The 110,341-nt window shown below is 28.5% G+C and overlaps 25 protein-coding genes across 25 annotated transcripts; 15 read left to right on the top strand and 10 right to left on the bottom strand.

The window, feature by feature from the left end:
* Window positions 1-28,286: 28,286 nt before the first annotated feature.
* On the top strand, window positions 28,287-29,747 carry GO595_008324 (apoptosis inhibitor 5-like protein API5; the record flags this gene model as incomplete). Its single annotated transcript, XM_067921886.1, has 1 exon — window positions 28,287-29,747. One exon carries the CDS (start codon window positions 28,287-28,289, stop codon window positions 29,745-29,747), a length of 1,461 nt encoding a protein of 486 aa, XP_067771564.1.
* A 681-nt stretch (window positions 29,748-30,428) lies between these two features.
* On the bottom strand, window positions 30,429-31,328 carry GO595_008323 (AGC family protein kinase; the record flags this gene model as incomplete). The annotated part of the gene is made up of 1 exon (XM_067921885.1): window positions 30,429-31,328. One exon carries the CDS (start codon window positions 31,326-31,328, stop codon window positions 30,429-30,431), a length of 900 nt encoding a protein of 299 aa, XP_067771563.1.
* A 412-nt stretch (window positions 31,329-31,740) lies between these two features.
* On the top strand, window positions 31,741-33,840 carry GO595_008322 (uncharacterized protein; the record flags this gene model as incomplete). The annotated part of the gene is made up of 1 exon (XM_067921884.1): window positions 31,741-33,840. The coding sequence occupies one exon, from the start codon at window positions 31,741-31,743 to the stop codon at window positions 33,838-33,840; it is 2,100 nt and encodes a 699-aa protein (XP_067771562.1).
* Window positions 33,841-50,157: 16,317 nt separating this feature from the next.
* On the bottom strand, window positions 50,158-51,414 carry GO595_008321 (Copine family protein; the record flags this gene model as incomplete). Its single annotated transcript, XM_067921883.1, has 1 exon — window positions 50,158-51,414. The coding sequence occupies one exon, from the start codon at window positions 51,412-51,414 to the stop codon at window positions 50,158-50,160; it is 1,257 nt and encodes a 418-aa protein (XP_067771561.1).
* A 365-nt stretch (window positions 51,415-51,779) lies between these two features.
* GO595_008320 (pre-mRNA-splicing factor RBM22) lies at window positions 51,780-52,667 on the top strand (the record flags this gene model as incomplete). The annotated part of the gene is made up of 1 exon (XM_067921882.1): window positions 51,780-52,667. One exon carries the CDS (start codon window positions 51,780-51,782, stop codon window positions 52,665-52,667), a length of 888 nt encoding a protein of 295 aa, XP_067771560.1.
* A 1,410-nt stretch (window positions 52,668-54,077) lies between these two features.
* On the bottom strand, window positions 54,078-54,449 carry GO595_008319 (ribosomal protein L29; the record flags this gene model as incomplete). Its single annotated transcript, XM_067921881.1, has 1 exon — window positions 54,078-54,449. One exon carries the CDS (start codon window positions 54,447-54,449, stop codon window positions 54,078-54,080), a length of 372 nt encoding a protein of 123 aa, XP_067771559.1.
* A 62-nt stretch (window positions 54,450-54,511) lies between these two features.
* GO595_008318 (PQ loop repeat family protein) lies at window positions 54,512-55,300 on the top strand (the record flags this gene model as incomplete). The annotated part of the gene is made up of 1 exon (XM_067921879.1): window positions 54,512-55,300. The coding sequence occupies one exon, from the start codon at window positions 54,512-54,514 to the stop codon at window positions 55,298-55,300; it is 789 nt and encodes a 262-aa protein (XP_067771558.1).
* A 279-nt stretch (window positions 55,301-55,579) lies between these two features.
* Window positions 55,580-56,194, bottom strand: GO595_008317 (thioredoxin peroxidase; the record flags this gene model as incomplete). Its single annotated transcript, XM_067921878.1, has 1 exon — window positions 55,580-56,194. One exon carries the CDS (start codon window positions 56,192-56,194, stop codon window positions 55,580-55,582), a length of 615 nt encoding a protein of 204 aa, XP_067771557.1.
* Window positions 56,195-60,404: 4,210 nt separating this feature from the next.
* GO595_008316 (calmodulin) lies at window positions 60,405-60,875 on the top strand (the record flags this gene model as incomplete). The annotated part of the gene is made up of 1 exon (XM_067921877.1): window positions 60,405-60,875. One exon carries the CDS (start codon window positions 60,405-60,407, stop codon window positions 60,873-60,875), a length of 471 nt encoding a protein of 156 aa, XP_067771556.1.
* Window positions 60,876-64,465: 3,590 nt separating this feature from the next.
* GO595_008315 (ARF/SAR superfamily) lies at window positions 64,466-64,948 on the top strand (the record flags this gene model as incomplete). The annotated part of the gene is made up of 1 exon (XM_067921876.1): window positions 64,466-64,948. The coding sequence occupies one exon, from the start codon at window positions 64,466-64,468 to the stop codon at window positions 64,946-64,948; it is 483 nt and encodes a 160-aa protein (XP_067771555.1).
* A 707-nt stretch (window positions 64,949-65,655) lies between these two features.
* Window positions 65,656-66,480, bottom strand: GO595_008314 (uncharacterized protein; the record flags this gene model as incomplete). Its single annotated transcript, XM_067921875.1, has 1 exon — window positions 65,656-66,480. The coding sequence occupies one exon, from the start codon at window positions 66,478-66,480 to the stop codon at window positions 65,656-65,658; it is 825 nt and encodes a 274-aa protein (XP_067771554.1).
* A 258-nt stretch (window positions 66,481-66,738) lies between these two features.
* Window positions 66,739-68,730, bottom strand: GO595_008313 (cytoplasmic heat shock protein 70; the record flags this gene model as incomplete). The annotated part of the gene is made up of 1 exon (XM_067921874.1): window positions 66,739-68,730. One exon carries the CDS (start codon window positions 68,728-68,730, stop codon window positions 66,739-66,741), a length of 1,992 nt encoding a protein of 663 aa, XP_067771553.1.
* Window positions 68,731-73,014: 4,284 nt separating this feature from the next.
* On the bottom strand, window positions 73,015-74,475 carry GO595_008312 (uncharacterized protein; the record flags this gene model as incomplete). The annotated part of the gene is made up of 1 exon (XM_067921873.1): window positions 73,015-74,475. The coding sequence occupies one exon, from the start codon at window positions 74,473-74,475 to the stop codon at window positions 73,015-73,017; it is 1,461 nt and encodes a 486-aa protein (XP_067771552.1).
* A 207-nt stretch (window positions 74,476-74,682) lies between these two features.
* On the top strand, window positions 74,683-75,684 carry GO595_008311 (malate dehydrogenase; the record flags this gene model as incomplete). Its single annotated transcript, XM_067921872.1, has 1 exon — window positions 74,683-75,684. One exon carries the CDS (start codon window positions 74,683-74,685, stop codon window positions 75,682-75,684), a length of 1,002 nt encoding a protein of 333 aa, XP_067771551.1.
* A 700-nt stretch (window positions 75,685-76,384) lies between these two features.
* Window positions 76,385-77,203, top strand: GO595_008310 (F-actin-capping protein subunit beta; the record flags this gene model as incomplete). Its single annotated transcript, XM_067921871.1, has 1 exon — window positions 76,385-77,203. One exon carries the CDS (start codon window positions 76,385-76,387, stop codon window positions 77,201-77,203), a length of 819 nt encoding a protein of 272 aa, XP_067771550.1.
* Window positions 77,204-79,858: 2,655 nt separating this feature from the next.
* On the top strand, window positions 79,859-81,931 carry GO595_008309 (proteasome activator complex subunit 4B-like; the record flags this gene model as incomplete). The annotated part of the gene is made up of 1 exon (XM_067921870.1): window positions 79,859-81,931. The coding sequence occupies one exon, from the start codon at window positions 79,859-79,861 to the stop codon at window positions 81,929-81,931; it is 2,073 nt and encodes a 690-aa protein (XP_067771549.1).
* A 202-nt stretch (window positions 81,932-82,133) lies between these two features.
* On the top strand, window positions 82,134-82,439 carry GO595_008308 (histone H4-3; the record flags this gene model as incomplete). The annotated part of the gene is made up of 1 exon (XM_067921868.1): window positions 82,134-82,439. One exon carries the CDS (start codon window positions 82,134-82,136, stop codon window positions 82,437-82,439), a length of 306 nt encoding a protein of 101 aa, XP_067771548.1.
* Window positions 82,440-82,663: 224 nt separating this feature from the next.
* Window positions 82,664-83,890, top strand: GO595_008307 (CAMK family protein kinase; the record flags this gene model as incomplete). The annotated part of the gene is made up of 1 exon (XM_067921867.1): window positions 82,664-83,890. The coding sequence occupies one exon, from the start codon at window positions 82,664-82,666 to the stop codon at window positions 83,888-83,890; it is 1,227 nt and encodes a 408-aa protein (XP_067771547.1).
* Window positions 83,891-84,537: 647 nt separating this feature from the next.
* GO595_008306 (bacterial Ig-like domain protein) lies at window positions 84,538-85,884 on the top strand (the record flags this gene model as incomplete). Its single annotated transcript, XM_067921866.1, has 1 exon — window positions 84,538-85,884. The coding sequence occupies one exon, from the start codon at window positions 84,538-84,540 to the stop codon at window positions 85,882-85,884; it is 1,347 nt and encodes a 448-aa protein (XP_067771546.1).
* Window positions 85,885-86,339: 455 nt separating this feature from the next.
* Window positions 86,340-87,074, top strand: GO595_008305 (DNA glycosylase; the record flags this gene model as incomplete). The annotated part of the gene is made up of 1 exon (XM_067921865.1): window positions 86,340-87,074. The coding sequence occupies one exon, from the start codon at window positions 86,340-86,342 to the stop codon at window positions 87,072-87,074; it is 735 nt and encodes a 244-aa protein (XP_067771545.1).
* Window positions 87,075-88,534: 1,460 nt separating this feature from the next.
* Window positions 88,535-89,230, bottom strand: GO595_008304 (uncharacterized protein; the record flags this gene model as incomplete). Its single annotated transcript, XM_067921864.1, has 1 exon — window positions 88,535-89,230. The coding sequence occupies one exon, from the start codon at window positions 89,228-89,230 to the stop codon at window positions 88,535-88,537; it is 696 nt and encodes a 231-aa protein (XP_067771544.1).
* A 3,877-nt stretch (window positions 89,231-93,107) lies between these two features.
* On the bottom strand, window positions 93,108-94,433 carry GO595_008303 (CMGC family protein kinase; the record flags this gene model as incomplete). Its single annotated transcript, XM_067921863.1, has 1 exon — window positions 93,108-94,433. One exon carries the CDS (start codon window positions 94,431-94,433, stop codon window positions 93,108-93,110), a length of 1,326 nt encoding a protein of 441 aa, XP_067771543.1.
* A 6,565-nt stretch (window positions 94,434-100,998) lies between these two features.
* GO595_008302 (TKL family protein kinase) lies at window positions 100,999-102,226 on the top strand (the record flags this gene model as incomplete). Its single annotated transcript, XM_067921862.1, has 2 exons — window positions 100,999-102,157; window positions 102,219-102,226. 2 exons carry the CDS (start codon window positions 100,999-101,001, stop codon window positions 102,224-102,226), a joined length of 1,167 nt encoding a protein of 388 aa, XP_067771542.1.
* A 2,197-nt stretch (window positions 102,227-104,423) lies between these two features.
* On the bottom strand, window positions 104,424-105,227 carry GO595_008301 (protein transport protein SEC13-like B-like; the record flags this gene model as incomplete). Its single annotated transcript, XM_067921861.1, has 1 exon — window positions 104,424-105,227. One exon carries the CDS (start codon window positions 105,225-105,227, stop codon window positions 104,424-104,426), a length of 804 nt encoding a protein of 267 aa, XP_067771541.1.
* Window positions 105,228-105,711: 484 nt separating this feature from the next.
* On the top strand, window positions 105,712-109,809 carry GO595_008300 (uncharacterized protein; the record flags this gene model as incomplete). The annotated part of the gene is made up of 1 exon (XM_067921860.1): window positions 105,712-109,809. The coding sequence occupies one exon, from the start codon at window positions 105,712-105,714 to the stop codon at window positions 109,807-109,809; it is 4,098 nt and encodes a 1,365-aa protein (XP_067771540.1).
* Window positions 109,810-110,341: the final 532 nt, after the last annotated feature.

Below are 110,341 nucleotides of genomic sequence, written 5' to 3'. Positions count from 1 at the left end.
CTTGAAATAAATTTCGATTAACTGCGTAAACTTTGTTTATAAATACAGCATTGACTAATGAAGAAATAGATAAATAATTAAAAGGTGAAATATTAAATGATTCTTGACAACCAATGCAGAATCTATTAAACCCTTCCCGTAATATAGTAACGTCTTGACGACAATAAAATATCGCATATTCCCACATGTTAAAAGTGGCTACATCTATGCGACAATTAGGGATGTTATTGATATTCGTAAAGAATTCTACATATTTATCTTCATCCCATGGCATCATATTTTTGAACTATACATAAATAAGGTTGATGAATATCGCCAGTAATATCTGTTTCAAAATCTGCATAAATAAATTAAATTAGTAATAATTGGACGTTCTTTTTTCTTTTTACTTATAAATCTTCTGACACAAGTACCTGGGTTATAATCTAAAAAATAATATTTGAATAAGATTTGTAAATGGTGTAACTTATTTGATAAAGTTATGTTCTTCGAATAAATATAGGTGCACCCTACTCAATTAAATGTTTGTTCTTGTTTTTGATAAAAAATAGGTCTAATTCTAATTTTACCATCTTCATCGATGGATTTATAAACTTTGTGGATTTGGGCATAAATTGAATGCTCTTTACAAACAAAATCAAGTTTAGAAGCAACTTGATATATAACTAAAATCCTACAACGGATTTTATCAAGTACTTCATCTGGGATACCTGACTGTTTTAATGCATATATGAAACAACAGTCATTTAATTCTTCCCTTTGTTTATTTTCATCATTTAATAGTGAATCAAAGATTTGTAATCTTCGTAAATATTCCTTAATAACATGCGGAATATTTTCTGAAACTAAATAAGGGAAGAATTGTGCCCCATTTTGAGCTACATTTTGTGCTCTTTCTATACCAAACCCCTCTAAATGGATCCTATAAGGTATCCATGCATTATCTTCATCTGACCCCTCGAATTCTATAATATTAGTATAATCGGGGGTGGTAGATGTGGCGGTCGTGGTGGTATAGATTCTGGGGGAGGTATATCTTCAGACTCATTTACAACAGGTTGTGATTGTTGTAATATTCTTCTTTGTTTTAATGTAGGCTGTTGCGCATATATCGCTCTAGGTGGTTCTAGTTGTACACTCGTTTCAGGGTCAACACCCACGTCGTTATAACGTTGTGGGAGAGGATCTATCCCAATATCGGTATAACGTTGTGGAAAGTCTATTTGAGTTTCGGTGTCTTCATATTTTTTTGGTGGTTGTGGAGGAGGAGTGTGTACTTCAGAGACACGTGTAAAAGAATCAATATCGCCTAAATCTACTAATGCAGAATATTAACCGAATACACTACCTTGTTGATCTTTTTCCTCCTCTCCTAATTTAACCCCTCCTCTTTCTTCTATGAATAAACTTACTATTAAATTAGGGTTATTTCCCCAAGTATCAATTATTCTTCCGCCATATGTATGATTAGGATCGTTATCCTTATATATTAAAAATATTTTATTACAAATATTTTGCTTATGAACCATTATATGAATTAAATATATGTCTAATAATTAAAAATATATTTAATGAATTATAAAATATCGTTTTTATATTATTTGAAATATGAATATTATGAATTTTTAATGGTGAATTTAATTCATCAGTAAAAAATTCAATCCAATATTGATATAACATAATTATTTTATTTTTATCTTCTTCTGTAAAATTCTCATAGAAATTTATAAAAAAAATTGCATTTGACCAAACCATATAATTAGCATTGAATATTAGTTTTAAATGATCTGTAGTATCTTTTGAAACCCATGTATTAAAATCATTACTTTTTTAATATTCTTGATTATTTTTAAATGAATTTTCAATGTTAATTTCGAAAATCATTTCATTATAACTGTCTAATAATTCTGGATTAAATTCTCTAATACTATCTAAATATTGATCATAAATTGTATTGGGTAATATTTTCGTAATATTATAATTTTATATCATTTTTGTTATATATTACATAATCTGTATTATATAATATTTTAATATATTTATCTCAATTAATAATTATTTTGAGCATTTTTATATTTTGCTGGATTTGTATTTTATTATTATTCGAATCAAAATATAGATCTTTATCAATTTTAAATATTTTCATTTTAATAGAGGTTGCTGCAGTAAGAACTAATTTATTATATAAAAATAAAAATATTTTAAGTATATGTATTAATAAATTTTCTTCTTCAAGAAAAAGGTGAATCAATTATCTGGAATATCTTCTTCTTATTCAGGAAAATATCCAATTTTATCAGCCCATAATATTTCTTTAATTTCTGGAATATCTTTCATATGATAAAAATAATAACTGAACCAATCTTTATATAACAAAAGTAAATAATTTTTGTCACCATAAGTATACTCTTTGATAAAACAATTAATATTAAATAAAGCAATTCTCCAATCGGTAGTTATTGAATTAAATATCTCAAATATATAAAAGGAATAATTTTATCTAGAATCTGCAAATGGCAACCTTTGCAATTCTTCAATTTTTTGTTTGTTATGATTGATAGAGTTTTGACAATTATATTCTACTGTTTCTTCTGATATAACATCTTTGCCTTCCTCATCTTTTTCAAAATAATGTATTTTAATATCTAATTCAAATATTTCTTCGGTACTATCCTACAACCGTGGGAAATTTGGATACTACCTTTTCGAAAGATGGAGGCCCCATTTAATCATTATGGAGTATTTGAATAAGGTGTAATTTGCATTCAAAAATTTACTTTCAATTCGTTTTTTGAGAAAATATTCTAATTCAATATCATTTTAAATAATTTACGATTTTCGTCATGTTTTTAATAGAGAAATAATTGTTTCTTTTGGTTTATTTTAATTAATGCAATGTCGATAACATGCAATACCAGGAAAATTGAAAAATAGTATTGATGGTTATGTGTTCGAAAAAAAAAACCTGTTTTTTTGTGTGACTATAACACAAATTATATAAAGAATATTGATCATGACGAATTAATGTCTGTTTTTGATGAATGGATTCACAGATTAAAAACAATAATCAGCAGTGATGGAAAATGCTATATTGGAACACGATACAATATCGTAAAATGTTATAGTTGACTCCCCACTAGGCTTCTTAAATGAGCTTCCAAAATATCATCAAAGTGAACATAATAGATCTATTATTTATAATTTGCTTTTTGATTTGTTCTTTTGGATTGAGGAATGATAATAAAAAATTAAGGTTCATATAATGGCGCCAAATGTAATTCAACAATTGATATACTGAAATTCCATCAGTCAATATTACAATATTTTATATATAAACTATTGAATTTCTTATATAATATTCCAGCTAAAAAAGAACAGACAGAAATCGTCAGTATTTTGATATAATTAACGGTTATAAATACAAATATCGACTGAGTTTGTTGTAGCTTTATGTGTAACAGTTCAAAGCTTAAAATAAATTGAATTTATATTTATAACTTAACATGTTTTATGGATAAAAAATCGTATTTCTCATCATAAAAATATATTTATTATTGAAAATTAATCACAACTGACAGACAAAGTATTTATCAAAAATTGTTGTATCGATGATATCCAGTAGATTACGTGAGACAAGATTTATGAACACAGAATAATTCATTAGGATTATGCTTGAAAAAAATGCAATTATTTAAGAAAGCAATTATAAGTATATTCATTATCAAAATTTGATGTTTTATTTTTCCATATTCGAAATAATTTTTATGAAAATCTATATTGTTGACTAGATTTGATATTAAAATAATTTTCATGTTCTGAATCTGCACGAATATATGATTAATTTATTCATACTTTACAAAGAAATAGCGCCGCTCTTAGCTCAGTGGTAGAGCATTTGACTGTAGAAAAGTAGTCATCAAAGGGTCGCCGGTTCGATTCCAGCAGCGCGGATTTTTTTCTTATTTTTTTCACCTGAGCAACTTAGATAGGGGAAAAGCGCACCACTGGATAGAGCTATCAGAGAGAAGCAGAACCATATAATTTTCGATGATTTTCGAAGAATCTCGGAACATATCAGATTATACCTCCGAGATATGCAACAAAACTCAGAACAAGAAACATCAGGAGACTCAAGACTCAGAATAGAACACAGTGATACCTTTTTTAAAGTACAAAGACCATTTTTTGAGTCCGGCCATCCTGATCGATCAGATGCAGAAGAAAGTTCAACGGAGGACACAACAAGCAACACAGAAACAACGTACACCAGTCCAGAACCATTCATAGAAAATATAAACTACACCTTATTGATCATGCAAATTCAAATGTATACTATAGCAATATACTTAGAAAATGCTGTTTCCTCGATGGTTTTCTATCTCTTTTATCGAAAAACAATAAATTCCCAACATTAGGAACTATTATAGGAGATAATGATTAAGACATATAAACAACAACCCAAATTGTAACATAAACTCACATAATGTAAACATTAAAATCTCAAATTTTAAGATATTTTCAGAAAAAGTTATAATACCACAATTTAATAAAATAATAGAAGAAAATGATATTATAATCCCAGAATTTAATATCGAAAAATATGAAGAAAATATTCAATTACCAAAAATAGAAATAATCAAAGGAAATAAAGTATTATCAATTTTCAAAATTATCTTTATACTAGAATATCGATAGATTAATATCCCAAAATTTGATTCAAATGAAAAAATTAACAATATTTTATTACCTAAATATTTCAAACAAGAATTCGAAGTTAATGTTCCAATACCAAAATTTAATCTTTAGAATGTGAAAAAATATATTACTATACCAAATTATAAAATTATAAAAATAACTATTAATATTCCAAATTTCAGAATGAACGAAATCAATAAAGACTAATATATTCCGAATTCTCATATTTCAGAAAATAATGTTAACATTCCAAAACCAGAAATTAAATTGATGAAACAATTTATATCTTAAATGTTAAAAAAAATCAAATCAATAAAGACTTTAATATTCAATTACCTAATTTTTATTTTTCGTAAAATAATATTAATTTTTTTAAAACCAGATATAAAATTTACTGATGAGACAATTAATATTAAAACATAAAAATTTAATCATTAAAGTGAAGATAAAAACATAATCATTACAAACATGAAAATAAATGAAACACAGAAAGATATTAATATCATCATATAAAAAATTAATTACATTTACAAAGATATAGATATAGTAGTACCAAACGGAAATTATAACTTTATTCATAATGAAAATAAAGAAGATAATAAAGTTTCAAACAACAATACAAAAGAAAATGCTTACAACGATGAACTAAGACGAAATATACAGAACCCACAACAAACTAATCGAAAAATATATAACTATAAACAATATAAAAATACTATTTCATCAAATAATAATACTAACATCAACATCAACAATGAGATTATTAAACATATACCAGAAGAATTTTATTTAAATTCTAAAAACATTAAAACAACTTCAGAATCAAAATTAACAATAAATAAATGATTCATAATAAAATTATGATATTGACAAAGATTTATTTCTAAATAAAACAGATGAAACAAAAATACCAATTATTAATTCAATGTTAGTCTTTAATAAATTTCCAGGCATTGGTCCATTTATATGTCACAAATGTGATTACCAAGCTTTCAATGCGGTCACTGACTTAAAAAGGCATGAAAACTTGGCACATAATGGTAAAAGACGAAATGGAAATATCATTTATGATTGTTTAGGCTCAATATTAAGTTAGAAAACTTATTGGGAACAATATGACGAAGATAATAAACAACCTTCAACTTATCGGAAAACGGTATTTGCATGTGCTTTACATAATTGTGAAGACACATTTAATAATTATATAGTGAAAAGACATTCCAATTATAATGAGGATAAAAGAGATTTTGGATTGATGTGGGCATTAATATCAAATTATATTCAAAGATATGATATTAATCCAACAGCGGAACCATTATTAAGGAAACGAAAAGCATATATATGCGATTTGTGTTAAAAAGCATTTGCAGAAACACATAACAATATGATCTTACATAACAGTCATGCACATAATATTAAAGAAAAGAAAATATCAATATTCCAATACATCAAGTAAAATTTAAATCAATAGTATTTAATTATCATGATAGAAATAAAATTGAAGAAATAGATGAAAAATAAAAAATAATGAAGAAGAAATTGAAGAAAATTTAAATAAAATAGCGAAAGAAGAAATAAATAATGAATCTAAAGATAATGACAATGTAATAAAGAGAAGAAAATATGAAAATGAATAACAAGAAAAAAGAATTAAAAAAGCAGATATTAATAACACAGAGAAATTATAAATTAATCACACTAATCAAGATAATGAAATTAATAAAAATAATGGCAATAACTCAATAACAATAGACAAAATAGTCACAAGAAATTAACCAATTAATGATAGAGAAATTTTACTTAACAAATGTAAGAAATGGATATTCGAAAATGAATTCCAGGAATCTCATATAATTGAACACTCAAGAATAAATAAAAATATCAAAAATAAAATATACAGACATATAAGTAATGCATTTGAATATAAAATTCTACCGTTAATTAGAAAATGTAAAACCAATAATGAAACAGAAAAAGCATGGATCATATTTCAAGGTTGTTTATGTAAAATTAATTTAATATTAAGGAAAACAATAAGAAAAGCATTAAAAATTCCATTAAATCATATGTTAGGTTCAAATAATAATAAATAGATAAACAGTAATGATAATATTCGGAATATAAATATAAGAAGAAAATATATTCAAGCAAATCAATTATTTAAAATAATATCACACATGGAGAAAATAATTAAACCTAAAAAATTACAGGAATCAGATACAAGGAATAATACTATTTAATATTTAGAAGAAGCAATTAAAGAAGCTTTAAATAAGATTGATAATGAAATATCAATCAGCACATTCGGAGGTAATAATATAGATAATATCGAAAACATAATAGAAGAAGAACCTAATCATCGAGAACAAAGAATGAAATATATAGAAAATACATTAATCAAATATCAAAATGAAATATCGAAAGAAAGAAATAAAAAATATTCACAATTGGTACAAGAAACGTATTTAGAAGATCCAAAAAGAGCTATGAGATGGTTCATTACAAATGAACCTACACCAGAATGTAATATTGAATTCATAGAAATATAAAAACATTTCAAGAATAAATGGGAATTTCTCCCGGATTTTCAAGAAGATAATATACCTGACATATTCTGTTCAAATAAAAATTTATATAATAAAGACGAAAAATTAAAAAAATTAATGTTACTAGATAAAGCTCGAATCAAACAAGCAATTGTTACTAGACCTAATTTATCAGCAACAGGTCCAGACGGTATTTCTAATACTATTTGGGAAATTAATTTTAACATTACAGTTAAAATAATTAGAAATATAATCAAACGAATGATAAAATTGAATAAAGTATCAGAATTATAGAAAATCCTTAGAACCATATTATTATTTATAAAGAATAACCCAGATGAAATTACTGATTGGGGACCAATTTCAATATCACCAACATTATATAGAATAATGATGTGTCATTTTGCAAGATGTATACAAGATTTGAATATTTTTTCACCTTTTATAAGTACAGTACAAAAAGGGTTTAAAAGTAATATAAATGGTATAACAGAACATATTACTAACATTTATGAAAGAATTGCACAATCAGTCAGATCAAAATATTCAATTTATATCACAGCATTAGATTTTGCTAAAGCTTTTGATTCAGTACCTTATTATTTATTAATTGGTCATCGGGACAATTAGGATTTTCGAATTATTTAGTAAAAATAATTAAAGATTCATATACAGATACCAAAACAAAGATAGAATTAAAAAATAAACAATCAGATTGGATCAATATTAATAGAGGTGTCAGACTAGGATGTCCTTTATCACCAACTTTTTTTAATCTAGACTAAAGTTCAAAAGTCGGCAATACGATAGATCTCATTTACTTAAACGGACTTATCGTGGTGGTTACATCCATAATTCGATACTTTACACGTTGCCGACTTTTGTCGAAAATTAAATTTAGATTTTTATATAGTTCTTTTTGAATAAATTTTAATTGCCTGTACTTCAGCAATGTGTACCATCTTGTTTTGCAATGATGTGCTTTTTTGTATAGAATATTTTTTGCGATTTCATTCCATTTGTTCCCGATTTGCGTACTCATCTTCATATAGATTTCATCTTTCTCTTTTGTTCAAGTAACATGTGCTTGATCAAGTTCGAAGTTTTCGATTTCTTTACAAAGATGAAGCTGCCTAGAATTGATTTTCCATCAAATTTCAAACACAATTTCAACCTCGATTCAAAGAACTCACAATTTATTGATAGTATCCATGAAAACCCTATTAAATGTGCCATGAATCTTGTCCACTTCATCATAAAAATTCAATTTTTCAAGATTCTGAATATAACGATCAGAATCAATTGAACCCTCGACAATAAGAAGTTTCGATCTGAAATTGACACCAATAACCGCAAAAACCATTACAGATGATGGAAACTTTTGCTGTTGAACTGTAGAAATTGGCATGCGATCACCCCTTCTTTTCCACACCCACCTTCTGTCCTAGGACAAATCGTGATTCATCGCTATACACGATTTTTGGAATTATATCAGATTGCTCATCTAGCATCTTTCGACAGAAAACAATTCTCTTTTCAATTTGTTATTGAGTGAGCAATTGCGTGTGAAGTGGAGGTCCAAAAACGAATCCATGTTTTAATCTCTCACGTCTGATGGTACTATCAGACAAACTTATACCAAATTTTTGTTCTACTTCTTCCACCAATGAAAAATTCGTCAACGTGGAATCCTGGAAAGTTCTCAAAGAAATATATTCAGAAATTTTTCGTGAAATTTTAGATGGTCGACTAATATTTGTTTCAATAAGACCACCTGTTTCCTTAAAATGATTAATAATTTTTTGAACTCTATGAGTTCCAACGGAATATTGGTGGGTGATCTCTTGGTATGTTTTTGCTTTAATAAATGCTTGTATGATTTTCATTTCTTTACTCATTACAAACTAAAATCAACGGAGTATTTTAATTGAAAAATTCATAACAAATTTAAATTTAAATGAAATTTTATTCATTGCCGAGTTTTGAATTTTAGTTTATGTCTTGAACCTTTAATTAAAGCAATACAAAATTATAATAAAAAAGATGGAGTAATAATAGAAGATTCAATGAGATAAAATGAATTCTTCTCTTTTAACATCCAAGCTTATGCAGATGACGTTATATTATTTTATAATACACAAGATAGAATGCAAAATATGCTTAAAACAGTAGAAGAATTTTGTAAAATATTCAAACTTAAAATAGTCTCACAAAAATGTATAACTTTATCTTATATGCATTTTAATAATAAAAAAAGACCAACCAAATTTGAATGAATGCTTTACTATTAATTATGAAAAAATACCAAATCATTTATTAATGGAATATATTAAATATCTATAAGCACCAATAGCAATAAATCGTAAAAGTAAAAACAACATTCACAAATCAAAATTAATAAAATCAAACAAGTAATTATACAAATAATAAATTATCTCATAAAAATCAATCAAATAATAGATACAATTAAAAGAATAATTACTCCTCAATCAGACTTTGAAATGTTATATGGTTTATGCTCTATTAAATACCTAAAAAAACTTGATGAATTTATTAGAGGATCAATAAATCAAATATTAAAAACACAAAAGGATTATCAAAAAATTTATTTCATACACATTTCAAAAAAGGAGGTATAGGTTTAATGTCTTGCAGAGAAAGAAATTACGTGTTACAATTAAGAACTTATACAGGTATATTATTATCAAAAGATTCAAACATAACCAATTTTATTAGTATGACAATGTATGAAGAATTATAATATAGGAAAATACAAGTAGATGAAAACTCACCTAGGTGAAAAAATATTTTGGAATCCCATTTGATGAAAAGGGTAAAATCATACAAAATTCATATAGTAAAACAAATAGTACATTTTGTAGAGCAACAAAATCATTATATAACTTAAAAGTAGGTTCTAAGCCAAATTTAGAAGAAAACAATCGTATTATATATCAAGTTAAAAACAAAGAAAATGAAGGAGAAGGAGAAGAAGCGAAAGAATGTATTAATGAAAAAGATATCACAAAATATCCAAATAAAATGATACGAAAGAAACATGCAGATAACCTTAAGAAGTTATTATTTAAAGCACATACTTTTTGCACAATAGATAAATCAGCTGACACAAATTTCTTACTATCTGATTTTAGAGCACCAACAAGTAATAATATCATTAAATTCGCAATTCTAGCAAGATGTAATAATTTACCGACAAATGAAATCCTAAATAACAATAATTTAAATATAAATCCTAAATGTAATAGATGTAATGCAAATCAAAATGATTATTTAATAAATTATCTTTGAAATGCTATAAATATTATTTTATGATTTTCATTATATATTGAAAAAATGTGTTTTCAAATTTCGGACGACGACCGTTAGTGGTCAAAAAAAATATGAGTCAAAAGGATATCATCATTAATCAATACAAACAAGGGTGCAATCATCAACAAATTTCAGACATATTAAAGATGAAGTTTAATGAGAGTGCCTAAAAATATGATGCATAGAATTAATGGTTGCTTAAAAATTGAATATATAATTATTATATAACATAATGCAATAGTGGAAGAAATAATTAGAGGAATCAAAGAAAATAATTATAAAGGTGATAATATAATATTTCACAGGAATACCGAAATAATAGACAAAGATCACAAAACCTTCGGAACATTAAAAACGGACATATGGTATATCAATAACAATAGATTAACTCTAATTTAAGTCAATTCCCCATATGGTACAATTAGGAATTTCGATAACAATATAGTATCAACTCTTTTTATTAGAAGATAAGAATAAGAAATTAAATATAAAGATTATACAGAGTTATGCGAAAATAGACTTAATATAGAAGTAGACTTCTATATAATTATTATCTCATCATTAGGCATTATCCCAAATCATACAACGAAAGATTTGAAAATATTATTTAACTGAAACAAAAGATTAATACACAAAGTATCTAGAAGATGTGTTGTTGCAGCACTGAGAGAATCAATGTTAATAATATATAAAGTTTATGAGAAGGATAAAAATCAAAATATAAATAACATCAATAATATAAACATTAATATTAGAAAAGAAGAATAAGGAGACTTTGATGTATTAGATGAAGATAATTACAAACCTGAAGAAGAAGAAGAAGAAGACGAAGATGAAGAATTAGAAAAAGTACCTTAATCAAATATTTTTTCGAACTCAAAACCGTCAGATATAAATGAATAAGAACGAAAAGAATATATGAGATTCGCATTAAAAGAAGCAGAGAAGAAGTAATAAAAATCAAAGTAAAAAAAACCAATTAAAATAGATAGCAAACAAAAATATATAATATAAGAAAAGGTCTTTATTATAATAGATAAAAACAAAGCAAGGAAGAATGTAGATAACTTGACGAAGATGAACTCAATACTTAGAGGAAAAAGTATTGATGAATTACGTAAACGTATGAGAGTTAGACACCCGTCTAGACTGATACAATACGCGACTGATAAGAAGAAGATAGCAGAAATGGTCAAAAATTCTACTATTGATAAGAATAAGAAAAAAGGAAAAGTGACACGAACTGTTTAAACGGTTTCGACCACCATCGTGAACAGTTCTAATATGGATCATAATAGTAGAATCAACTAATTATAATTTAAGACGGACACGTCATTATACAATACATACTCATACTAATGAGCGCTAATATATGTGGATAAACATCAAATTCCAGCAGCGCGGATGGATACTTAATTTTTTTCACCTGAGCAACTTAGTAAGGGGAAAAGCGCACCACTGAATAGAGCTCTCAGAGAGAAGCAGAACCATATAAGTTTCCACGGCAAATGAACGGTCTCTATTCAAAAAGTGGTGTGCATTTTTGTTATTCAAAAAGTCGGGCTTCATCGCGTTAGTAACAGTAAAGGAGGTGAAGAAAAAGCTTACGCTATTGCAATGCCGGTCTGCGGAGCGTTCTCTGGTGACAGCGGCATTTTCTGCGCAAGGTGCAACGACAATTGCTGTCATTTGGTCGGTTGTTCTCACAAAAAACTGAGTGTTGTTTGTATAAATACTGTAAGTTATTACAATGACTAATGTTTTGATAATATGAGCGATTACAATAATAGTTTCATGAATTCTTTGTTTGAGAATGCTTTTTGTCACCTTTATTTCCAATTTGAAGTATATATGTAATGCACAATTTATAAAAATTCAGCATTATTCTAAATGTTTCCTAAACAATGTTATTATTAGAATTAGAAGACAAAATAATTGGATTTGATTAAGATCAATAAAAAGTTTTCCATAAGATAATTATATTGTGATATATGTTGATGTTATCCAACATACTTTCACAATAGAAGCAACATTATTTCCCTGTTTCATCACTCAACCCTTTTAAAATATCTGCCATTTAGCGAGGCGAAATTCTTGTTTATTTGGTGAACATGCACGTAAAAAGTGACTACGTGAAGCCGATCTTTGCTCCTTTCCCTCGGACAGGTTCCTGTATCTCTGCATGAGGAGCTCCTTCCATATGATACTTATTAGGAAAGTCTGACTATCTTCTCGTAGCACTTCCCCATTGCTAAATGGGTACGCAATCATATCCATTGTCTTGAAATCTCTGAGATTCACATAACGAAGTTTTATTTTTCTTCGAGCCTATCCATGATCTCCTGGCTGTGGTCCAGATGCTCGAAAATTTTCGAGATAAACTGGAAATTGAAAGGCAGCTATAGTAGCTACCTGAATTGCACCAGTATCATTTCGATCTCATCATCATTTAGCACACTTTTTTTAATAGTATAGGGTGTCCCATTTTTCCGTAGAATCTCGATGCATAAAAGAAATCAGTGAAATCGCGTTATATCAAATAATGATTCTTTAATAAATTATCTTTGAAATGCTATAAATATTATTTTATGATTTTCATTATATATTGAAAAAATGTGTTTTCAAATTTCGGACGACGACCGTTAGTGGTCAAAAAAAATATGAGTCAAAAGGATATCATCATTAATCAATACAAACAAGGGTGCAATCATCAACAAATTTCAGACATATTAAAGATGAAGTTTAATGAGAGTGCCTACAAGTCATCCACAATATATAAATGAATGAAAGAAGCGAAGTTCAATCTCCCACTTGCAAACCGTCGTCTCGATGAAGAAGAAGCTAAAAATATCATAAACGAACAACTTTTATTGAGAATTCAGCAAATTTTAGAAGATGAGCCTTTTTCATCAATACGAAGTATTGCATCAGTTCTTAAAGCACCCAAATCCACAATTCATCGCTACATGACAGTACATCTTAAGCTAGTATATACGCATACAAGTTGGCTTCCTTACTTTTCATATATTGATCAAAAAAATGTGAGAATCCAAAAGTGCAAGTAACTTTTGAGCATAATCAATTCATGCAAGCACAATTCTTTTAGAAACCTTATAACAGGGGATCAAACGTGGTTTTTATTTAAGTATAAATTTTCTGGAAAATTGTCATATAAGAATTAAAACAATGGATTATCAAGAGAAATGACAAAAACAAAGCACCAAATGTTGAAGAAATACAAAACAAAGCATATACATTCAGAGTTGAACAAATTAAGTTTGCCAATGCATTTGCTGATCTTATAAAATCACAAAAAGTCAAAAACGAAGTTAATATAGAAGTAATTAAACCCGAGGTGGATTGGGTGTACAAATTTTTAAAAAAACACGACATAAAGCTTGTCAAGCCTGATTCATTGGATATTTCACGTGCACAAGCATCTTGTGCATCAAATATTTCATTTTGGTTTGATAACATATTTACACAAGATATTTCGTTATTATTCCCCAAAAATGCAATTTTTAATATGGATGAAATGGGAATCAACTGGAATGACATTACAATGGTCGCAGCACCTAAAAATTTGTAAAGACTGGTTTGCAAAACTCAAAATCAAATCAATAATCATTTTTCTGCTGTAATTAAGTTTTCAACGAATCATGACTTCCCGATGCCATTTTTGATTATCGGTGGTCTATTAAATGTTCCACAAGTGTTAAAAAATTTATCTGATGAAAAAAACTTCCCAATTTATGCAAATACGAATGGTTCAATGACACATAATTTATTTTATGAATATTCGGTTTATTTCACTAATTTAAGTCATTCGTATAAAGAAAGGAATGGTATGGACCCCGATCAACCAATATTGTTGTTTTTGGATTCCCATACATCAAGAGAGAATCCAAAAGCGATAAAAAATTTCCGAAAAAATAATATTATAGTATGCACTTTTCCGAGCCATATGACACACATCATTCAACCGTTTGATGTTGTAATTGCTGCACCATTACGTGCATATTATAAAAAGGTTGTTCGAAAGCTTAAAGCCAAATATTTGAAGAAAAATAAATCGGAAAAATTGACACTTGATCAAAAAAAAGAAATAATAATACTTGCATTGATTTATTCAATGCAAACTGTTATCATTGACATTAATACTGAAGCAGCATTCGAAAGCACTGGGTTATTTCCAAGAAATCCATAAAAATTTTTGGAAAACTTAACAATCATTGACGATACGGAAAATCCACTTTTCCCGAACGGGAAAACAACCAAACGGTTTTTTTTGGCGAGCAAAATAATAACATCTGATGATGTTTATAATTTGCTTAGAGAAAAAAAGGCAAAAAAATGAAAAACACTCTAAAATTGAATTTTCAAATTTTATTTTTGTGAAATTAAAAATAACCGCTGTTTCGAGTTTATCCACTGATGGTACACATGGTAGATCATTTTTGATGCAATTGCATATATCAATTTTTTCATGAGCTTTTTGTCGAATTAAAGAATTTTCGTTTTGTAACATTTGGATTATTTCTATACATACTTCATATCTTTTGTTGAGAATTGAAATTGCATATTCGCCTGGATCATTTTGATTATATATGTTATTTTTGATTTTTGATTGCCCTAAAGATATATTTTGTTTGATTTTTTAACTATATCATTTGAAATATATTTAGGATAAGGTGTTGTCTTATGGAATATTTAAGTTAAATGAATGAGAACTTGGATGTTCAAATGAAAAAGAACTTGGATGTTCAGATATTATTGCAGCTCTCTGATTCTCTACTGTGCTCATATATCGAATGAATTTGACGCCAAAACAATTCATTAACAATTTTTTTTTTTTTTTTTTTTAATAGAGACCGTTAATTTGCCGTGGAAATACGATTGACCTATAAGTTTCGATGATTCCCGGAGAATCTCGGAACATATCAAATTATCTCGAAATAAGACAGCTCAAAACTTAAAACGGAGCATACCAATAACTCAAAGCTCTAAGAGGAGCGGAGCAATACCTTTTTTGAAAAAGAAACAACATTTTTTGAGTCCGGCCATCGTCAATCTGATGCTGAAGAAAGTCAAGGGTTAGAGACCACAGACAGCACAACAACAACGTATACCAGTCCAGAACTATTTAAAAAGGATCAAATCCAAAATTATGCACAAAATTTGGAAATCAGATTTCTATCAGATCAAACAACAAGTTATCAAACATCCAACCAACCTACAACCATAATACTCCTTGAGATAAACAATACAAGATATCCAATGAAGATCGTTAACGAACAAGGATATTATGCAGATGATGAGGAAACAAGTACTGAAACAGAAGATGAAAACTCAGTGTATACCAACCCAGGAAGTTCACAGTCGATAAAATTGACCTTATGAGAAACGGAATTATATTTACATTTTATAACTTACCGAAAGTATTACAAAACAGTATGAACAAAGAGTTACTATTCTGTCCATGGTTTCCCTTTTGTACATGGCAAAGTGAAAATGAGGAAGATCTGTTAATACATCTAAATAGATTCCATAAGGGCAAGAGAATTATCATAATAGCTCCATATATGTAATAGAAACATAGATATTATTAACTTACTCGCTATAAAAAATGACGAGATAGAAGAAAGCGAACCAGGATTAAATTATAATGAAATTTGTCCATTCTGCGGGAGAATTAAATTGAGTAATTCAGATGAATATGTATTACACTTAACAGAACATGCCAATTCAAATGTTTTTTCAGTAACTCATTAAGAAAATGTTGTATTTTAGATGGTTTTGAATATTTTTTATATAAAAACAATAAGTTCGCAACTTTAAAAATAGTAATTGGAGATAATGAAGATTATATAATAAAAAACCTAATCTAAATTTAGATACACAGAACGTCAACATTGAAACTTCTAATTTTAAGATATTATCAGACAAAGTTATAATACCACAATTCAATAAAATAATGTAAGAAATGATATTATAATCCTGGAATTCAATATTGAAATATATGAAAAAAATATTCAATTTGATGATAAATTAAATAATGTGAGATTTTGTAGTTTAAACGGTTTTATTGTCAACTAGTCGATATTAATATCTATTAATGCACAATCATTTCCAATTCATGTTAGCACAAATAAAGCAACAATAGTACATCAGATGGTTCAGACGTTACGTTATTTCCAGACAGGCTCCCAATTTTTAAAATTTAGGTAAAAGTTAGTTTGATTATCTAATTGATCAATTGGAGGAAATTCAGCCCGAGAAGCAAGACCTTCATTTGCTTTCCTTTGCATCAGGTTTTAATATCTGTTTTTCACTTCGTTCCTTGTTCTTTCCAGTTTTTCACCTATATCTTTCCATCGATTTCCAAACATTTCACACAGCTGCAAAAGCTTTTCATCTTCTTCTGTGCTTCAGATACTTAGCCCGGATATGTCAACAATGCTTTCAACTTTTTGATTGTGCTGGAAAGATGATGGGATATACTTCCGCCTCCATGATCCAGCACCAATTGGCAACACGGGATAAAATTTCTCACTAAATTATTAATTACGTTCTCATCAAGTGCTTCCCATATGTCCTGAATGATTTTAAATAAATTATCTTATTTTGATTTTATTCTTTCTTTCAGTTTTTTCTCAATTATCGCCCAAATGATCTCAATTGGATTGAGATCGGGCGAGTTTGGCGGCCACCCTGAAATAATCATCATTTTTTTTCGTAAGACATTCGAAGTAGATGCTGAATTATTGCAGGGGGCGCCATCTTGCATGAACATCCATTTATGTTTACCATAAATGGAATCGCATGTCTCAATCAGGCCACTTTTTTCAATTATCCTCAAATATTCATCTGAATCTTCAGTATTTGAACACATCGATAATGAGGTTCTAAATGATGTACCAATAGCGCCCCATACCATAATTAAATTAAGATACTTTTACTTTTCGACAAAACACGTACTATTTCAATTTCCGCGTTTTATCCTCCTCCAGGAATTGTCAGGACACTGACAAAATCTGGATTCATATGAAAAAACTATGTTTGAGATTTGTGATTGATTATTTATAACCCACTGGCAAAATTCAAGACGTATTATTTTTTGTTGTTCTGAAACAGCTTGCCTGGTTAAAAGGAGTCTATATATGAATCCTAACTCATTTCTTTTTCTTGAAATTGTTGTTCTGTTAAGATTAACATCAAATTTTTTTGTCAACATCGCTGTAAGTTCACTGTCCGTAAGTTTTGCATTTGCTAATGAGTTGATTTCTATATAATCTATCATTTCAGGCGTTAGCTTTGATGAACACCCTCTTTGATGATTTTGAGGTAAGTTCTCTGATATTGCATGAACTCTTTTATAACTTACATGAGATCTTTCTTTTACCTGATTGATTGACCACTTTTCATAAAGGGCTTTTTTTATGCTTTGATCAACACTTTGAGCTGAACCAATTGATTTGACGAAAAAAATATCGAATACACTAAGTCAATATTAAATTTACTATTTTCTACCCAATCTCCAATTTTGCACATGAGTTTAATTGAAGTAAAGCAGAAAATGAAATATTACAACATTCATTCCACACCATCTTTGCCAAATTTTATTTGTATTCAAATAACATGGCGAAAATTGTAAATTATTCAAAATGAAATTGAATCAAAATATTCTCTCAAAAAACGAATTGAAAGCCAATTTTTGAATGCAAATTACACTTAATTCAAATTCTCCATATTGATTGGATGGGGCCTCCACTTCTTGAAGAGATTAAACCCTATATCACATGTCTTTAAGTGAATTCATTGGTATATTTTTTGGATATATTTATTTTTTGGTTTCAATTATTTATTGCTTACAAAAAGTTAACATTGTACACAAAAAGTCAACTCATCATCACAAAGAAACATGTTACTACAACTTTTTGTTCATTTTTGTTGATATAACATAATTGTTTTATGTAGAAATTATTCAACATATGCTTCTAAATTGAAGTTGCTAATGTATATACAATAACATTAAATTCTATTTATTTTCTATTTTTATCAAAATTTACAAAAATTGCATTTCTTTATTGAAATGCATTATTTTAATGAATAACATTTACAATGATCAAAATTCTTCTGATTTTTATATTTAGAGTATACATTAATTTGATTAAAATTTTTTTTTCATGTTTTTGTGATATTTATAAATGTATTTCGATTTACATGTTACATCATTATATTGAAATTTGTTGTCGCTCAAATGGAAAATTTCTCTAAAACGTTCGAAAGAATTTTGATAAAATCATTATAAATACAAAATATTGATTGTATTCTATTCAATGGCACTTCAAATTTTAAAATTCCATTGTGGAATTTTTTGTAACAAATCGAAATAATATCATATGAAAAAATAATTAAACATGGAGTAAAAATTCATATAAAAACAATTCCATTTTAACTTCACTATTATTTGATAATAAATGAACCAAAATATTCAATTATAATAAAATAATTCCAATATTTTGAAAATTTCAAAAAAATCAGTAAATTTGCAAATTTAATTTTTTATAAAATTAATTACAAAATTATATTTATTATACTACCTATGTAACATGAATAAAAAATTGGCTTGATTTTATTAAGGATAATATTCATTTTTTGGGAGATTTTTTTCGCTTACACTACTTTGATTATACCGAAAACTCTATATGCATGTCCTTTGCATAACTGTAATTACATTACAGATTGTGAAGACATTTAATAATCATATAGTGAAAAGACATTCCAATTATAATAAAGACAAAAGAGATTTTGGATGGATGTGGGCATTAATTTAAGATAGATATGATATAAATCCGACAGCAGAATTATTATTAAGAAAAAGAAAAGCATATATTTGTGATTTTTGTAAATAAGCATTAGCAGAAACACATAATAATATGATTTTACATAATAGTCATGCACATAATATTTCAAGAAAAGAAAATATTAAAATCAATAGTAAAAATTAAATCAATAGTATTCATTTATCCTGATAAAGATAAAATTAAAGATATTGAAGAAAAAATTAAAAGAAATGAAGAAGAAATAAAAGAAAACTTAAATAAATTAACAAAAGGAGAAATTGAGATTGAATTCAAAAATAATTATAATATAATCAAAAGCAAAAAGCATGACAATAAAAAACAAGAAAAACGAATTAAAAAAGCTAATCAACAACACAGAGAAATGAGAAACTGACTTCTAGAATAGTTGGAATTAATACCATTCAATAGGAAAAAAACTTATTATAATTGTTCTTATTTTAAAGAAGATATCTATTTAGATTCATTAATGAAAATGCTTTTGAAGGTTGGAATAAAAAGAAAGGGAGAATTTAGTTTCGTAAGGTAAAATATAAATAATGAAAGTTGCGAGCAATTAAATAATACTAGGAATAAAAAATTAAGATGAATTTAATACATATGATTTCCAAACAATTTTAATATTGAGCTTGGAGCTTTACTGCTTTTGACTTTGGTATCACAAAGTTAATTACTTGCAAATATTTCCATATAAAAAAGATAATTAAATTCAATAAATAAAACAATAAGCCTCTTCAATCTGTTTTTTATGACTTCAAGTTTTTCCAAGCCCTTCTACACGCCCTACACGCTCCACACGCTTCTTGGTTATTTTAATGGTTTACACAGTTTTTGAGATAAAAGTGACGCAAGAACTTGTTCCAACAAAAGCGTGTACACGATGAATTCATTATCATATAATGGGAAGAAAAAAACTAAACTCAAAAAGAATAAAAGCTATAACCATTAGGGTACCTAACGGCATTTTTGTTTCTATTCCTCTTGTTGATGAAAAAATCAATCTTCAAGAAAGTACTTTGAATGAACTAAAACAAATCGACGAAATGATTAGAGAATCTGATGAACCACCTCGTGATACTTCAGAGGCTATTCCAAATTCTAACGAATTTTGCTTTGATTTGAACTTTGATGATATTTTTCCAAACATTGATACTGATTCCCCTTTTGATCCAAATGGTGAGCAAGCGCTACTTAACTCATTCACTAACTTTTGAAATTTTGAGTAAACCATCATATATATAGTTTTCTTGTATATACATCAAGTTATGAATACCTCTGCCTGATTAATAAAACTTCAACCAGCAGAGAAATGTTATTATTTTGAATTATAAAATTATTAAATAAATGTTAAATAAATCAATAAAAACCCTTAGCATTAATTTTAATTCCTTCTTGTTTAAGAATGACTTTAACAATTTCAGTAAATCTCTCTTTGGCTACAACCATAAGTGCTGTATTATTAAATCATTAAAATAAATTTTAAATTAAACAAACAAATATATTATACATTAATACATAAATTTCTTCTTGCTCAAGGGGTAAGTTACTGTGACTGTTTTATCTGTAGTTTTTTACACCAAATTATTAACATTTATATAAGTTTATACATAACTATTTCTTTCTTACAGGTGTTTTTATGTCTGTAGTGTTATGATGAATCTAGTGTTAAAATGAAAAGTACATAATAACAATCTGTGAATATGAACACACTTCACTGTGCAAAAAAATTGAGTTAGGTACGTTAGCATCCAAACAGTTATTTCTCCTCATAGTTGCGGTTGGCTAAATTCAAATTTTGAATATACTACACAAAATATTGAATGTAAATTTCCGATATCACCTTATTTTCAATGCATTGCATCTGCAAAAAGTGACGGTTACTTCGAACAAGAAAATTTTCCAAGTAGCCTTGTTGGAGTTCCGATATGATAAGCACTTCTCGAATTTCCCCAGTCAAAAAAATAGTGTCTGTTCAAACAATAAAGAGGCGTACAAGAATAATTCCTATTTTTACAAAGATCAAACAAATAATATATTTGGTATCAATTTTAATAGGAATAAATTATGCTGTATCTTTTAAAATTTCTAGAAACATTATTTTCATGATGTATGAAATTTTATTTGATTTTAATCATAAAATTGATCATATACATTTTTACCATATTGACAATTATTCTTCAATTAAATTCAATTTGGCCGAATGCTATCAACATACAAATCTCTTATTTAGACTTATAAATTTATCAATAAGTAATTTATACAAATCATTTCAAGGATTAGGCTCTTCGATAGCCCTACAAAACTTTGTTTCATCAATGGAAATAAGAAACCAAATTTATTACTCACAAAACAAGTCAAACATTTTGTTTTCCAATTATATGTTTTTATTACTTATGATAATTTTATATACACGTCACAATCAATTTTTGAAAGAAAGTAGGTTGCTGAATGAAAAAAAGAATATTAAATTTACTATAATATGTCTGACTTTATTTTTTATACATTCATTTGAATCATTTGATAATGAGACTAATACTTTAACAATTTTAAATGAAGATGATTATAATTATAAGGATGATTATAAAGACAAAACTATTCATCTTGTGATTGAGGGAGAAGTTGATGAAATAATTGATTTCAATCAATGGAATTCCTTGGTAACTGTTATAATTGGTGATTATGTTACATCTATTGGAAGCGCTGCATTCAGTAATTGTAATTCATTAGTAAACATTACTATTTCAAAAACTATAAAATCCATCGCAACAGACGCATTTACAACATGTCCTAAACTTCAAAATATTATGGTAGACAATGAAAATCCATCTTTTTCCAATTTTGAAAATGATGGAATCCTTTACAATAAATATATAACAGAAATTATGTGTTATCCAGCAGGAAAATCAGAAAAATCTTTTGAAATACCTTCTTCTGTTACATCAATTGGTCCTAATTCTTTTGATTTTTGTATAAATTTAAATTATGTAATGATTCCAGATTCAGTAACATCAATTGGAATGAATGGATTTTTCCATTGTACTTCATTAATAAATATTACAATTCCAAGTAAAGTTACATCAATTGAAAGTTGGACATTTCGATATTGCACTTCTTTACAAAATGTTGTAATACCAGATTCTGTTATATCAATTATGTCGAATGCATTTAGTGCGTGTAAATCATTAACAAAGATTACAATTCCAAGTAGTGTAACTTCAATCACTTCAGATGCCTTTCTTGAATGCCAAAGTCTTCAATCTTTTAAGGTATTAAATGGAAATCAAGTATATTCTAATCATGGGGATGATGGAATTATTTATGATCTTGAATTTACTAAAATTTTTCTTTATCCACCAGGAAGAATAGATAAGACATATACATTTTTAGAATCTCTATCATCAATTGGAAGCTATGCATTTAGTTATTGTGAATCATTTGTGGAAATTACCATTCCAGATTCGATAACAATATTAGAAGATTATGCATTTTATTATTGTAGTAACTTGGTTAAAGTTATCATAGGAGAAAATGTAAATACAATTGGTAAATATGCATTTCGTAAATGTGAAGAACTTATATGCGTTTATTTTTATGGCCAAACAGAGCCAAGTGTTGCTGAAAACTCCTTTACTGATGCTCCAGTAAATATTGTTATGACATTAGATTCATATGACAGTGATAATTTTGGATCATTAAATATATACAAAGGTACAATCGATGAATGCCTTCCACCTTCCAATACGTTTACTCAAACAAATACATTCACAGGAAGTAATGTATTTACACCAAGTAACCAATTCACTAAATCTAATATATTTACAAAATCAAATTTATTTACTCAAAGTAATTCATTCACACAAACAAATACTTTTACAAAATCAAATACATTTACACAAAGTGATTTATTTACAAAATCAAACATATTCTCTGTAAGTCATACATTTACTAAAAGTAATGCATTCACGCAGAGTAATTTATTCACGAAATCGAACACATTTACAAAAAGCAATATATTCACTAAAAGTAATTCATTTACCAAATCTGATGTATTTACTAAAAGTAACTCATTTACAGAAAGCAAAACATTCTCCGAATCTAATACGTTCACCAAATCAAATATAATTACTAAATCATTTACATTCACTGATTCATTTCCATTTGATGTTACCTTAACTCAATCTTTTGTTTTAACATACTCTTACTCTGATACACATACAATTACTCTCGTCAATTCATTTGAATCTAATACATTTATAATTTCTACAATTCGCTCTACATATACATATACTAATACATTATCTATTTTTTATGAATTTTCAGTTGTTAAGTATACTACGTATATTAGTTATTATTCACAATTTTTCACAGTTTTTTATGTTGAAACAACATTTCAACAAAAAGGAATTCAAAAAGGTGCTTTAATCGGAATTATATGTGGTTCAATTATAGCTGTTCTTTTTCTTGTTGGTATTTTGATTTTTATGTTCCGTTTTAATAAAAAACCTAAAAATACGCAAACTCCTGTAAAGAAATTTTCTAAACATGAAAATACTAAAAGAGAAACGCAAACTGAATTTGCTCCCAATATTATAACTGAATTTGTTTTAGAAGATACTGATCAATGGATTTAGCCAACCACAAGAGTTTATTCCATAGATTTTTGTCTAAATTTACACATAATACAAGTTCAATCTATTAATAAAAAGATATTTCTATAATCTCAAAATTTGTTTTTTTTGTGATTTGGGGTGCCCTATTAAATATCTACTTTTTGTGATCAGAATGATCGTATTATACGTTTGTAAATTTTGCATTTTAAACATGAAATGCAAGTGCAAACTTTTGATTGGATTAATAAAATAAATCAGAAATACAAAACAAATGATGCAATAATTGAAGAGTCAGATCGTTTACTTAAATCATTCGGATTTCAAATCAATAAATTACAAAAAATAAAACACAGACCAAAAAACGACAAAATATCTAATCCAATAAATTGGGAATTTGCTTCTTCGTTGGTGGTTTCAAGCTCTCATAATAAACCAATTTTATCAAAAACAAAACAAAATAACCAAATAGACGACACGGAAACCACTACATCAGAAAGAGAAACAAAAATGAAGCTTTTAACACAAAAATTCCAAACTCTAAAATTATATCAATATTTTAAAATTTGGTTTCAAAATGCCTATACTCTTATTCAATCCCAAAATAAATTTGAGAGTATGTATAAATTTAATCTAAAATTAAAAGTTTTCACCAAATGGCGTAATAAATCAAAGGAAAAAATAAATTCACAAAATTCTCGAATCCAAAAATTGGAAAAATATAAAAATGCATATTTTCTTGAGCTCGAATATGTTCGATCTACGCTTTTAAAAAAGTATTTCATGAAGTGGAAGGAAGAAAAAGACAAAAAACTTCAAATCAAACAAAACGATAAACCAAAAAATGTAAAAACTCGAAAATACAAAACCACAAAATATAAACCGCCAAACTTCAAGCAACAAAAGTTTATAAAGAAGCCACCTCTACCACCGATTGAAGTTGATCCACGAATGGATGAATTAATAAAGAAGACAAAAGAATCGAAAGAGAACAAATTACTTCAAATTAAAAAACAAATAATTTCTGACGCAAAAGAAAGAGAAAACAAAGAAAAAATACTCAAAGAAAAGAAACAAAAAGAAAGAATTGAACATATAAGAAACCTTCAAAACGAAAACAAGCAAAGACAAAAGAATCGAAAAATCGAAAAAAAATATTATGAAGAATACATCAAGCAACAAAACAAAGAAAACGAAGCAAATGAATTCGCAAACTTTATGTTACAAAAACGTTTTATTCATAAGTGGAAAACATTTATAGAGTTTCGTAAACGACAAATGAAGAATTCACAAGAACAATTTAATAATTTCATTAAAAATATATATTTTAATAAGATGAAAAACAAATTCCAAATAATAAATGAAAGAAATAATTTAATTGCAAATAATTTTTATAAGAAAATTTTTTTGAATAAAATGATTAAAGCTCCAAAAATTGTTAAACTTGAATTAAAGAAAAAGGAAGAAAAATTGGAAATTGTACATTCGAAGTTTTTACTTATTTTCTTTTTTAATGAATGGAAAAAACAACAAATTATTGCACATAGAATGAAAGAGAACAAAGCAATTAATTTCTATGATAAACAACTTAAAAAGAAAGTGTTTAAGGCATTTCCAATTGCAATAAATTTGCAAAAAGAAGAAAGAAAAAGATTGAAATTTAGAGATAAAATGTTAGAAAAGGCAAAACAATATCTGGCAAATTATTCAAGTATCAAAATCCAAGACATTTTCTTCGAGGAAGAAGAAGACGAATACTTTTAATGCATTTCAATAAAATATGTTTGAAATTTCATTTGCAATTAAAATCCTTTTTAATACTTCACTCCGAAGTGAAAGCGAGTATAAAAACAAAGGGTTAAAACATTATGAAGAAGTAAATTCAATAATTAAATTTTGAGTCTGTATTTAGTAAACAATTCATTTGCAAATCATTTATAAAAGTAGAAAATATTGTTAAATATAATTGGCACAATCATTGATTATCTACAAACTATGATTTAATGTTAAAAAAAAAAAAAGGATAAAACATAACTAAAATATAAAGTAAACATTTTAAATTTTTTGACCAAAAATTATTGTAATCATCAAAAAAAAAATTTTTTAAGTAAAATTCATTAATTATAAACAGTTTATTGATATAAAAAAGCTGATTATTTAGGGCTTCGAAGGGAATATTTCATCTATTGGGTGATTTTCCACAGGCATTGGTGGTAATTCCATTCCATATTCCCATTCCTTTAACTCTTTTGTTTCCAAGTTCGTAAGTTGATATTCCAATTTAGAGTCACCATAACTCGCAGTCATATTTTTCCTTAATCTAAACATAAATGTTAAAACTCCATATAATATCATTGTAGAAACGGAACAAATAATATATAACACATAAAAGACAATATATTTCATTTGATATAATAATGTAGAAAACACTTGTAAACATATTAAACACAATGAAATACAACGTGTAAAAACTAAAAGTTTTCTTTTTCGTTCTGATGGTGTTGTTAACGGATCAATACCACAAGAAACAATCATAGATAAATGTATACAAAGAGTATTAAGAGCATTTGATGATAATGATAAAAATTTCCACATTACTAATAAATATGTAATCACAAAAACCACAAACAAAATAATTAAAACGGCTAAAGAATAATTCACATTTGTAAAATAATTACAAAGAAAATCCGAAACAGCATAAAAAAGACTTATAATAATTATTGTTATAAAATTACACTTGTCAAGTTTGTTGTAAACTATTGAAAGTCCACTGGCTAAACATAGTGAAAAAAATATAGTGACAAATATGTGCAAAGGATGAAAGACATATGCAGCGATTTCAAGCCAATAGTTATATGGGTCAACATTATCTTTGACAAGAAACCCTCCGAAGATGGATTTAGAAGCTACGTTGAATGCAACGGTTCCAATTATTATATATGATAATTTGGTGGCGATCTTTCGGTTTAAAATAATATTTATGGTAAGAAAAACTAGAAGAACAACATAAAAAAACACTTCAACCCATGAATAATACAAAAGAGGATAATGTCCATATGGTAAGTATCCCCATTTATTTCGAATTACATAGTTGATAAAATGAACATGGAAACCATCACAATCACATATGCCAAAGTGATAAATCCCTTTATTAGAAATTTTGATAATGATTGGAAAATTTATTTTTTCATTAATTTGGAGAAAATTAGTGTAATATTTTTCGACTAATTCTGAGCTTTGGCATAACTCTTTTGTAAGGTAATCTTGTTGTTTTGATTGATCACGCTGTTCTTGGTCTTGTATAATAAATACAATTGGTGAATCTATTTCTTCCATTTCTAAAATTTCTAACTGTGAATTATCTGAAACGCTTTGACTTCCAAAATAATTTAAAGTCTGGAATTCAAAAGAATCCCGAATAAGCAAGATAACAAAAGAGGACAATATGTTTTTGAGCTAGAAAATTGTTTATCGGTTTTCTCTGAATTTAATTTATCGTTGAAAAACACGAACTTATCGTTCCGATGACGAGCGCATTAGATCATCGGTGTCTTTAATGTTTTATCCTTCAAGCCCAGATGGAAACTATGGACTTACGTACTAAGAACAAAATATATGGAACAAAATTATTAAATAATGATATTACATATAAATTAAAAATAATTGAAGTACTAATGAATGTACCTACGTAACAGCATTCATAGTTAGTGTTTTTGTGTTAGATAGATCAACATATCAAAGTTTTTAAGATTGATATTATCATACAAATAAATATCATCAAAAACTTCGCTCAAAAAATGAAGCAAAGACGTTGGTGTTGGGTTTGTTTTGTTGGTTTCAAATTAGGATTGTGGAAATTTGGATGGGAAAAAATATTTCTTTTTTTCCGTTTATTATTTTTTTCTATACTTTACATAAGAAAAGGAAAAATAATCAAAAAAAATTCCAGATCAAAAGGATATAATGTTGCATAATCTTAATCTCTTAATATTTCTCATTACAATGATCCCATATATAACTTTGAATTTTCATATACTATCAAATCGATAATATAAAAAGATCAAAAAAAAATCTTATATTTAATTTTCCGCTTAAACATTTAATATGTGTTAAGACCCCTTGATTAAACCATACTAGCTATGGTTTTAAAAATTATTTCATTTACCAAAAAAATGTCAAACGAATTTTTGCTAGTCAATTTTTTGTCAAGTATTGAAAAAACCGTTATACCAGGCCACTCAAAAATGGCACCAAAGGCGAAAGTTGCTATCACAGCTGAAATGCTTTATGACTGCAACGAAAGAATGGGGAAAACAGATACGCCAGATGAAGGTGATTTCAAGAAAATACTTAGTGGAGCTGAATCACCTGATATGCAAGTAAAAAGTGTTTCTGCTCAACTCATTCCTCGTTATTCCGAAAAGTTTCCAAAGCTTACCAAAAATGCTGTCACTGCTATGGTTAATCTTTCAAAAGTTGATGATCCAAATGTACGTTTATCAACAGTGAAAGGAATAATCAAGTTCTATGACACTGACAAGCAATCTGTAACATCAGTTTTGCTTGAAAGGCTTGCTGATGAAGATACTAGGATAATTGAATATGTTCAACCTGCTGTCAAACGTTATTTAGAATCAGATGAAGAATTTCGTAATATCTTCTTCTCATCTCTTCAAAAACAGACGCCTGAAACCCAATGTAAAATGGTTGATCTCATTCGTGATGAAATCAAATTTACAGAAGAAACCGTTCCACAATTACTTGAAGTTCTTCAAGTTGCCTTCAAATCCTGTGTTATTGAAGGTCTTCGTCTTTATGGCAAGAACAAGAAGCTTATCAGTGAAGAACAATTTCAACCACTTATTGATAATCTTCTTGAACTTCTTGATAACTCATTACAAAGCAACTTTGATGATGTTATCAAGAACCTCATGGTCCAAATCCTTCGTTTCACCAATACAATTGGAGATTCTTCTACCTCCAAATTATTAGATATATTAACAACTCGTGTTATGCCTAAGTTTGACAGCCTCCCCATTGAAGTGAAGATTGCCGTCATGCAAAAAATCGCCGACATTTCACGTATTGTGGAAAGTGAAGATCTTCTTATTGAGATATACAACAAAGTTTTCTTAACATTTCCAAAGACCATTGAAGAGAAAGTTAATCTTTCTTTAATCGAAGCCACATTATTTGCCTTTTGTAAGCTTTCACAACGATTTAGTAAAACCGCGTCAAAACTCATCGGAACAGTCCTCATTCGAACGGGGCAACCAGGCGAATCCGATGAAGTTAATGAAGACGAAAGCAAGCAAAATGAATTCCGCGAACGTATTGATAATATCATTAAGATCTGCGACATGTTTCTCGAGACATGCAAAGGGAAATACACCGAAATTAACGAAAGGAAAACTTCGAACGAAGAAGAAACGCGACAAAAGAGAAAAGACTTAAAGGATTGTATACGCGCACAAAAGACTGGCGTTAACACCGTGAAAATGTGCAGAATGTTGGTGGGAAGAAACCCATTGTCAGGAAAAATACCAGGAACACCGTCGTGGAGCAAGAAGAAGGCCGCTGCGTTTAAGAAGGGGAAGAAGAACGGAGGACAACAGCGAAGGAATGAAAGAAGAGAAAGAATGAGAAGAAACAGATACAATAATCATGATAATAGTTATAATAGACGAAGAGAAAGACGCCACTAAACAAATTAATTTATGATTTATTTATTTGTTGCCGTGAATGTGATTTGTTTCATGTGAATTGCAAAAACTTTTCAGCAACTTTAATGAGGCTGAGATGATCGTAATGGGGAGAAAATAATATCTATAATGAGAGCACTTAGGTATACTTGAAAAATCACTTTTTTTGATTGTAGGGAATTTATAAGAGGTGTGATGAAAGGCGCTTCCGGACTTAAAGATTTGAAATTGTTAAATTCCTTCTTGCTTCAGAAGGAATTGATAAAAATAATTAATTTTTTAGTGTCGACACGATTTTAAAAACCAAAAAATTGAACAACGAAAAATGTTCATATTTTATATTGATATATTTAGTTCTTTTTTTGAATTACATGCATATAGTCATATGACTTATTTCAAATTGGAATATAATAATCCAGATTTCAAAAAAATTTCTTAATTTTCTTTCATAAATTCCCTTCATTTTTCATAAGTGCTTATAAAATATCCAATAACAAGTCACTTCTTCGCTAAATTTAACAAAATGCAATTGCATCAATAAGAAATTTATTCAATGATTTCAACACGTTTTCACAGCATTTTTTGTATTTATTTAGTAAAACATGATAAAAACAAAATAATATCATTATCGAACGTAATTAGTTACACAAACAAATTTCTTACGAAGCCAATTATTTTACTTGCTTACTCTAAGTTCGGTATTTCCTTTGTTGGAAGGCTTTCCCATTCAATACCGTTAAAGAATGGATGCTCTCTAATTGGTGCGTAGTTGCTTTCATATTCGCCGTGTCCGATTCTTTTTGTTGGGTCAATTATGAGTAACTTCTTGATGAGGTCCTTTGCATCATTTGGAACAGATTCAGGAATTTCATATTGAAGGTTCTGAATCCGTTGGAATGTCTCGTACATCGAATCTGTATGGAATGGAGGTTGTCCTACAAGAAGTGTATACAAGATACATCCATATGACCACAAATCTGATGATGGACCAACTGGAGTTTCATTCAAAGTTTCGGGTGAAACATAATCTCCGCTGCCAACAAAGGACCCACGTTCAACATAAAATGGTACATCAGCAGCAAACATTTTGGCAGTTCCGAAATCAGTGATTTTGACACGATTATGTTCATCAAGTAAAATATTTTCAGGCTTCATGTCTCGGTGAATGATTCTGTGCTGGTGCATATGGGCAAGAGCTAATAAAACTTGACCCATGATAATTTTAGTATTCTCAATACTAAGTGTTTTCTTTTCATTAAGGACTTTTTGAAGATCGCCATTCTTGGCGTACTCAATGACATAGTAAAGATTACCTGGATCTTGGAATGTAAGACATAAACGGACAATATTAGGATGACGTAGTTTGGTCATTACATCTCGTTCAACTTTAACATAATTCATTTTCTTCTCTTTAACAATGTGGGCTTTGGAGAGAACTTTCATGGCATAATTTTTCCCGGTTTCTTTATCAGTAACTCTGAGAACTTGTCCAAATGCGCCATGACCAATGAGCTCACAAAGGTTAAAGTCATCCCTTCTTTTTTGTCGCCTTGCAGGCGCAGGTGCTCCTGTTTGACTGGACATTTATAGATTTGGGGCGGATTAACGTACAAAATATTTCATTCAAATTTTCTGACAATTGAATAATATATCAAAACTTCGGGGTGCGATAGAATTAGTGAAAAGAAAAAGATAAACGTATTCTTTTAAACAGAGAGGAGAAACTGTCATAAATACTCTCCTTATTTGATTAAAAATGTTTTTGTGTTTATCTCCTTTTTGAGGCTATTTAATTTTTTGGATTTTGAAAATTAATTTTTTCATAATACAAAGAAACAAAGTATTGTAATATATCACCTCAATATGGATATTCAAAATAAACCATGGAGCAACTTCATAATTAAAAAATTTCTTTTTTGTGCAATTTTTTTGGACATTTCTTCCAATGAAAAGTGTCAGCAAAAATGTTTAATCAAAAAGTGATAAACTTAAGCACATGGCATCTGTAACAAGATCGAAAAAAAATTTTCCAGCTCCTCCTCCACCAACATTTCTTAATGACGAGCCGTCAGCTACTTTTCCAGGTGCAACAACTGATCTTGAAGATACACCTGTACGTAAATGGGAAGATGCAATTTCTTTTTTTGGAAGCCCAGATAAACAATTCATAGATGATCAATCAGGTGACAAGATGCAAGTAGCAATGGCTAAATATGGAAATTTATCAAGAAATATTCGGTCTGCTCGAATTTTATCTGAAGATGTAGTTAATTCATTACGTCTTCAAGATTTTGATGCAGACGATTTTGCAGAAGAATTTTTCGGTGATCAAAGTATAGAACAAATTTCATTGGCTATTGATTCTTTAAAGATTGATACAGAAGGAAGATTCCGCAATCAAACATTATCAATTGCAGAAAATATTCACAACTATGTCAAAGCTCTTGAAGATCTCCGAGAAACCGGTGAACGAGCTAGAGTCAAAAAATATCTAAGCGATACAGTATCAAAATTAATCAATGATATTTCGAATATAATTGCCACAATGAAAGAGTTTTTCGATGAAGTTGAAGAGCAAGCCCTTCAAGCCGCAAATTCATCAGCTTTATTATCAAGAATTTCTGCATATTCATTTTTATTCAAATTTTCATCAGAAATCGATAACTACCGTAAAACAAACCAATTTGACGAAATTATTCGAATTTCCCAAAAAGTCAAACAATTTCCATATTTAGAATCAATCTCATTATTTGCCAAAGTTCTTAAAACCATTGAACTATCACTCAAAAATATTAGCCATTCTATCCAAAACAGTCTCGAGCAAATGACTTTACAAACATTTAACAAATCTCATTGCAAACTTGTTATGGATATTCCACATGAAGGAAATCCAATCCTAAAAATGCTTAATTCAATTAAACATAGAGTTGAGGACAGCTTCTCCAAGAAATCATTTGATTACTCTTGCCAGCAATTTGAGGATGCTTTGCCTTTTTGGTCTGTTTTATGCGATTTTTATTACGATTACAACCCAATTGAATACTCAGAAAATTCAGCTCAAATTGATCGTCTCCACTATCAAATGGTCGACTTTTTCGATAAAAATAGCCGTATCTTTTTGAATGAAATTAAATCAAAAACCGGTGACGATACGTTTAATGTGGAATTGCACAATGCAATAAGAAGAACAAATACAATATGGAATAAATCAACACAAAGCACAGCACGAAACCAAATCCAGCGTATTCAACAAAACTTATTAAATTGGTATCGAAAACATCTTACAAATCAAATCAATACAATTATCAAAAATACTGAATCATCTGGTTTGAAATTAACCAACTTTTTGCTTGGGTTCTTGGATATTGGAGACTTGTATTCCAATGAAGAGTATCAATCGATAATTGTTGATCCAATTTATAAATTTTATGATCACATCCACGAAATCGGTATGATGAACCAAGAGAACAGAGAGCAATCTAAGCTCGTTCCTATTATCCAAACCCTTCGCGAGATAACTGAAGGTAATCTTGACATCATATTTGAAAGATGTTCTAAAGAAACCAATTTTTGCTTAAGCAAAGAGCAGATGACTGACCTTCGAGCAGTTGGACGTACTCTTGAACGAATGCTCTTAGATCAGCTAATTCATGATTTGATGGTTGACATTAATCATTATATAACGACATTCTTTTTGTCACCAAACATCATGTGGTCATCGAATGATATCGAGATCAAAGCTGATGGTTGGGTTGTCCATGTTTTCAACAAATGTATTGAATGCAAATGCATTTGGAAGGAGTTGTACACCAAGTGCAACAGCGAGATAAGCAATAACATTGCTAGCTGCATATTATTTTGTATTAAAAATATAAGGAAAATGAGCGCTGCAGGATCGCAAAGAGCATTATTGGATGTTATGCTACTTGAAGAAGGTTTAGGGAAAGAATCTTCCAATATATGGGATAAGATAGAATCAAGAATCGAAGGATTTTGCGTACCGCCAAAGGAGCTGATCAACAAAACGACAGAAGAATTTAATAACTTTACTCGAACCGTTTCAAAACAAATCAAGTCGCTCAATCCAAATAAATAAATTCAATGTTATGTAAACTATTTAATATTTGGTAGAACAGATTGAATGCTTATCGCATTTTTATAACGACGGTTTGCGTTGTGTGTTGAATTCAAAAAACGTTTTGAATTCAAAAAACCGCTACGATGGGGTGCGAGTTCTGCTCAATGTCATCATCTCAGGAGGAGCCACCTCTTATTTGCGAAAGTAATAGAAGAAAGTTTGCTGAACTCTCCAAATTGCGCATAAGGTACTTACCATCCTGATATAGATTCCGAGGATTACTAACCGCTAAAAAAAATGAGATTTTATGACGACGATTTGCACCTCTCAAAATGTCGTTTTACAACCGTTCAATCCCTGGTCAATATTTGTTAATATAATTGTCTTAAAAAGTGCACGACGTTACCAATCATATCGTTTAATACGTTGCGTTGGATCTGGAACAAATTGCATGAGTAAGTTTGAAAACAAAAGAGCAGATGAATCAACACTTGCAAAAATAATTGAACAGAGAAGGGCAATAGAAGCTCAGGCATTGCTAGAAAAAAAAAAGCAACAAATATTAAGATTAAAATGCGAAGAAAAAGAAATTCTCCAGGCAATTGAAGAACAAAAAATAATCGCAACAACGTTAAAAGGAGCGCTTATTAAAAACAAAAAGTCTTCATTAAATTCCAAAGATTCATTACATACTAAATCATTACCTTCTTCACTTCCATCTTTAAGAGCAAAGCCAGCGCCTCTTTTAAAAATATCTCAACCAAATACTACTATTTCCCAAGATATAATAAAATACCAAACTAATCAAAATTTCCATCAAAACTATATTGAATCCAATCCGATTTCTAAACTCCTAAAAGAGGTAGAACAATGTACAGATTTTGAAAAGTTTTTTACTGAATTTCCAATTTCATTAATGATTTCTACAGGTCTCTATGACAACAATTTTCCTATTGAAATGCTTTTTAATACAATTGAAAATTGGCCAACGCAAAAACAACTTGATTTTTATACAACATTTTTTAAAGATATTCGTAAAACATCAATGTTTTTAGATATAGTTTCATCACTCATTAACTCCAAAACATTTCATGACATATTCTTTAATATTGAAGAACTTTTTCCACATTTTTATTCTGCAAATCGTGTTGTTTTTTATCAATATGATAATGATAAATTAATTACAGAACATAATAATAAAAAACAAATTTTTTCTATTGAACAAGGAATTTTCCAAAATTCATTAAAATCCGAAACATTACTTTTTATTAATTCGGAAGATTCCGAAGTTACAGAATTTGATAAAACACTTTTCCAAGAGAACAAAAATGTTTTACTTATACCAATTTTAATCGAAGATATAACAGAAGGTTTAATTGCGATTTATGATAAAACGAATGAATTTAAAGTAATTGATTACTTAACCATTTCATTAATATCACAATATACATCGCAATTAATACAAAACATCAAAGAAAAAGAGAAAAAAGTCCAACGACAAAATGCATTACAAAATGCAATTGATACATATTTAACGTTATGTGATTCATCAGACATAGTTACAAATGTTAAATTTTATTTTAGCGATTGTTTTCGTTGTGAAACAGTCCGAGTTTTTAAAGTTAGTTATAAGAATAAAATATATCAAGAAATAACATTTAATCAAAATCTTAAAGAATATCCAATAACAAAAGGGATCATTGGATATTGTATAACAAAAGGGATAACAATGAACATAAAAAATCCGCATTTATCCGAATATTATTATAATGAAGTTGATAGTTATGGTTCAAATATTTTAACAAGATCTCTTTTAATTGGTATAATTTTAGATGAAAATAAAATTGTTCGTTGGGCAGTTGCATTATATAATAAAAACAATCAAAACGAATTTCCTAAAATTGATGAAGAAACACTTAAAGTTATTTGTAATTATTTATTTCCTCTTTTAAATAATGCTTGGCATGATGAAAAGCTTAAGAAAACTATTAGAAAATCTAAAGCTCGAATTAATCATGCAAAAGCTTTAAATAGTGCAATAGCAGCAATTAAATCGCCGACTGATTTAACAACACTTATAACGAAAATGGAAAAATTCTTTCGTGAAAACACATCGTTTTCTACAGTAACTTTATATATTATAAATAGATTACGCGGAGAATTAATTGATGTAATTTCTCCACAATGTGAAATTATTAATATAAATAATAGTAATTCTTTAGAAGCCGAATGTGTTAGGAAAGCAAAAATTATCGAAAACCAAAATGAAAATGGAGGAACGAATATAATTTGTTGTCCAATTTTTGATTCTACTGGTTCATTAAATGGAGTATTAAAATTTGATGGATCAACAGATGAAGTCCAAAAAATTGGTTCAATAACAGAACAACATGGATTATTAAATAGATTTCATACGTCACTTTCATGTTCAAGTTTTTTTTCTAGCATGAATGAAAATGATAAAAATAGTCCAATACCATTTTCGGAGATGATAATGTTATGGCAAAAATTGACTGGCGGAGTCCTTGAAGCATGTTCAAAATATCGGAAATACAAGAAAATAAAGAGTTTGATTGATTATATTAACATTGCATTATATGAAAATTTGTTCGATAGTTCATTTAAGGTATGGCAAGAGATCCAAATATTAATCGAATCATTTGAAGATTTCGAAGAAACTACAACTAATATCGAAATACCAAACATTACTGATATTGTCTTTGCAAACACATCAGAACTAAGTGAGAAAACAGTCCAATTAATTCGTAACCTTCAATTATTACATACCGATGAAAAAATGGTTTATGACTTTAGAAAGAATAGTATATATAAAGAACAAATGGAAGAAAAGAATTCGAATACTGAAAATTCTAATACAGAAAATGAAACAAAACATATATCGGATTTCATTTCAACTTTAAATGTCGATTTAATATCTATGGAAGAAACAGATATTATACGGAATTTAATTGATTCTTTTCAAGACTTAGGAATGTTACAATTTTTTCATATTACTATAAAAGAAGCGTTTAATTTTCTATTGGAATTACGTGGAATTCATTTGACAAAAAATTTTAATTCGTGGAAATTGTCAGTTGATCATTTCCAATTTGCGGCTTATCTAATATTAAATACATCGATTGGTTCGATGCTTAATAACATTGAAATCATTTCCGTTTTATTGTTTTTACTTGGAATGTATTCGAAACCAATATTAACATTAGATGATTTCACACCTGAAAAAGCAACACGATACTCTTTAGAAGTCGGTGGTTGCTTATCTATAATATCTTCGTTGTTTGCGTGTTGCGCTTGGTCTCCTGTACATATTTTTAAGAATTTACATGTCGAAGATATTACAAATATTTGGAATTTGATTGACGACTTGGAAATATCATTAAATGATAATACGTTTTATGGTGCACCGCCTGCGCTCTTGTTGTGTTGTATGGCACAATATAGTTATATGTTTAGAGATGGTGAAGTGGTGAAGAATTGGTTGGATCTAAGAATGAAAAATGAAATGCCTGTCGAAATGAGTGATAATTTGGATGAAATAAAAGAGTTTCAAGTGGAAATCGAAAAAAATTCGATAATAATGCCATTGATGGACGAGGCAATTAGAATGGAAATATCATTGAAGTTCCTAAAGGAAAAAGTGTTGGCGAACTATGAGAAATTAAAGATAAAAACAAAAGATGTCTAATAAATAAAATAGATTATTTACGGTATAAATTATTATGTAAAAATAAGAATAATAGAAAAATTGTGTTATTATTTGAATGAATTGCTTTATATTTTTCTATTACCAACAAATAATAAAAAATAATTATTAACATGCAATGTGAACAAACTTTGTGTCCAATGAGCAGTTTATCTTGTTATCAGAAAGAAAGCTAATAGTATAACATATGACAAATTAAATTGATTTTTCTTGTATTCAAGCTCTAGGTTTGAATTTTAATGACATATTGAAAAGAAAAGTGGCAATTGTATTAAGTAAAAGCATTGCTGAGTTATGAAAAATAAATTACAATTATTAATAGATTTAAACACATTATTCTATTTTATCTTGTTTGGTTTTCATTGAAATAAAGTTGATTAAAATTTTAATCAAAGTATTCAAATTATTTTTAATATTTATATTATTTATTTGCTCAAAATCACTTTTTTCAAATTTAATCGAAATATATATAGCTGCCAAAATTGTTTTCGAATTGAATTAAAACTTTCAACGAGCATGCTTAAACAAATATAAAAAGAAAATCTAGCATAAACAGGATGTTCCTGTTATATGAAAACAAGAAACTAAGATATTTTTTTGATATAAATACATTTTATTTAAACGTTTAAAATAAATTAAAAAAAAAAAAAATTATATTTCAGTTACTTTAAAACTGCGTATGCAAAATCTTGGTGAAGAAGGACAACAATAAGATAGAAAACTGCTGTGATTAAAAATCCTACAAAATTTAATACGCCGAAAATAATAAGAAATTTTCCATGTGAATTTGTTTCTACATTTTGAGTTCCATCATCGTAAGGAAGGCAGGATAATATAATGATGACAATGATAAATAAAATCAGATATATCCAAAAAATAATTTTTACAACTGGAATTCGATAGAGAATGAGAAGCAAAAGGAGAACCGCGAGCAGGAAAATTACAGCAAAAGTTCCTGCCCCGATGGAACCAACCATAGCGCACATGGCGGATTGTCTAACGTATTATAAAACCGTAAATCTTGAGCGACCGTTAATGGAATGAAGAAGGTTAATTCTACTTATTCAATTGAATTTGAAGTGTCACACCTGTGAGCAAAAAATAATATTCCGGTTTTTCAAAAATAGTCTTATGAATTCTACTAACTATTATTCATTTTTACTATTGCTTAATAAATGGCATTTGTTATACAGAAAGGATGGCTTTCCATGGAAAAAATAAGGTTTTTAATTTTTCTTCAATCATGCTGTTTGCAAAAATGTGTCCCCACAGCTGCTAGACGCAACAAAAACAAAACTTCAATCGATATCTATTGATTAAGATAAGTGTTTGAAACGACCGTTTATTTATCGAAGGTTTTCTTAGAAAATAACCCTCCCAAATATTTGGTGTAAAGTATGGAAATCAGTCCGACTTGCTTACAGTTAAAACTGTCAGATGTCAGTCGATCAAGTTCTGAATTTTCAGATGTGGTGAACAATAAATTTTTACATTCTTAAACTCCCTGGGAGATCATGTTTAAGACTTGGAGGCCTATCATACTTTATGTTCTTGTTATTTTTTCTGAATCTATAGTTTCATATGCTGATTTCAAAAAATATCAACAAATTACTGAAATTCGTAACATCAAAAAAATTTCATCATTAAGCAACAAGCTTTTGGTATATACTCAAACAACAAATTTCTCCACAGGAATCAAGCAACAAATTCAAAGAAAATTTATAAATCATTACGGGGAAGCCAATTTTTTTGATAACGAATTCAAAATTAATATTGTTGATATGGCACATGTCACACACCAAAAATTGAATGAACACACTATTTTTTGTTTTAATTTTGTATCCAAAAATCCCAATTTTTTTAAGTTTAGTTATAATTATTTATTAATACTAATGATTATTATTATCAAATTTCAAAAAATACATTTAAATTTAAAACAATTTATTAACAAATTACAAATTAAAAAGTATTATTTCATATATTTTATATTATTTTTTAGGAAATCACTTCAAGAATTTGATTCTAATACATCAACACTTACCATAACTAATAGTAATGAACTTACATCATATTATTGTGAATATTATAATCATTCATTGAGAATTATTATTGGTGATGAAATTGATTCAATTCCAGGTTATCTTTTTAATCGTTGGACATCACTTGTTTATTTATATCTTGGTAAATCTGTTACATCGATTCTTGAAGAAGCATTTTCAGGATGTTCATCATTAGAAATCATTAATTTTAATGAAAAATTAGAAACAATTTCTGGTTTTGCATTTCATTCATGTGGAATTCGAAATCTTACATTTCCAAAATCAGTCAAAAACAATTCAAAATTTAGCATTTGCAGAATGTTCTAAATTAATTACATTACATCTTGATGGAAACAATTTAAATATTGGGAATAATGTATTTGAAAGTTGTGAAGAACTTCGAAACATTACTATATCAGGAACAGTTTCAACGATTGATCCAACAGCGTTTCATTCATGTCCAAATATTCAAATTTATTATGTTATCGAAGATAATCCAAATTATTGTAATTATAATGATAACGAAGTTCTTTATAATAAAGATGTTAATACACTTATATTTTATCCAATTGGAATAATGAATGAAACATTTTATATTCCAACATCAGTTCAAACGATTGGCGAAAATTCATTTTGTGATAGTATCCATTTATCAAATATTTATATCAGTGAAAATGTTGAAAATATTAAAGGACGTGCATTCATTGGAAGTTCGGTTAAATGTATTTATTATTCAGGTCAAACAGAACCGAATATCAATTCCACAGCATTCACAGGTGTTACAGCTACGGTTATTGTATCAGAAGAATATCAAAATAATCATAATACATTTGGAGTATTATCTACAGCAATCACGAATGAAGAATGTGGTATACTTTCAACACATATATTTTCTCGATCAAATACATTTTTGCAAAGTGATACATATACTAAAACAAATACATTTTCGCAAAGTAATACATATAGTAAATCAAATACATTTTCTCAATCAAATACATTTTCTCAATCAAATACATTTTCACAAAGTGGTACATATACTAAATCAAATACATTTACTAAATCAAAAACATTTACTAAATCAAATACATTTTCTAGATCAAACACGTTTACAAATTCCAATACGTTTCTGCCTACAGATGCTTTTTATTCACATTCAGTTACATTGACATTTTCACTATTTATTTCGCATACAGTTTCATTGAATCGAGTCATATCGCACAAGACTACAAAAATTTCGAACACTATTGTCACCACAGCGTTCATAGCATACGATTACACAGTCATTGAGTACAGGTCATACCGCTCATACTACATCGACTTCTTCACACTGATCTTTCCAAGTGAAGCGGCTCCAGTCGGTAAAATGTCAACAGATTTATTGATTGGCATCATATGCGGCTCGATTGCACTTGTTCTTATTATAACAGGAGTTGTGTTTTGGCTCATCAAATATAAAAATAAGCAGACACAAAATAATTCTGAATCCGGATTTAAAGAAAATGCATCTTCAGATAAAGAGTTTCCGAATGAAGAAGTTAACTCAATTCTAACAGGAGATATTGGCGAAATGGTAAAGGATGAAGGTGACAATTGGATTTAAAAGCGGACTAAAATGATAAATATCTGTTAAAAATATTTTTGGTTAAACTCTTTCAACCGGGGGCAATTGTGCCATATTGCCATTTTCAAAATGCATGCCATATGGTAACAATCATTTTTCATATCACAATTCCTTCAGAAATACTTTTGAAGAATAAACCAAACAATTTTCAATATTTTAAGTTTGAAAATAATTTCAAAACCTATTCAAATATGGCAACAAACTTAGTCAAATATCGAATTACAAATTTTTAAAAATAGAAATAATATTTCTACTCATGTAGCCACCGGTGGCATTAAGGGCTTTCAGAAATCAAACGAAACACTAATTTTATTATGTTTTATGAGGAGAATGCAAAAAAGTCACGAAAACAACTTTTTGTGAGCACGATAATAACCGTTCCGATAGAGTTTTTTGTAGTCACTTTTCTAAAAAATGTGTTTCCATTTTTTGCATACATGCTTGTCATATATTTCAAATTAATTGATTTCGTAAAAAGACAATGAGATATAATTATTCGAATTTCTTGAAGTGAAAGTATTTTTTGAATGAATCTAACGAGATAGCCCAATAAGTTCTTGATCACTTAATTCCATTTCTAAAAATCATATGTCATCATTGGATGAATGTGCTTCCTTTAGTTTCTGAAGCATTCTGTGGATATAATAGGCTCTGGTAATTCTTGGAACCACTGTTTATACATAGAAGCAAGATCTACAACACTTTCATCATGCTGATTCATCTATCATACGCATTATTACTAGCCATACGGGAAGAACAATAAACATTTTCAATATGTTTTGAAAGAGCTTCAGTCAGTTTCCATGGAATAGCTTTTCAAAGGAAATTGCCAAATGAACATTTAACATTCTCTTTCCATTTGTTCTGCAAAAAATTTTGAATAAATAAACGGTTGTTTTGTGGGTTATTGACTTTTTGAGATCAAACTCCCCAACCAAAATCATTTCAAGATTCCCAACCAATTGGTTTGCCAGAATGAAAGTTGTGAAGCTAATTTTGTTTATTATTATTAGATGCAAAAACTATTTATTATCTCCCCAACCTTTGATAAATAATAAAACTGGCTTGCCTTTGGATCTTTTTTTCGACAATGATTCTTTCAAAAATAATGTTTTGTTTGTAAACCAACTTGAGCATATTACGTTCAATTACCCGAATTTACATTTTAATTATTCTTCATTGAAATATCTCATTCAACAAACAAACACACAAAAAATCTCAACACTTATAGCAAACAAAGGAATTAATGAATTTTTTATTTATTATTTTGATTTTATTAATAAAAATTTAAGTTTCATTGATATTATAAGATATTATTTTATGTTGATTTTTACAATATTTATTATCACCATTATATTTCAAAGAATACATTTAAATTTAAAACATTTTATTAACAAATTACAAATTAAAAAGTATTATTTCTTTTATTTTATATTATTTTTTAGGAAATCACTTCAAGAATTTGATTCTAATACATCAACACTTACCATAACTAATAGTAATGAACTTACATCATATTATTGTGAATATTATAATCATTCATTGAGAATTATTATTGGTGATGAAATTGATTCAATTCCAGGTTATCTTTTTAATCGTTGGACATCACTTGTTTATTTATATCTTGGTAAATCTGTTACATCGATTCTTGAAGAAGCATTTTCAGGATGTTCATCATTAGAAATCATTAATTTTAATGAAAAATTAGAAACAATTTCTGGTTTTGCATTTCATTCATGTGGAATTCGAAATCTTACATTTCCAAAATCAGTCAAAACAATTCAAAATTTAGCATTTGCAGAATGTTCTAAATTAATTACATTACATCTTGATGGAAACAATTTAAATATTGGGAATAATGTATTTGAAAGTTGTGAAGAACTTCGAAACATTACTATATCAGGAACAGTTTCAACGATTGATCCAACAGCGTTTCATTCATGTCCAAATATTCAAATTTATTATGTTATCGAAGATAATCCAAATTATTGTAATTATAATGATAACGAAGTTCTTTATAATAAAGATGTTAATACACTTATATTTTATCCAATTGGAATAATGAATGAAACATTTTATATTCCAACATCAGTTCAAACGATTGGCGAAAATTCATTTTGTGATAGTATCCATTTATCAAATATTTATATCAGTGAAAATGTTGAAAATATTAAAGGACGTGCATTCATTGGAAGTTCGGTTAAATGTATTTATTATTCAGGTCAAACAGAACCGAATATCAATTCCACAGCATTCACAGGTGTTACAGCTACGGTTATTGTATCAGAAGAATATCAAAATAATCATAATACATTTGGAGTATTATCTACAGCAATCACGAATGAAGAATGTGGTATACTTTCAACACATATATTTTCTCGATCAAATACATTTACTAGGTCAAATACATATACTAAATCAAATAAATTTTCTAGGTCAAATACATATACTAAATCAAATACATATAGTAAATCAAATACATTTACACGAAGTAATACATTTTCTAAATCAAATACATTTATACAAAGTAATACATTTGATTCAATTTCTGTTGATATAACTTTATCACATTCTTTTGTTTTAAAATTCTTATATTCAATTACAGAAACTTTAATAATTACGAATATATATTCAACGATTTCATTTACTATATCGAATATTCAATCAAGTGTTATATACATTTCAACGGAATATTATTATTACGAATATCTTATTATTCAATATTCTACATATTATCCATATTATTCTAATTTTTATATGATTTATTCAAATGAAGAAAAATCGAATAAAGTAAATGAAAATAATAATGTTATTATTATTGTTATAATAATATCAATTATTATTGTTATTATTTTTATTTCCATCATTATTATTATCATTCGATGGAAGAAAAATATCAACACAACTCACAGCGAAGACGAAGAAATTGATGAAGACAAAAAGTTTCAATTTGATGAAGAACATAATGAAAATAAGCAAATTTTTTTAACAGGAATTTCCATTCCACACATTGAAGAAGATCCATTTGCGAATGATTTTAAGGAAGACAACTTAATTAACCAAATATAAATAACGAATTAAAGATATGAATCTAAATTTAGATTTATCTAAGTTTATAATTGCTATATATTATAATATTATAATTTTAATGATCATTTGCTAGTTGTGCTATTATAAATATAAATATAACATTTGTAAAAGCGATTATTACGTCAAAAGTTTTTTTTTTTTCTCAACAATAACAGACAAGTAATAACTTTCTGTTTTCCAGTTATTAATTAAATATTGTATACAATACTTTCATTGGAATATGTAAAATAACCAGTTATGTAATCATGATTACGGAAAGGACAACAAACATTTTCAATATGTTTAGAAAGGAGAAAGTACTGGAGTACCTCAATTAAGACGTGCTCATTTCCATATAGCAAATTATTTAACGTGCAATTTTTAATTATTTTTGATTTTTTTTTTTAAAACAACAACAGAAAAGGCTTAAGCTTAATATTAATATGAAACTAATGGTTATTTATATTAGTTCTTCGAAATGGTAATAGTTTTGTTATTAAGTCATTATCATTATACGGAAGAAAAAAAAATAAGTATCACTCAATAAGAAGATGATAATATTAAATTACAAAATGACATGATGAAGAATACAATGAAAACAAACATACTTTTACGACATGAGTTTTACACAATGAATAAGATCCATTTTCTAATGACTTTAAGACAACTTAATCAATCAATTTAAATAGCAATACAAAATTATTATCGAAAACTTTAACAATATTCCAACACAATTTCATCTTCATTCAAATATTATACAATAAAAAACATAAAAAATTTTATCTTTATTAAATAACATCTGATTAAAAAATTTCAATTTGATATTTTCAATGAGTTATCCTTTTTAATAGTTTTCCTTTCTGCGCACACATAAATTGTGTCTTTTTCATTCGCAAATTCGAATGGTCGAATTCCTTTTCTGCATTGAACAAATTGTTCATTTTCTTCTTTCACCAAAATTTGGCTTTCATTTATAATATTTATTTCAATTGCTTTATATAAACGTTTAACAAAATCGCCAAAGTTTTCATTTTCACATAATTTAAACAAAAATGGCTGTGTATATATCGAATATGAAAATCCTTTTTTTTCACATAAATACATTTGTATTAATTTTCCATTTTCTAAATTTAATTGATCTTTTGGTATTTTTTCGAATCTAACAAAATCACAATTTATATCTATATAATCATTAATATTATAAATACCAAAAATTTTATTATTTTTAATTGTGGTGCACCTTATCGGCTCGTTCAAAAAGTCGAATTTTGTTTTTTCAAGATTCTGTTTAATTCGATCGTACATCTTATGAAAAGTTATATTTTTTGAAACAAAAGTTCTGAAACTTTCTGTAATTATATAACCGTCGTTTGAAAAGTAACACAAAATATGAATTAAATCCGTTAAATCCTTTTCAAAAGAATTTTTATAAACGGAAGTAATTAATTTTGGTAATTTATTTGGAGAATATTTTTGTAAGTATTGGAATAAAGCATCAACGTCATCAAAATTATCCAATTTCAAACATTTCTTTTTAAAAGGGGAAAAAATTAACATTCGATCATTATTTAGATCAAAATCAGTTTTAATAATTTTTGCGAGAAATAACTTTAATTCATTTATAGATATTAAAGAAGGACAATAAACAGTACAAATCACATTATTATTAATATTCCCTAATAAATTAAACATTGTTATTTTTGATATATAATTATTATATTCGACAAAAGAATTAAAAATTTTCGTTTTCATTTCGTTAATGAAATATCTTTTCTTTAAGTTATCGAAATCATTTAAAATTTTTTGTTTATATTTATATTTCAAATCGTTAAAACTTTGGGAAGTATTATCGAATTGAAATATAATTGTTTTAAGTTGTTCTCTTCCATAAACAGAACCAAAAGTTTTATTCATATCAATTTCATTAATTTTTTGTGAAATTTTTTGATATGCGATTAAATTAATTTTATTCAAAGAAAAACATTTAATCCGTTTTAATACTTTCGGAATTATCGAAGAGATTTTATCATTATAATTTATAGAAATCGAACATATAAAATTAAAAGGTTGGAAATCCTTAAAAAAATAAAAATATACAAAAACTAATGTTTGTTGTGTATTATTAACATTATTATCTTCGAATTCTATAGGCTCGAAATAAAATGTTTTATGATTAAATGATGAGATTAATGTTGGTCTTTTTTTATCTAAATAATTTGTTGGATTATTTCTAAAATCCATTAACCAAATTTTACAATTTTTTACGTGAAATAAATCACATAATAATTTATAAAAATCGGGAACTTTTATGTTATTATTAATCTCTTCATTTAACACGAAATTATTTTTAGTAAAACCAATTTCACCATTAAAAGCGTTAAGTTTTAATTGTTGATCATTATACACGACGATTTTAATTTTATTATTTGTATTTAAGTTATTAAATCTGAATGAAGGGTTTAATATAATTTTATATATATGTTTCGGTATATAATCATTATTAATATCGAAAAATATATTTTTTATTTCACTTTCTTTCACATATATTAACATATACGCGTTATAAGTTTTTTCATTTATAGTATGATTATTTAATAAATGACTAAATATCGAATAACTTTTAGTCGATTGACCACCAAAAGATTCATTAAATACAGTATCTTCACTAATAACATTTACATTACTATCATTAAATTTATACCATTTATTATTTAATCTTAAAAAAGCATAATAATGTCCAAATGATGGTCCGCCTTGATGAATTAATATCCCATATAATCGATAAGTTGTTGAACCTTTATGTCGATTATTATTCATTGATAAATACTTTTGGATATCTAAAACCTTTGGAAATGAGAAATAACTATTAATTTTATACATTTTGTTAGTGTTTAAGTTATATTCGAATCGACGTAAATGTAATTGTAATATCGGAGGGAATTTAATGAATTCGATGCCCATTATAGCTTCTTGTTGTCCATATTTCGTTGTTTCATACATGTTCGAACCGGTTAATAGCTCTGTCTCTAAATACTTCGAAAATGATTCTTCTAAATTATTACATCCTTTAACTAATAATGATAAATCATAAAAATCTTCTTCGCGATTACTTTGGAAATTAACTTTGGTACAGCGTAAATATGATAACGTTTTGCCTCGAAATAATTTGGAAATCGGATTTTTCTTTGTGCCTTTGATCTTATGCTCCAAATTATCAATTAATACTCGACTGAATTCTTGAACATCATGTTGAGTCATAATTTCATCTTCACTCCATCCAAATGATTTAGTCAAATTAATGGTTTCAACTGACTCTTTACTGGTTTGAAGTTGCGCAAATAATAATTGTAGTTGAAATGGAATTGACTTATCTGGTCGCGTAACTCCTTCAGTAGGAATCTCATATATTAACTTCCGGAAAATGGGTAAATGATATAAGGATTGTAAAAAACTGTTCATATAACATGTGGCGCCTTGATTCTTTAATCCAACATATCGATGAATTTCAGTATTGGATGATGTCGTTTCTTGCTTTGGGGGTGCTGGCGGTGGAGGAGGTATTGGGAGCTTTGGTTTTTCATTGGAAATTGTTGATTTGGGTTTAATAGGGGAATTAACTTTGGAATTTTGTGAAACTAATTGAAGAGATGGAATAGTTGACTTGGGTGATGGACTTGATTTTGGATGATATTTGACAAATTGGAATTTGAAAATTAAGATTAATTCTTTATTAAGTGATAAACAATTTTTTAGATGCGATTGAAGTCGATCAAATTTGACAAACGCGCGGTATTTGTGACTTGGGATGAATTCACAGTCATGAGTTTTCGTTATTTGTGCAAACTTAACAATACAATTAATTATACATTTTATTGGTTCTTTGGGACGAATAAGATTTATGTTAATTATGAGTGGCTTTTCATCTTTCCTTCGAATGGAAAATTTAAAAAATTTCCCGTTTTTAAATTGAAATTGAGTTTGTTTTTTCTCAATTTTTTTCCAATCAGGTATCACCCAAGTAAATTCGTCTGCTTGGGCAGCACTTGCTAAGCTTGCCCATTCATCATCCAGATCAAATTCATCACTGGGTGATTCCTTGAAAGCCATTGATTGGGGTGCCCCAGGAAAATTTTGATAAAAAAATTTCACTGTTATATTCCGAACCATAGACGGCAAATTTTAGGGTGCACCACTTTTCGTTCTTTTGTTACATCTATTTCGCTATTGTTATGTTGATTGCTGTAAAATATTTTAAGAATTAAACCAAAAATAATTACACGCAATATTAAATTTATATTGGGATATCGAAAGTTCGAATTACAAAAATTCAAAATAATTTCTATTGTATTTATATAAAAATCCGCGAAATGATACATCTATAAAAGCTTCTCTATTCTATTGAATTTTCTAAGCCTTTTTCGCTTTTTGTCTTTTTTCACATCAATCATACTGACCATTAGCCCAATAATCATGAACATATAACCCAACAACTGTACCCACGATGCATCTGTCCATTCTTCTCCTATTAAACTGAACCATAGCAATGTTTTACTCTTGGAGAACAATTGAAAGATCATTGACTCCAAAAACCAAATCAAAAACGTAATGAAAACTTCAACTTGTGTAACAATAAGCGCAGAAGTGTTTTCAGTAAGTTTTACGCAATTGGACTGAGATTTCCATTCCATGGCTATGCAAATAATTATTAATAATATAATTCTTGGCTCGTTTTTGATTTGAAGAATTGTGTCAACAAAATCTTCATGAAAACTTTCTGAAAAGTTCGTGAAATGAACTATGGGAAGTAAAACGCATGTACCAAATAAAAGAGAGCCAAAGCCATCAATCCCTGATATAAGATTTGATGATATTTTAAGATCTTGAACGCAATATTGATCAATCGAAAGTTTGATGGATGCAAGAATTTGGCTTAAAAACTTAAAGACAACAACAGTGATCGTTGTTTTCTTTGAAGCTTTAATGGTTATCGATTTCTCAGATGCAATGATACTTGATAAACCAATTAATATTAAAGACAAAATTATAATACAAATTCCAATCCATTTCCTTAATGAAAAAGTTTGCTTAAAGTAAAATCTTGAGATTAATGTAACACCAATTAATGATGCCATGTTCATCATATAATCAACTGAAACACTAACAAGTGAAGAGGTTACAGAGGACATTACTCCTTGAAATAAGTTGATTAAAGAAAGAGGGAAAAGAAACAAAATATGTTTGAAATTAATTTTCTTATTTGGCTTTTTTTTACAGGAGCGATACAAATAAACAAATAATGATAGTGACGTCCCGAAGAAAAATATATTTGATAAGAAAAAAGGTTTGTCGAATTTGTGAACTCCAAGTTCTGGCAATCCTTGAGATTCAATTGAAAAAATCATTTTTTCAAGAAGCGCAACTGCAACGCCAAGGGAAATGAACAAAAAAGAGGACCTAAGCGCCTCCTTCTTGAGGTGAATCTTTGAAGTCATTGGAAGAGGCCTTCTTTACCTTTCGCTTTTAAATGCTGTCACTTTTCCATTATAATTTTTTGACAGCTGAAAATAAGGAGTTTACATCAAGTCAGAAGAGAAAATTAAGAAGGCATAAAGTTTTACCATATTGAAATTCTCACCCCACTTCAATTCAATTTAGAACAGAAAGCGTTTTATAAAGTTTTCAATATTCAAAAAAACGATCATTTGTTTACAGCCTTATAAAATTAAATGTGGGAAAATAACAATTAAAACTCCAGGAAAAAGCATAACTTCTAACATACATATTTTGTCAATAATAGAAGTTGACTTGATTTGATTTTTTTGAAAAAAAAGATTTGCAATTAATTTTTTTTAAACCAAATCTTTATTTATAAAATTTTTTATTTACATTTCAAGTATTTCAATCCAATTTGCTGCTTGTTCCGCTACATCCTTTAAAGCCACTTCAGTCATATTGTCTATGTTTTCGAAATCGTTAAATTTCAGAAATTTTACAAACTCCCTCTCAAATTCTTTGCCCTCTGAATTTTTCAGAGGCGATTCCCTCAATTTCGTTTCGGTTTGATTGAATTCCGCGGTTCCAATTCCAACGATTACAACGCTTAACGGCTCATTCTGCGACCCGAACAACAAATCGATGAACTTGTCCAAATCCAAAGGGTCTCCATTAATCAAGATCAAGAAAACCATATATTTTGAAGGATCTTTTTGCCCCTTTATCAGTTCCAATGCTTCTAAAGTCGAAGGAGTAATTTCGCAAGTTTCATCGAATTGTATCTTTTCGAGAATTCTCCAATAAGCAGCTCCAAGTTCTTTAACTCTATTTAAGTCAGAGCTACCCGACTTATTAGTCAAAGGAATTGCATGATAAATTTGTTGGTTCATTTTGACACCAAATATCCAACAATGACAAACTTTAGTGTTCGAATATTGTTCAACGATTCCTCCGATTGCCTTAAATGAGGACTCATAATCATTATCTTTACCAAGAGTGGCATAATGTAATGATTTGGCATCAGAAGATGAGAAATCAATAGAACAACTAAAGTTAAAACGCAAATTTTTTCGAATGTTTCCATAAAATGTTAAACGCTCGACAAGAGTGGCCGCGCGGATGATGATAATACCGGCGCGCGCAAGGTTTTTATTGGATGGGATGAGGCCCAGTTGAAGATTAAGCGCATCTTTAAGAAGTTGGACTGGTACATCGCAATGACCAATCGAAAATATTTTTTTTCCTGGTTCATTGTTCTTAACTAAGAAACGAATGGACCTAGAATAATCGTTGGAACATAAGAGATGGCATGGAAGTGATATTGGTGACCATTGACCAGAATCTGATCTATTGATAACTTCACTATGATAGACTGGAACCCATCGGTTGTTGATTTTATCTTGCTTACAGATGAAAAGTTGTGGGTAGTTCTTGTTGAGCCAATGGTTTTTAGGCATTTGGGCAAATGCAACTACCATTGATAAAATTCCTCGACCATGAGCGTTTTGAGTTACTACAATTTTTAATTCCCCATGGCCATTAAGAAGTGCTACGGAAAGACTACCTCTAATCAAAATTTGACCTAATGGTATTTCAACATCACCAATATGTTGGTATTTATCAATGGACTGCATAACAGGTGTCATCTCTAAAAGAACAAATTTTAAAATTTGTCTTTTCGGAAACTTTGGGATAATTTGCATTTTGGTTTGGAATGTTGGAGTTTTCGTTCCCCAACATGATTCTGTTATAAAAACATCATCAGTTCCAACAGTGTAAATTGCGCAGGCACAACCAAAATTCTCCTTCCTGGAATAATAAAAATTAAACAAACATATTTTCGTTTTTACGCAGCTTGGCGCTAATAGAAAGTTCAACAGTTTCTGTAGATTCATCAAAACATTGTGATATTTCACTTATTTGTGGATTATCATTTTGTTTTGGTGATTGCATACTGAACTTGGGGCACTCCAAACGGCTATTTGTAAATTATTCAATTTTGCATCTAAAAATGGCTACAACTGCATCAACACAGCTGCTTGATCTTCTTGATCCAAAATTTCCTCTTATTTACAAAGGAATCCTTCCAAAGGATTCACACTTCCAAATGACTAAATCACGTCTTCATGCAGAATGTTGCATTTGCGAAAGGCCTTTTACTGTTTTTTCATGGCGTATTAATGGCGTCCCATACAAAACATACATATGCCAAATATGTGCCAAAATTGCAAATGTTTGTCAAGTTTCTTTATTAGATCTTGACATCGGAATTCCAGTTATAGTTCGAAATAAACTTCTTCACCAACAACAAAAAGATTATAAATCATCATCTGCACGATGGTATGATAATCGACTTTTAGACCGTAAAATTGAAAAAGGCGAAGAATGGCTAGATGATTCTCTTCGTAATCAAGTTCTCCATTTGGACCCTGCGATTGTGGCTCGTGTCCAACAACTTGTTGACGCAGACCCTTATCTTTCGTTTAAGAAAGCTCCAGTCTGTCGAAAATTTTTGGAAGATCAATGCATTTATGGTGAATCTTGTTACTTCTCACATGAACTACCAGCGCCAGGAGAATGTTCTCCTAACTGGGAGAAGTATGGGGTTCGAGGACGATATCTTGGAACATATGATCCAAATGGAACATTAATCATCGAAAAATTACTTTCGCTCGACCAAGGGTTCTTCCAGCACTACAACGAACCACAGCAAGAGGAAGAAGATAAAAATGATCAAATTCCACAAGATGCAAATCCCGAATTTCCACCAATGACACCGCCAAGCGTAAACAAGATTTTCGACTACGATAGGCCGGTGCCTTTCAAGGGAGTCGATATGAGCATGTTTGAAGGGAAACTGCCTAATTTTGTTGATGGAATGTTGGTTCCAACAATGTAAAAACTTTTTATTGTTCAATTCTGTATTTCAGTAAAAGATTTTAAGTTACTTCTCAAACTTTGGAGTGCTTCAATGTCGACTACAAATATTGGAACCATTTTGAATAATCAGAGTAGAGTGTAAGCCAAAAAACTCCGTAAATATAATTAACCATTATTAAAACAAACTATTTTTTTATATGTTTTATATGTGACATATATAAATAAAACTTATAAATACTTTGAGCTTCAATATCAATTCCTTTATGTTTAAGAAGTAATTTAACTATTTCAGTATTACCTTCCCAAGATGCCCAAATAAGTGCTGTATAAAATTCATTAAACAATTATTAAATATTGTTTTAATTTTCTAAATTATTAATCTAAATATTGAATAAACCAAATAAATATCTTTGGCATTAACATCAGTTCCTTCTTGTTTAAGGAGTATTTTAACTATTTCTGTTTGACCATTAGTAGATGCAATTATAAGAGGTGTCCAACATAATATAAATAAAATCCAAATATTATTATGACATTCCAAATTATAAAAATAAATACCAAGCAATACAAAACAATACCTTTAAAATTAATATCAATTGTGCAAGAAGTTGTTTTAATGTATTTATATCACCAAGCCTGGGCAGCTCTCATAAGGTTAAAATCAAATTATTTGGATAAATTTCAAATAATAAAAAAATTATTATTAAAATATTAAAATCAACTTCAAATAAGGTAACAAAATATTTTGATTATTAATATTTGTTTCTTTTTTCATAAAGGACTTGTAACTTTGCATTGAATTTGACCACATAATTGTTCACTGGATAAAACTAAAAAATAAGTTAAGGTTTGTTTAATACTAGCATTCTTTTGCATTGTTGTTAATATACCAATAAAAAAAAAAAAAAATAAATAAAAAGAAATCATTTTTTTAAACGATGATTTTTAAATTAGTTAAATAGTATTAAAATATGTCTTCACGAAGATAACAATTTTTCCAACTTTTTATTGATATTTTATATAATTTTGTTTAAATTCATATTATTGAATCACAATCATAATAAGTATCAAAAGAAGGTGTTACAACATTTGAATTAATTACTCTCTGCAGATTCTTTTTCTCTGATTTAGATTCACACTCTATCTCAATTGTGAAATATTTTTTTCTAGCGATGATTCATATGTATTTGTGTTGGCGATTGAAATGATGATTGTAGTAAATAACATTAACATCAGTTCTTCTTTTTTAAGAAATGATGAATTTTTATGATCCTTTTTATGTAGCCAAATTAGTATACGAAATAGTTCAAATAAGATAAAACAATTCCAAAAAATTATCATAAAAATACATATAAAGAAGATTAACAGTTCGAGATCATGATCTAACCATTTGGTGCAAAAGAAAAAGACGAGGCAAATATGCATTTATTTATGCTTTCAAAGCAAACTTGACTGGCTTAAGATACTTAGCGCGGCGTGCAGCTCTCTTTGTAAGCTTATTAGCGTACTTAGCTGGAAGAACCTTTCTTTGGGCTTTAACTTGCTTCTTGCGAATATCTTTTGGAACTAATTTCTTTCCATTGTACTTCTCAAGAAGAGCTTTTCTTTGTTGTTCCATGAGAACTGTTTTAACGCGTGCAACGTCACGACGAACTGTAAGAATTTCTGAGAGCTTTTGGCGAGATGATGAGGTTGCGATTTGGCCACGGAGTTCGAAAAGCTTCTTTTCAAGTGTTGCAAGTTCTTCTAAGAGATCTGCACGTGATTTTTGGATGAGTTCGTGTGCTTTGAGGTGTCCCATATTAAAGGGTTGACCAAACCGTTCAACGGGGCACCCAACGATAGTAACCGCATGTGAAATAGATGTCTACTTGCGAAGGTGATTATGTCCACTGGATATATAAAGTGTTTGGCGATTGTATTTCTACACCAAGAGATTATGTAAGTTTTGCAATTGGAACTATCTCAAATATTCTTTGGTTAGTATGTTCGCTTCCACAAATTTATCATAACTTCAAAAATAAACATGTTGATGGGCAAAGCCCCTTTTATTTTGCTTTGATATGCGCGGCTGATCTTCTTTCATTAGTTGGTGCAATTGTTACACATGCTTTATCAACACAAATTGTTACAGGATTTATATACATCACACTAGACATAATTTTACTTACGCAATACACAATTTATCGTTGGTGCAAAAAGAAACAGACAGATAGCATAGTAACAATCGATTCAACCAATTTAGTTGGTGTTTCTGCCCTTGCTACTGTGCCACTTCTTGCTCAATCAAAAGTTGATTATTCTCTTCCTTACAAAGGTGAATATTTATATGGTTCAGTGTCAGGATGGATTGGATCTGGAATTTATATAACAGCTAGAATTATTCAACTCTTAAAAAATATCGAAGTTAAAGTAATTACAGATTTTTCGCCTGTTTATATTTCAATTTTAATTTCTGCAAATTTGACGTATTCATTATCGGTTTTCATCAGAAGTGTAGACCCGCAATACCTATGGAAACAAACCCCATGGATCGTTGGGTCTATTATTCCAATGACATTTGATTGTATCACTGCAATTCAAATGTGCATATTTGGATATAAACGAAACGATAAGATATCTTCAGTGGATGTACAAACCACTGTTGAATAAAGCGGAGACGCCTAATTCTTATTTAGAATTGGGATCTCTGATAAATTCGTACATAAGTAAAAATAAATTTTGATTTTTTATCTCCATCCTGATCCTAAACATTGCATTACTTATTTGAGGCATTTTGTAAAAAAATAAATAAATAAATAAATAAAATTGTAACCTAAAATGTCTAACCTTTGAGAGTTATAATTTTCTTATCTTTTGATCAGATTTTATGTAAACGATTCAAAAATGAATTAGACATAAAAAAAACGTTCATTTCAGCTTAATTTGCTTTTACTTGTGCTTAGCAAAGTAGGCCTTACTTTCCTTTGGGTTTGGCTTGATTGTATCTTGGCCTTCTTGCCATTGAGCAGGGCATACTTCACCATGGGCAGCTGCGAATTGGTAACCCTTAACAAGACGAAGAACTTCATCAACGTTACGACCAACGTCAGGATGGTTCATTGAGATGTGGCGGATGATGCCTTCAGGATCAATGATGACTGTTCCACGAAGGTCATGACCAGCATCGCACATGTAAAATCCATACTTCTTGGAAATCTTGCCTCCAAGATCACCAATTAATTTAATGTTGATGCTTCCAAGACCACCTTCATTACGTGGTTGAGCAATCCAAGCAAGATGGCAATAAACAGAATCAATTGACATACCAACAACTTCACAGTTGATTGCGTTGAACTTAGAAACAGCTTCGCTGAAAGCAATGATTTCAGTTGGGCAAACAAATGTAAAATCTAATGGATATGTGAAGAGTACAAGCCATTTGCCTTTGTATTGTTCAAGTGTGATTTCTTCAAAGTCAAGATCTTTGTTTAATGCAGTCCCTTTGAAACATGGTGCTTTCTTACCAACTTGAGCGAGTTCAGGACAGTTGTGCTCGAGGCTCATAAAAAATAGTGATGTGAACGATTTTATCAGCTGGCAAACGGTTTCCAGCGGGTGAGGACGTTGTTTATATTCAATTTTCTGTAGCGACAAAATTTTCAATGTAGTCTTAGTTCAATTATTACAGTTAGATGGTGATTTTGAATGAATTTTTTTCGGATCAGAAACTGAAATCTTATTGAAATTGAATTAGAATTCATCATTGCGTTTGTTCTTTTTTGGATGATAGTAAGGTTTGAATGTGAATATTTAAATGGAAAATAAAATTTGTTTTCTGTTCCATTTTTATACTTTTCATTTTATTATTAATAAGGGTTTTGAAGATTCTATAAAAATATCAAAATTTAATCAAAGAAATATTTCTTTATAAATATTATTATTAGCATAGATATACCAATGAAAGAAACATTTATAAGACATTTCAAATGAACTTAACAAGGACAGCTTCGGAAATTTTTCTTATAATTTTAAGCCATATTATGTTATTATATAGAAGATATAAAATTGTTATTTTTTGTAATATAAAAATTATGCTAAAATTAAATAATAATATTAAACATATGCTAATAAGAAAATTCCTCGAAATCTTTAGGTTGAATAGTCAACAAATTTTATGAAATCCATCCTTCATCTTATGGTTTAATTATTATTCAAATGATATATTATTCCTTTCCAATTAAAAACAAAACATAGATTTATTTTTGAATATTATAAAAGAAATAAGAGCATTTGAAGAGAGTAATAAAATCAAATCCAATATATTTGATGTATTTGGGCAATTTCTTAATAATAAAAATTCAAATGAATCATCTTATCTTCTTGAAGCTATGATTGAACATAATTTTCTTGAATCAAACATTGTAAAAAACAACCAGAGAGCTTATTTTGTACATTATATGTCTAAAGATAAATTAGCAATCGATTTAAGGGTACATGATTTTGTAAATTATGAAGAACTTTCGAAGAATGATTGGGAACTTCATAAGAATTTCATAAAAGAAGGAGTTAATCCAAGAGAAATTGCAAAAATAATTCGAAATGATGAAATAGAAAAATTTCAAGAAATTTCATCACAAACAAATTTTAATTTTACTCAAACAATTGAGCCATCACTTTATGAAAGATGTTCTTATATTAATAAATATAATGTCACATTAATTGATTATGCAGCATTTTTTGGATCAGTTAAATGTTTTAAATATTTACTTATGAATGGAGCAAAAGTAAATAATACAGGTAAATATGCAGTTGCAAGTGGAAATGAAGAAATTATTTACTTATGTGAACAAAATCATTCATCATTTGAAAATGCATATGAAACAGCAATTGAGTTTCATCGAAATGATATTTTTAAATATTTTTATGATAATAAATTAAAAGAAATTAAGAACATAGAAAAATTAGGAAATCTTTGTATTTTATATCATAACTATGAAATGTTCTTATTTTTAGTTAAAGAAGGAATGAAAATCAATGATAACATTATTAATGAAGCAGAAAATATTGGAAATATTTTTTTGGTGGAATATTTTCTTAAAGATCATTCAATTGCATGATATATCGGTGTTTTCATCTGGATCAGGAAATATTGAACTTGTTGAATACATTTTAAAACAAGAAGGAATTGATATTAATGCCAAAGATATTTGTTTGTTTTACTTAATATTTATTTTAATAATTTAATATTCCAAAAAAATGTTTGGAAATTATTTAAATTAATTAATACAGCACTTATTTTATCATTGGAAAAAGGTCATATTGAAATAGTTAAATTACTTCTTGAACAAGAAGGAATTGATATTAATGCTAAAAGTATTTATTTGTTTTATTTAATATTTATTTCAATAATTTTATATTTCAAAATAATATTTGGAAATTATTTAAATTATTTAATACAGCACTTATTTATGCATCTTATAATGGTAATACAGAAATAACTAAAATACTTCTTGAACAAGAAGGAATTGATATTAATGCTAAAAATACTTATTTGTTTTATTTGAAATTTATTTTAATAATTCAATATTTCAAAATAATATTTGAAAATTATTTAAATTATTTTATACAGCACTTATGTTGGCATCTTGGAATGGTCATACAGAAATAGTTAAATTACTTCTTGAACAAGAAGGAATTGATATTAATGCCAAAGATATTTGTTTGTTTTATTTAATATTTATTATACCAATTCAATTTCAAATAAAGTACAAAAACGACCATTTGGAATTTGACTGGAGGAATACTTTGTTCAAATTCGTGAAATAGTCATTTATAATAAAACTAAGGTTAAGTAAATTATCTCAATTACAGTCAAAATTATAAATATCTCAACTAGAATGATTAAAAATTCGTGAGAATTTGATCTTATAGTTTTTTCTTAAAATCAAATAAAAAAAGCTTTATGACATAAGTTGTATTTATTGTTATGAATTATAAAAATTATAGTGTATATTAAATTCCTGGATTCTAGTTATATAAATGTAATATATAAATAAAACATATATAAATATATATTTCAATAATGAGGAATTTTAAATATAAAATATAAATTTAAAATTACAAGGATTCATTGAAATAAGGGGAGTTTAAATCATCAAAAATAGAAAAGTGTCATTTTTTTTAAATGCTGAACAAAGATATGTCATATTTTTTTTATGAAAACAGAATTTAATGGAAAGCAAATTATTAATGAACTAGAAAATGTATATGGGGAGGAATAATAATACAAACGAATGCAGGTATATTTTTGGATATCAGATAAATAAAGAGTGGTCCGGCAGATTATAACAATTTAGTTATACCTGGAAGACCCATATCCGAAAAAATTGATGACAAAATTTTATATTGGCTCAAAAAAGAACTTTTTACCACAGTTAAAAAATTAGCATTTCTATGAGGTCATACTTCAGACACTATTAAAAAAGTTTTAACTCAAACATTAGGCTTCAAAAGATGTGATCTTCAATGAGTACCTCACATTCTAACGTCTGTCATGAAAAAGAAACGGTTATTGTACAATATTCGAAATCAATCTTACACCAACTTAGAATTTTATTAATGGAAGGATATTATCATAATAACTGGTGATTAGTTCTGGATTTATTTGTCCAAAAGAATTTCGACTGAGGGGAATTTTTTGCATATGGATAACGCTTGACCTCATTTGGTTCATGAAAAAATGGATGAATTGGGCATTAAAAATTTAAAAGGCATCCGCACACCCAGTTTTTTCCAGATCTCGCACCGTCTGACTTTTTTCTGTTCTGAACTACCATGTACATATGGATGCATGAAGATATCTAAATTGGAGCACAATCTCAAAGACAAGTGCATCCTCGAAGAGTTTAATCTCTCCAGAAGAAAAAGAAAGACTCATCATGTTAGCAAAGTAAAGACGTAATCAACATCTAGAAGTGTCAATTGAGTGGACTCGTCAGGCAATCAAAGAAGGAAGAGGACCTAATGCATCTAATGGGTTCATATGCAAATTCTGGAAGGACAATGGTTGGCCAAGTATGAGGATCCGAGAACGCAACCAAAAAAAGGTAAGAGAAACATTAGAATAACAAGTGAAAATTTTCAGGGAACCTGTAATTGCATATGTTATCAGCCATAATATATCAGAATCACAAATTTTCATGATGGACGAAACGGGGCTATGGTTCCGTAGTTTCCCGCACCTATGTCAACCCAGAATCAATGGAAACTGGGGTTGTTTCAGAAGGAAATTACAGAAGAAACACAGGTGTTGTTGCCATCTTCGCATCGGGAACCATTGGCCCATACTTCATTCGGCATACTCAGCAAAAAACGAAAAGTGTAAATGGCAACAAGATCGTATTTAATAAAAAGGTTCTGCGATAAGGCTTGAGCAGATGGAACAGTAGTCAACTTCTTTCGGTCAAAAATCTGGTCACCCAGATGAAACTGTTCCAGTACAAGAAACATTTTATCAGCTCGTCAAAAAATTTCCGAAGGAAATTGTTTTAAACTTTTGGAGGCACTGCGGATGGGAATTGAATTAAGAGAACAAAAATTAAATGAAGAACACTTTAATTTGAATATTATTTTTTTTAAATATTGTCTATCATTTCGTGATAATGAAAAGTTTTATGTAAAAATATTAGGTGTAAGAGTCAATTACAATGTGAATTAGATTCAATCCAAATTTCATAAGGTAACGGTCGCCCTTAAGCCCAAAACGTTTTCCAAAATGGAAGAAGAAGAAACATCTTTATCTCAAGAACAAATTGCTGATTACACAGAAATGTTCACAATTTTTGACAGAGACGAAGACGGAAAAATAAACATTCATGAAATGGAATTATTAATAAATGCAATTGGATTTTATCCACAAGAAAATGAACTCGAAGAATATTGTAATAAAATCGATCCGTCAGGTGATTTTAAATTCGATTTAAATGATTTTATTAAAGTTGCGTCTCATTTCGATGCACAAGTTAATCTTGAAGAGATTCTTACTGGTTGTCTCAAAACCTATGCTGGTGATGAAGAAAGAATTAGGGATTCAAAGCTATTTGTTTATTTAACAACATTGGGGAATCCTTTAACACCAGAAGAAGTTAAGCATCTTCGGTATAATGCATTTCCAAATGGCGAAGATGAAGTAGAGATATCTGATTTTGTTCAAATGTTGCTTAAAAACAGGCCAAATAGTAAATGAATTTGTATTTCATTTTCGAGTGGAACAGAAAAAAATTTACAACAAATAACTCGGAAGAGAAAAATTAATATTTTAATTGCTAAAGTTATTATTAATAAGTTTTTTTTGATCAAAAGTAGTGTTATCAAATTACATTAAAAAATAATAACCAAAAATTATTTATAAAAAACAGTTTCAAAGTTGTTTTAAATCTGTGCAAAGTGTAGTCGTAAAAAATTTAATTTGAAAATTTTAATTAAAAAAAGTTTAACCAATATAAATACATCCATAAACAGTTACATTCTTTAACACATTTTGTAAAAAAAATTCACTCGGATATTGACTAGGTTCGGTTAGATGAAACGAACAGACTTATAACTTTTTGTTAGTGAGTGTGTCAATTGACACTTTTTTTCCGTGAAAAACCACTCTCGAAAAATAATTGTTTCTCTGATAGAAATTATATTTTATTTTTGATGCATACTTTATTTTTATTAAAAAAATACATATATAATATTTTATAATAAAAATAATTTTAGCCATAAAATTATTTATTAAGAAATATATTATATTTTAATGTTAATATTAATCTTTTATTCATTAAGTTTTACGATGCCAGTGGGGATTTTTACTTGTCCAATAAATAAAAATTTATAATTGAGAAGTAATTTGACAATTTCAATGCATCCATTTTGTACCACATCAATAAGTACTGTCCAACATAATATATATTCTGAATTTTAGAAATGATCACCAAATTTTTTGATTTTCAAATTAAAAAAAAATAAAGAAAAATTTACTACATTAACATTAATTCTTTTTTGCTCAAAAAGTAATTTCAATGTTATTATTATGAACTGACATAAAAAATGCTGTATTCCAAATATATTATCGAAATTCCAAATGATAAAACAATTTTTATTATTTTCATTTAATTTAATACTTCTTTGTTCAAGAAGGAATTTAGCCTCATCAATATAACCCTAACTATATGCAACAATTGATGGTGTATAAATTTTATTAAATATTTTATAACTCCTTTTTTTAAAAAAATAATTTTTACTAAATACAATGAATCATATTTCATATTTACATTAAATTTTCCTATATCAGAAAGTTTAAAAATATTAGCATCAAAATTCATGTTGTAAAATTCGTCAATTTTTTTATTAATGAATGAATGTCTTTCATCTAAAGATGGCTCTATAATTTGTTTAAAATCAAATTTTGTTAAAATTTCTTGATGTTTTTTTATTTCATCATTTCGAATTATTGTAACAATACCAGAAGGATTAGTTCCTTTCCGAATGAATTGGAGCTTCAAATCATCTTTCTTAAGTTCTTCAATGTTATCAAAAATTTTTTTCATGAAATGGATTCTCACTCATTAAATCTTTGAATTCATTAATTTCTTCATTAGTTTTATAATGAATAAAATACAATGATTACAATTTTATAATTTATAAAGTTTTCTTCAATTTCTAAAAGAAAATTTGATTCTTGTGAATTCAATCGAATCACAATTGTGTAAAAATATCTATTATTGTATTGAAATATTTAAAATATTTTGAGAAATTGAAAATATACATCATAGTTTTTGATATGAAATCAAACGTGAACAAATCATCCGACTTATAACTATCAAAGAAGAATATGAATAATTCGAATCAATTTATCAATTTTTCAACTGATTCAAAAATATTTTTTTCATTTACCTTTAAAACACTGTTTTGTATAATTTGTAGATATTGAATATAATTAGTTTTCTTTTCTACATCAACTTTTTTCATTTCTCTACTTTCCAAGCCAAAAAAAGATAAAAGTATTCAAACGAACTCAAGACCGCGATGATTGGTTTGCAGATCACAGAAACATTTCATACGACATTATGAAGATTCATTTATGAGAACAAGGCAATCATTAGAAATGCAGTCAGTTTGAGGTTTTTCAAAAATAGTCTTCTCAATTCCTCTAATTTTCACACATATTATTCTCCATCCTATGCTGCGAATTTTGGTATGAATAGCTTTTTCTGAAATCAATTTTGCATGGAAAAAACGTGGTTTTAAATTTTACTTCAATCGAGCTATTTCCCAATTATTTTAAAAGTTTAAGACCCATAAAGGTGTCACCAATACTGTTAATACAAGAAAAGCATAATGTGCAACAAATATTTATATCTTTTGATTAAAATGGAATTTAACGTACAAAAACGACCGTTTATTTATCCGAATGTGTCCTTGAGGGAAAAGAATTTAAACATTTTATAAATGATTTTAAAAAATTTACAGATTTTTTGGAATTTAATTAAAATCATAAAAATAATGACGTGTATTGTTTTAATAAAAAAGCAAGAATGAAATGTAACATGAATCAAAAAAAAAAAATTAATGTTTCTTAACAACTTCGTCTGATAACCAGTTCATACCTTCAACAAGACCAAGACCTGTAAGTGCACAACTAGCTTCAATATGATATCTTGATTGATCAATAACTTGTAAATCAAGTGCTTCTGATAACTTTTCGACTGAAACTGCTCCTTCAATGTCTTGTTTGTTAGCAAATATTAATATAGGACATCCTTTAAGTTGTGGTGATTGAACAATTTGATGAAATTCTTGTTTAGCTGTGGCAAACTGTGTTTTATCTGAAGAATCGACTACAAAAATAACTCCTTGTGCTCCATTAAAATAATGACGCCAAAGTGGTCGAATCTTATCTTGTCCTCCTAAATCCCATACACAAAAATTCAAGTTCGCCAAAGTGTACTGTTTCCATAGTAAAACCTACAGTTGCAACTGTATGAACAACTTCATTCTTTTTAAGTCGATATAAGATTGTAGTTTTACCTGCTGCTCCAATTCCAAGCATTAAAATTCGATATTCAGGTTTCGCGCAACAGCCGCCCATGTTTATTTTTTAAAACCGTTAATCCTATCAAAAAGCTATGGGGGGTTAATTGAAGTTTTCTATACAATTACAGTAGGTTTAAAAAATGAATTTTTCAGGGAAAATTTAGAAGGACATATATTAATTTTGAACTTAAGATGTCAATGAATTTTTTAGAATATTTTTCGATAATAAAATTCAACGATTAGGTAAAATTAATAAAATTTATCTTTTTGATGTTGAGTTTTTGTGATAGTTACCGATCATTTTACACTCAATACGCTGAAAAATTTGGAAAAAAGTTGAATTTTATTTTTTAGAATTAGTTTTAATGTTTTATTATTTTTAGCAATTATGGTGAATAATTGGTATATGATTTTACACATATATTAATGTGAAAAGTTAAACAGAATTTTTAAACATTTAAATGTATCAATTAATATTTTTCACGAAGCTACATTTCAAACTGCAAAGAATTACTTATTGCTCTAACTGCTTCTTGTGATCATAATGATTAACATTTTCATTCACATTAATATCAAAAATCCCGCCAGGTTTTTTAAGTTTTTGAACCAAAAGAATGCAACGATTTTTCAATTAAATTTGATCGATAAAGAAATTTTTGTCACTTCAATTAAACCCCCATAGCTTTTTGATAGGATTAACGGTTTTAAAAAATAAACATGGGCGGCTGTTGCGCGAAACCTGAATATCGAATTTTAATGCTTGGAATTGGAGCAGCAGGTAAAACTACAATCTTATATCGACTTAAAAAGAATGAAGTTGTTCATACAGTTGCAACTGTAGGTTTTACTATGGAAACAGTACACTTTGGCGAACTTGAATTTTGTGTATGGGATTTAGGAGGACAAGATAAGATTCGACCACTTTGGCGTCATTATTTTAATGGAGCACAAGGAGTTATTTTTGTAGTCGATTCTTCAGATAAAACACAGTTTGCCACAGCTAAACAAGAATTTCATCAAATTGTTCAATCACCACAACTTAAAGGATGTCCTATATTAATATTTGCTAACAAACAAGACATTGAAGGAGCAGTTTCAGTCGAAAAGTTATCAGAAGCACTTGATTTACAAGTTATTGATCAATCAAGATATCATATTGAAGCTAGTTGTGCACTTACAGGTCTTGGTCTTGTTGAAGGTATGAACTGGTTATCAGACGAAGTTGTTAAGAAACATTAATTTTTTTTTTTTGATTCATGTTACATTTCATTCTTGCTTTTTTATTAAAACAATACACGTCATTATTTTTATGATTTTAATTAAATTCCAAAAAATCTGTAAATTTTTTAAAATCATTTATAAAATGTTTAAATTCTTTTTCCAAAACAGTTTTTCAAAGCAACTCCTTATGTTTTAGAATGATATTCCGATCAGATGATATTATAATTTTATGATCTTTTTGGAGTAAATGCATTGTTCACTGGAATTGCATGCAATATACGATCAAACGCAATTCAATTTACTCTATCGTATCTACTTTCTCGTCTTTTCAAAGAATTCTTTGGAACCAATGGAAGAAGAAGACGATAATGATTGTCCAACAGGTTCTTCGGAAGTAACAACATCTTCTATTTTGATAAATCCCCCTGAAAATAATCAAACTGATCAATGCAATGAAACTGAATCAGACACCAAATCAATGGAGCCAATCTCACCTCAAGTAAACAAACAAAAACTCCCCTATACTACATCTACACATCATGACCAAAAATCAGATCGAAAAAGTTTATGCTGTAATCTAATTTAACAAATATTCATTTGTATTATATAATAAAGTATTCATGTATTTTTTTATTAAAACTTTAGATCTTTATTTAACATTTTCCAAATTTCAAATCGATAAATTTTTTTAAAAAAGTTAATAATTTTATACATTTAACAACCCATTAATGTGATCTTCTTGTTCTCATTTCATTTTTCACAGGTTCTGTTTCTACGCATTGTAAACTTTCTCTTGCATTTATCATATCTACATACCATCTCGCTTTCTTTAATGTATTGCAGCACTTTTTAAGTGCTGCAGTTGTACACTTCATTTGGCCATATGTATATTCGAATAGTGGCGTTTCGCGTGGTTTTGAATTATTTTGAATTGGCACTGAAGGTGGATGAGTTGCTCTAAAATATTCGATAGCAGTTTCGTATTCATCATCATTCATAAAAATGAACTCCTCTCGAGTTGGCATACGATCTGTTTGATGGATGGCCGATAATGCAGAGTTAAGAAATGGCTGATGTAGTTGCATAGAACGAGGCGCAGGCTTAGAGGGTTGTTCTTTAGGTTGTTTTTCATTTATTTGAACACGACTTTGCGAATATTGATATATCGCTTTCCAGTGATCACTCACATTATCATATAATATGCGAAGCATTTTAATGCGATGACTTGAGCGCCTCCTTTTTGGCTTAGTAAACTCAATATTCAATGCATTTAGAAGTGAATACAATTCATCAAGAGTCACTTTATCAGGCGTATCATCAGCCAACAAATCCTTAGCAGAAGGAGGAAGCTTCGATATGATTTCGACAATATCATCCGTAATTTGATCTTCAGTAAGCATTGATTGAATGATTGATTTTTTAGAAGTTTTCTGTGACTTTTTATTCGCGGGCATTTTTCCTTTCCGCGTTGACATGTGCTCAGGAGATACACTTTTTAAGCTGAATGATGTCGGACGATATGATGATGTCTCACGCTTCTTATTGTGCATGTACGAATGTTGAAACAAACTTAGTCAATTTTGGTGGAAAAATCCAATCCGCTTTATTCCCTTCTAAAGGGGACGTAGTCAGACATTTTACATCCTTTTGCTGCATGCGGAGCGAAGTCCGAACGAATTCCTAACGCTTACGCACATTTACAAAATTCGATTAAATAATCAAATCACAAATCAGCAAACAAATTCATTTACACCAAAGCGAAAACCCAATTAAAATTCAAAAATTAGTTGATAAGATATTTATCAAATTTAATCGACTTCTTCGACACGTGGTCCTGATGAGTGTCCACCAGTTGAAGCGCCAGGTGATGGGCCTGCGCCTCCTTGCATGTTAGCGAACATTGATGGGTCGATGCCTCCTGGCATGCCGCCAGCGCCTGGCATTCCGCCTTGTGCGCCACCAGCTGCGTTTTGGTATGCAGCTTGCATGAGTGGCATTAACTTGCCTTCGAGTTCCTTCTGCTTAGCTTCGAATGTAGCGACGTCTGCGTCTTGGTTAGCGTCGATCCATGCGAGTGTGTCATTGATTTCCTTGTTTATTGTGTCCTTATCTGATTGTGACAATGCGTTAGCGAACTGTTCTTGATTTAATGAGTTGCGTACGCCGAAGCAGTATCCTTCGAGTGCGTTCTTAGCCTCAACCTTCTTACGCACTTCTTCATCTTGTGCCTTGTACTTCTCTGCGTCTGCAACCATTCTATCGATATCTGCTTGTGAAAGACGTCCTTTCTCATTCTTGATTGTGATCTTCTTGACATTACCTGTTGACTTATCTTGTGCTGAAACGTTCATAATACCATCTGCGTTAACATCGAATGTAACTTCAATCTGTGGAACACCGCGTGGTGCTGGTGGAATGCCCGTTAAATCGAATGTACCAAGCAAGTTGTTATCGCGTGTTCTTGAACGTTCACCTTCGTAAACTTTGATTGTAACTGCGGGTTGGTTATCGGAGAACGTTGTGAAGACGTTTGACTTCTTGCATGGGATTGTTGTGTTACGTGGAATTAAGACAGTCATAATTTCACCTGCTGTTTCGATACCTAATGAAAGTGGTGCAACATCTAACAATAAGATATCTTTGATTTCTTCATGTGTATCACCTTTGATAATTGCTGCTTGAACTGCTGCACCATATGCAACTGCTTCATCCGGATCAACACCACGACATGGTTGCTTACCATTGAAGAAGTCTTGTAATAATTGTTGAACACGTGGAATACGTGATGAACCACCAACAAGAACAATATCAGTGACATCGGACTTTGACATGTTTGCATCTCTTAAAACTTGTGCGACTGGATTCATTGTTGACCTGAAAAGTTCATCATTTAAGTTCTCGAACATAGCACGTGAGATGTTATCCATGAAATCGTGTCCTTCATATAATGAATCGCAAACAATGGATGCGGATGTGGCTGTGGATAATGTCCTCTTAGCACGTTCGCATGCTGTTCTTAATGTACGGAGTGCACGTGGTGATTGCCTTAAGTCGCATTTGAACTTCTTCTGGAAACGATCTGCGAAGTAATTAACCATACGGTTATCAAAATCTTCACCGCCAAGATGTGTATCACCTGCTGTGGCACGAACTTCGAACATACCGCCATCGATATCAAGTAATGAAACATCAAATGTACCACCACCAAGATCGAAGATAAGAACATGACGTTCGTTGTCTGATTTTTCGTTAAGACCGAAGGCGATAGCAGCGGCTGTTGGTTCGTTGATGATACGAAGAACATTGAGACCGGCAATAACACCTGCATCTTTAGTGGCTTGACGTTGACCATCGTTGAAATAGGCTGGAACCGTAACAACAGCATCAGTAACTTTGTTGGAGAGTTGGCTTTCAGCGATTTCCTTCATTTTACCTAAAACCATAGCTGAGATTTCTTCTGGGTAGAATTGTTTGGTTTCACCCTTCCATTGAACTTGAATCCTTGGACGATCTGCATCACCACGAACAACCTTGAATGGCCAGTGTTGCATATCTTTTTGAACGACTGGATCACTGAATTTACGTCCGATCATACGCTTTGCATCGAAAACTGTGTTTGTTGGGTTCATAGCAGCTTGGTTCTTAGCGGCATCACCGACAAGACGTTCATCTTCGGTGAATGCAACATAAGATGGGGTTGTACGATTACCCATATCATTTGCGATAATATCGACACGACCGTGTCTGAAGACACCGACACAACTGTAAGTTGTACCAAGATCAATACCAATTGCTGACATTGAAAAAATGATCAGATGTTAAAACAAACAGCCCGGACAAATTACCATTGAAATTAAGTAGCCGAACACTTATTTTCAAAGTAGTGAAATAATGAATGGTTTACATGAAATTTGAATTGAAATCGTTTATTTTATCATTTTGACATTGATTTCTGAATCTAAACATGGAATGATATCATAATGTTTTCTTAAAAAATAAATCACTATGTTGCTCTTAATGTGTCTCACAGAAATGTTTTTTATTTAGGGCAAAAATCAGACAAATGGGTAGGGTGACCTGTGAAATTCAGCAGAAGAAATGAGGTTATATTATATAAATAAATATTTTGAATTTTATAGATTTTATCTTCAAAATTTTAAGCGAAAAAATATGCAATTTCTAGAGTCCGAATGATCTTTTAGTATGTAATTTTTTTCGAAAAAATGAATTTTCTTTTTCTCGAAATTGATAATATTAATTTTATTTTAATTCATTTTTTAAACTAGATTGCATTTATGTGTATGTTTATTTATGGGAATTATGAAAAATTACATCAAAAAAATTTAATTTATTATAGCGAATGTATAAATTTGAAATATTAAATTATTAAAATAAATTTTAAATAAAACAAATGAATATTTTCAGCATTAATATCATTTCTTTTTTTTTTTTCATGAAGTAATTTGACTATTTCTGTGTGGTCATTTAAAGATGCCCAAATAAGTGCTGTTTTAAATAATTTAAATAATTTCCAAATATTATTTTGAAATATTAAATTATTAAAATAAATTTTAAATAAAACAAATAAATATCCTCAACATTAATATCAATTCCTTCTTGTTCAAGAAGTAATTTAACTATTTCTATATGACCATTTGAAGATGCATAAATAAGTGCTGTATAAAATAAAATAAATAATTTCCAAATATCATTTTGAAACATAAAATTATTAAAACAAATCCAAAATAAAACAAATTAATATCTTTGGTTAATATCGATTCCTTCTTGTTCAAGAAGTAATTTCACAATTTCGGTATACCCTTTTTCAGATACATGCATAAGTGCTGTTTCAATTAATTTAAACAATTTTCAAATATTATTTTGAAAAATAAAATTATAAAAAAAAAATTTAAATAAAAGATAGAGGTATCTTTTGCATTGATATCAATTCCTTCTTGTACAAGAAGAAATTTAACTATTTCTGTATCACCCTTATTAGATGCAATCATAAATGCTGTATTAAATATTTTAAATAGTTCCCAAATATTACTTTGAAATATGAAATTACTAAAATAAATATTAAATTAAACTAATAAATGTCTTTAGCATTAATGTCAATTGATTCTTGTTCAAGAAGTAATTTAACTATTTCTATATAACCATTTTCAGAAGCAATCATAAGTGCTGTATTAAATAATTTAAACAATTTCCAAATGTTATTTTGAAATAAGAAATTATTAAAATAAATATTAAATAAAACAAAAAAAAATCTTTGGCATTAATGTCAATTGATTCTTGTTCAAGAAGTAATTTAACTATTTCTGTATGATCTTCATAAGATGCTTTGATAAGTGCTGTATAAAATAATTTAAACAATTTCCAAACATTATTTTGAAATATCAAAATAATAAAATAAATTTTAATTAAAACAAATAAATATTTTTAGCATTAATATCAATTCCTTCTTGTTCAATAAGTAATTTAACTATTTCTTTGTAACCTTCATCAGATGCTAAAATAAGTGCTGTTTCAAATAATTTAAACGATTTCCAAATATAATTTTAATACATTAAATTATTAAAATACATCCAAAATAAAATAAATAAATATCTTTAGCATTAACATCAATTCTTTCTTGTTCAAGAAGTAATTTCACAATTTCGGTATAACCTTTTTCTGTTGCACTTATAAGTGCTGTTTTAAATAATTTAAATAATTTCCAAATATTATTTTGAAATATTAAATTATTAAAATAAATTTTAAATAAAACAAATAAATATCCTCAACATTAATATCAATTCCTTCTTGTTCAAGAAGTAATTTAACTATTCCTGTATGACCATTTTCAGATGCATACATAAGTGCTGTTTTAAATAATTTAAATAATTTCCAAATATTATTTTGAAATATAAAATTATTAAAATAAATTCTAAGCAAAACAAATAAATATTTTTAGCATTAATATCAATTCCTTCTTGTTCAAGAAGTAATTTAACTATTTCTGTACGACCTTTCCAAGATGCATACATAAGTGCTGTTTTAAATAATTTAAATAATTTCCAAATATTATTTTGAAATAAGAAATTATCAAAATAAATATTAAATAAAACAAATAAATATCTTTTACATTAACATCAATTCCTTCTTGTTCAAGAAGTAATTTAACTATTTCAGTATAACCATTTTCAGAAGCAATCATAAGTGTTGTTTTAAATATTTTAAAAGATTTCCAAATATCACTTTGAGAAACACCAAAATTATTAAGATAAATACCAAATAAAACAAATAAATATCTTTTACATTAACATCAATTCCTTTTTGGGAAAGAAGTAATTTAACTATTTCAGTATAACCATTTTTTGAAGCATTTATTAGTGCCAACAATATTTTAAAAAAATTGTAAAAATTTATATCAAATAATAAAATATTTTAGTAAAAATCTAATAAAAGAAACAAACTATCTTTTTTAAATTAATGTACTCATTTTTAATTAAAAAATTTAAAAGTTCCATATTTCCAGAAAAACCTGAAATTTTTAAAAAATCAATAGGAATCGGATTGCTTTCAAGAAAGTATTGGACAATATATAAATTTCCTGTATTGATCGAAGTAATAATAATATTTTCATTTACTTTCATCCCTTTTTCAAATAAAAATGAAAGAATATCAAAATTACAATACAAAATACATTTTTTTCCTATTTCTTCTAAATTATTAATTACAGCAATTTCATTCTCATAAAGATATTTAAAGATATCATTTCGATGAAACTCAATTACTGTTTCATAAGCATATTCAAATGACGAATGATTTTGTTCACATAAATGAATGATTTCTTCATTTCCACCTCCAACAGCGTATTTACCTGTTTTTTCTACACTTGCACCATTCATAAGTAAATATTTAAAGCATTTAACAGAAGAAAAAAATGCTGCATAATCAATCAATGTAACATTTTCTTTGTTAATGAATGAACATCTTTCATAAAGTGATGGCTCAATTATTTGATTAAAATCAAAATTACTTTGTGATGATATTTCTTGAAGTTTTTCGACCTCATCATCTCGAATTATTTGCGCAAGTTCAATTGGATTAACTCCTTCTTTTTTTAATTGCTTATGAAGTTCCCATTTATTCTTTGAAAGTTCTTCATAATTTTTCTGAAATTGTGTTATAAATTTAGGATCAAAATTTGATAAAATCTCCTTGTTAAAAATTCGGGATTCGAAACAAGTGTAATTGTTATTGACATTTTCTGGAATATATTCTGCAAAATATAAAGATACATTGTTTTTAATAATATTCTGATTAATCATTGAGTTTTGAATCATTACTTCAAGAAGATATTTTGATTCTTGCGAATTAATCTGTAACAAAAATTTAGTAAAAATAGCTTTGATATTTTGGCTTAATATATTTTCAAATTTCTGCAAAAACTCAAAACATAATATTTCTTTATGACTTGAGACATAATATAGAATTCTACATATTATTAAAATATATGAGTATGATAATTCTTCAGAAAAATAATGAAATAAAGATTCAGTTGATTCATCTATATTGTAATCATTTAAGTTAAAAATAATTTTCTCAAAATTTTGTAATATTTGGATGTTTTGTTTGTATTTGATAGCCTTACTATAAGCTGAACCCATCAACAAAAATTATTTTGATATCGAAATGGTTTCAATTTTTCGAAGTCACATTTTTGAATCAACTTATAGAATTTATTGTTTAAGATATATCAAAAAGTGAGTTTCAACTTGAATGATTTAGTAAGAGAATTTTTTAAAACAATGCAATCGAATTGAAGATATTTGTTAATGAAGTTTATATATATAAATATATATAAAATCTCGAAATTCTGATTTAACGAACATTCTCAAGAATTCACATTTATTAGAACAATTAAAACAGGTGCAGCTGAAATTAAATTACCTGATAATGCAGATCTGCATCTCATTGCGTGTTGAACATATTTTGGAATGAAACAAATGTAAATTTTATCAAAACAAAATTCATCTTTTAAAATCTCATGTAGAAAAAGTTTATATTTTAATGTGACTCCGCAATTTATACATTTATTAATTTCTATAACTTCTGATTCTTCTTTGATTTGAAGTATTTCCATCAAATTCGTTTGGGAATTTCAATGTTGCCGCTATATCAAATCCCAAATCATTTCTTCCCGATATTTTGAGTAAGAAGTCATCTTTTATATTTCTTACTGTATCTTTCAGTGCCTTTTTCATCACTGCTTTTCCTTCTCTTCTTAATTCTAATTTCGCTTGCATTTTCCTTAAGTTTTTCTCTTCGTCGACAAAAAATATCTTCGAAAATCGTGGAAATAAACTGAATAACATCAGCTTCAATTTCCCAATAATCGAAAGTTTATATGGATCACTCTTCTGTGAAAGTCCACCGCTTTTCCAGAAGAGATAAAATGTATAACCAAAAATAGCAAATAATACAAATGAAATGATTACATTTGTTGTTGATGTCTTCTTAATAATGATCGATAAGATTAAGAAAATAATTGAAATATATTTGAACCTATTAATTAATGTCCGCTTTCGTTCATCTTTTTCTGATTTATCTAATCGATCAATTAATGTTTTCGTTTGCCTCGAATTTATATAGAAATAATCATCTTTACTATACGTAACCATTGTTGATATACCATAGACATCAACAAGTTTCACGTTTTGATCAAGTGGATTATTAATAAAATTACACACTGCTCGTGATGCTTGAACTTTTAGTTCATTAAGTTGTTGGATTTGTTGTGAGTCTGTTGTTTGCGCTTTAAGTGATTCAATAGAGCGAAGTAAGTTGTGATACGAAGTGAAAGCTTCTTCCATAATGTCGCCATCATCTGAAAAATCGCGTTCATATGTAACAATTTGTTTAATTTGTCGTATGCTTTTAAAAAGCATCGTCTTAGGCGTTTCTGGTGCTGCATTAACTTCAGTGATACAATATCCATTGATTTCAGTATCCTCAATTAAATGAACTAAAAGTAAACTTTCGCTTTTCTTATGAACAAAGAAATCGTGATAAGCATTAAATAACTGTCGATAATGACTGTAATAAACAAATGCCATTTGATATCGCTCAGGAATAATTTCACCTAATGTTTGAATGGCTTTTTGTCTATTACCAACAACATTTAGTAAACCAGAATATAGAAATTTGAGAGGTGAAGTAGCAGCAGTTGTAAGTGCAACTTTAATATTTGAATGAGTGTCTTGTTCTAACCCCTGAAAAAATGGAATTTCATCTGGTCTTTTCGTTCGCAATTGACGAAAGAGATCTTCTGCAATTATTACACTAACATTAAACTCTTTGAAAAAACTATTTGCTTGCATTTTTAAAAGAATTTCTAGATCTTTAAAGGATTGTGGTGGAATTATGCAATCAATTGTATTTGATCCAGGTCTTATCGGTATTTTTGAACAACAAACGCGTGTATCACCAATTCCAAACGAGTCAGTAAAAGTAACATTTTGCAAAGATGATTCGATTTCTTGCCATTGTTTCAACATGAAATGTGATATCAAATTCCCATAGAAAAAGTGAATATATTTATTTGAATTTAACGTGCAAAAAGCCGTTAAGTCACCCCATTTAATTTTTACAACGGCTATTTACTCTTTCAAAAAGAGGTGTTTGATTCAATTTAATGTTCTCACAATTTTTCTGTACGTTGACCACCCAGTCCACTTTTTGAGGCTTTTGGATCACTTTGCAACATGGCTCCTGTTAATGTTGTTATCACTGGCGCTGCCGGTCAAATTGGTTATGCTCTTGCCTTCCGTATTGCCAAGGGTGATCTCTTAGGCCCATGCACCCAAGTTAAACTTCACCTTCTCGAAATCCCACAAGCAGTTGGTGCTTTAAAGGGTGTTAGCATGGAACTTACCGATTGCGCATACCCAACACTCGCTGGTGTTGTTTGCACAGATGATCCAAACGTTGCTTTCAAGGATGCTGATATTGTTTTCCTTGTTGGTGCCTTCCCACGTAAGGATGGAATGGATCGTTCTGATCTCCTTAAGATCAATGGTGGTATCTTCAAGACACAAGGTGAAGCACTTTCTAACAATGCTAAGAAAACAGTTAAAGTTATCGTTGTTGGTAACCCAGCCAACACTAACTGCCGCATCGCCCTTCACTATGCTACAAACCTCGGCCCAGAAAACTTCTCAGCTATGACACGTCTTGATCATAACCGTGCAATTGGTGAACTCGCTCAAAAGGCTGGCGTTTCCAGTGATAAGGTTCACGGTGTTTGCATCTGGGGTAACCACTCCAACACACAAGTTCCTGATGCATCAAATTGCGTTATCGAAACAAAGGATGGTGAAAAGACAGCCACCGAATTATTTGGCGAAGAATTCCTCCATGGTGAATTCGTTCAAAAGATCTCAACACGTGGTGGTGCAGTTATCAAGGCACGTGGTGCATCATCAGCTGCATCTGCTGCTAACGCTGCTATTGACCAAATGAGAGATTGGGTACTTGGTACAAAGTCTGGAAAGATCGTCTCAATGGCTATCCCAGTTCCAGATAATGAACCATATGGAATCAAGAAGGGAACAGTCTTCTCATTCCCATGCGAAGTTACACCAGAAGGCAAGGTTAAGGTTGTTGAAGGACTCCCAGTTAGCGAATGGCTCCAAGAGAAGCTCAATACTACAGAACAAGAACTCATCAACGAACGCAACGCTGCATTCCAACTCCTTGGTATCTAAAATAAGACCAAATGAACAATTTTTTTTTCAATTTTTTAGGATAAATCGATAAGATAAATAAATTTATGTAAATGATATTTTCATTCAAATAGATAAAATTTGGGAGTTTTTATTTGGCAAAAATTCCAAAAGTTATAGAAATGTCAAACTACACTTTTGATAGGGTTGTGAAAAAAGACGTTTGTTTTTTCTGGTTTTGGGGCTTTAGAATTCTGAGCAACTGAATTTTCTTCAGATTTTTGAAATGTTGTAAAAAAAAACAATAGAAGTGGTTTGGCGAGAACTTTTAAACAAATCTCTAAAAAAATATCAATTTTTTGCCTATAAAAAATTAGTGGTTTTTAATTCAACTCATAGCTAGAAGGTGTATACATGATAAATTCAAAAATAAATGAAAATGAATTGACATATTTAATGTAATTACAGAAATAAAACAAGTATTAATCACGGAAATATTATATACAACGCAAAGTTTGTCGTTACAACATACTTCTTGTTTGAATTGGAAAATTTGATTCCATTTATGATTCATTATTTTTATGAAATTTCATTGTGATAAGATGTGTCTCCGAACGTAAAGGTGGAAAACACCATCATCATATCAATAATTATTTGCTTTAAAATGAATTATAATAAAAGAATGTAGAAAACTATTGCCACTTTTTATTCAAAATAAATTGAGAGCTTTGTTTCACAATTTATGTCCGAAGACGCGGTCTACGATCTTCTTCGTCGTGTTCAGCCATCAGATATTGAACCACGCCTTTTCGATGTTATCCACCTCTGCCCAGATTTGACAGATACACTTTTAAGTACAGTTGATACGCCAATGAAGATTCAAGACGATCCTGAAGCCGGTGGTAAATTTGTTGCTTGTGAGTTTAATCGAGATCTTGATAGCCATCGTTCACCAATCTCTAACAAATATTTCCCGCCACTTCCTGATGGTCAACAAATCCCAGATCGTTTAAGAAAGATGGAAATCAAAGCTAACACTGCTTTCAACGCTTACCGTCACCTTTATTTCCAAGGTGGAATATGTTCTGTATATCTTTGGGATATTGAAGATAAATTATTTGGTTTTGGTGTTTTCATCAAAAACATTATTGACACAAAGCTCCGATCAGGAGAAAGAATCAAGGGTGTTATTGATTGTAGTGACGTTATTGAAGTTGATGAGTCAAGTTCAAATGCTACATATACATTAACATCATCTGTCTTAATGCATGTGTCCATCGACATAGGGTTGACTAAACCTCTTTCTATTGGTGGAAGTACAGCTGACCGCAAAGTCGCAACTAAGCCATGGAAAACTGATGATGATCATATTGTAAATGTAGGTGAACTTGTTGAATCCAACTCAGCTCACTTCAGAGATTTCATTGAATCCATCTATATTTCCAAGATGAGACAAATCATTGAACTCATGTCTAATCAAGATGGACGTTCTCAACAAGCCGCAGTTGCAAATGAGTTAGCTGCATTGTTTGCAAAAAGGAGAGCAGCTGCCGGTAAGTAAAACATCATTAATGAAAATATTTTTACTCGATGAATTTTGGCATTTTTTTATAATTTGAATGGTTAACTGGTCGAACAATTTAAATTTTTTGACATTTCTATGGAATCTTCTCAAGACCTAAATCTTTTACCAGAAACAGAGAATTTTAATCCATGTGAAACATTTGAAAGACACACTCAAATGCTTAAGGAAGGGGTTGAAAAAAATGATTTTTCTATGATATCAATATCACTCAACTATCTAACATTATATCGTAAAAAACTCATAAAAAATAATTCAGAAACAACAACTAAATTGGTGAAATCTTTGTTTGAATTTATTACAGCAGAATCATTATTAAGAACTAATGTCAAAAATCAAGCTGCATTTTTATTTAAAAAAATATCTTCTAAACAATCTACACGACCTAACATTACATTTCCTCTTGATAGAATTCTAAAATATCGTGCAATTTTTAAAGAAAAAAGTCCATTACTACCAGTTCTTCTATACCCGAACATTATCTCTGTTTTTGATTATTTCCGCTATTACATTAGCGATTCAGATGCAGAACGTCTTGTATATATGTATATTGATAAAATTGGAACTCTTGAATCAGATTCCATCTATTCTGCTTTTTCACTAATGCAATTAATTCCTCTCAGGTACTTCCCTAAAATCTTTAAGGAGTGCATTTATCTGATCAAAGAACCTATTCAGCCAATAATTACACAAACCATTATCTCATATTTTGCTCATCTTGATGATGAAGAGTTTTATTCATTTGAGTGGACTCCATATCTAAAGCATGTTATTTATGCATCAACACAACTTCTTCAACCTACAATTCGTGTTGGTGAAAATTTGATTAATTTTCTTACCAATCCTAACCGAACATATTCGAACATGCTTCTTTATATTATTGGCACTGCTGTCACAAAAGAAAGTTCTATTCCAGCCAAATTCTTTGCAAAACTTCTTGTTGAAGGTGACATTGGTGATAAAGTTCTCAATATTTTTCAGGAGTTTACGCAAATTGCCATCAAATCAATTTCAGTTGAATCCGATCAAGATACTATTGAATTATTTTTATTATTTTATTCATCCTTTATTAACAAAGTTGGAAGGATGTATCTTAAGAATGAATCAAAACGAAGGATTTCCGATAAACAAATTCCAATATTTATGAAAATTGTTTTACCATTTGTTAAAGAATCATTATTTTATTCATCGGAACAATTTTCTAAAATTTCATTATCAATGATTCATTCATTATGTGTTCTTTCATATGAAACGATGATCAATGAACTATTGCCTATTTTATTACAAAACATGAATGAAATCGAATTAGCAAATGTCGCCACAACAAGTATTTCAGCAATAACGAAAATGATACCATTTTTATTAAGTGAAGAACATATTAATGATAACATGAACAACATTATAAAAATCATTGAAAGTTCATGTGAAATGTGTAAATCATATTTATTTGATAATGTAATGTGTGGAATCAAAGCATTATCATTTATATGTATGAATTTATACATTAATAAAAACAGTGAAAATTTAGAAATGAAGAAACGAATGGTTACACATTCATTAATAACTTCAATTAATGATGTAATTGATGGGTTTTTAAAGATAGAGATCAAGACGGAATATGTTGAATCGAAAGGTAATTATGAAGTCTTTCCATACTTAACATCATTTTTCTCATGTTTTGATGATGATATAATTAATGATTCATTAAATTATATGTTTGAAAAGATCGATGCATTTGATCCATCATTAGAAAATGTATTTCATTTAATGTATTCTATAGCTAAAGCTAAAGGTGACTTTATGATAAACAAATTAATTCCAAAGTTTATACAGAAGATTGAAACAGATGAATCGAAACAAAAGTTTTGGAGTATTTGTTTATCAGGTACTATAATTGCACGTCCTTCGTTATTAGAATACATACCGAAAATAACAAATTTGATTTGTAATTTAATTAACAAAAGAAAGAGTAAACAAATGAAATATGCGTCAACAATAATTAAACAAATTGCTAATGAATTAGTTACCGCTAAAATTGTTGACTATAAATATGTACCGAATGATGAATTAAACAATAATTGGGGTAAAAGATTTGAATCTGATGAAATTAAACCAAAATGGTATAAATTCGATGAAGAAGTCGCAATTGAATTTGGGAAAACAATTTATAATGAATTATTAAAACAAGTAGAAAACATTAATGAATTTGATAACAAAATACAAAGGAATTTAATACAATGCATTGATAAAATTTCAGGTTTATTCCAGAAAAAAGGTAATGTTAATGATTATTTAATCGATAAAACTTCAGAAATCGAAATAAAATTTATGGAACTATTAATAAAAATATTAAACAAAGTTCAAAACTTACAAATAATTAAAGAAACATTAGACGCATTAAATAATTATATTAATCAATATACTTTAAAGCATTTTTTGATAAAACAAAGAGAATATCGTTCAATTAAACCAAAGAATATTCGCATTTTGAAACTAATGAAATTACAAAATCTTCAAAATCAAACGCAAACAAATTTTTTATGTAAATTAAATGACTCAGTTATCAATATCATTAAATCTATTGAACCATTTCTTTATACACATTTCAATGAAATTCGTTCATTAGCAGTTTCTATGATAAAAGAATCATCGGAAGTAAACAATGAATTATCAATTGAAATGATCAATAAACAACTTCAAATATTAGAAGATAATAATAAAACTGAAGTCCAATTTTATGGCGTTAATGATTTCCTTGATAAATGTATTGAAAATTTAATCGAAAATCCAAAACTATTATCACGTTATCTTAAAGCTTTCATCACACAACCTATTGATAAAGAATGGGAATTTGATATAAGTAATCGTAATGTATTATTAAGTGTTTATCGAATTAATATCGATGAACCTTGTGAAGAATGGGATAAATTAATGAAAGAATTACCGAACTTAAAACGTACAATTCCAAATTCCATATTTTATCAAATCATTAACTTTTGTATACATCAAAACTCTAAATCCATTAAAGAAATCATTAAGATATTATTAGATGAATTATTAATCGATAGTACTGGTGATTGTATTATATGTTTATCATATTTATTAAAGAAAGCAAAACCAATTGCAAAGAAAACATTTGTCCCTTATTCACCTGATATTTATAGTGATCGAGAAACAGTTGGATTTTATTGTAAACCTTATCAAGTGATTAAATATGAAGAACCTTCAATATTCCCTAATGATGGGTTTGATTATGTCCGTAATTCAGTAATTAATTTCTTATGTGAAGAAGGAATGATACATAAAGTATTCCAAAAGTTTGTTACTATTAATCCAGAAACAACTGAAACAAATGGACGTAAAAAGCCGGACTTAAACTTCTTACCAATATGGAAACGATTCACGCAAATTCTTAAAGATAAAATGATACCATTAATGAAGGAATTAATTCATTATTTAGATCAAGCGCCAATAACTGTTAAATGCGCTTGTAAAGCATTCACTGGCTTTTCAAGAGGTCTTAAACATTGGGCTGAAAATGATAAAGAAGTCGCAATTAAAGAAATATTAATCCCAACAATCACTAAGATATTAAGCTTGAAACAAAATGATGAATTCCAACCTGGAATATTTGCATTCGAAATCGTTGCAGATTTAAATTATCATCGATTTAATTGGTTAAATGAAATCTTAATTAAAATGCTTGAGGAATCAAATGGGAATTCTTTAAGTAACGCGTTAAAAGTTGCGGGTGGTATATTCACTGAATATGATATCTCATTCCAAAACGAATATATTTCGATTCTGAAAAACGTAATTTTACCAAAGTTCGATGACTTGTCTCAACATATGCCAAGTACGATAAGTGCACTTGCAGAGTTTGTTGTCGCTAGAAATAGTGCGTTATCTTCACCAAATGTTGACTCAAGTATATTGGACGTAATATTTAAGTTGATATTCGATAAGAACTTCGGTAAAAATGACGAACTGTTGGCAATATTCGTCTCGCAATTAATGAATATGATCGAATTTTGTCAAAAGTTTATGCCGTATATAGCTGAAAGATTTGATAAGTTCTTGTTGATGGATTCGAATATCTCAACAAGATTCCAAGAATTAACAAGTAATTCAGTACAAAAAACAGCTGTGTTAATGTGGGGTTTGGATTGTGAACAATTCAAATTAATTCTGAAGAAAATCAAAGAAACGATGCCGTTAATTACATGGTTTACAAAGTTGAACGTTATCGAGTTCATTCAAATTTCAGTGTTCTCTTCAGTGTTTCTGTTCACAAAAGAAATTTATGAAGAGATTTTATTTGAAGTGCTGCCACTTTTCGTAAAGGAAGAAAACGGTGATATTATAAACGGTCTTCTGGATACATTCGTTCAGGTTATTTCAATACTTTACGTTGACGGTTACGATAAACTTGCTGATGAAACTATAGAAAAATTAAGACAAAAAGAAAATAATCAATTCGCAATATATTCTGCTTGCGCTTTGTTAAGCATTGTGAGATGTTGGAAAGATGTTCCAAAATGGTTACCAATAATGTTTGAAGAATTAGAAAAACTTTTCTATAGCAAGAACAAATTAAGTGGAATAATAGTAGGCGCGGTAAAGGAGTTCTGGTCAAGACATGAGTATGTTAAATTGCCAGAAATTGAAGATTTCAAATATAGTTTCTCACTTGGGTATTTCGCTTGATTAACATAAATCATGAATAAAATAATAATTTTCATATTTTCATCATTAAATGACATTTGAAGTTTCATATAAAAAAGACAACAATACAAAAAAGTTTGATTTTATTTGTTCATTTAATTTTAATGGGTCTAAAATGACAACAATTTGTTGCTTTTGGCGGCATTATTTTCGCGGGAAGGTTTCAAGTCATTTTTATTAGTTAATGTCAGGAAGAGGTAAAGGTGGTAAAGGTCTCGGTAAGGGAGGTGCTAAACGTCATAGGAAGGTTATGCGTGAAAACATTCAAGGTATTACGAAGCCAGCCATCAGAAGATTAGCTCGTCGTGGTGGTGTAAAACGTATCAGTGGTGATATTTATGAAGAAATCCGTGGTGTTCTTCGTCATTTCCTTGAAAATGTTATTCGTGATTCAGTTACATACACAGAACATGCACGTAGAAAGACAGTCACAGCTATGGATGTTGTTTATGCACTTAAGCGTCAAGGTAGAACACTTTATGGTTTCTAATAAATATATATTATATCAAATTTTTCTGAATTTTATTTCGTTTCGCTTCTTAGTAAAAGAATTTTACTTTATAAAACCAATTAAGTTCCATTCTAGTTGTGTTTGTTTCTAAGATTTTCTTGGCTGTTTTCGTTCCAATTTATATAAAATTGACTAACCTCTTTTCTCACAAAAATTGAATTCGGTATACAATTTAATCAAACAGACTTAGGCAAATATTCAAAATGGACAACAATCAGGACACGGAAAAACAACACTCTCCACCTGAAGTTGGACCGTATAAGATGCAAGGCACAATCGGTGAGGGTGCGTTTTCAACAGTAAAATTGTGTATTCACCAAGAAACTCATCAATATTATGCATGTAAAATTGTGCCGAAGAAAAGATTGAATACGAAACATTTAAGAGAGCGCTTTGAATTGGAAATTAGAATTAATCAGCAGCTTCATCATCCAGGCATTGTTCAAATGATAGATTTGAAGTGTGATGAAGACAATTATTATGTATTTATGGAATTCTGTCCTAACGGCGATTTATTTCAGTACATTGTCGATCGTAAACATCTTAAAGAATCCGAATCAAAACCAATTTTCCGCCAAATTCTTGAAACTCTACAGTATATTCACTCAATTGGAGTCTCACATCGTGATCTTAAACCAGAAAACATATTAATAGATCAATTTGGTCAAGTCAAAATTAGTGATTTCGGTCTATCAAAATTTGTTGATAAAAATAATTTAGTTGATACACCATGCGGATCCCCTTGTTATGCATCTCCAGAGTGCATCAGTGGTCAACCATACAATGGCATTACTACTGATGTTTGGAGTTGTGGTGTAATTTTATATGCAATGGTCACTGGCCAACTCCCCTGGACCAAAAGGAACCAAACGCAACTCTTCCAGCAGATCCGTCGTGGTCGTTATGCTATTCCTTCCAACTTAAGTCCTGAATGTCAACATATGATAAAAATGCTGATGACCGTCAACCAAGAAGAAAGATACACCGTTGAGGATGCTCTTAATGACCCATGGCTTAGCTTCATTCCACAGCAGATCAATCCAACCGATCAAAAGGGATATGTATCTATTCGACAAGTTGACAAGTATTTCGGCCGCGAAATTAGCAACCTCGAGATTAATGAGTCTGTTGATCTTTGTGGACTCCATTCTTCGTCACCGAACCTCGATTACAATAAAGCATATAATCTGATCACCGGCTCGAAGCGAAGAAATAAGAAGAAGAAACACCACCACAGACACGTGGAGAGCGAAGAGGCAAGCTCGGGCCGAAAACACAGAAGACATAAGCACAGAAAAGAAAGTAACGCAACTGATGACGCGGAAGCAGCGCAACTAAAGCCGAAAGTGAGAAAGAGAATAAAGAAAAGATCAATGTTTAAGACAACGCAGATCTTGCCGAGCGCGATTATGTCTGCGAGATCGAATTGAATGAAAATGTGGTAGTTAAAATATGGAATTTCTGAATGTTTTTCACTTTCTGAATCCGAATAATAATTTTTATCTGATAAATGAAATTGTTTATCGTATTTCAAAATCGTAAAGTTGTTGCAAAAAAGTTTCCCAACGATAGAATCGAATGAATGAAAAATCATCGGATTCATATTCAAAAACTGAATGCATACTTTGTATATGAATTTTGTATGTTTATTGTTGGAATTATTAAAAAAAGTAAATTTTGGTTCCTTTAATTTATTGCTTCTATAAACCAATTCTTTTATTTACTTAAAAAAAACTATTGTCAACATCGCTTAATGTTAGAATTTGCTCTGTTTATAGTGGTTAATTGCAAAAACATACAAATTTCATTAAAGAGTAATTATGATGGTGTTGAAATTAATTGGACAAAAATTGAAGGAAATAACATTCAATATCAAGTATTAAAGCGAGCACTAGGTGAAAAAGATTTTATTAAAATAAGTACTTATGCGGGTCAAGAAATCAAAGTTCTTAATGTTTATCCTGGACCAACTACCTTAGGAGAAACATCAAAGTATTTTGATAAAAAAAGAGATAATATTGAGGAATGTGATTATACTTTTAATAATGGAATACAAAAAACACTTCCTAAGTCAGCTATGTTAAAACTTTGGATGGAAGGGGGAAGTGCCATTTGTTCAGGTAATAAGATTGAGTTTGAAGGGTATGGAAAGGATCCAATGACTAAAAAACAAGTTGTTATTGTTGAAAGCATGTCAATTGATGAATTTGAATCATCTCCTGGAAAAATATCTGACTATGATATCATAATGTATGGCACATGGGGATTTAATGGTTATCGTTCAATCAAAACAGATTCTGTTACCAAATATATCTTACCTTATATTGAAAATGGCGGTGGTTTCATAGCAGGAGATGATATCCTCAGCAAAGTATTTTATGATTCAAATAATAAAAAACCTATAGGCTTAATTTCAATTGCTAAATCTCATTTTGGTATTGTTACATATCCTTATGATACTTCAGAGAATATTGGAGAAAAGACGTTTTTTGGAATAAAAATCATGAAAAAAGGTTTACTTACAAAGTATCCTTATTATATTGGTGAAGTTGGTAGCTTTTTTGATATTGAGGAAACTCGAGTACTTTCTGCATATTCTATTGGAGATGTATGGGTAGAAATCGGATCAAAAAATAAAGATAATATGCAGAAACCTGGTAGAAATGAATATTATTATTTGTCAACATATGGAAATAATGTAGCAACAATTCAAATAGGATTTACTCAAAATATTGTTAGCCCTCAAGAAATAAAACTTTTAACAAACTTAATATTTTCTTTGAAAAAAAAGACGGATTTAACAAGTTGCATTGATCATTCCATAATTGATGTATCACCACCAATAATAGAAAATTTAAAAGCAAATAATGGTAAAATTTCATGGGAAGGAAAAGAAATTGGACAAAAATTTGAATACAAAGTTGAAGCATTTATGAATAACGATATTAAGAACATAATAGAATCATCAGACATTAAATCTGTTGAAGCAGAAACAAAAATTAAAGGATATTATTATGTTATTGATACTAATGAAATAACAAAAATTTCTGGAGGAAAAGATGAAATATTTGTTAAAGAAACAATTTATGCTTTTAAAGAAAATGAAAGAATGAAATATTTCCATATTGCAGCTGTTGATAACTCTGGAAATATTGGAGAAACAAAACATTGCATTATTCCACAAAAAGAAGAAGAAGGAACAACAGAAACATTAACATCAGCAGTTTCAATATCAGAATCAAAGTCGGAAGATATAACATCAAATATATCTACATTGGAAACACCAGTATTAGAAAAATCAAAAACAATAAAATACATACTCATTACAGTAGGGTGTTTAGTTGGAATTGGTGTACTGATTGCATGTATTATTATTTATGTGTATCTTAAAGGTAAACACTTACCTCCAAAATACTCCAACTAAAAACTTATTCACTTCAATTCTTAAAATAAAAATTGTTCAATGATAAAATTATTTTTTTTTTTTAAAGATTTGGTAATAACTTACAACTATCAATATTTAATTAATTTTTAAATATTTTATCAAAAGAGAATGTAAAAATCATCAATGGTATCACAAATAATGAATGAAATATGTTGTTTTTAGATTAAATTTTTATAGAGAAAAAATTTTTTGTTTTACTTTCGGCGATAAATAGTATTTTTCGTACATATTATCTATAATAAAATTTTAATCTTGCTTGTTTAGAATCATTAAATTTAAACCCTTATAAAATAAAATATTTAATGAATCTTTATGACAAATAACTGTGAACATAAATCAGGGTTAAAATCGCTGGAGATCCCTTTTTTTAATTTTGAATTGAACGCAAAAATCGGTTATGTCTGTTTAAACGGTCTGTAAATGGAAGAAATGTGATGCGAAATTGTAAGCAGATGGAGCAAAAAGAAGACTCAAAGGAGGAATCACTTCCAGTCAAGCAACTCAAAGAAATCATTAAATTTAGGGCGAAATCTGCTGCACCAGTTGATACAATGGGATGCAGTAAACTCGGTGATCTATCTAATCCTAAATTATTTCGCTTCCAAACTTTGATTGCATTAATGCTTAGCGCACAAACAAAAGACATGATAACATCACAGGCAGTTGAAAACCTCAAAACGCTTGAAGGTGGATTAACTCCTTCTTCACTTAGCAAAGCAAACGAAGAAACAGTTAAAAATCTCATTCGGAAAGTTTCGTTCTTTAACAACAAAGCAAAGCGCATTATAGAGGTGGCTAAAATTTGCGAACGCGATTACGATGGCGATATTCCAGATTCTCTTGATGCTTTGATGAAATTACCAGGGGTTGGTTTGAAGATGGCAACGCTTGCAATGGGGACTGCTTGGGAAAAGCAGGTTGGAATTGGAGTTGATGTTCATGTTCATCGTATCGCAAATCGCCTCGGATGGGTAAAAACAAAAAATCCTAACGAAACCGAGGCTGAGTTACAAAAGGTCTTTCCAAAGGAACTATGGGTTCCACTGAATGAAGCAATTGTTGGTTTTGGACAGACTATATGTGGCGCAAAGAAACAAAAATGTGAGGAATGTCCAATACGAGACACATGCCCGTATGGGCGTGAACCATCGGATTCTTATTCTGAATAAAAATAAAATATAAAGGCAAATGGTAAATTTCTGTTTTATAAGCTGATGTTTTGATTGAAATCATTTTCAAAAAATCGAATTTCACCAATAATAAACGTTCTATATTCGGTCACTTTTTAATAATTATTAGAAATAAAAAGTGACAAAACATTGGGTGTTCAAACTGTTGCCGATAGATAACAGGAATTGGAAGATAAAAGCAAAAATTACCAACTCATAGAAAAGATTCATGTTGGACTGTTTTCCATCGTTTGGAAAGCAAAAGACATTTTAGAAGATACAATTGTTGCTATCAAACAAATAAAATCTTCTTCTCAAAAAATAAATGAACAAATTTTAAATGAAATTAAAATTTTTAGCAAAATTTTGCATCCGATTTCAGTGCAATATTTGGACAGCTATGTAAATTCTGATTCTTTTATTGTAATGGAATTTTGTTCTGGAGAAACACTTCTTAATTTTATTAATACTCATCCACTTCTTGATGAGGACAAGGCAAGATATATTTTTTATCAATTGATTTTAGTTGTTGAATATCTTCACAAATCTTTCATAATTCATAGAGACATCAAACTTGATAACATAATGATAGACTCAAACCTTTATGTTAAGTTACTAGATTATGGGTCCAGCAAAATGCTTGAAACCGAATCCGCACAACTAATTGGAAAATGTGGGTCATTCGAATTTATGGCGCCTGAAATGGCAAAAAATCAAAATTACGGACTGCAAATTGATGTTTGGTCTCTCGGAGTCGTGCTTTATTCGCTTGTCCACAAAAAACTACCTTTCACAGCATTCGATACATCGACATTAATTCAAAAAATTATTTATAATAACCCACAGTACTCACGTAACTTAAGTGCAAACTTAATAGATTTATTGCAAAAAATGCTTCAAAAGGATCCAAATCAAAGAATTTCAATCGATCAGATCAAATCACATAAATGGATAACACAAAAATGTTTTTCATCAATTGAAAACTTGGTTTCGAATAGTCAAAAGGAATTAGAAAATGAAAAGGAAAATAGCGTTTTGTTATCTATCAAAAATAAATTCGATAACGAAATGGGAAAAATTTATAATCAAATGTTTCAGCAAAGTTTGACAGAGAAGAAAAAAGTAAAAAGAAAAAAACAAAAGAAAAATTTGAAATCCAAATGATTTTTGATACAGATATCTGATACAATTGTTTGTTTTAAATTTATAAATAAATAATACTTTAGGTAAAAATTTTTATATATTTGACGACTCACATTTTCATGTGATTAAGCACTTGAAATTTTTTTATTAAAGATGTTCAATCTTTTGCTCATACAATATAAAAATACATAATAATTAAAGTTCAAAGATAAAATGTTTAATTTCCAAACTTAAAAGCAATTTTGGAATGAATAAGAGAATAATCGATTTTAAACATGAGAAAATCAATAAATTTATTAGAAAATTTATATAACATTTTACTTATTTACAACAGTTACAATTCGACTATTTAATGCTTCATATGTTATATTTATAGAAGAACTTGCTGAAGATTGCTGAAACTCAAAAAAGTTTGGCTCCAAATTTGTAACAACACCACTAACAGGATGTGCGCTACCAAATTTAAGGACAATCGTTGAACCAATTTGATATGAAACAGTACCATTTGTCATTCCATTTGTATTATCAAAATGATATAATTCAATTTGATGGGATTTCTCAATATCCTTTTGGATGCGCTTTGGTGACAAAAGAGGTCCTTCATTTAATGTTAGCGTAATTGGATCAATGTCGGAATCTTTGGTGAATTCATTGATAAATGGAATATCAAGTTGCATTAAATAAGAAAACACTTCTGGGAATTCTTTTCTTAAATCGTCCACTTGTTGCTGTATTGTTCGTTGGAGCAAATTTTTTGTATAATCTTTAACATCTGGTAATTCTTCCTTTAATACATTAATCTGATTGTCCACATCTTTTTCGATTAGTTCTTTGGCACTTTCATATTTCTGCTTAATCACATGTAGTTTGATTTCATGATTTTGTTGAAGTTGTGATAATTGCTCTGCATATAAAGGATTTGTGTTAGAAAGCATTTGCATATATGAACCTCGAAGTTCTTCTAGCTGCCCTTTCCAATATATGATTTGATCTGAGTGATCAGCTGAGTTCATCTGATGATTTGGAAAACGTTAACTTACTTTTTATTCGACCGTTTACGAAAATTTATTTGTTGTAAAATATCGTACGTTAATATTAAGTAAAAAATGGAAGAGGGAATGTTTAATGATTTTTATCACATAAAGTTTTTCTGAAAAAAATCTGATTCCGGAATCTGCTTTAAACATTCAATTTGTGTATGAATAAAATTATCTACTAAAGAAAATCCAACCAAAAAATCCAAAAAAATCGAACAAACAAAGTCAATTTTCTCAAGTTACATAATCTTTGTAATTTTATTGACAATTTGTTTGCTGAATAAGATGGAAATATTTGTTTCTATTTATCAATGTTTTTTTCGGGTAAATAAAACGAAAAAACAAGTCCTTTTTATTCACTTTTCGAAAAGTGAAGCTTGATCGTTTCTTTAGTAGACCCTTAACGGATTTCGACCTCTAAAAACATTTTCAATGCATTATGTAAAAAGTTAGGTAAATAAAAGTGTGATTGTTGTTTATTCATGAATTATTTTTTCAAATCCTTTGTTTTCCATGTTCCAACATTTTCAAAAAAAAAAAAAAAAAAAAAATTAGTGATATGTTAATTATTTCATTTTTTCTTGTAACATATTAATGATTTTTTTATTACCTTTTTTAACTGCTATATCAAGTGGTGTCTCCAACAATTGTTTCCAAATATTTAAAATAACAAGACACAATTGTTTCCAAATATTTAAAATAATATTCAAATTATCAAAACATATTTTAAATTATTCAAATGAATATTTTTTGCATTAACATCAATTCCTTCTTGTTCTAACAGTAATTTAATTATTTCTATATTACCATTTTCAACTGCTTCATGAAGCGCCGTTTGGTATTTTTAAATGAAATGTTTTCCACATTAAAATCAAATCCTTTCTTTTCTAATATTAATCGAACCATTTCTGTATAGCCTTTCCTGATAGCAAGATCAAGTTGTGTAAGAAGTTAATGAAATAATTTCCAAATTATTAAAAAAATCTTCAAATTATTATAACAATCATAAATTTATTCAAACATACAACAAATTATTAAAATAAATTACAAAAGATTGAAATAAATATTGCGTACATTAACCTTAATTCCTTTTTGGTCTAAAAGTAATTTAACCATTTCGATATTGTTTTTCAAAATTGCCCAAAAAAGTGGTGTCGTGTTTGTGTTAAATAAATTACAATATAATGAATAAAACGCCTCGTCCATTAGCATCAATTCCCTTTTGTTCTAATAATAATTTGACGATTTCGATATGATTATCTTTGGCTGCATAACCAAGTGGTGTTTCAAATTATCAAAAAATACGAAGGGTTATTGAAATATACATAAAAAAATTAGATTAAATTTTAAATTGTTAATCGAAGCATCGCTTATATTAATATTAACTCCCTTTTGTTCTAAAAACATTTTAACAATTTCTATATCGCCATTAGAAGCAGCTCGATGAAGAGGAGAAGAAAATTATTTAAATAAATTAGAAATTATTCAGAGAAATATAAAAACATTAAAATAAGTTCCGAATGACTATAAGAAATATCATCAATATTAACATTAATACCTTTTTGTTCTAATAATAATTTGACTATTTCTTTATCGCCTTTTTGAACTGCTAAATGAATTGGTGGAATAAATTATTAAAATAAATTTGAGATTTATAAAAGAAATATAGAATCATTAAAAGAAATTCCAAATTATTAAAATAAAAATAAAATTATTACAATAAACTTCAGATTATTAAAGCATATATTAAAACATTATTATAAATTTTGAATCATTAATATAAATATCATTAATATTAACATTAATTCCTTTTTGTTCTAATAAGAATTTGACTATTTCTTTATGATCATATAGAATTGCTAAATAAAGTGATGACTGAAAAAATTAAAATAAATTGGAAATGATGATTATGTTTTGAGCATTAATATCAGCTCCACTTTCTAATAAGAACTTAACTATTTCGATATTTCCTGATATAACAGATCGTGGTAAAATTGTTTTCGGAATCTGTTGTTTTTCCATTATGATTTCCATTAAAAATGTATTTCCATTTGATGCAATTTCTTCAATAAAATTCTCATTAATTTTCATTCCTTTTTTTTCAAGAAATGATAGAACTTCATAATTATTAAATGTTAAACATATTTTTCCTAAACCTAAGAGATCAACATTTTTTCTTTCTAATTTTCTTTCATAAATATATTTAAAGATATCACTTTTATGAAATTCAATTGCCGTTCTATATGCATTTTTAAATGATGAATGATTTTGTTCACATAAATGTATGATTTCTTCATTTCCACCTGCAATTGCATATTTACCTGTGCTATTTACATTAGCACCATTCATAAGTAAAAATTTAAAACATTTAACAGCAGAAAAATATGCTGCATAATCAATCAATGTAACATTTTCTTTATTAATAAATGAACATCTTTCATAAAGTGATGGTTCTATTGTTTGGTTAAAATCAAAATTTGTTTGTGATGAAATTTCTTGAAGTTTTTCTATTTCATCATTTCGAATTATTTTCGCAATTTCATTTGGATTATGTCCTTCTTCAATTAGTTTTTTATGGAGTTCCCAATCATTCCTTGATAGCTCATCAAGTGATGATAAGAATTCTTTAAAGTATGGAGGTTTTACTTCTTGAATATTTATCTCGTTTATTTCTTCCTTTGTTTTAAAATGAGAAAAATATAATGTTTTCATGTCAATAACTTGAGTTGGCTTAATTAATCCTTGTTCAAGCATTTTTTGAAGAAGAAAATATGTTTCTTGTTTTTGCATTCCGCGAATATATTTGAATAAGATATGAAACAAATTATGAGTAGCATTGGTAATTTCTTCTTCTTTTGCTGTTAAGTTGAGTAAATATTTAAAAATGATATTATATTTAATATTTCGTGATGAAAAATATGAATATAATAATCTAACAATAAAATAATTAAATGTATGTGAAAAATGATCGCTAAATAAATTAATTGTTAATTCAACTGATGTTTGAATATTTTCTTCTTTTAGATCAAAAATAATGGCTTCCAATGACTTTGATAGTTCCATTAGTGATATGAAAATTTGCTGCAGCAGTCAAATAACGGTCGTCAATTCAAAAACGATGCATTGAGAAGTGACAATTCTGAGCTCGTTATTCAATAGGAGTTATAAAGTTTTTTCAAACATGAACTTAAGGATGCATTTGCAGCTTGAGATAGCTTCTGTGTCTCAAATCAATACTAAATGAAATTGTCCCAAAAAAAGAGGTGAAATATATATATATATATCTTATGAAAATGAAAATATATAAAATATTTCTGAGATTGATCAAAAATATGATTAAAATACAAATCGACATAAATTTCACAAATAGAAAAACAAGCGTTTAGCAAATTGATTGATATAATTGCACGCAAATGAATTTTATTTCATTGATTAAAATCGATCTATTTCATTCTTTAGCGATTCTCAATTTATTATTTTATATCAAAAAATAAAAAACTTCTATCTCTACATATAATTATAAAAATGTAAGATTAAATAATATTTTTGTCCAGAGAAAAATTCGAATTTTTATGATTTTACAATTTTTTGAACTTATCTCAAATCTATCATAAATTTCGAAATAAAAATCATATCACTATACCTACATTTCCATTTTGAATACCAAAATCTATATTTTATTATATCTTCAAATATGACTGCTGTAATATTATCACTAAAACATTAATCTCTAAAGTTATTTTCGCAATTAAATTCTCATTATTACAAATTATAAAGAACCATGAAAAAAGAGTTTACATAATAATTTCTAATATGGTATCGTATTTTGATATACGTATTTCTATTAATAATTTTACATCATTGACAGGAATTCGCTTGTTGAAATAGGATCTCCTATTGGCATTCTTAAAATTGGATGCTGATTATCTGTATTTATCTGTAATCCATCATTGAACGATAATCCACCAACCTGCGGCACGACCGTTTGTAGGGGCACCCCAATTTGACCGGTTATAAACGGGTGACGGAGTGCCTCATCTGCCGATAGCCTTTTTGTGCTGTCAAATCTTAGTAAGCAATGCACAAAATCACTAAAACAAGCAACAGCTCTTAGTTCTTCTTCTGTTGTTATCATACAATGTGCCATAATCACTTGATCCAAAGTGAACAAATTTAATTGTTCGAAAATAGAATGATATAAATGCTTTGTTAACAAAACCTGTTGAGGCTCCATCTTTAATTTAAAGCCTTGCGGTGTTACATCATAAAATTTCCACCAATTTGGCGAAGAAGAGATTAAGTAATCAGGCACATCACCCAAAAGTGCCACCATTGTATGGATTGAATCACTTTCGGACTCGCACGCAAAGATAGCAAAATCCAAAAATAACTCAGCCGCAACGCATCCAGCACTCCAAATATCAATTTTGGAATCATATTCAAGACCCATCATTACTTCAAAACTACGATAAAAACGTGATTGAATATATTGGCCTTGACTACGTGCTGATGTGCTCGCCGAACCAAAATCTATTAAACTAATGTCATCTGAGTTTTCACTTAAATATAATATATTATCGGGTTTGATGTCACAATGAATAACTCCTCGTGAATGAATAAAGGAAAGAGCTTGAAGAAGTTGCCCCATAACATTTCGAATGGTCGCAAGTAAATTTAATGTGGATTGCGTTTGACAAATTCCTTCAAAAAGAGAACGGGATAATAATGGCATAACCATACAGATGTGACGGTCAACTTCAAATGTGGAAATTGGTATAACTACATGATCTTTCCCTGGGTGATAATCAGAACTTGCAAGATGTTTAAGAATCATTATTTCACTGACACCAGTTGCACGATATTGAGGAAGGTTCTTAATGATTTTAAGAGCTGTGAAGACATTATCACGATTCATCATTTGACACTTGAAAACATAAGAAAAGGTACCATTGCCAATAACATCAATTACACGAAACTGATTATGACTAGGATCCTCGAATATTTCATTTACACAGACTATTTTGTGACCATCTGTTGAAATAGGATTTTCAGGATCTGGACAATCTTCAGGGATGTTAAGTGGCCTCCCGCAAAAATATTGTGTAACAGCATAAGCTGAAGGATCTACAAGATTATAAACTTCTCTGAGATTTAGTGTAGCATTGTAAAGGAGGCACATCTATATGGAGTAAACAAATTTTGAATTCAAAGTTGAAACTACAATAAACTGCCCAAAAAGAACCACTTATCGTTGCGGTTTGTTCTGGTCATGAAATTTCAATATTTTATTCTGAAAAATGGAGTCAAAAAGTTTTTTCATAAAATATTCAAATTGATTTGACAAATTAATCAAGATATTTCACAAGCAAGGGAAAAGAATGCCCGGCAGATAAATTAAAACAATACCTATGCTTTTCTTAATTCAAATTTTAAAGTTAATCACATGCTTGTAAATGCGAAATATGTTGAAAACATAAAGTTAAATTTATTTGATATTTGTAATAATAGCAGTAAGAATCAATTCTTTGTTTTGCGTGAATTAGTATGCAGCTTGAGAAACTTAATATATTATCTTTTGCTTTGCGAAACAAAAAAAAATAATTGTGCACAACCATATGAAAATTAATTCAATTTACAATGGATTAAATTGGCAGTTTTTGGAACGCTGAAAATAAAATTTAAAATTTGAATAGTGGAATTTCCAGAATAATTTTCTGAAAAAAAAACTTTTGAATATGATTCGTGAAAAATGTAAATATTTCAAAATATCAGTTGTTACACAAAATCATTAGAACAAACATAGTGAAAATCATCGGTTATTCTGTTCGCTTCGCGCTGACCATTTTTTCTCCATATCATGCCAACCGGCGAGCTCCAACATCTACTAATATGATTCCCTTTTAATTATTTTTTATTTTTTCTTTTTTCTCTTAATTAATTTTTTTTTACTTTATTCTTTTATTAAAATAATTTTTTTTTCTTAATTTTTATACTTATATTATTTAATAGTAATTTAAATTATTTTTTATAAATTATATATTTCGAATATTCCCTAAAAATCATTCCCCTTTAACTTTACAGTTGATTTATAAATCAAAAGTATTCTAATTATTTTAGTTTAATGATTTCTTTCCCACTATAAATATATGTACTATGATTTTCCTGTTATTTGAGCTATTATTACTTTTGATTTAATGATAAAATAATAATTATAAATATTATTTTTAATCAGTCTCTATTTCTGTCTTAACATCTCTTTATACATCATTTATCTCTCACAGAAATTAGATATATGATAAATATTTATAATATTTATGTTTTGTAAGTTAATTATATTTTTTTATTAAGAATTGTTTTTTCTAAGTTAATTAAAATAAACATGTTTATTCATTGAACATATTAAAAAAGTGTCTCCGCGAAACTCAAAAAGTGGTATTACTTGTTTTAACATAAATTTATAAATCTTCTACAATGGGAAATATTATAACTCAAGAAAAACCCAACACAATAAAAAATCAATCACCATATTATTATACGACTACGTTTATGCAAGATCTAATATCTCTTGAAGAAATTATTTTTGGTTTAAGTAAAGAAAACATTTTTGAATCAATTAGTGCAACTATAAATCTGTTAAATAATGAAAATATATTAGCATATTTCAATTTGATTTTCAGCAAAATTATATATTCATCAATTCTTTCACAAAATAAAGATTTTAAATTATATATTGATTTCATGAAACACCTTGAAAAAGAAATTAACAAAAGTAATTATAAACTAATTACTGGATTTCGAGACTTTCTTCTTGACAATGACTCACAAGAGTCATATTTTATTCTAGAAAATATGATTGAAATGGAATTAATTTCATCCGATTTAGTTATGCATAAATCCACAGATTATTTCATGCATCATTTTCCAATAAAAACAAATAATAACGATTATGGAGAACTATCTAAGAACGATTTTGCAATACACAAGCAATTAATTAAAGAAGGACATAATCCAAATCAGGTTGCAAAAATAATTCGAAATGATGATATAGAAAAACTTCAAGAAATATCATCACAAGAAAACTTTAATTTTAATCAAATAATTAAACCATCACTTTATGAAAGATGTTCATTCATTAACAAAGAAAATGTTACATTAATTGATTATGCAGCATATTTTGGATCAATTAAATGTTTTAAATATTTACTTATGAATGGTGCAAAAGTAACAAATACAGGAAAATACGAAGTTGCAGGTGGAAATGAAGAAATCATTCATTTATGTGAACAAAATCATTCTTCATTTAAAGATACATATGAAACAGCATTTTTGCTTCATCGAAATGATATTTTTCATTATCTTTATGATAATAATATTGAAGAGATTAATATTCATGATTATGTTGAAAATATTATCGATTTATTAAAAATTAATAAAATCACAAATTATAATATTTTTAACTTTTACTTGAAAAAAGGATAATTCATATTGGTGCTTCATATATACATTTATGATATTTAAATATTCTCAAACGCTACTTATTGCATTTACTTCATGTAGTTGTGTAGACTTAGTTAAATTACTTCTTGAACAAGAAGGAATTAATATTAATGCTAAAGATGATAATTATTATAATAATATAATAATTCAAAATTATATTTGAAAATTATTTATACTATTTCAAACAGCACTTATTGTTGCAGTTGAGAAAAATTACATTGAAATTGTTAAATTACTTCTTGAATATGAAGGAATTAATATTAATAGAAAAGATATTTATTTGCTATGTTACACGTTAATTTTAATAGCTTAATTTTTTAATATAATATTTGAAAATTATTCATATTATTTCGAACAGCACTTGTTATAGCATCTTCAAGTGGTAAAATAGAGATAGTTAAATTACTTCTTGAACATGATGGACATAATATCAATAACAGAAATATTTCCTTTATTAATTCAATATTTTAAAATATTATGTGAGAATTATTTGATTCATTTAGAGAAGCACTTCTACAGGCATCTTTTAATGGTCACATCGAAATTGTCAAATTACTTCTTGTACACAAAAGATATAATAACAATGTTGAAATAATTTGTTTTTATAATTTTTGTATATTTTAACATTTGATTTGAAAATTATGAAAATTATTTAATTCGGCTCTTATTTTATCTTCTTCTAAAGGTCATATAGAAATAGTTAAATTACTTCTCATGCAAAAAGGAATTAATGTTAATGCTAAAGATATTTATTGGTTTTATTTATTGTCTATTTTATAAATTTTATATTTTTAAATAATATTTAAAAATTGTTTAAAATATTTAAAACAGCACTTATTTGGGCATCTGAAAATAATCAGATAGAAATAGTCAAATTACTTCTTGAACAAAAAGGAATTAATGTTAACATAAAAGATACTTATTTTTTACATTTGAAATTTATTATAATAATTTTGTATTACAAAATAATATTTGGAAATTATTTTAATTATTTGAAACAGCACTTATATGGTCAACATCAAAAGGTAACATTGAAATAGTTAAATTACTTCTTAAGCAAAAGGGTATTGATATTAATGTAAAAGATATTTTCTCTCTTCATTGAATATTTATTTTTACAAATTTATGTTTCAAGATAATATATGGAAACTATTTAAATTATTTAAAACAGCACTTATATTTGCATCTTCAAATGGTCATATAGAAATAGTTAAATTACTTCTTAAACAAAAAGGAATTGATATTAATGCTAAAAATATTTATTTGTTTTGTTTGGGATTTATTTTAATAATTTGATATTTCAAAATAATATTTGGAAATTATTTAAATTATTTTATACAGCACTTATGTTAGCTTCTGAAAATGGTCACACAGAAATAGTTAAATTACTTCTTTAACAAAAAGGAATTGATATTAATGCTAAAAATATTTATTTGTTTTATTTAATATTTATTATAATAATTTTATATTTCAAAATAATATTTGGAAATTATTTGAAATATTTTGGACAGCACTCATCAAAGCAGCTGAATATGGTTATATAGAAATAGTTAAATTACTTCTTAAACAAGAAGGAATTGATATTAATGCTAAAGATATTTATTTGTTTTGTTTGGGATTTATTACAATAATTTTATTATATTTCAAAGTAATATTCAAAGATTAAATGAAATATTTTATACAACATTTATGATTGCATCTAAAAATAATCAAATAGAAATAGTTAAATTACTTCTTAAACAAAAAGGAATTAATATTAATGATAAAGATATTTGTTTGTTTTATTTGATATTTATTTTAATAATTTGATAATTCAAAATAATATTTGGAAATTATTTAAAATATTTGATACAGCACTTATTTTAGCATCTAAAAATGGTCACACAGAAATAGTTAAATTACTTCTTGAACAAAAAGGAATTGATGTTAATGCTAAAGATATTTATTTGTATTATTTTATGTTTATTTTAATAATATTATATTTCAAAATACTATTTGGAAATTATTTAAATTATTTAGAACAGCACTTATGTTAGCATCTTCAAATGGTCATTCTAAAATAGTTAAATTACTTCTTGAACAAAAAGGAATTGATATTAATGTTGATGATATTTATTTGTATTATTTAAAATTTATTTTAATCATTTGATAATTCAAAACAATATATGGAAATTATTTAAATTATTTAAAACAACACTTATGATTGCATCTTCAAGAGGTCATGTAGGAATAGTTAAATTACTTCTTGAACAAAAAGAAATTGATATTAATGCTAAAGATATTTATTTGTTTAATTTTTTATTTATTTTAATAATTTGATATTCCGAAATAATATATGGAAATTATTTAAATTATTTAAAACAGCACTTATGATTGCATCTTCAAGAGGTCATGTAGGAATAGTTAAAATACTTCTTGAACAAAAAGGAATTGATATTAATGCTATAGATATTTATTTGTATTATTTAAAATTTATTTTAATCATTTGATAATTCAAAACAATATATGGAAATTATTTAAATTATTTAAAACAACACTTATTATTGCATCTGAAAATGATCATAAAAAAACAGTTCAACTTCTTGAAAGAGAATATTGATATTAATATTAAAAATATTTATACGTTTTTTATAAAAATTGTTTTATGTATTTATTTGATAATATGTGAAAATTTTTTAAATTATTTAAAGCATTATCTTTTGGAGGAACATCAGTTACAGCTAATGTATAAAAGCCATAATAATAACTATAATAAGACGGATAATATATAACAGTGTAATCGTAATAAATGATATTTATCAATATATAACTATAAGTGAATTCAAATGTTAACAATGAAATTGCATTTATGTATTCACTATAAAATGTAATCGAATGTGTAATAGATAATGAGTGAGTAAAAGTGAACGAATGTGTTAAAGATAAAGATGCAACTTCATCAGATGAATGAGCAACTGATGCAGTTAGTGAATCCGATTCATTAAATGTATATGAATTAGTGAGTGTATCACTTTGTGTAAATGTGAATGTGCGTGTTGGCGGGAAACATTCGTCAAGTGTTGTTCCCTTAGTAACATTCATATTTCCAAATGTTTCATTTTGATATGTTTCAAATGTCATAACTGTTGTCGCATTTATATTAACAAATGCATCATTTTGTATATTTGGTGAAGTTTCTCCATTAAAATGAATACATTGAAGTGATGTACAATTAACAAATGCACATGAATTAATATATTGAACATTATTTCCAATAAAAATTCTTTCTAAATTATTACAATAAGCAAAAGAATAATTCATAATGGAAATGACTGAATTAGGAATTGTAAATGTTTTACTTTTCCCATTCGGACAACTAATAATTTGTGTAATTTCTTTATCATATAAAGTGACTTTTATAATTTTTCAGTTCAGTGACTTTTAAAATTTTTAGTAACACATAATTATGTAATATGATTTGTTTAATCATTTTAATATTTAAAAAGATATTTCAAAAGTAATTCGCATTTATAATAATATCTGTTTTGCGTAAATTATAATAATTGTTAAATTTTATAAAAATTAATTATAAGATTAGTTAGGGGTGCATCCATCGCTATGTTATATAATGTTAATAAGGACGAGATTTGGCAATTGGAAACATATTTAGTAAAGTCAGTGAATATAAGTTTTTGTGCATATCGAATTAATGCTTCTTTTTTAACACATAAATTATATACATAATCAACAATAAATGGTTCAACACCATTACGGATAAAGATGTCAAAGACTTGTTTCGTGGAACTCTTCGAATTCGTCATCGTCTTCCAAAATTCATCAAATCGGTCTGATGCAATTAATAAATCACGTGTTAACTTAAGCCCAAATTCAATTAATTCATCTGGATTTGAAATATATTTCGCAGATGGGATTAATATATCTAACAAACGTAAGTGTGTCTCTGCATTTTGTTCTTGGCTGTTGTAAAACTCAATTGAATACTTTAGCATGCTATCGGCAAGGCCGTCAACTTTTTGTAAGAATAAACCGGCAATTTTAGTGAAGAAAAATTAACGGTTTCAGATTTGATGAATGATTTTTTCAGACAAATTGATTTAATTCAACAACGAATTTCTGCACTAGGCTCAGCAAATCCACCACCATACATTCACTGTTCTAAAATCAATTCATTTTTACTTCAAATCAAAAATGTTGCTTCAAATCTCAAATCATATAAATTCGAACAAAGTAAAAAAGCATTTGCATCCATGCGAACAAACTTGCCTAATCTCTTTTCAGCTCTGGATCATTTCCAGCAACTTCATTCACAATGTTGTTCTGATGTATGTGGTCAAATTGCTCTAACTACATCAATGCGGGCTGTTAAAGGTGAGATAAATTCCATTCGCAAGTCATGCATCAAATGTCTTGAATCCATAGGCTTCCAACCTGCCACACAATATCTTGGTTTATCAGATGAAGAACTTGATCTTCAAGATCAAGTCGACATAAAGCGTATTTCTGTTCTACTTAATCAACTTCAAATGCGACCCGATCTATCTAATCGACCTGATGTCTCACGTCATCTTCAAAATCGGCTTAATTCATTAGAAGATCTTGGAATCACCATTAGCAATGATGAGCGTGAGATTGTTACCATTCCTGACATTCCCCAATCTCTTAACATAGTTGTCAAATTATCTGATATTATCATGGGGGAAGAAATTGGTTCTGGCCAAGCCGGGCGTGTCATTCATGGTATTTTAAAGCCTACCAACTGTGAAGTTGCTGTCAAAATCCTTCATAATCGAGTTCTTTCATCATCAGATATGGAAATGTTCAAACGCGAAATCTTCACAATGGCCGTTCTACGACATCCATCGCTTGTTCGCTTTTATGGGTATACCTCAGAGCCACCATTTTGCATCCTCACCGAGTATATGCCGAACGGCTCATTATATGATTTTTTACATGATCATCCTGACCAATTATCACCAACAGAGCGAACATTAATTGCGTTAGACATTGCGCGTGGCCTTGAGTATTTACATGGCCGCGGTATAATACATCGAGATCTTAAAAGCTTAAACATATTATTAGATCAACGAAAACGTGCCAAGATATGTGACTTTGGATTAATCCGAATGAAAAGTAGTGATCCGATGACTGGTTTAGTCGGTACAGCATGTTGGATGGCACCAGAAGTATTAATCAGTAGTCCATGTTATGATGAGAAAGTCGATGTATATAGTTTCGGTATATTATTATGGGAATTATTAACTGGCGAACGACCATATTTTGATATTGATTATGGACAATTAACATTTGAAATTGTCGAAAAGAATCGTCGTCCAATAATCCCAGAAAATGTGCCAAAGAATTTAAAGGAATTAATAGAGAAATGTTGGGAAAGAGATCCAAAGTTACGTCCTTCATTTCATCAAATTATATCAGACTTATCTGATAAATCATATCAATTTCCAGGAAGTGAATTAGTTGTATTAATTCAAGAAGTTTCTCCTGAAACAAATATTATTAATAATAGAAACAAATATAAGAAATATTTGTCAATTAATTCAGGATTAATGTTTAATAATAATATGAATAATCAAAATAAAATTATCGGAAAAAATTATTATTTAAATAATTTTCCAAGAATAATATCAAAAATTAATGAAATTATCGAAATTGGTCATGTCGAACATTATAATATTGTTTTGGAACAATTACGTATTTCGGCTTTAAACCCAAACATTGATTTCGAGAAGTTTTTACCAATTTTAATAAAAATTATTAATAATTTAATGGATAATAAATTTAAAATTCCATTAATTAAAACTTTCTTTAATATTTTGATCGAAACTAATGCTATTAAATTTTTGGATATCGATTTCATACCAAATTTAATTGATAATAATAAAGAGAATGAAGAAATAATTAAAAATGTTTGTATACAAATGTCAATTAATTTAAAGAACGAATTTTTTAGTGAGAAATTAATAAATTCTTTAATGAAATTTAAGTTTTATCCGAATCAATCAATTCGAATTGGAATTTTAAATTTAATATTAAATTTTGTTGTTATAAAAGAAGAATTTTTTATTAAAAATATAAATTTCATTATTAATATATTAGAATTTACTAATAAAAAGATTCCAATAAAAATTTATATGAAATTATTAAAAATATTAAAAAAATTATTCGAAAAAATCGAAACATATCCAAATGATTTAAATAAAATTTTGGTAAAATTGAATTTAACAATTTCGAATAAGTTAAAACATTTATTTGTTAATAGTATTGAGCCATTAACAAAGTTTAATGAGTTTAAAGAGTTTGTTATCAATATAATAACAAATGAAAACATAAAATATTATATGAATATCTTTAATTATTATAAAGATGATATCGAAATCATCAAAAACATTTGTAAATATTCATCAACAAATGAATATGTTTTAGATTTTATTATCACATTAAACGATAACATAATCATTGAGATATTACCAATAAACAATGAAAATTATCAAAAGTTATCGAAAATTTATTCGAAATTATTTAAATATCCAAATAAAATATTAAGTTTCCAAGAGTTTTATAATTCTATTCCAAGTTTTTTCTCTAATACAGAACAATTAAATGAATTAATTAACTTATTACATTCGAATGAAGTTAATTATGAAATGTTAAACATATCAAAAGTTCCGAATTTTATATGTGAAAATATAAAAAACCAAAAAAATTTAATCGAAACTTTGCGATTATTATATACTTTAATATTAAAATTCGATTTCATACAATTCCATGAAATTGTCGAAATATTATTTTCATTATTAAACAATGAAACGAATAAAATTACAAAGTTATCTTTTCTTTGTTTAGTTTCATTGTTAAATTATACAAATGTTAATTATAATTATAACTTCGACGTTTTGTTATGTTGTGCTGCAAAAATTATAAATGTTTTCGCTGACTCAAATTTGGTGCAAAAATCTTGCGCAAATTTGTTTTGTAAATATTTGGATAACGTGAGCGATTTGGATAACTTAATAAAAATATTTTGCGATAATTATAACGAAAACATTTCAACAGAGAATATGAAGTTTGTGATGAAATGTTTGGCAAACGAATGCATAAAAAGAAATGTGGACAACCAACAATTAAATAAAATGTTAGAATGTGTTCAATAAATAAAAATTAATAAACATCTTTTCGGATAATGTAAATATTTGTAAACAAAATTTTGTACGCATGAGCACATGTTTTACTATTTCTCCACAAAGCAGTAAAAAAGAATTTTTTTGTGATTCATAAATATAATCATTTAGATAATCCATTAATGAAACGTATTTTAATAGGTATAAAGCCACCAACCAACCAAATTTGCTGAAAAGACAAAAGTGATAATAGTTCTATTTATTGTGTTTTCTGCAGAAATTATCAATATTTTTCATTAATTATTAATTATTTTTTATTTTTATATTGTTTATTTTATTTTAACCGTATGATCCCATTTTACATAAAGAATTATAAAATGATAAAATTATTTGCAAATTGTACAATTTGTATAAACAAAAGTATTAAATTGATTTTGATCTAATTTACTAATACATTGATAATTTTGTCATTTGGCAAATGCGTATGTTTATAATTCTAAGAAAATTTTAATCAAAACAAAATATTTAAAAATCATTTAGTTATCTTTCGAAAGAACCCATTTACCTTCGTCATCTTCTGACCACGTTGTGGTTTTTCCATCTTTATGACTCATAACAATTACTTTATCTACCATTGCAAACGAAATTCCATTTGCAGGTGAATCAATGTCAATAAATGTCGTTTCTATGTTGTTTCCATTAATTTTAAGAATCGATGCAATATTGTCATCGCCGCATGTAGCAACTTTTTGAATGCCTACTTGTGGAATCTTTGGCGTTGAGAGTTGACGAATCCACCCATTGTGGACCTGAGCTGAACAAGTGAATTCCCATCCTGAGCCGGCTGATTTGAATACGCGAACTACACCATCAACTCCACCAAGAATTAACGTTTGTAGAGCATCTAAATCAGATCCCCATGCGATAGAGCTAACACCAAGAGGTGAAGCAGGTATAACAATTGATGTCCATTTATTATCAACTTTTGAATAAACAGCAAATGTTCCACATAAAGAAGCGGCTGCAACTATGCACTTTGATGGATGAAATGCAACAGAAAGAATTGCTCCTTTTTGAGGTTCAAATCTTTGTATTTCGCGGTTTGCTTGATAAAGACGAACAGTTCCATCAGCAAAACCACATGCAAGAATTGGACCAAAGCTGGATTGTGAATAATCAAGAGAGTATGGTACTGAATCCAGATTTAAAATGTCTGATATTTTTTGAAGGTTTTGAGAGTTTAAAATGGAGATAACGCCAGAAACCGATGAAACTGCAACATTGTGACCATATTCGTCAGTATCAATTGATGTTATTGTTGAATTGTAGTTTGTTTCCATTGGTAAAATGGACGTCACTTTTATTATTTGGTCAAATACTTAAATCCAAATATTTTCAGCATTTAGCGATTAGACATATAAGTATACAAAGCCTACATAAGGTTATTAATATTTTTGATTTTGATTCATGTTTTATTAAATTATTTTTATATTTGTTAGATAAACATTTTCAATATTTTTTTTTAATATAATCTAATTTTAATTAATCTATTTAATCATTTATTTTGAGTTCTTATCATTTATTATAGGTATTGAGATCATTATATCGATATAATGAAATAATTACTTAAATGAAATAAACAAAAAGTTAACTCAAATTTGAAAAATACAATATTGAGGAGATGATAACAAATTATTTCACATAATGAAGTTAATGTGCAAATTTATAAGCAAAGTCTAAAGTGCATTTTGTTTTCAGCTTAAGTTTTCAAAATTCCCCTTGATCCATTCAAAAAGCTAGTTTGCCCTTGCAATCGTCTCTTGGATGTCAAGCGAACCCAACAACCCAGAACAAGAAAGTTCTAACCAAAGTATTATAGTTTCTAACACATTTGAACCTCAGGTTTTAAGTCGCATTGCAGATCTTTTAATAAAATTTATTAAATTATCTGAACTTCAAATTGATTTCTTTGAAACTCAAGGGAATAAAGTTGATGACTACCTAGATTTCCTTGTTTTAATGTACTTCAAATTTTCACCAACAGATGCTATAGATATTTGTCAATTATACTCAAAAGCTTTCGAAATAATAGCCTCAAAAAATATAGCCACTGACAATTGTCGTAGGTTTGTTTTTTTGTCTCACGTTGTAAAGTTTTTTGGTCAAAAAGCAATTCTTCATTTAATGGCAAATATTCAAAACATATTAAATACCTACTATCAATTAATAATAGAGGTGTCTAATGAGAATCCATCAAGCGAAATAATTTCAAGTGTTTTCAAATATGCTGTTGGGTCTTTAATTTTATCAATGAATAATGAAGTTCAAATCGCCGGTGTTGTTGCCAGTTGGATCCAACAAAACACAGATCAAAAATGGTCACAACAAATCCCTGTAGATGAACCATTCTTAATGTTTATTAAATATATCGAATGGCCACTTATCACAAATGAAGATGGTGCTTCATTTATTATCGGAACTATTATAGCACTTCTCGTTAACAATGAAATGGATCCCAAACATGAACTTGTCATCACTGAGGCGGCCGTTTACCAAGCTCTATCGTTAAAGGGGTACCCCGACGATCCAATTCTTAATTATTCCTCTGTTTTAGATAATGAAAAGCTTACCACATCTCCTAATATGCGTGCTATTGCTACGTTTGCATTTTATTCCTTATTAAGTAATAATACACAAATTATTAATTCCAAATCATTTGCAACCTTAGTACGTTTATTGGCAAATGGTATTGAGTTTTCTCCAGCTCTTCTTGTCTGTGAGCGTTTTCTTAAAGATGTGGTTAAATCTGGAAGTTCAAAAGAATCAGCACATTTTAATTACCTTTCATTAGTACTTCGTTCAGCCGTCTTAAACTTACCACGGCTTGATGCCAAAGATAAAGAAATCATTACGTCTATCCTTGAAACATTTTATAATGTTGATCATAATGAAACGTTCAAAATCATCAACCAATTTTTACGAGAACAAAAATGTCCAAAGGATTTACTACAAGTATTTATTAACTTTGCGGTAAATAAGGACATTGATTTACAATTCTTTGTACCACATGAACCAAGTCATACAGCAATATTTGCCAAAACTCTTGTTGTTGGAGCACGTGCAGCGTTTACAGATCATACATTTTATAACATATTATTATTTTTACAGGCTTGTATGAAAGTATTAGCTAATCCAAACACGGACTTAAGTCAATCAACTGATGGATTAAGTGTTGTAATACCTTATGCAAAGATTCATCGTTTATGTTATTATTGCCTTTATATCCCAAATAACCCAAAGTTACGTTTACTTGCATATGACATATTAAGTGAAACTGGCATAGTTTTCGAAAAGGAGCACCCCGATTGGGAAAGCCTTGATATTAGTGAGCAAGCTTTAATTAGACAAATTGATGCTGAATTAAAATCATTTATTAAACAAGATTGTCCTAGGATTAAAAAGCCTAGACAATTAATGGTATTAGAAATGGAACGATTTAAAGCATTAAATTTTGTATCAAGAAAAATTTCTACAACTAGAATAAAGTTTTCGGCTAAAATGTTAAAGGAATCAGTTGACTTAGGTGAAAAAATGGGTTGCGTATACTTATTTAATATGACTGCTTGTATGATTAATCCTGTTTTGTTATATGACGCAGGTAAATATGCAGTTCAACCATTGTTGTTATGTACAAAACTTACAAAAGTAGACCATTTTTCGCCATTACAATATTTAGACTTTGAATATTTCGGCCAAATAATGGAAAGGTTATCTGGCGAGCCAACTGTCAAGTTCATTCCTGCGATTGAGGCCATGTCAATTTGTGCTGTTAATAACATTGATAAAGTTAAAATTGATACAATTAATATGCAAATGTCAATTCTTGAAACTTTAATCAAAGAAAATCCTTCTCTTTCGAATCAAATGCATTTACTTGCTAAAACTCTTGATAACATTTCCCAACAAATTGTCAAATGTGAAGGCATCACATCATTTCCACCGTTTATGGAAAAGTGCCAAACAATGCTTTTAGACAACGCTAAAGTGGAGCGCCCCGAAATTTCCGATACACTTTTGTCGACACTTTTAGCACAATTACGATTTGAAACGCCGATAGACACAATTCTATCGGTTTTACGGTTACAAACCACTTATGATTCACCTGCCACACCAATTTTCTTCCAAAAATTAACACAATATTATCCAGACAAATTTTTAGAAATCATGAATTATGCATATCGAATATTACCTGATATGATTGCATCAATTTTAATGGAAAATCCGATTGAAGACAAAAACTTTTTCACTTTGTTTTGTTACTTTATAAGTGACAAAACCGCTCCGCATATCGTCAGTGCATTGAAAAAGTTTATTTCATCGCAATACCCTCAAATTTCACTTGATGGAGTTACAACCGATAAAATTGCCGGTTTATTCTTACAAAAAGTTGACGGCCTTGCCGATAGCATGCTAAAGTATTCAATTGAGTTTTACAACAGCCAAGAACAAAATGCAGAGACACACTTACGTTTGTTAGATATATTAATCCCATCTGCGAAATATATTTCAAATCCAGATGAATTAATTGAATTTGGGCTTAAGTTAACACGTGATTTATTAATTGCATCAGACCGATTTGATGAATTTTGGAAGACGATGACGAATTCGAAGAGTTCCACGAAACAAGTCTTTGACATCTTTATCCGTAATGGTGTTGAACCATTTATTGTTGATTATGTATATAATTTATGTGTTAAAAAAGAAGCATTAATTCGATATGCACAAAAACTTATATTCACTGACTTTACTAAATATGTTTCCAATTGCCAAATCTCGTCCTTATTAACATTATATAACATAGCGATTAAAGGCGAAGAACTTACAGCGTCGACATTAATCTCGACGTGTATCTTAATCGAGATGATTCCGTCTGATTGTTTATTAGCGTATAAATACATTAAACCGATTCTGAGTCCCAACGAAATTCCCAAAGATCAAAACTTATTATTGAACATGTTAATTCATCAATGTAAAGAAGAAGTTTCAGTAATCCTTAAATCGATCAAACGAATGATTTTATCATGCACGACCATCGCTCCTATCCATTATTTATTATTAATTGTCTTCTTCTATGCGTTAAGTTATCCCGAGAAAGTCTCCGCATCAATCATAAACAAACACGGCGATTCGCCATTAGTTAACAAAGCGTTTTTAGCGATCTTAAAGTCGAAAGAAGCGCAAAAGGACATCCATGCGATTGATGTATATCTCGGAGAGTTTTATCGGAAGATCGGACGAATTATTCGGAAATTTGATTTCCCTATTGACACAATTAGTTATTTGTTGGACATCGGATTCTTATTTAAGGACGTCGACTTAAAGAAGTTAAATTACGGATTTTTGGAATTCATATTAAGTTTACAATCGAAGAAATATTTCTCGAAACATGCGAATAGTAATCAATTAAATAACTTGGCAATGTTCATGTTATATGGCGACGAAATGCTCGTCGAAATATCAACGATCTTCACAAAGAAAATCATCGAGAAAGTGAACAATAAAGTTTCCAATTATTGGATAAACGCAGTGTTAAATGCAAACGAAACAATTATCGAAGATGAAGAAATATTCGACAGTATGAAAAAGGCATTGATATTCGGTGGAGAAATGAACGTAGTGTTGATATCAAGGATTTTAAGAAATACAGCAAAGAACAAAAGCGATGAAATACCGAAAATGATAATCGACTTCGTGAAGTTTTTAATGGTATCAAAAGAAGTCAATAAGAAAAACGCTTTGAACTTAATTAAAATTATCGACGAAGTGTACGGTGAGGTAAAGGAGTTGGAAAGGCCAGAGAGCGTGAAGGCTTATAAAAGAAATATAGCTGAACTTGCAAAGTACTTCAAGGCAAGTAAATAATATTAAAAAAGTAACTATTTTTTGGTGTTGTGTCACTTTTAGATATTGTTCTGAAAAAGCAAATGGACATCGGAGTGCCGCAGGATGAGGCACCGTAAACATGGCAACGACTTCTACCGCTTTTTGATTTCATTGTATTGGTAAAAATGTGTCATAATATTACAAATTTTCAAATTTTTGTTGTATCGTATATGTCATTTTTTATTTCCATAAAATATTTTAGGCGAAATTGTTTTTATTGAAGCACAATTAAATAAGTAAATATTTTGTGTGATATTGAAAAAAATTGAAATGAGGGATTTAGGGGAAATATGTGTTGTAACCCGAGATGTTTCCCAAAAATGAACGGTCTCCAAATTGAATACTTTACACTCAGGAAAAGTCGATGCAAAGGTGATCAAAAAGCTGTCAAAAAGTTACAGATGTCAAAATATGTTAGTCGACCGTTATGATAGTAGAGGGCTATCGTTCGAGAATTTTGTGTAATATTCTCAGATTCATAATTTTGGTTTGTGCTGTTTGACATCAAGCA

This window comes from Histomonas meleagridis, assembly GCF_020186115.1.
Source record: "Histomonas meleagridis strain 2922-C6/04-10x chromosome Unknown contig_64, whole genome shotgun sequence".
In the NCBI taxonomy this organism is placed as follows: domain Eukaryota; phylum Parabasalia; order Tritrichomonadida; family Dientamoebidae; genus Histomonas; species Histomonas meleagridis.
The sequence above is the reverse complement of the archived record's forward strand: the minus strand, read 5'-3'. Positions and strand labels throughout refer to the sequence as shown.